Consider the following 144,179-nt stretch of genomic DNA (forward strand, 5'->3'; position numbering starts at 1 on the left):
ATGGAAATGGGGAATGTGTCAAAAAGACAACAACCCGACCAAAAAAAGACAACAGCAGAAGGTCACCAATAGGTCGTCAATGCTGCGAGAAATTCCCGCATCCGGAGGCGTCCTACAGCTGGCCCCTAAATAAATAGAGAATATCATATGGCTTTTTTCAATATCGCATCCGTATCAACCCGAGACACCAATATAATCCCAAGAGCTCTGCTCGAGGGATTATATTGGTTGAGAGTTGATATGGTGTGTGATATTGAAAAAGCCATATCATATACACTTTATTATATACATATACCTCAAGTAGATGTTTTTTATGTAACATGACGTCATACAGATTATAGGTTTGACATGACGTCATACAGATTAGGGATTTGAAAGCCTTTGCAACAGTGACTGCAATCGATGACGTGACGTCATACAGATTAAAGGTGTGATAAAGCTTTTGCAACCGTGCTGATATCGATATCATCACGGGTGGCTGATACAGCACGCTTGCCAATGATTGTATTACACATACAATTTATCTGTATTTACTACTAAGTATATAATAAATATATATATACCAGTTCAGCGATAATGAACGCCATACTAAACTCCTAATTATACACAAGAAACTAAAGTTAAAAATAATACAAGACTAACAAAGGCCAGAGGCTACTGACTTGGGACAGGCGCAAAAATGCGGCGATGTTAAACATGTTTATGAGATCTCAACCCTCCCCTATACCTCTAGCCAATGTAGAAAAGTAAACGAATAACAATACGCACATTAAAATTCAGTTCAAGAGAAGCCCGAGTCTGATGTCAGTAGATGTAACAAAAGAAACTAAATAAAATGACAATAATACATAAGTAACAACAGACTACTAGCAGTTAACTGACATGCCAGCTCCATACTTCAATTCCACTGATTGAAAGATTATGCATATTCACATTCATATATCGTCATACATTGAATTGCACGTTCATTTTTTTTATTTAACTGTAGCCGTCAGAAGATTGTCTTCTTCGAAAGATAATACTTGATAATAAACCCCCTTGACAACACTGGTGGAACTCCCAATATATACAATAACAGATTTAACTAAGCTTCAATAACTTCAGAATGTGATTCAAAACACACATGCACAAAGATAAATACCTCATGATAAAAGATATGTATATATGTGTAACAAAAGTATAGTCACCAAAAAGATATGTAAATTGTTTCCAAGAATAATATATAGGTTTACTTTAAATTTAAATATTTCTTTATATGGCATTTTCAAAAAACCGATTAAAGATTTTGATGTATGCAGTTAACTATAATTCTATACAAAGAACATAAACGAAATTATAGTGTTGACCATGATAATTAGTGTACACTGAAAAGAATATTACATACTTATGTCTGTTTGACTGTACTTTCCAAAAGTCAACACAAACTTTGTCAATAGAAATAACCCTTTTAATTTGGTGCGTTCGAATCGCTCTTCTGGAAAATTTCGAAAAGCCTAATATGTATTAGTTTACAAATACAGATTACCTGAAAAGTATAAGTTTAACCAAATAGAAAATAGAAAATACAGATTAAAGACAATTTTGTCGAAATGATGTTAAAATCTAAGCTTAAGTTGAACTTAAAATTATATTTTATAGCTTTGATAAGTCCTCCTGCATCAGTATAAATCCCACGTTTTGGTATCAATATATTTACAAAACGTTTATTTTGTTGTTGTTGAAGTAGTTATACGCTACAGGTATAACTGGTGGTTGGTAAACTTGTTTAACAGGGGGATTCAACAATAATAATTTATTCTCGGTGCATTACATTTGCGCGGTAAATAATGCCTATTTATTTACCATACTACTTTTTTTCAAAACAGGTTAGATCTATCTTATAATGCACAAGCACATAAGTCCTAGAAATATATGCAGTCAGATTAAACTGTAAAACATAAGCAAAATTTCAGACAAAAAACCACATAATACATGGACATGATGAATAAAAAAATGTTCTTTGTAGTGAGCATGGAATGATTACTGGAACGCCTAAACGCCTGCTGATGGTATCATGGTGGTGCTCAAAGACTTGTGGCAAATAGGGAGTCTGATTTAAGTGTTCTGTCAATTTGATATAATGATTTTAATATCCCTTATTTATATTTGATTAATAATTCATTAACCGGTGCAGTAAAGATCAAAAATAGAATTTACACAATGAATTACTCGTTACATCGTGAGTGATGTAAAAAAAAAGAAATGAAAAAATTAAGTTATATCAACCTGGACAAATATTTCCAGTCTACCATTGGTAGAAAATATCATCATCAGCAGTGAAAATTTTCAACAGCTTAATTAAAGATTTAAAAAAAATAGACTGAGTATTTATTCATTGTAAAATTTACATTGTGCGTGACATGCGTGATGAACTATTTTACCATCTAAACAAATCCAAATTTAACGCTGTCTTACAATAATATACTAAATACATTAGGTTTCTTTATAAGTACACTTGTCTAAAAATACGACGAATACATTATAACGGGTTTTCCTTTTCTTCTGCGCATTAACCTACTAAAGTAACATTATAAGACGAATGTATAAACTTAGATATCCTAACTACATGTGATTAATATCTCTTAATACGGTCAACTATTCCAGAAATATTAAAATAATCACACAAGACGCCCATTCATTGTTTTGTAAAATACGATTTCTGCTTTTTTTTAGAACAATTGTAGCATGTATCGTTGCTTTTTTTCTATCAATATTGTTCTTCGTACTTGATATTGTTGTAAGTAAGAATGTTCTAAGACTAAGGAATCGTTTTTGTCAAACTTTTATGTGCTGCGCGTTAAGTTTTTATTAATGTCAAGTATTTCGTGTTTTAACACACGTAAAGGAATTTAAGTTTGAAATGACAAACGTTATCAACCGGATGTTCATTTCAGCCTTTCTTTTTACATGTATAAAAGTCTCATATTTGATGAAATATTACAAAACATCAAGCTGTCAAAGTTTTTATTTCATTTTGAAGTAGAACAGCCACAAATCTTTTAAAGTCTTGTTTTTATAGGATTTTATTTCATTCAGAAGATTGTATTTCATTTAAACTATCCTATATGAATTCATTAAGAATTATATCCGACTATGATAAGGCATTATATTCATTATTGACATATAAGTTTATGTTGTGGCTTTGTCGTATAAAATAACAATATTATTCATATTTAAACCAATCTCAAACGCAATAATACTATAATACTTATGTTTTTATCTCCACGTGTATTTAGCTCAACTGGCAATATATTCACATTTCAACCACTAGGTTTACATGTCAATTCACTATTTTATCATCGAATGCATTCTTGGTAATATTTATTTTTTTAGGTACCAAACTTGCCTTTCATTCAAATGTCTGAACCTTCTTTTATATTTATTAGAATTTATCATTTATTATTACATTGCAAAATATGGTCAACAAAGGTTTGGTGTTTATTTGTCGATTTTCTGATTCTAAAAACCCACATCTGTCATAACCTCAATATTTCATAGACATGATGCTTGAGAAGCACATTGCAAAGAATCATCACTATGTGCTAATTCGATGACATGCACGAAAGCTATTATTATCAAATGCAAATTTTAATCCTTTTCCTTTAAGGTAATTCAATTTAATTTCAAACAAACTTTTCCAAAAGGACTGCCAGAATATATCCTATGACAATTTCTTTTGTTCCAACGAAAAAATTCTGATTGTGCAATTTAAAAAGCGAAAACAATTCTAAAAATTTTGGAATTTGCTGCTGAAATATAAAAGTCTTTGAAATATGTTCATGCCTGTGTCGGCGTTAGAATAAACAATGCTCCAAGTCACCACATAAGGAATACAGGTTATGAGGCCTGTGGTCCGAGTAATTGGTCTAGATATTTGTAACATGCTTTACAGAAAGATAATCTTAAGCCTCGGTCACACCTTACCGGATAGCTCGAACGGACGCCTAACGGATAACTTTTTTTTCAATCCGTTCATGTCCGTTAGACGTCCGTTCTTATCCGATAGACGTCCGTCCATATCCGTTGCATGTCCGTTAAGCATACGTTTCATACGTCGACGTCCGTTCTGTCCGGTAGAAAATTTTATGCATGTTCAGAACTTTGAACGGACGTCCAACGTATAAAATGTCCGTTGCACGTCCGTTGGGCGTTTGTTTTGTACGGTACTCGTCCGTTTCGTTTCCGTTTTGTATCCGTAACATTTCCGTTATACATTCGTTGGAGGTCTGGAAGATAAATTCACCAACGGACTTCTACCGGACGTTTAACGGATAAAACGGATGTTGAACGGATGCGAAACGGACTCCTACCGACGTCTAACGGATAAAACGGATGATGAACGGATCTGAAACGGATAAATGCCAATTGAAAATTTCGTGTGAGAAATGCCAACTATTAATATGTCAGATTTCTTAAGGTTCATGAATTCATAATCGATCTTAAGTAAAGGCACGTCTTCACAATCAAGTAGTTCTTATTCAAGCCAGACACTGCCCTTTTGGCGGAATTTTGAAGAACAAACCAAAACCAGTTACATTGAAATATTTTTAATATCTATGCGATTTACATGTATTATTATTGTCGCGTTTGATTTTTCCGTAAATCTTGTTCATCTGTTTTATCCGGTACGCTTCTGTGTCCGTTTTATGTGGTATTCGCCCGTTGGATGTACGTTCGACATCCGTTCTGTCCGGTACGTTTCCGTTTCTCGTACGTTGCATATCCGGTGTGTGTCCGTTGTGCATCCGTTACACGTCCGTTTTATTCGTTCAGTACATCAACGGAATTACAACGGATAACAATTTTGTCAACGGACAACTTTTATTTTCATCCGTTAGGCGTCCGTTCGTGCTATCCGTTAAAGTGTGACCGAGGCTTTAACTTTATACAACTGTTAGGTAACGTATTATTTGTTGAAAATAAAAATTATTTTAAAGTGTTTTGTTATTACAAATTATATATGTCAACTAATAATAACTCAATGTTAAGGATGTCTATTTAAAGTTTTTGGCGAACGATTTTTAATTTTGTTGCAACTGTGTACTTTAAAAACAATTTGAAGTAAAGTTATAAATGTCCAATAAACTAATAAATTTTGAAAATTATGCACCAAATTTCTCCTTTGATATTGACATTCGAGTTAAATAACCAAATAAAACCTCTACACATACCAAGAAAGCGCGATATATTCGGTGGTCTGTTTGTTTTAGCCGCTCCTTGAACAGATTTGACATGAATTTTTATTTGATATTTCCTGTCATAAAAAAAAAGGTTAAACGACATATCTAACTCAAGTTTGATAAACTTAGATTGATCTAGCTGTTTGTTTGAACCGGGAAAATACAAAACGCGGAAAACAGTATGGGATTATACGAGAGGGACGAAAGATAACAGAGGGACAGTCAAACTCATAAATCGAAAATAAACTGACACCGACATGGCGAAAAATTGAAAAAGACAAACAGGCAAACAATAGTACACATGACACAACATAGAAAATTAAAGAATAAGCAACACAAATCCCACCAAAAACAAGGGGTGATCTCAGGTGCTCCGGAAGGGTAAGCAGATCCTGCTCATGTGCACGTGGCACCCGTCATATTGCTTATGTGATAACAAATCCGGTAAATAGTCTAATTCGGAAGGTCACATTCATGAAAGGGAAGGGGATTGTAGTTACGACGTTAGGAACATATCCGATATCATTTGTGAAACGGTTATTCCATAACGGTCAACCAACTCGTGATGACGTCCGTAAAACTTACGAAGGGATGATTTCAACTTAACTATCTGGAACTCTTGGTTTAATAGCTTTCTTGTGAGCAGCAGCCCTCTATCAAGAAAATGCACTGCTGGTGGACGTTTCGTCCCCGAGGGTATCACCAGCCCAATAGTTAGTATTGACATGAATATCAATAATGTGGTCATTTTTATAAATTTTCTGTTTAAAAAACTTTAATTTTTTGAAAAAAAACTAAGGATTTTCTTATCCCAGGCACAGATTACCTTAGCCGCATTTGGTATAACTTTTGGGATTTTTTTATCCTCAATGCTCTTCAACTTTGTGATTGTTTGGGTTTTTAAATATTTTGATATGAGCGTCACTGATGAGTCTTATGTAGACGAAACGCGCATACTACATTATAATCCTCGTACCTTTGATAACTATTAACGACATCAATGCATTACTTGTATCGCACCATTCCAAGTTTGCAAGTCATTACTACGAAAGTCTACTATGAGTTTTTCCAGCTTGTCGTAGACGAAATTTAATCTTTTTATGTTTTTTTCGCAATACTATAAATTTAATTATCTTTAATGATTTGTCGGACTATGTAAGTTTTTTAATTTGCCATTGATACTAGTATCTAATTTCTGTATCAGCTCGGTACAACGTATGTGTTAACCTCTTTTACTAGATAGATGATTCATAGGTTATATTACAGCCATATATGTACGCAGCTAAACCAAAACTATGTGCGGATGCTAAATTTAACATACAGACTACACTTGGGGCAGTCCAAAGATACTAGACATGTTGTTTAATCACTTGCCAACCTACATCTTCTTTTATTCACAGCTGTATCTTTATCCAAATAAGAGAAGATCGCCATGACAAAAGACAACATCATGGTCTAGAGAAGAAAAGAATTAATTACAAAAAACGGTTCAAAAAAATTGTACTGAAAACTACCAGGCTCAAGTTAGCAGATACTCGCTAGCATGAAAATTAGTACGAACATCCGTCAGAGCTCCCTTCTAAAATCAGGAGTTAAATCGGATGCTTCTTCTAAAATCAGAAATTAAACCGGATGCTCAAGAGTCCCCTGCTAAAACAGGTTTCAAATTGGATGCCTCCTTGCTCAAATAAAGTTTTTAAAAAAATGTTATCTGATGTTAATTTGATATATATACTATTTAGAAAAGGAGAATGGGGAATATCGATTATTGGTATAAATAAAAGTTCATATTAAAAAAAAACATTGCTATGTTTCTATAAATGTATTCACAAATTGTATCTACAAACAATGACAGAAAAAACGGGGAAGCGAAAAAATTATGCGCATGTTAAGATAAAATTACATTAAAAAAAAACCAATTCAATTATATCCTCGTCTTTAAAGGTATTTACACGGGACAAACCAAAAGGTTATTCACACGGGAAGTGTAGTTTAATATCTAAAATTAAAGATTAGGCAATACTTGTGTTCCATTTCAATTCATAATTACTATGGTAATATCTTTTTATCAAATGTAGAAACTTAATATCCCATGGCATCTCTTCAATCAAATTTTCTGTCCCTCTGGTCGTAAGACCCTTGGACACCCTCTAAAGCATCTTCCGCGAATCCTCATAGAAAAAAGAAGATGTAAAATCGTTTGATTTATAATAGTATCTAGTCTTTCACATTGATGAGTTCTGTTTAAGTGTAAAATGACCTCGATACAAGTTTCAGGACAAAACCACTACAAGTCTCATTAGTTTAGGTTCAAAGCAGTACTAGTTTTATAAGTCTAGGTTATAAGAGCCAAAGGAGTGGAGTAAAAATAAATGGAATACCAATCCAGTGGGTGTGAAACCTAATTTAAAGTAGCTATATTTCACAGTTTTCTCAGATTATTTACATAATTTAGTTAACAAGACAGTTGTGTACCATAACTTTTTTATAATTCAACAAAATATCAAACATCTATATCAAATATATGATCATTGTATTGAAAGCATTACTAGTTAATATTTGCTTCAAATTAACCAGCTCAATGGCTAATTTCTACTTCTGTTCGTAGGGATAGTCGCAAATGATTCAAACTTTCCGTTGACAGCTTTAATACTGCTATGTGTGACTTGTATGTGGTTGTTAATGTGTTTCAATTCAACGTAGGACCAGCTGCCTCGGTTACCGAGCGGTCAAAAAAAGAGAAAAGTAGTCTTATAATTTTCAATAGCCAGTCAATCCCGTACAGATTAGGTACACTCGACTCCAATTTGAATTGATTCGAATTGTAAGTTTTCCTACCGCAGGTCGGTGGTTCAAGCACTCCGTCTTAGTAAACAAAATAAAAGCTGACCTCCACGAATAGCATTATAGTGTTCAAGAAAGTGGCGTTAAATACCAATCAATCAATCAATTTAACGTTGGACAATTTTAAATATGCAGAAATTTAACCATAGAGAGAATATTGCATTTAAACACTGTAATAGCTGTATTTTTGATCTCATGAAGAAAAATGCTGCGTTAGGCAGCAACCATTTGATTTTCTGGGGGGGGGCTATGGTTTTTTTTTCTGGACAAATTTTTTTTTCGCCTGCGGCGAAAAACAATCTATTTTTTTCGTGACAAGTCGAAAACAATTTTTTTCTTTCAATTTTAGCATTACATATAGTGGCAGCTGAGGGTGAAACAAACATTTTTTTTTTCTCAGAATCAAAAACAAATTATTTTTTTCTCCAAAAACTGGAAACAAACTTTTTTTTCCAAAAAAAACCATAGCCCCCCCCCAGAAAATCAAATGGTTGCTGCCTTACTATTTATATATATTTAAGTCCTTCACACAAATTGAACATTTCTTGTTTTGTCAATATTAACTTTTAAAAGATCACTGAGAACATTTGATATATTGTAAACAAACCTTGACAGTCTATTTATAGAATGAAATATATTGAACGAATTTAAATATTTTCTGAAAATGATTTGAGTTCGTCAGTTTAGTGTCTTATCTACTTTTATTCTTCATTATCTTTAAAAGCCTTGTCTGCTTTAAATTGATTTATCAGTGTATATAAAGTGCGAATCCAGCTAGTTCATTTTTACTGTTATATGCGGGTATGTCTATTGTAGAATAAAGGATCATGGGAAAACTGTATTTGTTTACGTTTTGAAAATATCAAGTTAAAGGATTTTAAGTTAAGTTTTAACATATTTTCATTGTGATATGTCTTTATAATATACAAACATAGCATTAAACTTCAAATAAGTGTTATAAAAGCATCATAATATAGCATATCGATTATTGAAAGCGATCCATTTTAACTATAGATGCGATGAATTATCACTGTTAGTGCAGTCATTATTAATGTAGAATTTTCAAAGATGCGAGGAATTTTTATTGTAGAATTATGTGATAAATGCACTTGCAACAAATGAAAAAAAACTTAGTTGATGACTTCAGGATTTATGATACATGTATTTTCCAATTGAAATACAATCTCCTCATTCATTCTTCATCAAATATATAGCTTTTCAAACTTGTAACTCAAAGCGAAAAGCGATTCTCAAAATGTCATATTGTATTCTTCAGATTACGTTTCTCCTTGATTTTAACTTATATAGTGAATCACTGGAGCGTGACAGCAGCGGGCCCTCTTAAGCAGTCAGTGGGCCCCTACTTATGAAAAATTCTAGATCCGCGAATGGATACTACCACAGAGGTAAAACCATGCACATTTGGGTTATTGTACACGAAATGCATGCTACAATTCATTTTTGTTGATTTTAGACCCTTTGGAACTCTATGTGGGCTATTTCAGCAACTAGGCAAAAAATCCCCAAACTTGATACATGGTCAGATTCAGCATGTCAACGAATTCCAAATATCTATATTAAAGGACTTTTGTCTATAAATTTGGACCCCACAAAATTGAAAAAGGGACCAAAAATATGAAAAAAATGCATGCATCGGATACTTTTGTTATTGAAGGCATGACTGTAACAATAGGATGAATATACAAAAATATCTTTTTCTGGGGTCTCATTGGGGGGTTCTGATCCCGGATCCCGCTTACTGTTTTGGCAGATTCCCGTATTCCGCTTATTGTTTTGTCAGATTCTCGTTTCGTTTTTGAGCCATATAGATGTCGTATGTGACAATGAGACAACTCTCCATCCGAGTCACAATTTATAAAAGTAGACCATTATACGTCAAAATACGGTCTTCAACATGGAGTCTTGGCTCACACCGAACAGCAAGTTATAAAGGGCTCCAGTGTAAAACCTTTTAAACGGGAAAACAAAGGTGCAATCTATATCAAGATGTACGTAATTAGTGGTGAAGTGTCATGGAAATGGATAAAAAAAATAAGGATAAAGATCTCTATACGCTTTATAAGAAACTAAATGGAATACATTTGAAATAAATGTTATTTCTATTGAATTTAGTAGGGTGTTTTAAAACCAAACTTTTATCCGTAAGTTAAATTTTATCAAATCTTTCTCTTACTTTATCTATTATTTGAGCAAGTCGGCTAAATTAAGGCTTTACAGCTAATTTCCTAATGCATGTAAAGCAAAACTTTGGTTGGCTTGCTTGCTTTGTTTGTATAATTGTTTATACAAACTTTGTAAAAAAGATTGACATTTTTAAACAATATGAATAGGCATAGTTTAACCTGTATTTTTAATATTTGAATTAAATTGGGTCACGGCTGGTAATCTACACACGCAGAACATTTGGTTCTGCAATGAAAACCGTGAGAGGATTTTCCGGTTGTGCTTGAGTGGAGTAATTGTCACCGCTTCAAAAGGTATGTACATTTCTAAATCTCAATTTTCTTATTCAACTGATCAAAATATTGAAAATCAGAGAATGCTATGCTGTGGTGAATACTTTAACGAAGAGATACATGTATCATTTACTGTTGTACGTAGAGTTAAACTCCTACAAAATCAGTTGCCCCACGAGAAATTGCCTAAAAAAGTGACATTTCAATTTTGAGAGGGTTTTATTTACAGACCTACAAGTTCAAATTTAGTTTTTTTTTAGGGCAATGGGTATGAATGTTGTTTTTGGCGGCGTGTACGCTGTCCAGTGTTGATGGACGTCTTAATAATTCCAAAAACTACATTTTTTCATAAAGTCATGCGTGAGGGGATCGGTTCTGATTGAGGACATCGTGAATGCGTGAGGGGAAGTACAAACATACATCTTTGGCTTTGTGACTTTTGTTGACTCAATAAATGTGATCAATGCTGATTAAAAGCACAGATTTATCCTTATACTTTAATAGATAGAAACTGATCACTGATTGAATGAAATCAAACTATTAATTGTTTGTTCAATTTCAGAAAATGCCATTGTTCAAAGGAAAAGGAAAAGATGACTTAAATTGACCGTCTACAAAAAGCCATGGAGATGCAAGTTATCCCCGCCCTCGAAGCGAACTAAACCCCTCTGGGAGTAGTCCTGTCGTCAAATATACATCACAGAGATTACCACATATATTTAAGAAAAGTATATCGCCGATCAAAACTTCAACACCTATATATATTATACGTAATCTGTTCACCCAAAATCACGAAATTTTCGTAACAAAAATGGAAGATATACAGAATTTATTATTCACGAACATCGATGAAAGCCAAGATAATCTCGAGGAAGACCATAAGGAAGAACATGTATTAGACAACGAAGAAGATATAGAAGAAGACCACGTAGTAGACCACGAGAAAGACCACATGGAAGACCTTGAGGAATAATGTAAAGTTTTTCAAAGTGCTTTAGATAAACTCTCAGACGAAGGGAAAAGGGAAAGATTTTTGATTTTTTTTTCATTAGTACAGAGTGGACGTTTTCCTTTTAAACAATAATTGCATTCGACCTGTTTTTGAACATTGTTGAGTAGTTTGAAAAGGACGAATCCAGACGAATGAGATACTCACCAACATATCTGCAATATTTTTGGTTATCGTTGACAACATTTTCTCTTTTTATTCTTCGTGAAACATATTATTAAACCTAGGTTCCCACAATTTATTTCATAATTCAATCTCATAAATTTTTCTAAGCACACATAATAATTGTTTTATTATGTGTTTTTATGTGTTTTTTCATGAACAATGTAGCCTTATTTATGTAAGTTTCAACGACTCATAGCTTGAATATAAAGATATGATTTGTACTTCCCCTCACGCATTCACGATGTCCTCAATCAGAACCAACCCCCTCACGCATGACTTAATGAAAAAATGTAGTTTTTGGAATTATTAAGACATCTATCAACACCGGACAGCGTACACGCCTCCAAAAACAACATTCATACCCATTGCCCTAAAAAAACTAAATTTGAACTTGTAGGTCTGTAAATAAAACCCTTTCAAAATTGTAATGTCACTTTTTTAGGCAATTTCTCGTGGGGCAACTGATTTTGTAGGAGTTTAACTCTACGTACAACAGTAAATGATACATGTATCTCTTCGTTAAAGTATTCACCACAGCATAGCATTCTCTGATTTTCAATATTTTGATCAGTTGAATAAGAAAATTTGAGATTTAGAAATGTACATACCTTTTGAAGCGGTGACAATTACTCCACTCAAGCACAACCGGAAAATCCTCTCACGGTTTTCATTGCAGAACCAAATGTTCTGTGTGTGTAGATTACCAGCCGTGTGGGTGTTATCATAATGATTATCCAATAAAAAAAGCAAGCAAATCAACTAAAGTCTTGCTCTACATGCTTAAAGAAATGAGCTGTAATAGATAAAAAAAATAATAATTATACAGTGAAACTGCACCGCATATACAATACTAATGATTCGCTCCACAGTTAAAATGAAAGAATAGTATCATTATTCGACAGTAAACATGACTAGCATTACGAAATCATCATAGTGGAATTTAGTTAAATATGAAGAAACTGAATGACAAAACATATTCTACGTTATACAACTTTAATAATTGTATTAAAATGAATATTTTTTACTGCAACAACATCTCACCTGTTAGTTATAAAGCACCTGCACGATCTGTTCGTGAAATGTCCTAAAAATTCACCTATTTTGGTATATATTTCATAGTTGGATGGCTTTAGGCGCGATAAATCCCGCTCGCATCTCTTACTTTGTTTTATTAGTATGATGTATTTCTGAACATATACATTTTAACTATTTTTCTTCATTTTCTTCAAAAATTAAAAAAAGTTCGTCTGTTTATTTATCATTCTACATTAGACATTTATGGCATATACAGTAAAAATGATATTTTAGGATCCGCACTTTACATACACTGTTTATGGAAATAATAAAGTGACAACATTTGGATATTGATTGTTAAATGAAGATTATATGCAAAAAGATAACCTTCTACGTATTTTTTATAATTGAATAATGGATCTAAGCCAACGCAAAGGACTTGTCATGGTGACTATCTAAATCACAATGCCAAATATTATATAACAGCGTCAACACAGATTTGTAAAAAGCGCATGTCACGAACATCACAATCCACAATACGAGGAACTCAGATATATATTTATAGCAAGTAGTATATACGGAAGGCATATTCAGGTTATATCGACATAGTTTACAATTCCTAGGATATGTATAGAATATTACTTATTTTATGTCGAGTATTCGTCTACGAGGCAGCGATGATCAGCGATCTAACAATACAAAAGAAAAAGAAATAAGACATTTATGGACGTTTTTCAATATAAGTGTGAATTTCAGAACTAAAAAAATGGAAGATCAGCTTGTCTAGAATTTTATTTCAAGAGTTATTTTGAATACCTCTATTATAGACCTGTTTGTAAATAAAAAGTGCAATCTTAAATACACGTTAGACTTTAAAATGATATTATTTCATAATTTATGTACTGTTTCGTAGGGGACATTTGACCCCTACGAAACTACTTCTAAACGCACAACTTTTTGCATTTTAATGTCTCCTATAGACATTCCAGTTTGACTAAAGTTTACTTTATATACTAAAAAAAATTATTTTTCCTGAATTGGAGAACATTTTTTTATCGATAAAGATTAGACAGTACTTCACCCTGCACAAAAAAATACAGTACTTCTACCTGCACAAAAAATTACTTGTAACGACCAAACACATTTTTTAAAAAGTGGCTGGGAAAAGAAATCACGTGCACGTTTTTATTGAATACCCGATACTTGTTAAAAATTCACACACTGGATACAGTTTTGCTGAGGTCCAATACAGCTAGCCGAGGACCAATAACAAGGCTAATACAGAAATTCTAACGTAATAAAAGAATTTAATTAAATGATAATTAAATTCGTGTATTGATTTAACATATATGTGTACTGAGACTCGACAAATCGAGTCGTCCTTAACTCTTATTGTTATGCTAATTTGAGCTTGTGAGACTAGAGCTGTAAAAATCAGTACTCTTTAACAGTCACTTGAACCATGAAACCCAAAAAGAGGACGTGGAAAATTTTAGACCCAACCTCTCCCACCCTAATAAATTGAACTTGAGTTGCTGCTGGTCTTTTTACTTTTCAGATGTTCCAGTCTTCATATATATATCCTTCATGATAGCATGCTGAAGCAGTCGCTCAATCGGAGCAAAATTTACTTCATTTTATGCAGACTATGGTTAGCCCAGCTGCTAATTTCGAAATATTGTTAAAAGGAACGCTTTCAGTATACTCGCGTTGGATCGTCCAGCTATGATACAGTGATTAGCTCAATCGTCATAAAGATTTTATTGATTTACAAATAATTTGGTTGTGTTCAGTTGTTTTAACAGTTATTGTTGTTATTGTTGTTATTTGAATGGGTTTTGATAAAATGTTGCCATGACAATTAAATATCCAAACAAAAGTCAGTGTTTGTTGTTTGTTGTAGTGAAATACGCCCCACTGGCGTCTGTTTGTCAATTCTGATATCTGGGCAGTTTACATCAAATGATTAATTGGATTAAATGATGCATTCATTAATATAATAGTATTTAACCAAGGGTTCCAAGGAGTGAAGTTTTACGATCGTCAGTACGAGTTGGTTGACCGTTTTGGATTATCTCTGTCACATATATTGACAGATATTTTGCAATTGTAGTTACCACAATCCCGTCTTCTTTTCATAGATTGTGCCATCTCCGAATAAGACATATTACCAGAATTGTACTAAGATGTTGCCATATGTGGATTAGGGACTGCTTATTCTTCTGGTGCATGTGAGTTTTCCCGCAGATTTTAATGGGGTTTGTATTGCTCAGACTTTAATTTTCTATTTGGTGTCGTATATTTTCGTGTTTACATGACAGGTTTATTTTTCTTCGACTTATGCGTTTGGATAAACGAATTAGGTATTGACAATTCACTTGGAAACTCAACATATTATACCCTCACGACACTTACCAAAGAGGAAATCCTTGATAATCATAGGTCTGTTCTGTGTTCCTTTGGAATTTCAACCAAAGATGAAGAACTGAATCTTCCATCACTGTATTGGATACCTAAACTACATAAGTGTCCTTACAAACAACGGTATATTGCTGGGTCTTCCAAGTGCTCCACGAAACTTCTTTCTAAATTATTCACATCTATTTTATCAGCAATCAAAGACGGGCTTCAAAGTTATTGTGTAACTGCCTATTCTAGAGGGGGCGTGAATCAGATGTGGATACTTAAAAATTCCAAAGATCTTTTAGAGTACATACAATCTAACTCTCTTTCATCTTGTAACAGTATTAAAACATTTGACTTTTCTACTCTTTACACTAGTATTCCGCATTCCAAACTAAGAGACAAATTGAAAGAGTTGGTGTTGCTTTGCTTCATAAAAAAGAATGGCCAACGTAGATACAAGTATCTTGTCTTAGGGAGGAATAAATCCTACTTTGTAAAGGATCACTCTGATTCAAACAAAAAAATCTCTGAAACTGATGTTATCAAGATGCTTGATTTATTGATTGACAACATATTTGTTACGTTCGGAGGATGTGTTTTTCAACAGACTGTTGGCATTCCAATGGGAACAATCCGTGTCACTCTACTTGTCGACTTGTTTCTTTATAATTATGAGGCTGACTTCATGCAGGAACTTTTTAGGAAGAAAGATAAGAAGTTAGCAATATCCTTTAACTCTACTTTCCGCTATATAGATGATGTTCTTTCACTAAATAATTCAAAATTTGGTGACTATGTGGAACGCATCTATCCCATCGAGCTAGAGATAAAGGATACTACAGATACAGTTAAGTCAGCCTCATATCTTGACTTACATCTATAAATTGACAATGATGGTCGGTTGAAAACAAATCTTTACGACAAAAGAGATGATTTTAGCTTTCCAATTGTGAACTTTCCATTTCTAAGTAGCAACATTCCAGCAGCACCTGCATATGGGGTATATATCTCCCAATTGATACGATATTCCTGTGCTTGCATTTCCTATCATGATTTTCTTGATAGAGGGTTGCTGTTCACAAGGAAGCTATTAAACCAAGAGTTCCAAATGGTGAAGTTGAAATCATCCCTTCGTAAATTTTACGGACGCCATCACGAGCTGGTTGACCGTTATGGAATAGCCGTTTCACAAATGATATCGGATATGTTCCTTACGTCGTAACTACAATTCCCTTCCCTTTCTTAAATGTGACCTAACGAATTAGACTATTTACCGGATTTGTTATCACATAAGCATTACGACGGGTGCCACATGTGGAGCAGGATCTGCTTACCCTTCCGGAGCACCTGGGATCACCCCTAGTTTTTTGATGGGTTTCGTGTTGTTTATTCTTTAGTTTTCTATGTTGTGTGCTGTTGTTTGGTTGTCTTTTTCATTTTTAGCCATGGCGTTGTCAGTTTGTTTTAGATTTATGAGTTTGATTGCCCCTTTGGTATCTTTCGTCCCTCTTTGGTATCGTCAAGCTCTTGATTTCCTTTTATATAAATTCAGCAATTATTTTGCACAGATTTAATATTCATAAGATTACCCATTAGTATTAAGAGTAGAAACACAAAAGACACAATTCAATATCATTATATTTCAGAATACTTTATTCCGAAGACAAACATTAGGATATAACTAATCAACCTGGGTTGATCGCCGTTTTTTATTGTTGGGAATCGTTTTACTCAAATTTTTGGTTCTTTTTTTAAATGTATACTGTATTGTTAAGTGTAATGGTTTTGTCTGTTCGATATTTTTCGTTTAGTCACGTGTTGTCTGTTAGTAATTAATGTTTGACTAGAGTGTTGTTTGTTCGTTATTTGTCGTTTAGCAACGATGTTGCGTGTCAATTTATCGTTTGTTTATGGTGTTGGTGTTGTTTGTTTATCATATGTTGTTTGGTCTTGGTGTCGTTTGCTTATTATATGTCGTTTTATTATGATTGTGTGTGACCGTCATATGTATTTGGGTCATGGTGTTGTCTTTTCGTCATATGTCGTTTGGCCACTATGTTGTCTTTTCGTCATATGTCGTTTGGCCACTATGTTGGCTATTCGTTATTTGTCCCTTAGTCATGGTGTTCTCTGTTCGTTATTTGGCTTTTGGCAATGGTGTTGTCTGTTCATTATTTTTCGGTTGGTCTTGGTGTTGAGCGTCATTTGTCGTGAAGCCATGGTTGTGTCTGTTCATCATTTGTCGTTCGATTATGGTATTATCTGGATACAACAGATCTTCATATGTCGTTTTGACATGGTGTTGCATTGTCTGTTCGTCCTTTGTCGTTTGATCATGGTGTTGTTTGTTTGTCCCTTGTCGTTTTGTCATGGTGTTGTATATTCGTCATTTAATGTTTGGCCAATGTGTTGTCTGTTCGTTATGTACATGTATGCTGTGATCATGGTTGCTTTTTGATCCGTGTTTAAGGCTGCCATGTGACTTTGAGATAGACAAATAGCAACGAAGGTATTGCAGTAATATTTTCAATGGTATTTCTTTAAAGGAAATAGTGACAGTGTCTTTTTGGAGTCTGTGTCAACAAGACTCATCCTTGGAGGGATTCATTGATGAGTATTGTATAACAAAATGTTCTTCTGGACTCAAAACGCCTTTATTATAAGGCGGTATTCAACGTTTCCAAGCATCAATTCCAAATCCTCCGTCCTGAGAACAGCATTGACTTAAGTAACAAACAATCAACAATATGTGTCCTAACAAAAGCTCTATACTTCACTTGTTCTAGTATTGAACATGCGGTAGCATCTTCAACTAAATGCAGTAAAATATTAATATTTATAAAACTATTAAGTCAAGGTTGTCGAGATCATAGATTGGTCACAACTATTAATTAGCTTTTAACATATGATCTTTTAATGATTGCATTAAAATCTTACTTAACTATCAAGCGAACAACAATTTTAACTTGTTACAAAAAGATAGTTAAACAATTACAAAAATATATCAATCAATATCATAGACAGAAAAATCAGATATAATTTGGAACTATATAAAGCGGCATAACTCAAACATGTCAAAGTCCTTTTGTTGACATTATCACACTGGCATTTTCAGAAAATTTGTTTGGTCACAAAAATAAGTCTTCAGTAGCCTACATGCACCATTTATCTTGATCTTGAGGACATTACTTCGTTATCATTTATTTAGCTAAAGAATGTTTTGTTTGTATCAACCTATACAATTTAATTACAGCTTTGATTTGTCTTTTGATCATATCCGGCTCGTTTTTGCAACAACTTGTTAAAGGTTCCGTTAGAGGTCTTAGGAATTGAGAAATTTGTGTTCCCATCTTGCAAAAAAAAAATCTTTACCTAATGTATAGTTTACTTTATGTGCATGAAATATTTTCACCCGACGTTACTCACAAAATGTCGAATCAATCATAAGTCCACAAGTTGGAAGCGCCAATAGATCACAAATGTTTGCAAAGAAAAATAGTTTATAAAGTAATCAAAGTTAAATGAATCATATAATTCAAATGTTAAATTCTTGTATTGGCAGAAATCCATCAAATCTGGAGTACCTCGAGAAGCATGAAACAAGTGAAAAGTTTGAACCTATATGAACAACAGTTTTTTGGGGTGTCGTTGGTAGTATCTAAGGTGAATATTTTCAGTTTTTTTCAATGGTGGAGAAATATTTTTCGATTCCCGTCTGTTAGATATAAAAATATGATTCCTAAATAATTAAAATTTTACTATGTAAATACATATACATGGACAAAATAAAGTTAGTCTCTACAGTATATCTACATGTGTGTAAAAGAAATATGAACACAATTTAATTTATGACTGTGACAACTGTCGTTTATAAGGTAGTATGGTAGTATTCGGTCAATGTTGATGGTAGTGTACAGGTTTTTTGAGGGACTGCTCATTTCAATGCAAGAACATCCTAGGATTTATCGTATGGTCATCAATCTACTTTACGAATACAGAATGTCCTTGGTTAAACAAGATAATCAAAAACTGTAATGGAAAGGTAATATATACTTAAGAAGACAATAAAGTGCATAGAAATCTGATGATAAGTACGATTGTCGTTTGTTGATGCGGTTTATAAGTGTTTCTCGTTTCTCGTTTTTTATATAGATTTATTATTTAAACCTTGGTTTTCCTGTTTAAACGGTTTTACACTATTCTTTTTGGGGGCCATTTATAGCTTGCTGTTCGATGTGAGCCAAGGGTCCGTGTTGACTTTGACCTATAATGGTGTACATTTACACTTTGTGATTTCGGTAGAGATTTTGCTCATTGGTTCTCAAACCACATCTTCTAATAGCTATAGTCTGTAGTTGGCAAACAAACACGATCACCTATACATTTTATTATATTTTGTTTTTTTCATAACAGCACAATATATACAATTTTTTGGCAAGGAATAAGATATTCAATAATTTTTATAGTTTATATCCTCCCATATTACCTTATGCTTAGTATCAACTAGAAATCAGGAAATTATTATTTAGATTAATAAGCTTTCCGCTGTTTACAAAACATTTTTTGTTAATTTTAACATTGTGTGTTGTTTTGTGTCACATTATGTACGGTCACGTGCCACGCTCAGCCTGATTCCTAGTTAAATTTGTACAATGTAATAAAGAATTAGGTATAATGCTAATTTTGCGCCAAATTGAGCCTTTCAATGCAAGTGTCTATAAGTTAACCAAACTCTTTGGGCTTGAAGTCTTTTTAAACCATTGAGATGTATTCTGTATTTGAATATAACCGTTTCTGCAAGAATAAGTATCGTACGTAGCTTTACCAAAACGTCACATTAATCAAACCTCCTATTTTATGTGTCCTTATAATTATTTGTACACACTGCAACACTAAATGTTAATTGTCATAGTCTTTAACTTCAATTAGTCGATATGACCATTGGTACCCTGCGATGATAATGGCTGCCATTTTGATGTTGGTATGGTGATTGTTCCGTCTCCATGAGGTTGCAACAGGACAACACTGTAGTCATTTAAGTCTTTGTGTAACATTTGCTAATGCAACAGCGAATGCCTGTAGAGCAGTAAATGGATACTGGAAGTCTAGAGTATAGGCATTGCTATCTATTCGACCAAACTGCATAACCTGAAATGAATGGTAAGCTATATTAATAAAACTGGTAAAAGAAAGATAATCCAATACGAAATAACAAATTGACTTGCTGAAGTATAATTTAATGTATGCGGGATAATATTCCCATATCGCATAAGAAAATATCATATGTAAAAAACATATGGCTAAGCCGCCAAAATACAATTATGAAGAATATAGGAATTTAGGTTATTGTGTTCAAACATTATAGGGACATACAAAAATAAATAAAGAAACACATCTAAAAAAAAATTGTAAAATATATATAGGATTGGGTTATAAATCAATGTACATTATTTTCTAAATTGAACCGAAAATAATTCCTACAAATAGCTGTTTGAGTTTTGCCAGTCAGGCAGTTAATTTGTTTAAAATTTAAGACTTGTTTACACTCTCAAAATTATGTAAATTATTTGACCATGTACATACTTTGAAAAATTTAATAGTGTGAACGATTTTCAAATTTATTCTTAAGTTCTTTTTCGGCATAATGTAAATGGTTCTGTATTCAATTTTCGTATGTTATTTGTCTCTCTAATAAACCCGGAGACAGGATGTGTCGCTTTTAGTATTCAACGTAAATTGAATCATCCGTAAATGGGTCTCAGTCATACAAATGATATAAAATTACCTAGGTTTGTTTCTTTGGAACATTATTGTATTAGCGTCTTGTCTGTTTTTGCTTTTTGTGCAATTACAGCAGAATATCAAAGGCTTCTTGTAGGATTAAGTGAGAAAATATGGCGACAAGATGCAATTTATATGTTGTTAGTTCTGAATGGTCGCATAATAGAGGCTTTTAGATAGTTATTTACAGACAAGCAATCGATGTAGAACGTATAAAATCTCATTTAAGATCTTCTGTGTTATCGTAACTGATGATTTATATCAGACAAACTGTCGACAGTTAGACATAGAGAAAACATACAGCTTTCAATGTTTGATAACACTATTAGAACGTTTTGATTGATTGATTGTCATGATCACTAAATATGGCTCAAACGTGTAGTATACTGTTGAGCAACTTATTTTCGCGACTATGTCTATAAAATGAAAACAAAAACAAAACTGAGTTCGTTGGAATATGTCACATTTTAAAAATCTTACTTAACAAAATTAGAAACATCTTTTAACGAAGTGCGCGTTTATGCATCACATTCTGCACCTCTGATGTTTCTAAAATCTTCCTCCAGTGTAGATATGTTAGAGATTTTTATTTCCAAATAGGCTTTTTAAATTCATATTCTCTATTGTTCGGTTTGATCCGACATCTAACAACACAAACGCACAAAATGAAGAGATTTTATATCAAAACAAACCTGTTTTCCACGAAACTCAATTTGAAAGTTTTTGGCAGATTCCTGGGTAACTCTCCCTCCAAAATCAAGTTGATATACTTGACTATTTTCATTCCACATTGGAGCTTTGTTGTGCATAACGAATTGTGGCAATCCTTCCTGGCTACTACGTCTAACTTTTTTCATCTGAAAAAAAGTAGTAGTCATTGAATGAACTGAATATGCATATACAATATATTTTTTTGTCATATCAATGAGACAGTAACCCAACGACATAGATAGGCTAATGCTTCGAGAGGTCAACATACAGAGGTCTGTCATAAAATATTCTCAATCTATCTATAAATAATTACATTAGTTGTATGTTTCAGTATAATACGTTATTCTGGTTGGCTACACTGCAATTCCTTAATCAATTCATTACACAATAAAATTTATCACTCATGATGACAAGAGGTCCCACAATAAAGAGCACAGGTAAATTAGATAAAATTTTGATAAAATTTGTGTTATCATGATCCTAGCTAAAAAATGTAATTATAAGTATTGAATGCTTCTTTTTGTGACTTCATAGGTGCGCACATTTTTAGAATGAAGCGCGGCTTCATACAAAATGTACTTCGGTCAACCCTTTTACACCCCAATGAAGTTACAAAAAGAAGCATTCAATTCTTAAATAAAACTATCAATCCAGGCAATATAGAACTCGAAGAATTAACAAATGTCGAACCGACAAATTCGTAAATCGAGTTGATTAGCATTCAAATCTAATGTAATAACAGAGAAAGGTGAAATATGAGCTATTTCAAATACATAAAAAGGTATGCAACAAATTTTGTACAAAATCGTTAATTTTTGTCGAAAAAGGTGTAAAAATAATGTGTTGCTCAATAACGGACAAAAGACCATTCAAACTCATTGCGTTTCATGATTCCGGTTCACTTCCTACAACATACAAGGAAGCTATAGATAGAACCAATGGTTCCTTATAATACAGTTGATATGATCCTTTCCAAAGTTTTACTAGTGATCATGATTTGTGTGACCATTTTTTATATTTGAGTAATAGATAACCACAAATATGGCGCACGTGTCCCGTCTATTTTCTGTCTCGAGTGTGACATAGCGGTGCTATGTTGAATTATGAACAGTGACATCAGCTGTTTGATATATCATTGCTTTGGATATTTCAGTAAAACCCAGCTATTAATTATATAAATGCTTTTGGCGTTTATAAGTTGGTCATTTAAAAAAAATATGATTTTTTTTAGTCATTAATTAAAGCGAGATAGTGGAAAAAAATCGCTGTAAGAAGCCAATTTGGTTCAATTTTACCCAAATAGGCTTATAAACATAGCTAGAAAATGAATAACTCCACCTCATTGAAGCCGTATTTTGTGACCTTAAATTCAACTCCTTGGCTGAATAGGGGTTATAGATGGGAAAAACGTATGTCAACATTGAAAGTGAAACCATGATAAACAATTCGGTTGACTGATTCGATCCACAAAAAATAAAACTTATACAGATAAACTCGATGATAAACATACTTTTAAACCTACAATGTGAAATCAAACAGACTTGGTAATATCCAATTGCACGTGGACACTATCTATTGATATTTATGTTTTTATCGGGTTATGTGACCGTCGGTTGACTACGTAGGTCATATCTGTGGTTAGTTAGATGACGTACAAACAAACATACATGCGAATTGTTGATACATATTATCGAGTCGACGCATTGTCAGTTGTTTATTTTAGACTTTATGTTATTTGTAAAAACGTTTGTGTATGTAAGAAATCAAATGCGAGAATTTGAGTCATATCGTTGAATATGACTTTGACAAGTGCACACCTTGGGCTATGACGCTATGAATTTAAGTAATTAAAAGATTGAGCAAAATTTGAAAATGCCCCTTTGCGTAAATTAAATGCAAGGGAAAATGCAAAAGGGTGACATTATGTGTCACCTTCATCAAAAAAGTGACAAGAACCATTTGATATGTTCATTTGTTATTGGTCGTCATTATAACGTTGCATAGAAGCTTCGTAGGAGCTTCCGTTGAATCTGTGTTAGTTTCCTTAATTTCAAATCTTTCATGTCGTGTCAAACCAAATTAATGTCTATTGACAAGTTCTTTGATTATCTTGGTCACGACATAAATATGCAGAGTTAAAGAATAAGCTGTCAGTTCTCTGCTGTGTGATAAATGAATGTCACAACTAAAGCTAAGGAACCCATACAAACGTACTACGTTAGGTCACCTGACATCCGCATTACCATGAGAAAAAATACAATCATCACAATTTTCCAGAAAAGGTTTCCACGCCAAGCGTAGTTCAAAATGCAGATTTTATTTTATGGTGCAGTTTTGTTCACACGACTTATCCATGAAATATTTATATTTATACTCTACTTTCTCTGTTTTTATAACTTCATTATGTTTTTCGGAAATTATATGGTTTCTCAATGATTTATCAGCTTAAAACAAGATATGATTAAAATAAATTGCATCAGTTTGGAGAGTTGTTTAAATTCAACTGAGCTTTAGAATTGAATATTTTTCTCGTAGGTTGACTGAATATTTAACAAATGAATAACCTTTAAACCCATTTGTTAGATATATTTGAATTCAGCAGTATTATGATATTTTTCGTTCGTATAAAAATCATTCCTTGCCAATTTTATCTTTAATCTTCTTTTACCATAATATCATTGCAATACGAGCAGAGAACTATAACCAAGGAGACATCAATCAAACGATACTATAAAAAAGGCAAGCATTTTGAATAGGCGCGACAATCCAAGAATGGCTTTGATTTGAATGAGACTTACTTTAAAAAAAAAAACAGCAAAAATAAAAGGTATGACGACATTATACGTCGTTAGATAATAGCCATGAAGTTCAATAGACACATGTACTTGTAAACTTTCCGCATGTTACATATTTGTTCTCAATATTAAGTTATGTACCTTCTGTTTTAGCTGAGATTTTTGAAACGATTCCAGGTTTTTATAACTAAAATTTTGATTGTTTTCTTTTAGACTGGAAGAAAGTTCCTCTGACGAAAGTTCGTGCTGTCGAAGATATTTTGATTTCCGTTTGAAAATAGGACTGTGGTGTTTACATTTGCTTTTCATTGCTTCTTCCCGAATTTTATATGTTGGAGAGTCTTGGTTATCTAGACGCTTTAGTGGCGACGATGGCAGAGAAGTGCTTTCTCGAAGTTTACGTCCACTAGGGTAAAATTCATGATTTGAAAGAACATTTTCACTTTTTAAATCTATGCTGATGTCATCAGCTATATCTAAACAAGTCTCAGTATCCGAAGCATCGGAATAAATACTGTCTCGATGTTCAAGGGACAATCCGTTATCAAGTTTCGTTGTACCTGTATTTGTAGAAGCAGATGAAAAATAAAGTCTTCTTTCTTTTCCTGAATTACTGCGTAGTAGTTGACTTGAATCGCATATTAACATAGATTCTTGCGAGTTTACACGACGAATACTTATATTGTCGTCATCAATGTACTTGATAGGACAATTCGCCAGATCTGCCCAGCGATTGACCTCGTCACATCTCAGTAAATTCTGCACGTCTTCATATAAATTGTTACTTGTATTTGAACAAGGCGATTCAGGAGAACTTGTTTCAGATTTCACATCTGTGAACACTAAATTTTGAGCAATACCATTAACATTTTCTGACATACTACATTTTATTCCAGGCGTGACGTCATATCCGTTTGAGGAAGATGATGATCCGGCGATCGCACGAACTTTTGGAATAGCACCCTGATTTGAAATTTTGTCTTTAAGAATTTCCTGTGATTCACATGAAAATGCTTTATTGTGAGCAAATGTGTCTGAGGCCGGAGACAAAACCCGGTTTTTCATATTTGTCCCTCGACAACCTGACCCATTAATTCCATTTGAAACAGGATTGTCCGCTGATGTGTCAATATAAAGATTGTCGTCCCGAGTAACATTTAACGTAAAATGAGTATTTAATCCATTTTCAGTCTCTATAATGGTTAGACTTTCTTCTTCCATACTTTCAATACCACCAATGTCGAGGGCTGAAAAACGTATATCTATATATATTTATTATTGGTTAAAAGTGAATTACAATTACTTTTGAAGTAAACTGTTCTATAGTTGATTTGATGCTATATAATGTTAAAACTGTAAAACCTGCTTCACAGGATGTCAAACTAGTAGACATTTGAAGGACGAATATAAAAATAGACTCTTGCAATCTTACAATCGTTGAAACTCATAATGGAACTGGGTGGATATATTTTCCTGTTGTCTTGTGTTCTTTGGCTGTTATTTCGACGTACAACATTAACCTGCCTTTTCAGTAGTAATCCGATAAAAAGTTTTAAAAAGGCAACTGCCAAACATTAATAGAAAACTATTTGACAGTGGTTGACACTTACTGAATATTGTAGTCGCAGATTACTATTGATTTTTTCTATCTGTTGAAACAGTCTCATCTCTCTTTCATCATTACATGTAATAACTTGTGAATTTACAAAAAAGAATATCGTTTAAAGTTGTGGAATATTATTTGTCTACAGTCTATTTATTTTGACCATAGCATTGTCATTATTCGTCTGAAAATTTGAAAGCCTTGTTTGTTTTTTTTTTTTTAATTTCTTTCTTCAACGTTACAGTTGTAAAATAGTGGTTGTTTTCTGTATGATTCTACATTTGTTTGATTCTAAATTATATGGTTAATGCAACATCAAATGTGTGTATAAAAGTTTTTATTGCAGCGATATAAACATTCACCTTAACTTACAATTAATAGTGCAAAAACACTTTAGCAATTATCAATTTTATAACATAGACCCAGTAGATATTTCATAGTCGCGGCATATTATGAAAAAAATGTCTGCTAATTGAGTGAACCTTTCTACCACTCATTTTATTTCACTTAATTATATACATCTTACAGATATAATCATCATCTGCGCCACTGCCTGCAGGTGTAAAATTTGAGTCTCGTGAGAGTTGTTGGTGACTAGATTGCAATCCAGTCACTGTTATAGCCATTTGTCTAGGCTGAAGATGAAGTAGACTGGTTTTATAAACAATATTCCCAAGATCCTCTGGCAAAAATGGAGCAACACCATTAATTTGAAATTTTGTACCCCATATATTAGAAGTTACTTCCACTAGACGGCTGCTCTACAATTACAAAATGATATCTCGGTAAATACATTTTAGCTTTGTAAACATTTTGAGAGTTTACCATAATTTTCGTAAAATAATGCGTTTTTATAACATGGCTCATGCTAACATTGCTTCTGAAGTAAAATCACAAAAATGCCGACCTTCGAGGAATAGTCAGGGGGGATCCCCAATGAAACGTTTTACACATCAAGCGATTGGATAACAACTGTCATATTCCTGACTTGGTACAGGGATTTTCGATTGTAGATGTGTTTGTAAATTAAACCTAGTTTTAGTTTTATAGCTAGCCGAACCTCTCTTGACTATGAAAGAGGGACGAAAGATACCAGAGGGACAGTCAAACTCATAAATCGAAATTAAATGACTACGCCATGGCTAACAATGAAAAAGACAAACAGACAAACAATAGTACATATGAAACAACATAGAAAACTAAAGAATAAGCAACACGAACCCCACCAAAAACTAGAGGTGATCTCAGGTGCTCCGCAAGGGTAAGCAGATTCTGCTCCACACGTGACACCCGTCGTGTTGCTTATGTAATAACAAATCCGGTTAATAGTCTAATTCAGTAGGTCACATTCATAAAAGGGAAGGGTATTGTAGTTACGAAGTAAGGAACATGTCCGTTATCATTTGTGAAACGGTTATTCCATAACGGTCAACCAACTCGTGATACGAAGGGATGATTTCAACTTCACCATTTGGAACTCTTGGTTTAAAAGCTTCCTTGTGAGCAGCAACCCTCTATCAATAAAATCATGATAGGAAATGCGGGCACGGGAATATCGTATCGATGTGGGGATATATACCCCGTATGCAGGTTCTGCTGGAATGTTGCTACTTAGAAATGAAAAGTTCACAATCGGAAAGCTGAAATCATCTCTCTTGTCGTCAAGTTTTGTTTTCAACCGACCCTCATTGTCAATTTCTAAATGAAAGTCAAGATATGAGGCCGACTTAACTGTATCTGTAGTATCCTTTATCTCTAGCTCGATGGGATAGATGCGTTCCACATAGTCACCAAATATTGAATTATTTAGTGAAAGAACACCATCTATATAGCGGACATTAAAGTTAAAGGATATTGCTAACTTCTTATCTTTCTTCCTAAGAAGTTCCTGTATGAAGTCAACCTCATAATAATAAAGAAACAAGTCGGCAAGAAGAGGGGCACAATTCGTTCCCATTTAAAAGTTGCATAAAATTCCATTATATTGACAACGATATGTGACCAAAGCAAAAACAGACAAGGTAGGTAAGAATGTCAAAAATTGAGGTACAGCAGTCAACATTGTGTTATATTTTTGATGACTATAAAAGAAAGAAAAAAATTATTAAATTTGTGTAATTAGCATCCAAAAATATTTCATTTAAAGGGGCATTAGTTACGAGATATAGAAAGTAAAAAAATGTTTTTATTTTGTTCAATCGTTTAATGAAAGTGAAGTAATTATATTTTAATTGACTTTTAGCAGTCAAATTGGTTCAATATTGTCCAAATAAGCAAAGAAACATCGCTAGTGATTTTTCACTTGTAAGTGAATAATTCGAATTCATCAAATCGTTATCATGTGAACTTCAATTTAACCCCATATTAAAAGGTAAAAAAACAAAAATACCAAACTCCGTGGAAAATTCAAAACGGACGGTCCTATCAAAAGATAAAATCAAAAGCTCAATGTATGTTCCGGTGTTGAAATACAATTTTTTTTTTATTATTATTATTATTATTTACAAAATACAATTTCATACGATTTCCTCAATATTTTTCTATTCTTTTTTAATGATTTGATTCATTTTAATCGATTTATGAGATTTGAACGAAGGCAAATTACTGTAACCTTAATTTAAACCTTGTTTACCTCCGGTAAATTATCGTCAAAAAGGAGATCATGTAGAGTTCTAAAGGTGATTGATCTTTCAACTTTCTCCGCCCTAAATTGTTTTGGACGTTTTCTCCTCTGCATTCTAGGAGATCCACATCCTTCTGAAGATAAATCATCGTCTGAGTCTGTAGAAGATTCCACATCATACTCATAATGCATTGTACCTGAGGAGAAAACAAAACAAATGTACTATATTTTATCATCCTTGGTTTACAGCAAGAATAACATATTTCATTTAACTGTACAAGTATATTTATATCGTTTTTGTGAATATTTTACCGTGAATTTTTCGTTCTCAAAACACTGCAAATGTCTACAGACTTGTCTACATATCATGTTGTAGCTAATATATCAAACGTAGCCGAGAACTTTCACCATTGAATCAATTCTATCTTTAATATTGTTTACAGAAATGAAGCTTTCATTTAAAAACATAAATGGTATTTAAATGTATTAACAATATATATAAAATTGGCATTGTAATTTTGATTAGATGAAATCAAAATCTGTATACTTATTTGATGGAATAGAAGATAGAAATTCTTTAACAAGTCCTTTTGTTTTAAGAGACAAATATATATGATTTACCTCTGACGCATTGAAAATTGTTTTATTAAAAATTGTGTTTTCAGTGGCATTTGCAGCGCGGAATATAATTTTTAAGAAGTATGAACTATTTCAAAGCAAATCAATATTTCATGTTTGCATGGTCTACTTAAAACATACCATCTCCGACACATGTTGGTTTAATTTTCGGGTCGTATACAACAAAATCTGGACGTAATTTACTGGCTCTTTTTCCTTTAAGTAATGGAATGAGTCCGCCGAGATATTCTAAGTATAGGATGTAGTGACCTCCTGAACTCTCTTCGCCGTGCCTTACCATTGTGCAATACAATCGTTCAATACTTGGTGGTGGTGTACTGATGAACTCTCTTAATTTGAATGGGTCTGGAATGTAACTCTATAAAAGAAGATGTGCTGCTACATGATGTATTGCCATAGTAATGTATACCAAGTCTTTAATGATTACTTCGAATATATATAAAGTGTTTGTCTCATATGTCGTGTGTACGATAGGAAACAACGTAGCTCCGTAAGATAAACCACTTGATTTCTTCATAATTCCGTTTTCTATGTTAAACGTTTGATCACGTGATAACTCAGTCTAAACTGTAATCGTTCGAAGAAAGTATGTTTCGTGTAAAAAAGTACAATAACAAAAATACCGAACTGCGAGGAAATTTCAAAACGGAAAATCCCTAATCAAATGGAAAAATCAAAAGTCAAACACATCAAACGAATAAATAACATCTGTCATATTCCTGACTGGTTTACAGCTAGATTAACCTCTCACTTGAACAGACGCATAATTTAACTATTGTTTAAAGAAAAATCGGTTTGATTTCATTACTCATGCTCAAGTTCAAATTGAACAGTGGTTATGAATAAATCGTCATTACTTGGTCGTTTAAAATTTTAATTGGCCTGCTTGATTTTAAATTCCTGGTTTCGATATACACCAAATTTAGTTCTATGTGCTATTGCAAACCTCATATTGAAAAATTATACTAATAGGGTATGTGTCGATAAACTTTTTACACTCTTCATTACAGGTAATACGTGTACACGGAATAACCCCTATCAGCTACAATTGAAATCAAATTTTACTATTGCTTGAACATATATCTGGGCATTGCTTTCTAGTGTTTAATATTCATATGAATGTAACAACTTCTGTGTCCTTCATAACTTTACTTATTGAATGCCTTTTACCGCTGCTGTATCGATCGTAAGATAATTAATTGGTATTATATTATGATTTCTATATGCCGTTCAGGATCACTGCTGTATTGCAATGGAGATATAATAGTGCTACACGAAAAGATACGGATGAAAATGACTTCATTGGCAAATCAATCAACATTTAACTTATCAAACTAATAATTCTAATTCATGTCATTGTATCTCGTACTCAATGAACATGATGCAGTTCCTGTAAAATCCTTTGTCGACTTCTATAGCAATAACGAAGTTATTGAATTAATACGGTAAAGTTATAGTTTGGTAACTTAATTAGTCAGATATGAGGTAATATTCTGGTTTATCTAATGGTGATAGAAAGACTTTTTAATGATATTGAATAATTTCTGTTCTTTAATGATGAATAATGTTGCTATTTTGGACTGTTCTTCATCAGATGTAACATTATTGCCAATCTTCAAAACATTATCCATCTATTAATCTTCATAGTGAAAAGATAATACAATGAAATAATCCATTGGGTTTAAACATCGAATGTAAAGGTTTTTGTGTTGCTTGCATTTTAGTTGTTTTGCTAGATTTCAAAACTAATGAAAATTTCGTTAAGTCATTATCTAGAACTAATATGGTTATCATCAAGATTAATCTCAATCTGGAAACTAAGCAATTAGGAAGAAATATAATACTAGTTATCAAAGGTATCAGCTTATAATTTGATGCGCCAGACTCATCAGTGATGATCAGACAAAAAAGTTAGAAGGCAAAAGAAGTATAAAGTTGTAGAGCATTTGAGGACTCAAAATTCCAAAAAGTTGTCCCAGATACAGCTAAGGAAATCTACGCTTGGGATAAGAAAATCAATAGTAATTCGATTGATTCAAACTTTTGCAAACAGTTGATTTATAAAAATGACCATGTAACTAATATTCATGACAACACCAAATAACTGACTACTGGGCTAGTGATCTTTTTGGAGCCATCATTTCCAAATCGTAAAGATTTTTGAAAAAGTTTTTTTTCAGTTTGAAACCTCTGCCATTCAATTTTCCGGCATCTCACACCTTATAACTCTCCGATAAAGCTGTAAATTGTTTGTTTCGGATAGCAGCTCTTTTGAAATATTTTCGCATTGTGCCGATGATAGCTAAAACATAAACCGACATAGAAGTCAACATCGCCCACAGACGTTCGATAACTTGAGTAAGAAAACTTACATCCATTAAGTACTTACTTCTGTGGGCAGTATATGTTAAGAGTTCTTTTATCGGTTCTCTTTGAAGTTGATGATATCGTTCTCAAAAGAGGAATTTGAATAGCACCGAGAGAGTTTCCTACTTTAGTGGTTTGAGTATCGCGGAGGAAGTGTATTGTATTGCACAAACTGTTCATTATTAGAAATTAAGTGTATGTTTTTTTCTGATAATATCTTTATATCTTTTCATATCGTATGATGTAGTCTTATTAAGCTTCATTTCAAATGTAATATACAACCAAAAGTCCGCATACTGCATTACAAAAATGATGTGATTATGGGGTTCTCCTAATCATGGGAGATAGACGAGCATCAGTTGAAAACGAACTCATAATTGAATGGGGTTAAAGAATGCCCACAAAAACTAAGTATTATGTTTTTAACTGTTCTTGGGACATAAGGAACTGAAATATTACAATCATGTGATAATGTGTATTATACATACCTTAATTGTAGGTGAAAATAATTCCTGAACACTATGGCGTAGTCTAGTGGGTAGAGGTATCAGATGAGTATTTTTCTCATTTCGAACACAATTTTGTATAGTTCTTTGGCACATGAACTGCAAAGGCGCTACATGTTTAATTACCCAAGCCACAAATAAATTATGTCCTGAAGCCATAAATAATCTTCTATCGTTGTGACCCCAACACATGGCAGTTAATGGTTTGCCCTGCAATATAAAACTTTAATATTAATACATTTGCATTAGCATTCTAATACATTGTTTCGTCATGGTATATATATATTAAAAAATAATGAAAGATTAAAAAAAAATGTATTTATTCTTATTTTTTTACGTTAGATATATATGGCTATTACTTTTGGGTCATATAGCTTTATAACTGATTAGGTTCATTTATATTATTGATTTTCAAATAGTTAGCCCATTGGCCAGTACGTCGCTACGGACATGATTTAAGACAAACCTTTCTTAAATTGTCCGTTAATAAATTTTAAATTTATTAAGAAAACAAGAATGTGTCCATAGTACACGGATGCCCCACTCCCACTATCTTTTTCTATGTTCAGTGGACCGTGAAATTGGAGTCAAAACTTTAATTTGGAATTAAGATTAGAAGGATCATATCATAGGGAACATGTGTACTAAGTTTCAAGTTGATGTAACCTTAACTTCATCAAAAACTACCTTGACCAAAAACTTTAACCTGAACTTTGCACTATCATTTTCTATGTTCAGTGGACCATGAAATTGGGGTCAAAACTATAATTTGGCATTAAAATTAGAAAGATCATATCATGGGGAACATGTGTATTAAGTTTCAAGTTGATTGGACTTCAGCTTCATCAAGAACTACCTCGACCAAAAAACTTTAACCGGACGGACGAACGGAGGCACAGACCAGAAAACATAATGCTCCTCTACTATCGTAGGTGGGGCATAAAAAGGTTTCAACTCCTTCATGCAAAGTTGACATTAGATGGATTTGGCAATATTTTATAATTCCGTTTTATTTCGAAGGCATGAATATTTTAAAATGTTGTGTTCAATTTCTATTGGAATGCTTGTTCACAACATGTAAACCAAAAGGCATTATTACTTGAATACTTCATTAAACTACTGTACATGTATTTTACAAATTTCAAGCATAGAAGCAAGTAATTAAGTCAACACGTTAAGCTGTTGTACAATGTAGCTTATTGATCATATAACTTTGAAACCCACATGTAACCGTGATTATGTTCTATCCTGATATCTAATATATGGTATTTTACTCAACAGATTAATAATCTAATTTTCGTTTGGTGTTCGTTTATTGACAAATCAAATTCTTTTCAATCAGAAATAACATTATGTGAAATTACAATTTTCAGAAAAAATATCCTTCTCATCACTAACAAACTTAAATTATTATTTTTCGATTTAAAAGCAATCTTTGAAAAAATCCAGCTATAAGCATTCGAGTCTTTGAAATATTATGTTCTGAGGAGAAACACAATTGAAAACATCATAAGCTTATTAAGAGTTCTTTTGAAAATTTTCATAAATATATTGGAGTAGTGGAATGCTAAAGTTTGACACAACAAGAAAATGTATCAAAACAAAATAATAACACAAAAGATCACGCTATAACTTTCAATAATAAAAGCACATGTCGATGTCTTATTGTTACTTATATGAAGTTCAGAAAAAGTTATACGTGTCAAAATTGATATGTTGTGACATTTAGATATATTGCCTTTCTTGAAATTTGGAATTGATTTTCAAATCCAGAAAATCTCTCTTGACAAATTAGATTAAAAAAATCTGCCATTGACTTTTGAATTTTTTTTAAAACTTTCATATTTTTCGAGTCGTTTGGCAGATCTAAGCTTCGGAAAACCATTTAGACAATTAGATACAGTTGGCGATTGTACATTGACCTCTCATTTTCATTTGAGTTTGTGTTTTTATATCGTAAGGTTTTTGTCTCATCGTTGCATGCATAATCTAAACTCTTGGTCACCAATATTGTACATATTAGTTTTCGTTAGATAGAGATGATCACCTTAGATTTGAAATCAGAGAGATCTATGAAAATCACATGAGGGGTTAGTGAAGTCTAATGTGAGATAATCAATCTTGCGGTTGTGAATTGAATGCATAACTATTAGCGCAATGGTAATCAGGTCAGTTGTATGACAATTAACTGATTTGGCAATGAAGTCTGATGTGTTATGATTAGGCAAGAAATTTAAATGTGTGAATTACCTGATTAGGCAAGAAAGTCACATGAATAATTATAACCTAATAAGGCAAGGATTCTGATGTATGACAATAAAATCATTAGGCAAGAAAACCAGATGTATGATAATAACTTGATTAGGCAAAAAGTCTCATAATTGATAATAATCTTATTAAGTAAGAAGGTATTACATATGATATTAACCTGCTAAAGCCAGGAAGTCAGAGGTATGATGATAACCTAATAAGAAAATTAAGTATAATGAGTGATAATTACCTTATTAAACAAGGGAGTATGGTGTATGATTATAATCTTATAAGGCAAGGAAGTCTTATGTATCATAATAACCTAATTAGGCAAGGTTGTCTGAGGCGAGTTGATAACCTGATTATGCAAGGACGTCTTATGTATGATACTTCCCTGTTTAGGCAAGGATGTTAGATATATGATGATCACCGGAGACAATAATGAAATCAGTACTTCAATGAATACCTAGCACGGTGATGAAATCAAATGAATGATATTTACATACTACTAGTGAAGTCTGGTAAATGTTAATAACCTTATTTGGAGATGATGTCAGATAAAGGATAATTGCCCGAAATGTGAAGTCTGACGTAAATGTTATGACTATTGAACGGCTATATACTACTGTTGCCTTAAGTAAACAATTACCTAATATTGTTGTGACGTGTTGTGTATATTGATAACCTGAGTCAGATGTAATAACTGTTACTGAGATGGTAGTGAAATAAAATATGAAATGAAACTGTAGTGAAATCTGATGAATGATTATTACCTTATATGGTTATGAAATCTGATGAATGCTTATTTCCTAAAATGGTTGTAGTAAATAACTTATAAATGGTAAATAACTTGTATGGTTATTAAGTCCGAATAAGTACCTCATATATTAGTGAAGTAAAAAATAAACAAAAAAAAAAAAAACACGTTTAATAATAATTCTATGCGTCCGAAGCGTTTTTCTGGATTTACCTTCATCAGGAACGCTCAAAGCCAAACATTTGAAATCGTAGGATGTATAAGTACCGAAACCGTCGAAGAGCTATATGACAAAAATACCTAAAATTGATAGCCAAATTTATCTAAACTCAACTTTGCCTAAGGGAGTTGAAACCTTAGTTTCTTAATAATTTCAAAATTTATAAACGGACAGTTTAGGAAAAGTTTGTTAAATCATGTTAGTACCAAAATGCTGAATACTGAGCTGATGATACCCTCAGGGGGTGGGGGGATACTGGGTAAGTAGGGTAAGTAAGCTGTATAAAAAATACCCAAGATCGTATCAAATTACAATGTATAGTAAACACATAGGATGGTTGTGGAGTAAAATGTATGCTACCTTTTCCAAACGTTTTCAAATCAGATGTATGATAATTACCTGAGATGGAAGTGATGTATCTTTTTCAAATCAGATGTATGATAATTACCTGAGATGGAAGTGATGTGTATGATAATTACCTGAGATGGAAGTGATGTGTATGATAATTACCTGAGATGGAAGTGATGTATCGAACATCACTTCCATCTCAGGTAATTAGCATACATCTGATTTGAAAACGTTTGGAATAGGTAGCATGGTAATTATGATAATTACCTGAGATGGAAGTGATGTTTGATGTATGATTATTACCTGAGACGGAAGTGATGTTTGATGTAAAAGTGTACCCTCTGAACTGTAGAAATGAACTTCATTTTGGCACTGTAGATTTGGAAGTCGTGTAAAACCGCCTAAAGCTAAAACTTTCCCACAATTTGACCATTCCATTTTTAAACCTTAAAGCACAGAAAATGATAGTTGGAGAATTATAAACATGTAAAATATATGTTAAATAAAAGACATTGATCTAATAACATTGCGTAGGCATGTGATAAAAACCAAAAAGTTATAATAAAGAAAAAATTAGATTGATGTTTGTCTGCCTATTGCACAAATTATATCTAAAAGCTTTGTTATTAAATATACCTGAAAGTGTAGCTGAATAATAATAGAAAAAAAGCCAATGGTTATAGTTTTTCCTCTAAATTGGAAGTAATAAATGCTAGTACCTGTTAAGAATGTATGAATAATATGTGGAGAAGGGTCGTCAGGACTTGACATCAGATAAACAGCTCCATATCTGAAACATACTGCTAGAATATGGGTAGTCTCCTCTACAATACAACAAGTTATAAGTTGATCATAAGAAAAAATGAAGAAATAAAATAATTGTGAACAGTGACGAACAATTTATATCACAACATTAAAGAAGTCTGCAACAATGCATTTACTGTCTGTCAAATAGACATTCGTTTTATATTCCTTTCATGTGTTTGAGCTTTTGGATTTGACATTTGTTCGGGGACCTTCCGTTTTGAATTTTCCTTGAATATCGGTATTTTTGTTATTTTAATTAATTAAAGAGATAAACCAAAACATCTTACTTGTTTAAAATTATTCAGAAACATGTTTATACAGATAAATTGCCACTAGTGTGTAAAACTAAGGCAAACTAGTCTAAATCTCGTAAATCCATTAAGGAGATACAAATGAAGGTTGTTTTTTAAACTTAAAGAATAACATGCACTACGGTTGGGACTTAATGCTTCAATAGGGTAAGCGTCTCGTACTATACGCGCATCACTTTAACAGTGAATATATTGTAAACTGCAATGTATCAAAAAGTACTATTCCCACCATGTAATCTTCACTTAAGGTGATTTGTGTATTATCATTTTAATAAGTCAAGTCGTCTAGACAATAAGACAGATACATGCATGATAATAGAATATGAATGATGTGATAGATGGTATTTACTAAACGAAAGCACAACCATTCTCATGGTGTTATTGGAATGTGTTATATCAATTAGAAACGGCATTGACGATAGTCCATGAACAGTTGGCTTTTGTTGAGTCAATTGTATTAAAAAAATAAAAAAAAGTGGTAAAAGTGAGAATGCAAAAAGTACTGAAATACGGATGGTTGTTTATTTACTGTCAATTTCTTCATTCTTGCAGTAGATCAGATAAAAAAATAGAGTATTAAATGATTACTTTTTTTTACAAAATACCTTTGGAGGATAAAGATTGTCTACTGGTTTGAGTATTTCCATCAGTTTCGTCCATGTTAAATTTTTCGGATGACCATGCCATTGACACGATATCCATGCCTATTTGTACAGATATCTGTGTTAACATTACACCTGCTGAACTCATAAGTATAACTTGACCGTCAGTTGTGCCAAAAATCACCTACAATTGCATCACTACATAAGGCATTTTTTCTAAAAATTTGTCAAAATAATACTTATATAGATAATTATGTAACGTATAAATGAATTTATACAAATGACACAAAACTTACGATGCACTGTATACCATTAAGTTATCTCACGATACATAATTTTAAAGTAAATTCCATGAGTTAAATTTTCAATGAACTAATCTATGAAGATAGTATAGGTAGTTTTGCATCTAAAAAGAATACCACAATATCTATTTGTATGCTTTCCAACCATGAATAACTTTCTGCATCATTTCTAGGTGGTTCGGTACTCGGATATATGTAATGAGGTCATAAAATCCGTGACAACATACACACTCTAATTACGCCTTACACAGACTAGGTGAATATTACTTAAAAGCCATTATTTGTTTGACAAGAAAAGATGTTCTTATGCATAAAACACTAATGAAGTCTTAATACCATCATTTTCTTTAGCATGGCTTATAAAGGAAGGTCGTCTGTCTGCTTCTTGTCAACAAACTTTCATTTATGTTAGACATATTTATTACGGGTGTAAAATATAACGGCGACTTCTTATAAAAGCTTAAGCAGACAAAAATAATTTATGTCTTAGTTGTTATTGGCTTCAGCTAGCTTTACTTGACTGCGAGTTCTATTGGATTGGTCCCCTGTAATTTTTTTCATTGTGTAAGCAGGTTGTGTTTAGATTCGTGCCGACTTGATGAATCAAACCATTCCCAAATGATTTGTACACTGGTTAAATATGTTTTGAAGCTATACCAATGTCCCTGGTTAAAGTAGGGGCCACTCACAATACTGTTTAACCCGGTAACATTCTGTATGTATTTGTTCTAAGTAACATTCCTATAAATCAGTGGTTGTAGTTGGTTGCTGTCTGTTTTATTTGGTTTTCGTTTATTGTTTTGGCATACATCAGGTTATCGTTTTGGCATACATCAGGTGATTGTTTTGGCATACATCAGGTTATTGTTTTGGTATACATCAGGCTATTGTTTTGGCATAGATCAGGCTATTGTTTTGGCATACATCAGGTTATTGTTTTGGCATACATCAGGTTATTGTTTTGGTATACATCAGGCTATTGTTTTGGCATACATCAGGTTATTGTTTTGGCATACATCAGGTTACTGTTTTGGCATACATCAGGTTATTGTTTTGGCATACATCAGGTTACTGTTTTGGTATACATCAGGTTATTGTTTTGGTATACATCAGGTTATTGTTTTGGTATACATCAGGCTATTGTTTTGGTATACATCAGGTTATTGTTTTGGTATACACCAGGTTATTGTTGGCATACACCAGGTTATTGTTTTGGTATACATTAGGTTATTGTTTTGGTATACATCAGGTTATTGTTTTGGCATACATTAGGTTATTGTTTTGGTATACATCAGGTTATTGTTTTGGTATACATCAGGTTATTGTTTTGGCATACATTAGGTTATTGTTTTGGCATACATCAGGCTATCGTTTTGGCATACATCAGGTTATTGTTTTGGTATACATCAGGTTATCCTTTTGCTATATATCAGATTATCGTTTTGACATACATCAAGTTATTGTTTTGGCATGCATCAGGTTACTGTTTTGGTATACATCAGGTTATTGTTTTGGCATACATCAGGTTATTGTTTTGGGATACATCAAGCTATCGTTTTGGTATACATCAGGTTATTGTTTTGGCATACATCAGGTTGTTGTTTTGGCATACATCAGGTTATTGTTGGCATACACCAGGTTATTGCTTTGGTATACATCAGGTTATTGTTTTGGCATACACCAGGTTATTGTTTTGGTATACATCAGGTTATTGTTTTGGCATACATCAGGTTATTGTTGGCATACACCAGGTTATTGTTTTGGTATACATCAGGTTATTGTTTTGGCATACATCAGGTTATTGTTTTGGCATACATCAGGTTATTGTTTTGGTATACATCAGGCTATTGTTTTGGTATACATCAGGTTATTGTTTTGGTATACACCAGGTTATTGTTGGCATACACCAGGTTATTGTTTTGGTATACATTAGGTTATTGTTTTGGTATACATCAGGTTATTGTTTTGGCATACATTAGGTTATTGTTTTGGTATACATCATGTTATTGTTTTGGTATACATTAGGTTATTGTTTTGGTATACATCAGGCTATCGTTTTGGCATACATCAGGTTATTGTTTTGGTATACATCAGGTTATTGTTTTGGCATACATCAGGTTATTGTTTTGGCATACATCAGGCTATCGTTTTGGCATACATCAGGTTATTGTTTTGGTATACATCAGGTTATCCTTTTGGTATATATCAGATTATCGTTTTGACATACATCAAGTTATTGTTTTGGCATGCATCAGGTTACTGTTTTGGTATACATCAGGTTATTGTTTTGGCATACATCAGGTTATTGTTTTGGGATACATCAAGCTATCGTTTTGGTATACATCAGGTTATTGTTTTGGCATACATCAGGTTGTTGTTTTGGCATACATCAGGTTATTGTTTTGGTATACATCAGGTTATTGTTTTGGCTGAATCAGGTTATCGTCTTGGTATATATCAGGTTATCGTGTTGGCATGCATCAGGTTATTGTTTTGGTATACATCAGGTTATTGTTTTGATATACATAAGGTTATTGTTTTGGCATTGATCAGGTTATTAATTTGGTATACATCAGGTTATCGTTTTGGCATGCATCAGGTTATTGTTTTGGTATACATCAGGTTATTGTTTTGGTATACATCAGGCTATTGTTTTGGTATATATCAGGTTATTGTTTTGGCATACATCAGGTTATTGTTTTGGCATACATCAGGTTATTGTTGGCATACATCAGGTTATCGTTTTGGTATACATCAGGTTATTGTTTTGGCATACATCAGGTTATTGTTTTGGCATACATCAGGCTATTGTTTTGGTATACATCAGGTTATTGTTTTGGTATACATCAGAATATTGTTTTGGTATACATCAGGTTATTGTTTTGGCATACATCAGGTTATTGTTTTGGTATACATCAGGTTATTAATTTGGTATACATCAGAATATTGTTTTGGCATACATTAGGTTATTGTTTTGGTATACATCAGGTTATTGTTTTGGGATACATCAGGTTATTGTTGGCATACATCAGGTTATTGTTTTGGTATACATTAGGTTATTGTTTTGGTATACATCAGGTTATTGTTTTGGCATACATCAGGTTATTTTTTTGGTATACATCAGGTTATTGTTTTGGTATACATCAGAATATTGTTTTGGCATACATTAGGTTATTGTTTTGGTATACATCAGGCTATCGTTTTGGCATACATCAGGTTATTGTTTTGGTATACATCAGGTTATCCTTTTGGTATATATCAGATTATCGTTTTGACATACATCAAGTTATTGTTTTGGCATACATCAGGTTACTGTTTTGGTATACATCAGGTTATTGTTTTGGCATACATCAGGTTATTGTTTTGGGATACATCAAGCTATCGTTTTGGTATACATCAGGTTATTGTTTTGGCATACATCAGGTTGTTGTTTTGGCATACATCAGGTTATTGTTTTGGTATACATCAGGTTATTGTTTTGGCATACATCAGGTTATCGTCTTGGTATATATCAGGTTATCGTGTTGGCATGCATCAGGTTATTGTTTTGGTATACATCAAGTTATTGTTTTGGTATACATCAGGTTATTGTTTTGATATACATCAGGTTATTGTTTTGGCATGCATCAGGTTATTGTTGGCATACATCAGGTTATTGTTTTTGGCATACATCAGGTTATTGTTTTGGTATACATCAGGTTATTGTTTTGGTATACATCAGGTTATTGTTTTGGCATACATCAGGTTATCGTCTTGGTATACATCAGGTTATCGTTTTGGCATGCATCAGGTTATTGTTTTGGTATACATCAGGTTATTGTTTTGGTATACATCAGGTTATTGTTTTGGCTTACATCAGGTTATTGTTTTTGGCATACATCAGGTTATTGTTTTGGTATACACCAGGTTATTGTTAGTATACATCAGGTTATTGTTTTGGTATACATCAGAATATTGTTTTGGTATACATCAGGTTATTGTTTTGGTATACATCAGGCTATCGTTTTGGCATACATCAGGTTATTGTTTTGGTATACATCAGGCTATTGTTGGCATACACCAGGTTATTGTTTTGGTATACATCAGGTTATTGTTTTGGTATACATCAGGTTATCCTTTTGGTATATATCAGATTATCGTTTTGACATACATCAAGTTATTGTTTTGGCATACATCAGGTTATTGTTTTGGTATACATCAGGTTATTGTTGGCATACACCAGGTTATTGTTTTGGCATACATCAGGTTATTGTTGGCATACACCAGGTTATTGTTTTGGTATACATCAGGTTATTGTTTTGGCATGCATCAGGTTATTGTTGGCATATATCAGGTTATTGTTTTGGTATACATCAGGTTATTGTTTTGGCATGCATCAGGTTATTGTTTTGGCATGCATCAGGTTATTGTTTTGGTATACATCAGGTTATTGTTTTGGTATACATCAGGTTATTGTTTTGGCATACATTAGGTTATTGTTTTGGTATATATCAGGTTATTGTTTTGGTATACATCAGGTTATTGTTTTGGCATACATCAGGTGATTGTTGGCATACACCAGGTTATTGTTTTGGTATACATCAGGTTATTGTTTTGGCATGCATAAGGTTATTGTTTTGGTATACATCAGGTTATTGTTTTGGTATACATTAGGTTATTGTTGGCATACATCAGGTTATTGTTGGTATACATCAGGTTATTGTTGGCATACATCAGGTTATCGTTTTGGCATACATCAGGTTATTGTTGGCATACATCAGGTTATTGTTTTGGCATACACCAGGTTATTGTTTTGGCATACATCAGGTTATTGTTGGCATACATCAGGTTATTGTTTTGGTATACATCAGGTTATCGTTTTGGCATACACCAGGTTATTGTTTTGGCATACATCGGGTTATTGTTGGCATACATCAGGTTATCGTCTTGGTATATATCAGGTTATTGTTTTGGGATACACCAGGTTATTGTTTTGGCATATATCAGGTTATTGTTGGCATACATCAGGTTATTGTTTTGGTATACATCAGGTTACTGTTTTGGTATACATCAGGTTATTGTTCTAAGTTTTTATTTGTTACATTTAGTGTCATGTCGAAGCCTCAAGCTTCTATAACTGATTAAATCCGATTCGTTTGGACTCCGTTGGATAGTTGTGTCATATGATATCGTACCAAATCTCCTTATGTTATATCATGAATAACATACATTTCAAAAATATATATTTGACCTTAATTATTTCTATTTCCAAGATACTAGATTACTGATTTATAAATTTTATCTATTATTTTCAATTCAAATTTTTCATTCCATTGACTGGCGTGTACTTTGCCACCAAGTGCAATTGTTCAGGAAACGGAAACAATGAGTAATGCAATGAATATGACACCGAGATGAAATTGCAAGATAAACCTGAATATAAGCCATAAAAAGTCATTTGCTGAATGAGCTTAAACCAATCGATGTATTGTCAATAACAGTAGAATGCATCTGACAATTTCTGAAATTCTTAAGTTCATTTACAGATTTACAGTGAAGTCCTGTCATATAACTGACATCTACAATTGATTTTATACACATACAAGGCACACGGAAAGTACTCCCGACACTTTCCGAAGGGTCATGCTAGCTTTACGTTATTGATATTGTATGGAAATATTGATATTGCAGAACAGTGAATTTGATAAATATGCAAATAAATCTTAAATGGATATATAAAGCTGTCAGCACTGCATGTGTTAGTAACAATATCACGTAATATTTACACACCAGTAGTCATACAAGAATCAAATGATATCTTTAAATCATTAATGTCAAAACTAAAACATAGCTGAACCTGAAGGGGACAAAGACAACTGTTCCGTGAGCCGGTTTATAAACAATACCTGTAAAACAATGCAGCATATCTGACAGGCAAATATATGAATACAATGAAACGCATTGTTTAGATGTCAAGACTATATCAATTCATACCAATAACTTGCATGTGCCTATATAGACATAGTTATTGTATTATTTTTATTTATACGTAAGACTACCGGTAGCAATCTGAAAGCTAGAAAACAACTAAATATATTAAACATGTGAATGAATGTGCGGTTTTTCCTTAAAAATATGTATTACTTGTGTGAAAACAACGATATGTTCAAGGTATTCTGAACATAGTTTTGTCTTTATATGAGTGAAATATATTTGACCATGTGAAGGATGTTTTAAAATTAAATTGTGGAAAAATCCATCCCAATTCTTATGTACAGGTAGCTTAACAAGGTGTATAGATGCGAACAAATTTAATGTGAACCTAGTGTACATTACATTAAACCCAATGTAAACATGTTTACTGTACACGTTGTTTGGTGTGAAAACGGCCTAAGATGCATGTCTATATGATACAAAACTTCACTTTGGTTAAAAAAAAATGAAAGGTTTATTCCACGTAAATAAATATTTATCTATAAGTGTCTACCTTTTGGTCATCGGGTGTCCATATCCCACAAGTGACGTTTGAGTTATCCAGGTTTAACATGTACGACCAGTACCGTTGTCCAGCAACAGATCCAACCAGAACAAAACCATCACAGTAACAAATCAGTGCCATACGACCATCATGTGACCAGGCAAAATCTGTCACCTAATCAAATATACTTCATTGTACTTAAATTAATTAATAATTATTTATTATCAAATGGTTATATTGTGTCCACACAAAACTGAATCGTTTAAACGGGACGCAATATTTGTGTGTGATGGAGGCACGAGTAATTTTCGTAGGACAAAAGACGATATATAACAGACGAATATTATTTAGGACGATTACTTTAACTACAGAATCTTTTTATGTATTTTTTTTCAGAACTACAGTTTGGATAAGTGCTGATCTCCTTCCAGAACTGTCATGAGAATTTTTCATAAAACTGTTTTAAATAAGTACTAGAATATTTATACCTTAGAACTGTCAGAACCTGATCTAGGGAGAAATTGTCCAAATCTGTTCTATGGTAAAATATTTAAAAATGAAGTAAACTAGAGCGGATTTCTGGTCATGGTAATGTCGGGTAAGTCAGAGGGGTTCCCAAGCATTTAGATAAAAAATAATAAAGCGTTGGAAATGGCATTTGACGGGATCGGGTAATCGACATAGAGTTCTTTATTCGCGCATGACTAATAAAAAAGGAATCTTCAATATCTTTGACATCTGTTCTGTCCGTTATGATTAAAGCCTGAATACATTACTGTTGTATTGTCAAAATATCAATCATAGTTTCCTACATGAAAAGTCAAATGGTCATTCAGTCCGTTAATCTACTGTCAGTAGTAATATGGTATATCAAGTTTAACCACAAAACAAACAAATCTTGAATCTATCATTAAGAAGACGATTGTAAACTTGACGTAGTAATTGCGTCCTCGTCGTAGCAGTCTTATCATATATCAACTTCATTTCTAAACACATGCATTATGTTAAAGCTGGTAATTGCTATCTAATTGGGTCAATTGTCAACAATGTCTGAGATAATCAAGAAAACTGGTTAATTATATCATTTTTATGCTTACAGTGAAGCATGGTTTCTTTCCTTGGCATTCAATCTCGTTCAAAAGATTATAGAAGTTATACAACAATAAAGGACTTGTAATTGGTGCATGCGCATTTAAAAGATTTCAAAAGACAATGTTTTACCTGATTGTTTCTGTCATTGATGAGTTCTATGGACCATCTTCCCTCATGTTTTATCCATACAAATATTACTCCCTGCGAATCACATGATGCTAACTTCTGGTAAGGTTCATTCCATTTTACTAATACAACCTCCAAATACAGATATGCGTTTTAAAATATGTACAATTTTAAACAGATTTTATGTTCACTAAAAAAGTATATAAAGAATTTTACCATACGGTATAATACACTTTTTGCCTGTCATCTTAGTTGGACTGTTACGGTCAAATCAAATTAAAAACTATTATAGGTCCCGACATGACAAATGCAAAACAAATTTAAGTTGAACTTAGAATCGTACAAATCGTTCACAGACATTATGGAACCACTTAATGAACTGAAAGTCCTATTGGTAACAATGAAGACGGATGGAAAAGAGCCGGAATAGAAATTCACCGCCAGTTCTGACCAAGTCTCAGTTCAGCTCACTTGGATCAAGGTCAAGGAACCAGATACTTCATCTAGGAAACCTGAGCAGGCCCTGAAAAGTAAGAACAAGCCACCATCTACCAGGAGACGCAACACTAACCGTTACGCCCAGAAGATGGCCACCAAAACAGCCGTTGTACCCGCTGCAGAACAAAAACAACCACCAGCGTAGACCACAACACTCAGACCTAAGCTAGAGACAGCATAGTCGGTCAAGTACTTACACCAACAAAGTACAAAGGAGAACCAGTTGAAGTTGTAATAAACAGGGATATTGTCACCAGTCCCAACAACCCCAACAAGGCCTGTCATCGCCTGATTTACTACACCTCCACAACAGACAGAGGCAAGCGCAGTAGCATCGATTTCGGTTAAGGGTTTGACATCAACTACCCAGACCTACTGCGCACACCACCACATACATCGCACGTCAGCATAGAATCGAAAGAGGCAATGCAAGCAGCCATCTTAGCAGAACGGCCTAATACTCCGTACCAGCCACAACATCGCAGTGGGAGTAAGATGAAAGCCAAACGACAGACAGACCCAGATCTGTTGATAGGTATATAAGTCCGTAATATCCAGACAGGATAGCCGGACGTTAAAAACCACATCATCATGTAAAACAATTGAAACGAGAAAACGAACGGCCTATATATATGTGTTCTGCATAAAACAACAAACGCAAAAACAATGTGAGAGATATCAAACGAAGACAACCACATAAATACAGGCGTCACACATGAGACAAGCACATATAGAATATTGCTGACTCAAAAATGTCTGTTAGCGCTAAACCCTCCCCTAACCTGAGACCGTAGAGTAACGAAAACGAGACATACATTACAGTCCTAAGAGTACTCGCAGTTACTGAAAGCTAGTGTAAACCTCAAAACAACTAATATTTAAATAATTTTCTCTTGTCTGAAGTATCAATCAGTACATATCCAAAGGATTTAATGTCATAAACATTCTGAGAAATGCATAACTAATACATTGCTAAAATCTAAGTAACATTATATCGACGAGATGTATGAGCACAAGTTTTGATAAATGTATTTCTATACATATGCATTTAGTTATGTTTTAATCTACTCAAACATCATCATTGGTACCGATAAAAAAAACTATATTGAAAGTGATATCCTTTATAAGAATAATATCCAACTGAATTGAGAGAATAGAAACGCGGAATATGTCAAAGAGGCAACAACCCGACCAAAGACATTGGCAATTAGACATGTGACAAAGTTGTAGTGGAATCACTTGAAGTTTTCAGCTAAAATTTTAGGACTTATAACTGGAGAATTTTATCAACATTTCCAATGTTGTTTTTTTTTTTTTTTTTTTTTTTTTTTTTTTTGTGTGTTAAAACTGCATATCTTCTTTTTTTGTAAAAAAACCCAAAGATCCCATATCTTTAAACACCTGCAATCATACCACATCTTCTTTTTATCTAAACACACAGCAATACGCACAGTTAAACTTAGTCCTATCCGATGTTGGAATAGATAACAGAAAAAAACTATGATATATAAATTAACAAAGGACCACCAGTAGTTACTTAATTAAACTGATTGAAAGAGTATGCCTTCATCATATAAATTTCAAGCACAATCCATTTTGTTACGGTTTAGTAGCATACCATCATAAAATATATGAGAAGAACATAACACGTATCATGCCAACAACTGGTTTTAGAATAACATCTAGAAAATAATAAGTATTGATGTTAATAAATGTTGTCAAGGCAACATCTTCTATACCAGACTAGTATAATTCTAGGAAAAATAGTTTCAATTACAACTGTTAAACTGTACAATTTGATACAGTAATTCATGTTTAGTTTACCTTCTCATTCAAACTTTATTTGCTTTTATTTTTGAATAGTCAAGTTTATGATGAGTGTATCTTACGGGTTTTTGTATTTCAGGTTCTGTATGATTCTGTTCAGAATCCAAATTAAATAATTAATGACGTAATACTGAATAAAAAAATCAATAAAACCAAATCTTTTCAAAATTAGACGTGATAACAATAGTAGTGTGTTCTTAGATTATCACAAAATTATTTGCTGAATAGAATCGTTAAGAAAGGTTGAAAATATGCTTTTTAACTTATCCATCATGACTGTTATTATTATTCTTGGGATGACCATAAAAAAGTAGCAAGACAATATATGTTGCTTTGACATTTACTGCATTTAAATATTAATACTGTACAAATTTGTTCTTGATATTGCACTATAGGTCAATTCGCCCAACATTGTTTATACATTGCTGCATGAAATATACTGTTAGATACAGTCACCAATATTAAGTATATACATGTAAGACGGTATGGGGCTATAATATCTGGTAACGTGTTTTGATCTTGCCTTTAGTATCTACTCGCATGGTGCGATGCTGTATTGATTTTAGAGCTTTATTATACCAGATTTGTTGTACTAATAAACAGTGTAGAAGATGCCAAAAATTATAGATGTTTACAACGTATAACATGTATCAGCAGTCCATCAGAATTAGGCGTGTTCATGAAAAACTACGATGAATGTATTAACGAAAAACACAATTTAGACAAATATTTTAATGAAAAAAATAATTCCTTGTAAATTTTAGTAAACAACAGGAATGTATAATAAAGAAAAGACAATACATTATAAATGGTCAAGATACCTTGATGAACATGTTATAGAATCTCAAAGAGATGAGAATACATTATAAATGGTCAAGATACCTTTATGAACATGTTATAGAATCTCAAAGAGATGAGAATACATTATAAATGGTCAAGATACCTTTATGAACATGTTATAGAATCTCAAAGAGATGAGAATACATTATAAATGGTCAAGATACCTTTATGAACATGTTATAGAATCTCAAAGAGATGAGAATACATTATAAATGGTCAAGATACCTTTATGAACATGTTATAGAATCTCAAAGAGATGAGAATACATTATAAATGGTCAAGATACCTTGATGAACATGTTATAGAATCTCAAAGAGATGAGAACACATTATAAATGGTCAAGATACCTTGATGAACATGTTATAGAATCTCGAGAAAAAAAATGAAAACAACACGTAATAAATTTGATGCGTCCAAAGCGAAACATTGTTTACATGAGTGGCATTACAAGACCGTCTGTTGTATAAGTATTTACAATACTTTATATTCTAAACAAGTCAATTTCCCTCTAGAATCTGTCTCCATTGACCATAGAAAAGTGATGTAATTATGAATGCGTCTGTCAGTTGTAGAATATTGGTCTGGCGTCGTGGACAAAGGCATTGATCTCATCATTTCGTGTTTTAAACATAGAATAAAATCATTCCGGAAATTGTTTCTCGGATTGACAATTAGACATATTCGTGCTATAAGACAATCTTCATCAACTTATCTTAAGTAGCTCCCATCAATATTATTGTAGTATAAAACAAGTTTGCCCATCAGTAATTGTCTTTTAAATCAAATAACGTGAACTCAAACAACGCTTCATAAAAACCTCATTATTTTCCTTAGAGTTCCGTAACCGTAAGCGTTAGATTAAGCCACGAAGGTCTACTCAAATTCTTTATTTCAATAAGACTATTTGATTCCAATTAAAAAGGCTATCTTCTGAACGATTGGAAGATAGAGAAAGCATTTCATTATCATTTATTGCTCATTTTGTTTGTAAATCAATCTTTATAATGAATTTCAATTAAGTATATTGCTGCCATTTTGCAAATTCTATAGGGACAAAATGAAATATCGTGTTGGTTTTGTTTATGAAATCATCTTTAGTTAAGATTGGTTTTCCATGATGATCTTTAATTCAGTTCCTTAGAAGGTGTTTTAATAACTCCAGTACGCTCGTTATTTTACATTGGAATATTCAAATCCGTGGAAAATTGAATTTCACAATCTTCATCATTTGCACTTTTAAATCATAGGATCAACCAAAGTTACTGCTCGAATAATATTTCTATCAAATTGAATGTTTTTCAAATCGATATGTAAAATGACAAGAAAATGATATCTTCAAACACGAAACATTAAACGGAAAGCTTATCTTAAGATTTAAAAGCAATAAATCAAAATCGTCACACTGGGGAATATAGACAAATAATTTCATTCCCTACATTTCATTTAGACATTATTAATGTCTTACGGACAGATTCTTTCGAAATAATTTGATCTTTCCAAAAGTAATTTGAAATTCGTCATGAGCAAAGCAATAAAAGGTTCATCATTGACGTAGTTGGAATCATGGATGTCAACAGGAGATTCTTTGTTCATATCAAAGTACAGTAACGATTACAGCGTAGACAGGATACCTCGGAAATGGATTTGAACCAGGAACCAGTACGATCTGCAGAAACCTTATTGAATGTTATATTAAATCCTTTAATCATTTTACAAAGTTTTAAAAATGTCAAAACTTAACGAAAAAACAATATTTTTAAATATAATGAAACTTATAAGATTTGAGTTATAGTCATTATAGGATGTAGCTGATATTGCTGTTGTCTTTATTATGTAACATGCAATGTAAAAGGTTTTTTTTTTTTTAAATCTCATATAATCCTTGTGATTTATTCAAAGTATTAGAAAAAAATTGAAATGATAACTGTACAAACATTTAAAGAAATTTCTTTCCCGCCAAATTTTCATTTTTTTTCGATTTTGTAGTTCCATTCCATTCATAACTGTCTTTTAAAAAAGCTTGTTATTTTTAAAGAGAGCAGTTAACATCCTTAATTATAGATTTCCAAAAGCAGACGTTTGTTTTCCTGTGCTGTTTTTGTTCAAATTAAAATTACGAACGTACTTATTTTGTAATTATAATGGTTGCTCGATTTTATGTTGAGTTCAATGCACGCAAAGACGAGTGCTAAACCATAAAGAGTGTACTTCTGCACATCAACTAACGAAAGTACGTATCGCTCGAAAAATGATATGCTCGGTAAATTTGTATAATCAGAGATTATGAAGAATACTGATTGTCTAGGCTATGATACCAATTGTGTTTGCTGACTTGGAAATGGAAACCCGGAAGACATAATGTCCATCGTTCATTAAAGGACTGAAAAGGATAAAGCTTGACTACAAATCATGAAATTATGCTCAGATAATTCCGAGGAATCGATTACAAAAAAAAGATAAGCATAGTAAATATAGAATACTTAATGGTATGGACGGGGTTTTCAGCATAGTAAATATAGAATAGTTAATGGTATGGACGGGGTTTACAGCATAGTAAATATAGAATACTTAATATGTATGGACGGGGTTTACAGCATAGTAAATATAGAATACTTAATGGTATGGACGGGGTTTACAGCATAGTAAATATAGAATACTTAATGGTATGGACGGGGTTTACAGAAAAGTTAATGGTATGGACGGGGTTTACAGAAAAGTTAATGGTATGGACGGGGTTTACAGAAAAGTTAATGGTATGGACGGGTTTTACAGAAAAGTTAATGGTATGGACGGGGTTTACAGAAAAGTTAATGGTATGGACGGGATTTACAGAAAAGTTAATGGTATGGACGGGGTTTACAGAAAAGAGAATAATGGGCAAACACCCGATGCTTTTTATTGAGATATTTATTTTTCTAATAAAATATTTGAATTATGATTAGGGATTTAACAATATAAAATAAACCGTTAGGCTACATTACATTTTGTAAAGTTTACTTAAAAGATTGAAATTCCGTAGGTGCTAGTAACTATTTATTAGCCTAAGAGATCAAGGTAAAATAAATATTATCTGCTTTAAAACTGTTAAGATGCATTTATTTATCATGCCGCAACAATATCAATAAGTGCTTTACTGTATAATATCAATGTTATAACATATATATTTTTTTTTCTTTTTTATCCTAAATCAACTTTTAGCTATTGGTATTGTATAAGCAGGCATTTTATGGATTTTGTATAATTTGTTTCAAGCACTGTAAATGCTATTTAATTAGGTTAAATTTAATTGTATTTTACATCATCATTCATATATATTTATAGAAATAGTTTAATCAAGACTTTCAGAATAATCAAGACTTTCAGAAATAGTTTAATCAAGACTTTTAGAATAATCAAGACTTTCAGAATAATCAAGACTTTCAGAATAATCAAGACTTTCAGAATAATCAAGACTTTCAGAAATAGTTTAATAAAGACTTTCAGAAATAGTTTAATCAAGACTTTCAGTTGCAGAATCGTGCTTAAAAATCCGCACATAACCCATATTTTCAATAGCAAATAAACATTAACTGCAGGTGTCATGTTGAGTTTTTTAGTCACTATTAGTGCGGTGACAGAAGTGTAAAAAGTCGTCTAGATCGCGAGTTTAATCTCCCCAAATAACACACGGCTAAAAATGGTCTTAACTTAAAGACAAATATGTCTTCTTTAGTTTTTGCCCTGTCGTCAGAATTTCGTACGGTCACTTTTTTCTAAAAAGTCGTTTTAATGACTGGTAGTATATTGGAGAGTTTCAACCCCCCCTTTTCAAAATGAAAAAATGTGTATGTTTGCTTACATTTAACTGAAATAGTTTTTCTTGAAGCTATTTTTATATGTCAAAATATTCCATTCAGTATTTTATTTTCTTCTAATCTATAAAATTTGCGAAGTTTAGACTATTTAAAATTGAGGTAATTTTAATTGCAAATTCAGCCTCAAACTTTAGTTTCCTCTTCATAGTAGTAATAAAAATTATCCCATAATATTTTAAGCATATAATATTTAATAAAACTAATCAGTGATAAAAAATTTCGGAACCAAAATATGAAAAAAACCTTAAGAAATCAATGGAAAAAGAATGGAGTAAAAATCTTCAATTTCAACACGGAACTCAATCACTTGCCTTCCGTCACATTTTGTGTATTAGTCAATAATTTGCTCTCAAATGATATATGGAATTACTACCTTTTTCGCTATTATATACACATATTTTCAATTAAAGTGCACTGATATATGCCACATACTTTGTTTGTATATGTTTATATTCTATGTTTTTTTCGTTATAAAACATCAAATATACTTTGTCAGAAAAGTCTTATTGTAAAATCAAAATAATTGACGGATAGTTTCAGTAAATATTCCGTGATATGTCAAGTCCTTTGCAACTTGCTCCATTAAGTTCAAAGAAAAGACAAAAGTCGTTACATTTTATGCAGTGCTTAATATGCCAAAAAAAACCTCGATTGAAATTTTGAGTCAATTCACCAGTTTAGGGAAGTCGATTTTTGTATTTGCATTGCATAAAAGATTGGATGAGGTGAATATCAAGCTGTTTCATGCCAATAGCTGTTAATTTGAAGAACTCCGTGCAGGCAGTCTATCATCGTTCATGCTACAAAACTTACACAAGTAAACATATGTGTTCCCCCTTTTAGAGCGAGGAAGCTTCTAGTCTAATATTTAATGATGACATACAATTATCTGACTGTTGTCCCTCAGTTTCGGGTATTTGTACACGTTCTACATGTTCTAGAATGCAGTCGTTCAACTGGAGCGCTTGTATATTTTGTTGCAACAAAACATTTTAGAAAGATAAAAAATTACTCAAGTTTGAATCAGATGAGCGTATTAAAAATGTTTTATCCGTGTCAGATAAAGTTAAAGTTGAAATAGATTCCCGTCCATCCTTTAAACTTCAATCACTCTGTCATTTTGGTTGCATTACAAATTATTTGCTAAAAACGTAAAAAAAAAATCCAAACTCGTGGAAGCAGATATCTCAAAACACGATACTGCTTTTAGTAATTTTATTTTGGCTATTGACAACGATTTAAAGGTCATTCCTCATGACACCGTTACTCGATAAATATAGATCATTTCTTCCGGCTGATTCTAATTCAAAATATTCTACATGTAAAATGCAGTCTAAACTAATTTATTTCTATAGAAATTCAGTTGTCAAACAACTTCAACAAGTTCAAGGCAAATATAACATAATATTTAGTAGCAAAATAACTATTTAAGATGCCATATAAGCTTCTAGTCAATTAAAAACTGACCTCAAAATCTCAATTTCAACTGTAATAGACACAAATAAAGGACAGATATTTCATTCCGCTGCAAGTTTACTTAGAAAAGACATCGAAACTCTAAAGAAGACTACCCAACTTCGGATGAATTGTCTCTTCCTTCTTAATTCAGCCAATCCTTCGTATTTATTGCAATTCATTCTATGGTTACTCAATGAAAATGCATACAGCCAAGACTATTCTCAGGAAAGGGCACCAGAGCAATTGTGGAAATGCTAAGCAATTGATGAGGTAATCGTTTTTGTTTTACTCCTTTTCATTTAGAATTGGCTTTACAAATGTACCATGAGTTTGGTTCAAAACACCTTGTTGAAACATTGAATGCCAATGGATTTTATGCTACTTAAAGTAAAGTGCGACGCTATCTTATGTGTTGCCAATCATGAAATTGAGCGAATTCAAGATAGTGTGTACGTCTCGTATAATGTTTCTCCAGCATCTTTGCAGACAAGCATATGGATGTCATCACACCTTCCTAAACCCCCTTTAAGATCTCTTTTAAAATCTTGGATGAATTGATAGGGATGGTTTGAAGCTGATATTTTTTTAGGAACAAATGTCTTCGGACTTCCTACAATACCTTGTCTGTACTTGTAAAGAAAAACTCAAAGTAACGTGTTTGCTTTGAGCAAAACCTTTCATGTGCAGACCTGTGGCCATGAGTGAAATGTGTAGAAATATTAAAACATGTCTTGTGACGGTTGATGAAAATGAAGATGATGGAGATAACGGTTGATTTGGTATAAAGCTTGTTGCACTGGTACACACGGTTCCAGTCCCGAGGTTAGGGGAGTGTTCGCGTGCCCTTAAAAAAGTTAAACCCCGCCAATATCTGTATTTGTCTGTTTCAAGTCACGAGACGGTAATGCAGTGTTTGTCGTTTGTTTCTATATACTATGTTTGTTTGTTTCTTATTTATTTTGTACATTAATCAGGTCGTTAGATTTTTTGTTTGTTTTACATTATTCATTTCGGGAATTGAAGACTATGCAGTATGAATTTTACTCATTGTTGAAGCCCGTACGGGACCTATAATTGTTTTATGTCTCATTTGGTTTCATTTGGAGAGTTGTCTCATTTGCAATCATGTCACATCTTCTTTTTTTTATATGGAACACTTTTGAAGTTTGGAGTACGTTGCAAGGGAAAAAAGGGGGGATATAGTTACAAAACCTATAATGTAATAGATATTAACCAGAGTTGAATACACAACAAAAGATAATACTATGGTAGCAGTCATAATTGTGAGAAAAAAAAAAACCAAAATCAACGAGTAGTCTATAAAAAACACTGAAGTATCCGCAAATTCAATTTGAGGTCATATTTGACTGTAGTGTTCTATGGCTTTGGTTTGATGACTCACCCACTATGATAGTTTAAAAAATAATTTTAAAGTATTGTCTTGCATGACACTTGATTTTTACCTGAAATTGATATTTTTCATAAGGTTAAGGTGCTCTAAACATTTTATAGGTTGAAAACTTGATTTTTGAAGTTTTGTTTATAAAACGTCGTTTTACGATTTTTTTGATAAAAAAAAATCTCAATGATTAAGGTTTATGTATAAAAACAAACATTACTAAAGCCAAAACAGTATCATTTGTATATAGGTAGAGTTTAGAAATAGAAAAAAATGTCAAAATTGAAACTCTCCCAAACTTTCACAGATTTCTACATATGACCTTTGACCTCAATTTAAAAAAAAATGTGACCATATCAAGTCCTGACGACAGGCATATTATTATAGTACACGATTTCCTCTTTCCAATGATATATTATGTAGGTGTGTGTTCGGTGGGGAGATTAAATTCAAAAAATCTGCCTTCAGTCACCGCACTATATTGTCAAACGCGTTGATAATGGTTAATGTATAAGATTATGATAGTTTCCGAAGCCTTACACATTGGTATGATTAAAAGCACTCTAGATATTCATCGACAATGGAGTGAGGCTTTAATACTTTTAAGCTCATTAATACTTATAGTCACGAAATCTATCTATGCATTTTTTGTAATCGATTTTGTTTAATTGAAACACGACATTTTATTTCATCAGTTTGCCGTAAATGTGGTGTTAACATGTAACATGACGAATGTCCGGCTGGATCTTTTTGACCTAATGGTTTTTTAACTTCAGTTTTTATCCGAAAATCCTATTTAATTACAAAATTCCGTGATCCAAGAATGTCTCGTAAAGATTATTCACACTTTGTAGACTATAGACCAGTCCATCTTTTTACTGATCTGAATTGTTAAGTTTCTACTATTGTCAAGCTGGTCATGGTTCGTGTACTATTAATAACATTCAAACAAAATCACTTGAACACAAATCGTATAGCTGGCAAAATAAAAACAACTTTTTTACAAATTTATAAAATTGCTCAGGATTTCTCTACATATTCAGGAAAGACTACTCCTTTTTTAAAGGAAAGGATGCGATAATGGGGTTATTTGACATCTTATGTTGTTTGTGTCTATAAAAAAGAAGATGTTGTATGATTGACCTTGAGACAAATCTCCACAAGAGACCAAATCACACAGACATTAACAACTATAGGTCACCGTACAGCCTTCAACAATGAGCAAAGCCCATATCGAATAGTCAGCTATAAAAAGACCCAAAATGACAATGTAAAACAATTCTAACGAGAAAATGTTGGTTTGCTGTCATATTACAAATTATGTAATTTATGTCGTTCGTATATCTGTCTAATCAAAGTATGCCAAACAGCTCTTTTTATTTATATTACATCAGTAATGCTTTCTTAAGTTAAAAAAAAAACAATATTTAATCATTAGAACTTTATATCGTTTTAGGTACATTGTCTTTTGTACATCTCAAACACAAAATATTTAATAAAAATAACTTCTTACATGAGGGATTGGTTTATTATATTAAGATAGTCTGATTTCAGCTGATGTAATTGTATATTGTTATCAATGTATTATGTTAATATCAACATTAAGAAGAATGATCAAAGACAAAAATTATTTCTAAATATGATGCCATTAAAAATTCAGTCACGAAAATCTTTGATTGTACATATGTTTTTATATACATTTCTATTACATATACATCATGGATTTGGATGAACCATTATCTTCGTATATAATGCTAGACGCAGAAGCAAAAATACTAAGGTTGCTATAATTACATTTCAATTAAATCTTTAAAGTCCTCATAAACATAACTCTTTATTATGTAGCACGATGAAACAGGTGCTTATGCCATTTGTAACTACTGCATGAGTACGATGCTTATATTTCCTGTACTAAACTAGCGAGTTGGACGAACGTATAAAAGAAACTAAAAAGATTGAGACAGAGGTTACTAAAAAGGTAGACCATTAGAAGTCATTATAAGGTTTTCAAAGATAGATATGGACCAAAATATCATAATCCTAAATATTCAATATATATAGGAATTCAATATAGACCCTCAAAGATGTTATAACAATTCTGTAAATGCACAAAAACATGTTTTGAAATCTACAATCATGGTTCCTTCTGCCTTAAGCCCTTCACACAAACCTTTCAAGGGGTTAAACTATACTTTTGTGTGCTAACAATAGAAATGTGAGTGCAATGTATAGAAACTTGAATTAGCTTAACTAAATCAGCCTTGAAAATAGGTCGGGTTATACGGAATGTAGGTTATTAAGATAATAGCGATTTACATATTGGATTAAAAGATCGACAGTAGTAATCAATCACACATTACAGTGCAGCACTCCCTCTCTCACTTGGACGTTACAGAAATAAAGTTTTCTTTCCTGTGTAATTAAGGCTGTATAAGGCAATGATTTATTTAACTGTTGTAACAGCTTCTCTGATTGACAATTCTCAGATTCGTCATAACAATGACAGATTCTAATCATGAAAATTGAAACCGAACAAAAAATCACTGATGATTATCGATCTATCCTTTTATAACTTTATGAACCTTCAATAGAACCGTGAAATACAAACAACATGATGATCATATAGAAATTAATAATTTAATGGATTAGCGATCAAGTCAGGGGATAATGCTTTTCTATGTTACAAAAACGACTAATTGAATTACTATATTGAAGACCTGCCTTACAATACCGTAATTGAAGCTGTCTTTTACGACGAAGATGTCGTTCAATTCAGATGTTACCATTGTTGTAGCAACTGTTAAATAATGTAAGGGTCCCAATACATGATTATCGTTTAATTGAGAATATGATGCTGGGTGAAGATTAATAGCCAATTGCTTTATGGTTATAATTTAAGCTATTAAATATTCTTTGAATGCTTGTTAAATGCCAAAAGATAGCAGATTCAAATGTTAAAGCGAGTAAACGGAGATACCGAATTAAAAAAAGTATAGTGAAAGTGAATATGTGGGACTGCAATATTCATCAGATTGAAATCAATTCACAGTTTCGGTTAACATAATGTATGTGTCTGACAGATTCGAAAAACAACGCTTACATTTAGCAATGTATGGCCAACTATTCCCAATTATGAAGTAGTTCTCTTCAGAAGTACAGAAAAATACGTTTCTTACTTACAGAAGTTTGTTGACTTTGTCAATTACATATACGATAAGCGATAATACGTCATTTAATATGCATCAGCGTCTAACACTGTCTATTCAGCCAACTAATTTGAAATCAGAAATCAATGTAATGATGATAACTATCCTTAGTCAGAAAACTAATATAAATAATTATATACTTCCTTTGAAATAATAAGTGGAAATTACAGAAATACGGTCCTATAATTGTACTTGTCTTTTATTAGAAAAATACAGGCAACAGTAGTATACCGCTGTTCAAACTCATAAATCCATGGACAAAAAACAAAATCGGGGTAACAAACTAAAACTGAGAGAAAAGATGTTATATGACATATATAGCTCAAGATGATTTCATCATTGACCTGTTGTATAACATCAGCGTTTTTTAAATAAGTCAACAACAAAAATGAAGCTGACGTTATAGATGTGAGATATCTTAACAAAATCATATTGTTTCCTATGAGCCAACCGCCATGCCTATCTTTCTGCATTGAGTTGCAGTTTCTGTCAATCTGTTTTGTCAACAAAACACAAGGTATATACTACTGCTTTGATAAAGGAAACTCATGGATCATCCACTGTTACCATTTCGCAAAACCTGAGAATCCCGGATGTTTTCGTGTTTGCTCATTCTTTGGTTATTTAGTTGATTTATTTGACTTTTCATTGGTTTGCGTTTTTACAAGGGTATAATTAATGTCTTTCAGATTTATGCGTTTATATGAATGCTAGTGAACGATTAGTCGACGAGGGTATTACCAGCACACTAAGGATATGAATGCTAGTTAGTCCACTAGGGTATCACCAACACAGTAAGGATGTGAGATGAAAATGAAAACAATTAGTCATACACTTTCAGAGTTAACATACTGTTACAGATGAAAAAAAAAAAAAAAACAGAAGGCAGTTTTTAAATACTTTCATAAAATAAAAAAAGTAAGAAAATGTCATTCCTTTTAGCCAAAAAAAGAATTTACAGAACTATATGCTCGTTATTTTAATTTGCGAAGTTCAGTTGTTTTTCGTAACAGAATATATCATTTTCAATTAAAAATTGATAACAAAATCTTTTTGTGAAGAAGAATTATTTTCTCTATTTAAGTTAGTTTGTCCAGCGAAAATCTATACAAATCATTTAAGGTTAAATTTCAAATGGCCGATTTAAATTTGAAAACATCCTAGTAAACGATGCAAACATATAATTTGACTTGAATTAATGAATTAATGAATTAATAATTACGGAACAGTAAAAGCTTTCCTTTTGTTAGTGCATACAAGTTGATAATATTATTATCTTAAAAAGCTTAATTCGCGTTTATCTGCAGTGAGGTTTCCGTTTTTAGATTTTTTTTTATATTGTTCGTCTTCCTTCAAACTTTTCATGTCTTTGAGTGTAACTTTATAAAAAGTAAAATCACAAAAATACTGAACTCAGACGAAAATCAAATCGGAAAGTCCATTATCACATGGCAAAATCAAATGACAAGAACTGTCATATGATTTGGTACAGGCTTCAAATATAGAAAATGCTGCATTAAACCTGGTTTTATAGCGCTAAACCTGTCACTTTTACAACAGTCTCATCAAATTCCGTTATTAGCTAGTCCTGGAGAAACACCACACACCAATGATATGACGAGAATGTAATTACTGAAGTGTACTATCCATACCCTGTAATGACACTGTGTTACAAATAACAAATCTTTATTGCCTTTAGTATTGATTACCCACTTATCATTCCACACTCATAACATTCATCTTGGCAATATATCCTGGAAGTTTTTTCATTCACTCATTCTTTCGATGAAACGAATCATTTATGTTTTCCTATCACGACTAATTTTTATCAGTTTGTCTCGTTCCTTTTAAGTTTTTACTTTAAAGACCTTATATAAACGTTATATGGCAATTATAAAACGTAAACAAGCTACTAGGTTCTTGAAATAAAAACAGTTCAAATAAGCTATTTGTAAAGAACAATACGGAAAATGTTTTGACAAATCAACAAAGCAATTCTAATTTTCAATGTCCATAACATCCTTAAAATTCTAACTTTTAAATGAAAATTGATGTTTGAAAGATTTCCTTTTGTCATTTATTCATTTTGCGTGATTTCATTTTAAATCCGGTGTCATTCCTCAGTGTAAAACAAGATAAAATGATAGCATTAGTTTTGTTTGAAAAGATTTTATTGAGCGTTGCCCTTTTCTCCCTCTAAAAAGTCTAATGCTACGAACTCTACACAAATTTTGTAAAAAGATTAATATCCATGGAAACTTCTAGAAGACTAAAATTGTTTTTAAATGCATGACTGTGTTTGACTATTTTATTTTCACGAATTTGCGTGACTGTTTTGCTTAATTATCTAAAATTTGCTTGATTTGACTTCTATTGAATACATTGCTCTAACCATATAAATTTATAGTCAACATTAACTATCTAGATAGATGTTCATTAGAATATTACAGATGTAACATATCGCTCTACATACTAACAAAAGTGTAGCAGATACATTAAAAACCTATTCTCTATTGATTACACTTATGTTGTACAGTGAATTAATAAAGTCTATTAAACTGGAGATACGTTTGATTTTCATTAAGGTTTCTTAATATGGACGTTTCTAAAATTGTTTTTGAAACGGCAGTACTAAAAAGTAAAATAACAAAAATACAGAACTCCGAGGAAAATTAAAAAAAAATACAAACGGAAAGATCGTATTCAAAAATAAGAAAAAAAAACCACCCAACGAATAGATATCAACTGTCATATTACTAACTTGTTACAGGCATTTTCCTATGCAGATTAAACCTTAGTTTATAGCTAGCAACCTTTACCTTATCATAACTGTGCTCATTACGGCCAATAAGAAGAGATTGGGGCTTAAAAACACCTGAATGTTTCAATTAATTCAAATTTTATATACAGTGACTTTACAGATAATGAACGTATAACTGCTATTTCATGTCAACAGAAACGTTAAGAAAACTTGGCTGTTGATACCATCGAGAACAAAACGTCCACCAGCATTGGTATCAACCCACTGGCTGGATAAACTCATCAAAGATTCCAGGCATATAATTTTGTACACTAGACGCGACTTTGGTCTTATAAGACTAATGAGTGGCGTTATTCTATTAAACGCTTTGAAGGAAAAATTGAATAAAAACTTTGAAAACCGAAAATTGCGAAAATAGAATGTGACAAGTACAACTAAGGTAATATATATAGGTATGTTAAACTTTACTGGTTTGAATAACTCGACATTTAAAATTAAAACATTTACAGAGAGCGTGGTATCAAAGAGAAACTAGCGAAAATAGTATGGCGTTAACTAAATACAATATTTGTCACTGGCACACGGCTTGTGCAATATAATTTCTATAAGAGAATTTGAATTAAAAATGAAAACTTTTCCATTCTTTTCCAATTGTGCACTGTTAAATCTGGAGGGATTTCATAAACAGGATAATAGATACGTGTATTGTTATGCTGGTCAATGAAATTTAACTTTATAAATTTCGCTCTCCCGAAGAACATTTTTATAACCACCTTTATCACGAAAGCTCAAAATTAAACATTTGACAGCTAAGAATGTATAAATATTAAGAAACGTTGGAAGCGACAAGCAATCTATGGCCAACTTTTGTTGAATACATTTGACGAGTCCTATTAGAATTTTGTGTGACTACTTTTCTTAATTCACTAAATTAAATTACTTTTATTTTATTTGAATCAATTGATTTTGAAATTGTAGTAGACATTCATTATTTACAAATCAACATTTGTTTTTTTAATGATTCCTTAGATTCCCACAAAATTGTCACAACTGCTTAATAACCAACATACTACAATATTGATTAACAGAATAGTCAATCTACGTGAAATCTCTGAAGTTTGTCATGAATTTTCACGAATATTTCTTGATTATTATGTTATGTTTCCAATTTGGTAAAGTTGAAATTTTAAATATTTCCAAAGAAATGTAACGAAAAGCAAAATTCATACGATGATTTTAACTGCATGAATTTAAAAACATCTGACCACAGTTACATTGCTAATTCTGAAGCTTTTTCGAACCACTAACATATTTCTTCAGATAAACTGAAAAATCGTGGACTATATAGTTGTGATCATTGTAATCAATGTAAATGACAGTAAGAAATAGTTTGAAACCAGTGTTGAAAATATCGTCGTTATATATACAGATTAATGAAGGAGTAAGTTTTGGTTTCTTCAGAAAAACATTGCAAATCATTATTACAATAAGTTGTATTTGGTATTTCAAGTGTAGCTAAATGTAAGAATAGGAAGCATTGCGTCCAATAAAAAGCAAACAGATTAAAATATTTCATGTGTACGACACGATACAAAACTACTAGTACCAAATAACTAAATCATCTACTGCGTATGTTTCGCCATGAATCTGTGCGTTAATTTTGGTAACATTAAGCGATTCTCAAAAGTTAGTACTACTGTTTCCAGATGCATAAAGACATTCCATTATAAGTATGGGAGCAATTAGGTAATAAATAGGACAAGAGTCTCCAAAGACGACATGGCAATGCGCTCATGCTTTGTCTGATAAACGACAAAGAAGATGACAATACATCATTCTTTTAAATTGGATCAATACATATTTGTTCCTTGTGGCTGCTTTGTTGGGAATAAAGGATAATAAAACAAATATATATTCCAACAAGGATTTGCCAGTAATAGAGTTTTCGTCTATTCTACTACAAATAAATGAGAGCTATTCCGATAATGTCGCCATAGTTTGATGGTCAACATATCTTGATGGGATCTTCTGGATATAAATAACGGTATATCATCATGGGGGTCATTAAGTCGACAAAATGAGTTATAAGACTGGAATTGCACCGTATATCACATTTAACGGTAAATCTCCATATATTGACAAAAGGGAGGGTAAATTACTTACCAATTCATTATGGGTCTGGTGGATTTCTAACAACAAATCAACTGATTAGAGAGGTTCATAAAGGAAAGGAAAACGATGAAAGTGATGGAAAAGCTGGCGCAGTCAACAAAGAAACAGGCCTAAAAAATATTTTTTCTTGAAGAATCTTTGAAGGGATAGAACTCCGTGAATCGCTATGATTTCAATAGTAAAGCTATAATCTCTCAAAAATGAAAAGCGTTTAACTCTAAAAATCTTTTATCAATGATTTTTTTTCAGCAGTTATTACAGGAAAAGCTGACACAATGAAAACTTAAGGAGAAGGTTCACGAAGGGTTAAAATTGGCCCTAAATTTTTAATGTTTTTTAAATTGGGCAAAACAATTACAAATTTCAAATATAAATACTTATGATAAGACTATTAAGACTAAAATATACATTTTGGCACCTTTCTTTAAATTTTTTTGGAGCTATGACCCCTTAAATATACATCATTTGTATTTTAGATCATTTTTGGTCAATTTTAACAGTTTTTGGCATAATTAACCTTGGCCGCCATCCACGATCCAAAACGTTTTTAAATTGATGAATTCTATATCACATTGGGAGTCTTTTGGTTAAAAAACATTTTGGAGTGTATTATGTACTGTTATGAAAGGAACTGATTTATTGAACATTAAGACTATTGAACTAGACCCATTTATGAACCCATTTATTAACGTTTTAGTGTTTTATGATAAAGTTAATATTTTAGGCCATTTGGGGCCATAAGTGAAACTTGTCATTTGATGTTTAATAGAAAGGATTGTGACCAAGAAGGCCTTATTTTAAGTCTAAAATCTGCATTTGTATTTATGACCTGAAATATGCATATTAAGTTATGCTAGACGTATGTACTGAATATAGATTCTTGAAGTCAAAGCTAAAAGCTTTAAATAGTTATCAAAGGTACCAGGATTATAATTTAGTACGCCAGACGCGCGTTTCGTCTACGTAAGACTCATCAGTGACGTTCAAAATATTTATAAAGTCAAACAAGTACAAAGTTGAAGAGCATTGAAGATCCAAAATTCCAAAAGTTAAAAAGTCTTGTATTCCTAAAAAGTTGAGCCGTATTTCATGATCAAATGCATATTTGAGGTCCGTGTCTTTCTGACACATATGATGTTGATAGTAAGAGAGGAAGGATCAAGTACTGCAAAAAAACTAATAATAAAACACACACCATGGCATATGATTGTCCCTAAGTCAGTAACCTCGTGGTTGTTGTCTTTACTTAATCATGATGGTTTTCCTCTATTATAGATTATGTGTAAAGGCTTACGTTTTCTAGTCTCTTAAATTCTGTCGACAAATCCTTTAGATCCGCGATTAAGAGATTGACATATCTTATAGATGTTTTATTTCTATAAATCATTCTTTTCAGATTTTTGCACAAATAGCGCTTACACAACACTTCAGGCAAACTGTTTTTTTTTACTACGTATGCTTTATTAACTTGATCATTTCTTTAAACTTAAAAGGTAGAAATAAATCAACTGCTTTTCAATTTAGAAGCAATTGTAGATTAAAACATACTTTTAACCTTAAGCGAAATTATTTTCCAATAACATCATGCAAAGATGTTCGCAGAGCTATCTGTTAATAACTTTTTTTATATAGCTCTAAGTATTGATTTAACTCTAACCAAACTTTTGTTCATTTATCTCATGAGCTTTTCAATCAATAACATAATGCGATATTTTCATATCAAAAAGGTTAAGAAATATCTGATTTGTTCAAAGTTATTTCACATTTATAAAAGTTTGTCATTAAATACATTTCCACGTGGATACCATTTCGGAATTTCCCATTAAATTAAGTCAAATATTGTACATTAGACGATATAAATGACTGTTGCTTTAACAAAATGATTCTTTATGAGTTTGTAATTCTGTTTAGAGTAGTGTTTTTATCTGGTATTCATCATATTGCTCATCAACATTTTCTATTTCGTGAGTTAAACACGTACTGCTATTGATCAAAAATGATTGTTTTTTTCTCTTTCTTATCTGGTCTACAAAGATATGTGAATCAATACATAGGATAGTTAAATATGTAATAATATAACGGCCACTGGGAATGTAAAACACATTTCATATAATTTGTTTTAAAAGCACATGATATAAAGTTAGTTCCTTATTTCATGTGAAAAAGTAAAACCTGATTTTAAATAAAATCACAACCTGTCTTTTTTATTAGTTTCGTCAAAATTATATTTTTGAATTTTTTTATTTTTTTTTTTTTATCTTAATATTATGGAAATTGAAAACATAAATGCTGATGCATGTCCTTATCGTGATATTCTTTTCTATTTTGTATTTGATAAAATCATTAGAAACTTACCTCACTTCTATGTCCTCGTAGGTTGAAATTTGACCTTTGGGGAGGGTCGTACTTCCTACAATGGCTTGTTGTGAAGGTAACACCGACCACTCCTTTACCATTGCCTCCTGCCAACCATCCTTCCATGTAATACTGGTTCCTGTTTAATTTCCATCCTCCTTCGTCTTCTGGTAGGGTATCTGGAACCTTTCCCATCCATGATAGAGAGTGTATTGTACACTCAGACCGTGTTGTGTTATTCTGCTCAAAATGAACATGCATGATTCAACCGTTACATCTTGTCTGAAATCAAATAAGATAGATTTGTTAATACAATACGCAACAGGTTACAACATCTAATATTGATTTGCTGGTTATGAGAGATTGTAAATAGGTACTGGCAAAGCAAATATACTCTTTTTCGCACTTATGCCTGATAATCACACCTTTTTGTTCATTTACCAAACATAGTATAAAATTGGCATTAAATATTGATCAACATAGTATGCTCAGACAATAATGATTAAAGAGGGAGGACAAACTATTTACAAGCGAATATTTTTTAAAGGATTTCAAGTGTTGACGTCTGTTAAGTTAAATAAAACGGTCAAGTAAATTATACAGAAGGAAAAATCATACACACGACAAAACATGTATGAATTTGTGTATAAAAACACCACTCAGCGTCACATATTGATGGCTCGCAGGATAACCTTTGGTGCAACCAAAACAATTTTGAAGTTATGTTAATTTTTAATGAAAAGGAATAATGAAAAAGAGATAAGTGTATTTCATTTAGATGAGTATCGTACATTTACTTTCTTAAAAACATGTTAATAACTGCATGCTTCCCGAGCGCGTTTCTATATTTACCTTCATCAGGAAAGCACAAAGTCAAATAGTTGGTCAGCTTTGCCTTAGGGAGTTAAATTTATAATTATTAAAGTAAACTAAGTTATTTCAAAGACATTTAAAAATAAGGCTTTCCAGTGAATTTTTGATTAACACGTTGTTTACCAGAAATAGTTGGAATCATAAATAACGGTCTTTATTATTAATTGTGTTCCAAAAAGGTATGCTTTTTGGTTTATTAAGTTCACTCATTTAAAAAGTCAAAGTTGTGTGACCATATGTAACATATAGGTCTGTGTCATATCCTGACTAAAACAGACATTGAAAAAGAGTTTTAATTTGTAGACTGTTATGGAATTGTCCTTTCACAGATGCCCAGGGATAAATGTTACATTTAAATTAAATCGAATGTCAGTTGCTGCTTCTTCAGGGCAAACTTAGCAAGTGCAAGTAAATATATGATATTTCTGACAAAAACATATAATTAGGTCAATAGGAATGTCGTAACTTTAACAGTTAATGACGTTTAATGACCACAGTGCCATGTAATAATCAGAATTTACAGTTAGCTGCTAGATCGTCTATTCAGACGCGTAACAAGTTATCTGGTAATCAGTATTTACAGTTAGCTGCTAGATCGTCTATTCAGACGCGTACCAAGTTATCTGATAATTAGTATTTACAGTTAGCTGCTAGATCGTCTATTCAGACGCGTAACAAGTTATCTGATAATCAGTATTTACAGTTAGCTGCTAGATCGTCTATTCAGACGCGTAACAAGTTATCTGATAATCAGTATTTATAGTTAGCTGCTAGATTGTCTATTCAGACGCGTAACAAGTTATCTGATAATCAGTATTTACAGTTAGCTGCTAGATCGTCTATTCAAACGCGTAACAAGTTATCTGATAATCAGTATTTACAGTCAGCTGCTAGATTGTCTATTCAGACGCGTAACAAGTTATCTGATAATCAGTATTTACAGTCAGCTGCTAGATTGTCTATTCAGAGGCGTAACAAGTTATCTGATAATCAGTATTTACAGTTAGCTGCTAGATTGTCTATTCAGACGCGTAACAAGTTATCTGATAATCAGTATTTACAGTCAGCTGCTAGATTGTCTATTCAGACGCGTAACAAGTTATCTGATAATCAGTATTTATAGTTAGCTGCTAGATTGTCTATTCAGACGCGTAACAAGTTATCTGATAATCAGTATTTACAGTCAGCTGCTAGATTGTCTATTCAGACGCGTAACAAGTTATCTGATAATTAGTATTTACAGTTAGCTGCTAGATCGTCTATTCAAACGCGTAACAAGTTATCTGATAATCAGTTTTTACAGTTAGCTGCTAGATTGTGTATTCAGACGCGTAACAAGTTATCTGATAATCAGTATTTACAGTTAGCTGCTAGATCGTCTATTCAGACGCGTATCAAGTTATCTGCTAATTAGTATTTATAGTTAGCTGCTGGTATCAACGTTAGAGACAAGTATTCTGTATGTAGGTTTTATTCGAACACAGTTGTACATGGGGATACGTCTCTGACTTACAAAATTAAGTTTCTAGTTCAAATTTATGAGTTTTTTTTTCGGGAAGGAACATCACAAAAACCTTTTTCTTTTTCTTCTTTTTTTTTTGTATATTGCGAATCAGAAATATAAAAGCGAAGGAGTATTAAAGCAAGGTAATTTATAAAAAAGTAAAGGGGCATCTATATATCTTTTAAAGGCTTTCTTATTACACTATAGTTTTAATTTTATTTTTTTTTGCCCTTTAATTTTCATGCATCATTCAGAAGAAAAAAAGGATTGGTGTATGACATGACCAAATAAATATCATTTGTTTCATTTTTTTAAATAAACATGATTCGTTGTGATTTCACTCGAAGCGAACTTTCAAGGAAATAAAATAATAAGATCACAGAATTACGTGTGTTCTATTGAAGTAAACTAGTTACATAAAAGTACAGTATGTGTATGTGGAAAATAGTCATCCAATTAGACTAACCAATCCCTCAGAGTTTAGTTAGCAAAATCAGACGACCACTGTCATTTTAAGTAACTGGAACAATCTCTTTGCAGTGAAGCCTATCTAACTAAAGAACTTACAGAAACCGAAAACTTGTCATAGTTCATCGCATTAGAAGTTTTTGTGAATCAAAGTATCGAAACCTGTCAAAAATTTCAATTTCAACATGTATTATTTTTTATGTTGTGGTAGCATAAAGTCAAATACGATTAAGGTTGAGTCGACAAAAGAAATAGAAGATAACTGACATGTAGTCAAATAAGATAACGCAATAATTCATAACAAACCTAAACATGCTTTAAAATCAAAATTAAAAAGTACTATCATATATAATACTAAGCAAAGGGCATGATTTGTGTGGCAATATTTCGATTTATTCTACGGTTTAATTAAATTTTCGTATTGTTCTCTCATATATAAGCAAATCACATTCCACTCACATCTGGTAGCAAACTCGAATAAAAGTGGGAATGGAAGCGAGTTTAAGAAGGCGAACATGTTGAGACTACGACAATCAAAACAAAACCAAAACTGTTTTCAACTGCAATATTTTTTACCAAATTGATTTAACATTAATGATATCATTACTATTAGACATACAAGGGGATAACAGGAGTTGTAAAGGAATACAAATTTGTTATACAACTGCTAATTTATTTAGTAATAAAAATACGAATATAAATACTTTGACATTAAAAAAACGAATACGAATATTATTGTATTTCAAAATTGATGTATCGAGTAACTCACTATCGTTTTACTTATTTCCCACTGTTTTATTATCCTCTTTATTGTCATAGCTCTAATTTGTCCAACATTCTGGTGCCCAATGGTATTATTTTTATCACAAGGAATGGGATGTTAACAATAGTTCATTAAGATAGGAAATAAACATTTTTTTCGACATAACACAATTCGTGTCTATTTCAGCTTCATCACGGGATTTTATAATAAATAAAGGGGGAAAAGAAATCATTTTACAAATTATAAGATGGCCAGTCCCTCTTCTTTGAAATACATTTCTAATATAATAAAGGAACAGATTTGAAAGCTGTATAGAAAAATAATCACTGGCGTATGGTTGCAAATGAACAGAAAATACTACATAGGATTATATGCTTGAATTACACGCTGGGGCTGAAAACTGGCATATCATTGGTGAATAGTTCGAAAAAATTTTAAAAAATGAATCACAAATTCATTTTTCAAATTTTCATTACTGTGCATCCCTGATCAACTAGAAAGCAGGAATATACAAACACCTGTTAAAACATAAATTACCAGTCATCACATAAAAAAGAGGCGAAAGATACCAAAGGGTGCTTAAACTCAATAAACAAATCATTGATAAGACGGGGGGTATCCAAACCCACCAAATATGTAAAAATGAGACCAACATATAATTTTAATGAAGGATTAAAGGAGGCATATGAGCTACGTCAATGGAACTACAACCTTACGACACAATAACACAAGAAAAATATATCGAAGGAACAAAAGCTGAATAATTTGGAAAAGTAGCATACATACGTCAATTAAAAAAATCTTGAAAACAGGAAACATTTCTCGTTAAAGAAAACATGTTCATTATCCATAAATTCATAAATTTTTTTAACCGGATTATTTCGCAATTATTGATATTTCTATGTCACGAATATAGTAGTTAGTATTTTTTCAAGTTACGTCCCTCTAGATTTGAACAACTTTCGGTATTTGCTTCCGTGACTAATTGAAACTAACTCAAGAAATAAGAATACCATTTTTCATAGTTGCACCTCTATCTAGAATCACCACGCTGAAATCATTTTCACTTGGTTTTCCGTTCAAAAATCTTGTTTTTGATTTTGAATAAACGGCAGGCGGGTATCGGCAATAGCTTGTGACCAATGCTTTTTAAATTTGTTGTATTGGTGAAAAACTGGTGGTCAAGTTATAAATTGACATGTAGCCGGGTTTCCTGTATACTTGCAGCCTTTAAAATATATTATCTAATAAGCAATCATTACTTATTTTTGAATATGGTTAAAAAGTAAGGAACATACATTTTTTCAGGGGATTGTTGTCCAAGCATGAATGAAATTGCCCTGTTTTAACATAGCGTGAATAGAAATTTTAGGAAAAAAAAGAAACTATAAATATATGAACAAATATATTGTAGAAATGTGAAATATATACTAATTAATGCGTTATGACTAACAAAAAAAGTTAAAAGAGTCCGATTCTCATTCTGAGTTCTAAATTTCATAATACTATCAGCATACGACACTGTATCTACAACACTGTATCTGAAACCTTTTCGATTATTTATAGTGTATCCTCCTTCGTTGAGTGGGAGTATGAGTCGACATAATACGATCCATCATTTCACCTCGAAAATTTAAAAAGAGGTAAATTCTTCAATCCTACAAAAAAACTAGTATCGAGAGAATAAAAAAAATACATGGTTCATTATTTTAAAAAAATGTTAGAATGGAGTACAAACTTTAGTTTGATTTAAAGTTAATAATTTGCGTAAAGTTTCTTTACCAATCAAGTAAACTAGATTTAATGAGATCAATATTTAGCGCACAATACGTTTAAAGGGAAGAAGTGTCACACATCACAAACATGCAATAACAAACGATTTGCAACCATCCTAACAAAGATTATTTTAAACCTTTCCGTTCTCCCAAATGGCAAGAGTTGTAGCAAACATGATATGACACTGTCTTATCTTCTTTAGTGGTATATAGCCTTTGATTAAATTGTTGAGCTCAGTGGAGTTCTTCCTAAAGACGGAATTGATTATTTGGTGTTTCTTTTTATTCCGATTGTGTCACATCACTTAATTACTGACTGGGTTTATATAAACGGTTTAATACAATCTTCTCTGTGAAAGTGTGATAAGAATTTAGATTACTTCCTCTAGGATTTACTACAGTGAATAATCATCAGGGATTTATAAGGCATTCTGACTTTAGAAATATGCAACTGAATGTTGGAGGTTATGACAAAAACCTTGGAAATAACATAGCTTAGAGTTAGGTCAATAATCAAAAGTCATCAAGTTTTTATTCATGATTTTTTTTTATGCATAATATTAACGATGTCAGTTTAATTCTACACACAATGATTTTTTTTTTCGAAAATATTTGTCTCTTCGGTTACGCTCAAGGCTAAAATTTTAAAATCTAAAAAAAAAAAAATATGTAAACTTTAAATTGCAGATATGACCAAAAAGGACTGGAAAAGTGTATTCACTACCGGCATGGAATCAGAGCTGAACATAAAGGAGAAATATTCCTTTATTGAACATGTCGTTCTAAAATCTCAAAAGCATTACTCTATTATTATTTATAAATAAGGCAATAAAAGACCTTTAAAACTTACCAATGATTATAGAGACTGTGATAAACATGTTAAATGATTTTCAAACATTACTGAACATCAGCTTCGTTACATAACCTAGTAACATTTCTCTTCCAATATTCTATCACCTACTTAACACTTTCTAAAGTGGCAAAAGCTCTTAGCAATATTTGACCAAGCGTTCTGAATAATTAAAACAACCGGACAAATTGATCTCTTGTTAAGTAAGTAGCTGTGCGATCGATTTAATGATAGAAGTCGTTTTGTTTCATATCATCTGAATAATTATACTCTTAAGGAAAAAAATGTAAAGCTACAGCTCAAACAACAACTAACGTATTGTGTTATAGCGACTTAAAAACTATTGTGATATTTATGGTATATAAAATAAAATAAAATAAAATTTATCCAATGCAATCATAGGTTTGAACGTGGTTTTCAATTTAGACTTATTCAAGATAAAATATGTATTCACTCAAATGAGTAATAACGTTTTTACCTAAAAATTCAATATAGAGAGAAAAAAAGCATCGTTAAAAAATTGCATTAAAATTTGGAAGGTTGTGTTGAATATTGACCGAGTATGTAAATAAAATACCTGTATGTTGTTAAAAAATTTTGTTAATAAAGAATTGGAAATATATCCTTACGTATGTCCTTATGTGTGCCTAAGTTGTAATACATTGTCTTGTTTTGTCTTGTAATGAACGTAATCAGAGAGTTAAAGTATAATCCTTCCCCAAGCTGATAAATTAAAGCTCGTTATTAGTAAACTAGTTGCTGCTTATTGAGCAATGCGTACCATTGAAAATATATGTCAATCAATCATTACGAACTTGTCAATTAAACCGCTTTCATCATGGAAACATTGATTATTGAAAAAGTTACAGAATAAAAACAAAGGTCTTCCATTGACATGTCAGGAATGTAGTTTTCATTGTAGAATATTTATTGACTTCTTGATATCATTGAAAATATACCTGTCTTTTTCATTTGTTTTGCGTCAAGTCTAATTGTTTAAACCAACCAGCATGAAAACAGATATAAAACTAAAATTACCTATACTAAACTTCACATGGTTAAACAAGTTGAGGTTTTTTGTTGTTTCTTTCTTTTTTTTTTTTTTTTTTTTGTATACCAAAAATGATTCAAGACATACAGAATGATATGTCTTCAAAGACCTAATTAACAATTCAGTTTCTAAATTTATGAAAGATTTAAGAAAAAATATGCATATGACAATTATCTCTTAACAAACTGTAAAATAAGACATATAGCAACAGAACATGGATACTCTGAGTTGTATAGTTTTGAAGAGTATTCCTGTGTTGATCGAACAACTAACGATTATATTTGATTTTTTTTTCCTTTTTTTAAATTCATATATATTTAGATTTTGTCATGTCAACGACTTATATCAAGTGAAGCTGAAAAGAATCTTGAAATTATTTCATACCGTGTTGACAGCGTCTTGCATATTTTCAAAGGTAGTACATTTCAGAATAAGAATTTACGATAAAAACATTCATCTGGTGACAGTAGCGATATAACATGCATTAGGTTTTTAAATAATCGTAAAGACGATGGTGACACCATACTCTGCAGCCAGGCTCTACTAAATCAGAAATTAATATTCTCGTCAGGTTAGGTTGACAAATTAATAATTACCAAGGCGATAAAACTATGAATATATACATTCAATCAACTGGTTTTATGTTTGACATGAACATTTGTATCAACAATGATTGATTCCACCTTTAATTCAATTTAAATTCGAAGTGACTTCATAATGCAGTGATCTGTCTCCAATTCAACAGACTGACATTAAACTTTCACTATAATAGGTCTACATCGAAGAACAAAATGATTGTTTTTTCCAACTTTCTAGAAATAATGATGTATTATAAACGATCGTAGAAATAGAAAAAAATCTCTAAAAAATCTAATAAAGCACGACTATCAAACATTAAGTAATGCTGTTTAATAAGTTATTAGTGTCTGATTTCAAATACTTTATGAAGACAATCAGTTTTGTTGGAAATAAGACGATCAATATAAACATAAGGGGATGGATATGATTGACAATGAAAAAGCCATAGACCAATAGATATGGATGGATGCTACTATAGGTCAATAATGAAAAAAAAAATAAAGTTAGACTATAACAGACACCGACATGACCACAAAAACCAACGGCCTGATTTAGAAATATTATATAAAACAAAAATGATAGATAGAAGCAACCAACGACACCCATTGAGTTATAGGCTCCCGACAGGAACAGTTAGGTAATGAATATGGCTTGGTTAAACATGTTAACGAGTATTCACCCTCCAACGACACCCATTGAATTATAGGCTCCCGACAGGAACAGTTAGGAAATGAATATGGCTTGGTTAAACATGTTAACGAGTATTCACCCACCAACGACACCCATTGAATTATAGGCTCCCGACAGGAACAGTTAGGTAATGAATATGGCTTGGTTAAACATGTTAACGAGTATTCACCCTCCAACGACACCCATTGAATTATAGTCTCCCGACAGGAACAGTTAGGTAATGCATATGGCTTGGTTAAACATGTTAACGAGTATTCACCCTCCAACGACACCCATTGAATTATAGGCTCCCGACAGGAACAGTTAGGTAATGAATATGGCTTGGTTAAACATGATAACGAGTATTCACCCTCCAACGACACCCATTGAATTATTGAATTATAGGCTCCCGACAGGAACAGTTAGGTAATGAATATGGCTTGGTTAAACATGTTAACCAGTATTCACCCTCCAACGACACCCATTGAATTATAGGCTCCCGACAGGAACAGTTAGGTAATGAATATGGCTTGGTTAAACTTGTTAACCAGTATTTACCCTCCAACGACACCCATTGAATTATAGGCTCCCGACAGGAACAGTTAGGTAATGAATATGGCTTGGTTAATCATGTTAACAAATATTCACCCTCCAACGACACCCATTGAATTATAGGCTCCCGATAGGAACAGTTAGGTAATGACTATGGCTTGGTTAAACATGTTAACGAGTATTCACCCTCCATCGCAACAACTTATTTTAAGACATTACAGCACAACAAAAGAACAAACTGCAGTTTCTTCAGTTACTTAGTTTGGTCATACAATAACAAGACCTAATAAACAATACAGAATAAATCCCAGAAATGATGACCACGTGTGACATTTACCCCGTAAGAATATGTACAGGGGTACGGAAGCTTCTATAATTAGAGACATAGTAGTTCACCTTATTATACTGAAATTTAATTTGAACTGTTATATTTGCAAGAAAATTAGTACCGTTAATTTTATATTGAAATCCAGTCTTTTCAAAGTCGATAATAGATATTTCAGTTGTAAATAAATATCAATCAAAGAAAATCAAACTAAGCAATTAAAATTGTTAACACGTTTTATAAAACAAAGAAAACAGGTTAATTAAGTTATATTTCAAACTGTATATAATTTTATCGTAACTACAATCCCCTTCCCTTTCATGAATGTGACCTACCGAATTAGACTATTTACCGGATTTGTTATCACATAAGCAACACGACGAGTGCCACATGTGGAGCAGGATCTGCTTACCCTTCCGGAGCACCTGAGATCACCCGTAGTTTTTTGGTGGGGTTCGTGTTGTTTATTCTTTAGTTTTCTATGTTGTGTCATGTGTGCTGTTGTTTGTTTGTCTTTTTCATTTTTAGCCATGGCGTTGACAGTTTGTTTTAGATTTATGATTTTGACTGTCCCTTTGGTATCTTTCGTCCCTCTTTTAATCAATTTTAAAACAAAAACATACGGACTATTTAAAAACAACAGAGTATAGCAATAGTTTATATTAATTGGTCTATTAAGACAAAACAAATATTTAAAGAACCAATTCTCAAAACTCCTTTTGTTTTATAGATAATAATATCATAAAACCTGAATGTTTAATGTATTTTTTTTTCCAATTTCTGAAAAATCAATATATATCTATTACAACTTCTATTTAACTGTTGACCAATTTATTTTATTGAAATCTGAAACATCACTACAAACACATTTATATCGAACAAACTGAGAAATGGATATTCGATGAGAAGAAAAAGCGTAATAAAGTGTCATCGTTTGTTAATCCTTCTTAATGGCTTATTGTATTATAAGTTTACAGGCTATAGCTAACATATAATACCTGATCTATAGCCATATGAATAAACGAAGATAATTCTTTGTGAAATAGAAATAACAAATAGTAGAAACATACGAAAATAAAAGAACTAATTTTTTGGCAAAAAGGGATGAACATAGGTAGGAAAACAAATGTGAAAATAACTAATCGAACTCCTACCGAAACGTTGTGGTGATGGTGATGAATCACTCGATACGATATACGGCTCTTTAACATATCAGACAATAGTAACCTTTTAAAACAAAGTAGTTAGACCTTTTTTCTTTCTGATGTAATCTTTGAACTATGAAAGATGTTGTTGCAAACTTTGTATAAATGAAAGCTGAAATTATTTGGATCCTTCTGAACTATATATAATTCTTTAAATAATTTCTGTTCAATTTATATAGCTTTCAGAGTGTGTATGCGGTTGGTCGAAGTGTATGCGTAGACGAAATCTATACGTATAGCCCAAGCTAGTGTTTGAGTACAGTATTGGTGCATTGATATAGCCGAAGTGTGCACGTATAGTCGAACTGTGTAAGTATAGTAGTAGTGTATAAGTACAGTCGAAATGTTTAAGTACAGTCGAACCGATACCTATAGTGGAAACATGTCGGATATTTCTGTTCCGGCATATCATGCATATCGTGTTTGTGCTCTATGCAATTTTGTGTAAGCAGGTGTTTATGACAATTGTTTGTATAATTAGATCTCTGCTGTATTCTAAAACGACTGATATACGCCTGGAGTAAAATAAATACCACAAAGGCTGTAAAGCAATTAAGCTTACAACGGAAATTGACACGAATAGATGGTGTGTACCTTATAATCTAACAAATAAACCTGTATTTGAACAGTGGTATACTACGGTTGCCTTTATGTGATAGTTATATTCATGATAAAACAAAATATATCTTGTATAACAAAATCTGCAAAATCTTGGAGAACAGTAAACACTATGAGATGACCAAACACACACAGACACAAACAGATGCAAACTGCATACATTACCAACGTATCAGGTATTGCATTATAATACTGAGAAAAAAAGTTTAGGAAACAATTATTGTTAATTTCTAATATCACAAAAAACAGTATACTACTAAACATAACCTTACATTACATAGATTATCGTAACAAACAAAAAACATACTGCACAATATAAACACAACCAAACAATATCAAATGTTATTTGCTACTGCTTTGGAAAATTTTGATATGTTGCTTAACTGTTTGTTCAATGCATTATTGTTCTTCTGTTTCAAATATAAAAAAAACATAAATTTTCTTTTTCATTGTTGGTTAATCAATATGATCCTTGAAATAGTTTGGCCGACAACATTTCCCTTCTTCACTATATTTAGATGATTTGTAGAAGACGAGAATTGTAAAATATTCTTCAATTCTTTTGGATGTACCGATTTGTTAAACCATCATATTGTATTCCAACTGTGGCAATATTTTCAGAAGTAATTGAACAGATTATCATTGCTGTAGACAAACATGTAGGTAAAGTTAATGAACTGCATATAAAACACCCTTCCTTTGCATTTACGTTTATCAATAGTGTTTAGTAATGTTGAGTCATGAAATAAAACACCATTTCTAAGCATTTTCATTAGACCTCACATGGAAACGGAAATGAACAGTGAATCACAACTCGTACATTTGTTTTGCCTGAATTATCTTTGTCATGTATTGATGGAAACACGAATTCTACTTTGGACATAAATCTACACTATTATTTTTGAATACTAGTCAACTAACTTACTTCTAAATGTCCGTAATTTTTATCAAAATTTACAAAAATTAAATCGTATAAAACGCACCCAATCACATATGTGATAGTTGCAATAAAATCAAATGTTCTGAAAAAGTGTGAGATGTTTTCCGTAAATAAATCATATATCAGATGGACCAATTGGCTGAAGATATCTTGAAGAACAATGGAAATGTCATACAACAATATTATAGTCGAGAATTACGGTTCAAGTTTGGAAATTTTAGATAAGTCAAATCTATTTTACATGTTCAAAGAGACAAAATGCATCACATGCAGTGTAATATTGTCTTATCTTTAACGTGAGAAATGTACTAAATGGTGCGTGTAATAAGTGCGATTGTATTCGGGGTGTTTGTTGCTATACCAGAGACTGAAATCTATTTTATCTTATCATACTACATGTAATATATCTCTATGTCGACACTACATAAACAACGCAAACAAGATTTGTCGGATATGCAAATACAAGTTTATCAATGTCTTCTTTAATCAGACAAATAATCAAACAAATAAAGTCAGAAGAGACACAATCATTATCCACAAAGATTTATCGGATGTCAATCATTACTGGACATAGTCAATTACCATATGTATACATAGGGGGTCAGTAACTCTTTGGAGCATCACCTAATTACTGGACATAGTCAATTACCATATGTATCAACAGGGTCAGTAACTCTTTGGAGCATCGCCTAATTACTGGACATAGTCAATTACCATATGTACCAATTGGGGTCAGTAACTCTTTGGAGCATCACCTAATTACTTGACATAGTCAATTATCATATGTACCAATTTGGGGTCAGTAACTCTAGTGAGCATCACATAGTCAATTAACATAAGTATCAACTGGGGGGTCAGTAACTCTAGTGAGCATCAACTAATTACTGGACATAGTCAATTACCATGTGTATACATAGGGGTCAGTAACTCTTTGGAGCATCACCTTATTACTGGACATAGTCAATTACCATATGTATCAACTGGGGGTCAGTAACTCTTTGGAGCATCACCTTATTACTGGACATAGTCAATTACCATATGTATCAACCGGGGGTTAGTAACTCTTTGGAGTATCACCTAATTACTGGACATAGTCAATTACCATATGTATCAATTGGGGGTCAATAAATCTTTGGAGCATCACCTAATTACTGGACATAGTCAATTACCATATGTATCAACTGGGGGTCAGTAACTCTTTGGAGCATCACCTAATTACTGGACATAGTCAATTACCATATGTATCAACTTGGGTTCAGTAACTCTTTGGAGCATCACCTAATTACTGGACATAGTCAATTACCATATGTATCAACAGGGTCAGTAACTCTTTGGAGCATCACCTAATTACTGGACATAGTCAATTACCATATGTATCAACTGGGGGTCAGTAACTCTTTGGAGCATCACCGAATTACTGGACATAGTTAATTACCATATGTATCAACTGGGGTCAGTAACTCTTTGGAGCATCACCTAATTACTGGACATAGTCAATTACCACATGTATCAACTGGGGGTCAGTAACTCTTTGGAACATCACCTAATTACTGGACATAGTCAATTACCATATGTATCAACTGGGGGTCAGTAACTCTTTGGAGCATCACCTAATTACTGGACATAGTCAATTACCATATGTATCAACTGGGGTTCAGTAACTCTTATGACATCAACTCATAACTGGACATAGTTAATTACCATATGTATCAACGGGGTCAGTAACTCTTATGACATCAACTCATAACTGGACATAGTTAATTACCATATGTATCAACGGGGTCAGTAACTCTTATGACATCAACTCATAACTGGACATAGTTAATTACCATATGTATCAACGGGGTCAGTAACTCTTATGAGCATCAACTCATAACTGGACATAGTTAAATACCATATGTATCAACGGGGTCAGTAACTCTTATGAGCATCAACTCATAACTGGACATAGTTATTTACCTTATGTATCAACGTGGTCAGTAACTCTTATGAGCATCAACTCATAACTGGACATAGTTAATTACCATATGTCTCAACGGGGTCAGTAACTCTTATGACATCAACTCATAACTAGACATAGTTAATTACCATATGTATCAACGGGGTCAGTAACTCTTTGGAACATCACCTAATTACTGGACATAGGCAATTACAATATGTATCAACGGGGTCAGTAACTCTTATGAGCATCAAGTCATAACTGGACATAGTTAATTACCATATGTATCAACGGGGTCAGTAACTCTTATGAGCATCAACTCATAACTGGACATATTTAATTACCATATGTATCAACTGGGGTTCAGTAACTCTTTGGAGCATCACCTAATTACTGGACATAGTTAATTACCATATGTATCAACGGGGTCAGTAACTCTTATGAGCATCAGCTCATAACTGAGTATGGTCAATACATTGGTGGACTTGTCTTCTCTTTGGTTGCGTTCTTGTCTCTTTGACATATTCCCAATTTATATTCTCAAATTTATTAATTACCATGTGTATCACCCGGGGTCAGTAACTCTTATGAACATCAACTAATTACTTGACATGTTCAATATCAATGTGTACCAACAGGGGTCAGTAACTCTTAAGGTCATCAGCACATATAATGATACATTAACCTTGTTCTAAAAAATATGTTAATTATCCGAAACGAGAGTGTAATGGGTAACATAGATATATATGAAGATTTTAAGGAAATAAATTGATATACCATCATGTCAAATGCAGTTATTAAGCTTAATCAGAAATGCTAAAAAAATGGAAAAAAAAACTTTTTTTTTTAAATCAGTTGATAAAAAAACTATCTAAATCAATCTTCTTTTTTCAAAGGCATTAAGGACTCAAATTAAACCTGTTACTCATTGCTATATAACTTATTCCCGTTCAATTCACTTGAGCAATTTTCAAATTGGAAATCACGTTCTGTGGATCAATTTGCAATACATATTATAACCAGATTTCATCAGATTTGTTTATGGAATGAAATTGTCTTTTCTACACTTAAGTTGGAATAGACAGAAGCAAAACTATTATCAATTCAGCATGATTTCCCTAAGGATTGGCGATCTGTAAACGAAACGACTGAATATCAGAAACAGGGCTACAATTTTGCTGCATATAACAACACGATAAAAACTGTCTGTCTCTGTATCATATCCATTTATATTCTGTCTATATCATTTAAGGGTTTTAAAATATTCATTAATTAATGTCTACATAGGGAATCCTAACTGATATAGACCATCTGAAATATGATTTTCATTCAATAAGGGTCAGAATTTGAAAAATTAATATTAACACCAATGTCATGTATCATGTAAAATGAGCAAAGTTTTATCATTACGTAAGGATGTAAACCTCTGGGGAGCCAAAAATTTCTAGAATTAAACTTTTTTTCTTAACCTGATTTTTGGGTTTATAAGACTGTAACAAAATAATTGGTGAAGAAAAAATCATATGGTGGTGCACTTCTTTTTTTGCTACGGCCCTTTGAAAATGTCCAATTTTGATGATTTTCCCATTTTTCATCCATTTTTACCTATTTTTGGGCTATTATCATGAAAAAAATCATAGTTCCACAATTAAACTTTTTCTCATACTTTCTATAAAGATGATGTGGACCAATCTAAATAAATTTTACTTACAAAAACTATAGGTAGGTGTTTATATAAGAAAGTTTTATCATATTTTGATGCTTTTTTGTGTAAAATTTACCATGCTGTCAATTTTGTATTTTTGTGATTTTTCTCAGTTTTAAGAACAAAATGCATATTATTTCAACTTTTTTGTTATAAATGAACGAAAAAAGACATATCTAAGAAATTTCTAAAGACCAAAATGATATGGGATGTACATGATTCTTATAAAATCATTTTTGTATCCCTCGCCCATTTTCTCAAAATTTTGGCTAAAACTACTGACTTGATTGGTCGTAAAATTTGAAAACTGGATTACGCAAAAACCATTCATTCTAAATACACAATTTTTTCACAGATTTATGTTTGCTTATAATATTTTTTAAATTCATTGATATTTTCCACTTCTATCACATGTTTTGGAAATAATTCAAGAACGAGATTTCAACGAGACTGAACGAGATTGAAAAGTCAGAAGAATACATCCTTAATACCTATAACGTCATATTACTTTGGTATTTTCCGAACCATTATTTATTTATTAGATATGGTTTTATTGAGAGAAAAAAATGATATCGCTGTTCGCAGTACGTTACAGGATGATCTTTGAAGCTCCTCATGAAATTCCTTCAAGGGTCTGTGGTCTAACAATTTTCCTTGATAGTCTATAGGATTAGCTGTTTCTGCCCTTTGGTCGAGTTTTTGTCTCTTTGATACTTTTTAGCTTACTGTATGGTATATAAACTGATCATAGATACCAGGATTTAATATTGTATTTACGCCAAACACGCCTTTTGTCTACAAAAGATTTATCAGTGACGCTCGAATCAAAAAAAGTTAAAAAGGCCAACAAAAGTACAAAGTTGAAGAGCATTGAGGACTAAAATGTCAAAACGTTTTGCCAAAACAGCTAAGGGAAACTATTCCTGAGGTAGAAAAGCCGTAGTATTTCAAAAAATCAAAAGTTTGGTAAACATTTAATTTACAAATATGACCATTTAAATGATAATTCATGTCAGCACAGAAGTGCTGACTATTGGGCTGGTGATACCCTCGAGGTATTAAAACTCCACCATCAGTAGTATCGACCCAGTGGTTGTAAATAAACTCATCATAGATACCAGGATCAATTTTGTATTTACGCCAGACACGCGTTTTGTCTACAAAAGACTTATCAGTGACGCTCGAATCAAAAAAAAGTTTAAAAGGCCAAAAAAAGTACGAAGTTGAAGAGCATTGAGGACCACAATTCCATTTTTTTTTTTTTTTTTTTTTTTTTTTTTTTTTTTTTTTGCCAAATACAGCTGAGGTTATCTATTCCTGAGGTAGAAAAACCTTAGTATTTCAAAAAGTCAAAAGTTTGGTAAACAGTTAATTTATAAATATGATCATATCAATGGTATGTGTCTTGTTATAGTCGATCTATAGTGGGAGGAGTTTTTTTTTTTTGTTCTGTTTTATCCTCGTTATTTGGTCTCTGGTGAATAATCTCATTGGCAATCATACCACATATCTATATTAAGTGTTTAGATGAAATACACAAACAACATAGATATAATATACTCTCAGATATGCGATAGCCATAAATGAAGACAGCCGATGTCGTCTTTATCGGAATTGCCATTGTCCCCTTATTATCTGCATTTATTTGTGTGTAAGAGAGACCAAATTCGTATCTTTCAAGTATTCTAATGGTGACAATCATGGTATACAGTAAGAAGACTCCATTTGCTCTTACTGTTACAGGAGTAACGATTAAGATTCCATCTTTGAAACATTATATGTGTATAAATCTGACAAATAGTACAAGCGTATAAGGTATGATTTATCGATTGCTGTATAATACTTTCAGATATATATAGAAGATGAAAAGGATAAATGTTCTTGTATGAATAAAACATTATATATTTTATATCTTTGGATGAAAATCTATATTTTTCATAAACGGATTTATTCATAAATAAAATAAGCTTTTCATTTACAAAACAATCAGACATTTTGATCAATATTATAAAAATAAAATCATGGATATGTGTATTCGTCCAAAACAAATTACTTGTCATTGAGAATATATGTTGGAAAAGAGTAAGTTTCTGTTTGGGGGAGTTTCAGTATATTCACGGGTGTCATTCGGTTTATCGAGAGAAATGATCGTGAAAGAATATCTAACGGCGGTCAAGTATTGAGAGACGATCGTGAAAGTTCTGGTAACGGATCGTGAAAGACATTTAATCGAGAAGACATATGAAAGGTCAATACATATTCTAATTTAATAAATTACACAGACAAATTTACGACAAAATAATACTGTCTGTCAAAATGGTTCAATATTATGATCAGTATGTGAGAAAATCCAGTTTTAATAGTACATAGTTATTACAAAACAACAAAAGGCAGATTGCTTCTCGACATTTCAATGACATAAAAAATGTAAACAAACATGATTTTTTTCACAAATTCGACTAGAAAAACTACTTTAATACGAATAAGGGCATTCTATTTGAATTAATCAAAGGGTTCTCATAGTTATTTTGTATAAACATAATCTGAAACTTGGTAAATTAAGAACTATTTACACAAAAATTGATTTTTCGGATCGTGAAAGATCACGTACCGCATTTTTGAAGATCGTGAAAAGGATCGTGAAAGATCTGATGCTACGAAGACGTTCAAATTATTCTTCAATTATATCATAATTAATATTTGTTATTGGTATTGAGAAAAGCTATATAGGTCAACATCCTCAATAGGTTTAAGGTTTTCAAAGTATTAATATTTTCAGAAAATGAAATGTAAAATAGTTGGATGATTGTAGAATGAAGCTTTTTATTGTCATGTGAAGTACACACTTATCACGAGTTATAGGATACCCACATTTTGTATATTGGATCCTATAAACTACATGTCCGTCAGACAGGATTCACCTGACCCCGAATTTGCCTTATTTCATGGATGAAGATTCATTTTTGTGGTCAAGTCCGTATCGCGGATTCGTTAAGCTTTTAGGATAACTGTCTGTTGTTATGATTGTGATGTGTACATTTTCGACTTCTGCAAGGTTTCAAATAACATCGAACTCATTATCATGCATCATTCGGCAATGCTCGATTTATGTTGTCTAGCCTTTTGGATATATACCTGTATGCTATAGCGCTATGGTATTTCGTGTATATATTGATATATTGAATGATAGTAAGATGTCTATGTCTGGCTGTCGGTCAGGGTTCCTATACTTTTGAACTTATGTTTCGAATTAATTGGCCAAGCATAACTAAGAAAACTAACGGGCTTATTTGTATAAAAAAAAATGAACGAAAAACAAATATGTAACACATTAACAAACGACAACAACTGAATTACAAGCTCCTGACTTTGGACAGGCACATACATAAATAATGTGGCAGGGTTAGACATGTTAGCGGGGTCCCAACCCTCCCCTAACCTGAGATAGTGGTGTAACAGTACAATGTACAACATAAGAACGAACTATAAAAATCAATTGAAAAGGCTTAACTCATCAGATGGACAAAAATACATTAAGCGCATTAAGCGCATTTGACACTTCTAGTAAAACCCTTGATAGTATAGACGTTCCAAAAATTAACTATCATAAGTAAAGCAGACGAGACATTACATCATTTGCGCTCTGGTATTCTATAGTCTGAAAGTACTGTTGCACAAAATAATGGTTATCGTTCAATCTCAAATTACTCATGAAAGATGTTGTTTTGCTGTAATTTTTTGTTTGATGGATATCATTTTGGTTTAAACGTTGCATATCCATATTATTGGCTAAATAGTGTCGGTCTGCCTGAATTGCACTTGACCGATTCTCAGAGATGAATCTTTCAAACTTATTTAGAGACGTTTTTAGTTGTTGTTATTTTAACTTTCGAGGTAAAGTGTTGAATAAAAAAAATAGCTTTAATGTTCATCCTTCTCAAAATAATTACAGGCTTAAACCAGTTGCAGGTTTATCAAATGGTAAAAGAAATACTGATTTCTGATTACTAGTAATAAGTTTGGTCACGCATTATCTTTCACGATCACAATAATGCATTGCCTGATCTTCCACGATCAAGTTTGATGGATATTCAACAAATTTAAGGTTTTCATATACAAATTAATGCTTTTAAGAGAGGAACATACCTTAATTTTACTGTACTATCAGATACACTAAAGATTGAATTTCAAATATATCATTATAAACTGAAATATGACCATTATAGGTACAAAAAGCGTGTTATTTGTAATTAATTTCATAGACATGCATTGCGCCTTTTGCGTTTTTTCATGAAGTACTGCATATTTTTTCAATCTTATTTCGCAGTTATTTTGAGGAAGTTAAATCATTTTGACAGACACATTTTTTTGTTCAGGATTTGTTCCGCGTTTTGAAAATTAAGCGATTTTTTCAAAGATTCTGATCTAGAATTTTCATTAAATGTCTTTCACGATCCGTTACCAGAGCTTTCACGATCGTCTCTCAATACTTGACCGCCGTTAGATATTCTTTCACGACCATTTCTCTCGATAAACCGAATGATACCCGTGATATTAGAATTGGGAAATTTCTGATTGGAGGAGTTTTGATAACTCCATAACAAGACCATATTTATGGAAAAGGTTAAAAAAAAAAGGGGGGGGCAGTCGTTAATGTATCTATAGAAACAGTACAACTTTTAATAAATAATCCTTAAATCCGGGATTTTTGCCTGTGTCTTATTATGGCACTGAGTATTTCTGATAAAGGTTAATTCTGAAAATAACATTGAACACATCAAAACAATTCCGGTTTACTTTCAATAAGTTTGAATCCACCTTTTCTTTCGACTAACAATGTAAATTTATTTTTCAAAATCAAGAATTTTTATTAAAGAACATTTCCTAGTCGAATTTGATAAAACGAACAATTTTTACAATCAAAATCATGAGGTTCTTAAACTTATTTCTATATGTTTGAAAGAAATCCTTTTTAAAATAATCCCTATATAATTTTAAGATTTCACCATAGTACGGATAATGAAAAGACTCCAGTTTTCAAATGAAGAGATCTTAAACATTTTCTGTTTAATCTTAAAATCAAAACTTGTGGATACACATTGGCCAATAGATCGATATCTGTTATCCTTATTATAAATCTGTCTGGTGACCTCTAAGTGTCTTTTTGTAACTAGTGTCATTGGAGTAGGGTCTCTTTGACGTATACCCCATATGGTGAGATAGAGTAGAAGCCGTTGTCCTTATTTAGACCTTGCTAATAGAATTTTCTTATATGGTATTTATCATAACAAAATGCAGGTCTTTCAAACGGACGGGATAGAGTAGTGCCAGTTGTTATTATTTAAACCTTGATGATAAAATTTCCTAATATGGTAATTATCTTTACAAAATTCAGGTGGTCTGAAAAACGGACAACCTTTCCTTTTTCATTATTGTTATTCTTATCATTGCTTTTATATATTTTGTTCACTCCTTAGTATGGCGTTTCATTATTTCTAAATGTGTTCAATATGCCAACGTCATATAACTAACACCTATACGTCCTTAAATATGTCCATATTTGTAATAACGTCTTAGATTTTAATTATGTAATATTTCTATTGTAATTCTCCGTATGCGTAAGGTTTTTTCTTTGGTTACAAGTCTTATTCTTAACAAAGATTGTTTGTTGTGTTACAAGTTTTATTCTTGTCATTTCACAATCTTGTCTCTTTGGTTACAAGTTTTATTCTTGGCACTGTAAAAGGTTGTCTCTTTGGTTACAAGTCTAATTCTTGGTCATGTGTAAGGTTGTTTTTTTTCTTTGGTTACAAGTCTTATTTTTGGCACTGTACAATAGTGTTTCTTTGGTAACAATTCTCATTCTTGGCATTGCGCAAAGTTGTCTCTTTGGTAACAAGTCTTATTCTTAGCATTGCGCACGGCTGTCTCTTTGTTTACACATTTTATTCTTGTATTGCACAAGGTTGCCTCTTTGTTAACAAGCCTTAATCTTGGCATTGTGCAAGGTTGTCTCTTTGGTAACAAGTCTTATTCTTGGCACTGCACAAAGTTGTTTTTTATGTTACAAGTCTGATTCCTGGCACTGCACAAGGTTGTCTCTTTGGTTTCAAGTCTGATTCTTGGCACTGCACAATATCGTCTCTTTGTTTACAAGTCTTATTCTTAGCACTGTGCTAGTTGTCTCTTTGGTTACAAGTCTTATTCTTGCCCGTGTGCAAGGTTGTCTCTTTGGTTACAAGTCTTATTCTTGCCCGTGTGCAAGGTTGTCTCTTTGGTTACACGTCTTATTCTTGGTGTTGTACGTGGTTGTCACTTCGTTTGCCGTGCATAATGCTGGTGTATGAAAAATACTCCGGTGTCCACCAGCCATGATGCCCAATGATGCTACCATAAAAAGTTCTTGTTTTCTCAGAGACCATTGAATGAATGAATATGAACATTGAAAGCATCTTGTACAATACGATACATCTCCTCTCTCGACAGTTAAAGTTTTAATTGATTAGATGAAAAAAAACTGTCTCGAGAGGGAAAATGTCGTACCACACTCGATACAGGGGTTAATTTTACTTGTTTGTAGTATAATGTGTAATTGATTGGCTAAATATAAACCTACATAATTTTATATATAATGTGTTGTGTTAGCTCTGTATAACCCCAGCTTATCTGATGGATACTGTATGTCGTAAAGTTGTCAAATATATAGACGTTTGTGTATATCTATAGTCATAAGGGATTTTAGAATTGATAGCAGATCTTTATTGGGCTCCGTTAATTTATTCATCACTTTTTTCTAGATTCGGGTCGATTTAGAACTTGACTTGACTCTTTACAGATAGTAGATATTTTACTTCTTTTTAGTGAAGCTGTGTTGCTGTCTCATTGACATGTACCACGCACTATATGAAATGTAACTTTGTTGCTCGAATAATCATACGAGTCTCGCATTGTGATCTAAACGTTAATCAATGAATCAACTTTAAGCAATACTCAACCTATCATGCATTTTATTCATATGAAATATGAGGTGTGGGAACATTCATCGATTCCTTTTAAGTATGCATAACAGTTAATATCATATGTATTTTATGTATCATTCAATAACTTTTCTTCTCATTTCATTTTATTTCATAATTGGATTTTTTTTTTTTTTTTTTTTTTTTTTGTTATTAGCAGTTTTTGTTATTGAAAAGTAGTTATAATAAAATAAATTTAAGATAACTTTATCAGCAACAGTAGATTATTCTTCACGTTTAATCTCATATATATAGTTCTATTTAATTGAGATTTAAATATTTTTTTTTTTTAATCTGAAATTGATGATGTTACAACCGATTGTACTACTAACGATACAATCATAAAAAAAATAATTGATTTTTTCCATAAACACTTTTATATGTTAACGTTATATTACAATATAATAACTGCTTTTAGTGTCATCGTGTTTTTCAATTTCAATAATTTCGATCTATGTTTTTTTTTTTATTATTATTGATAAATGAATAATTAGACGGTAAAAATGTTGGCTTTTCATCTAGGTGGAGAAATGCCATTTTGGTAACACAATGACATCTTACGAAAACTCTATGTTTTAAAACGGATGATTCCTTGCCAGCTACAGAGAGATTGAAGATTATATCCATAGAAATTCATTCTACCAACATAAACCATTGCAGTTAAACATTCGTGAATTGATATATTTGGGACAATGGACATATCATATTTAATTTCTGGTTAAATTTGATATAAGATACAGCCTTGATAAAACAAAATTATTGTGGCAGATTAGGTTATACTTCTCAGAATTATGTCGTGCAATGGCAAAACATCTTTTTCGTTTTTTTTTCTAAAATGCAATAATTTTAGGTGAAGAACATCAGACGTAAAAATGTAAGATACAATGCATGTAATGTACTTATATTTGATATACTTTATCTCTGGTGTACTTATAAGGTAATTAGTTGATGCGAATGAAATGTGCTATAAACAGATTGAAGACCTTCTTCTTTGTGTGGTTCCAAAATGTCCATCGCATAAAAGACGCACACAATTTAGAGCCGTTAGCACGAACTTGATGTGTATGTGCATAACATTATAATTCAATAAAACAAAGAGTTGTAAGTAAATAACATTTCTCAATAGTATCATACTTATCAATAAACATGTAATTCCAATTTTACCCAAAAGGAGAACGCTAAACGACAAATTAAAACAAATTAGAAAATGACTTACCACTTAAGGTTATCATGTTTCCTGTTGATTCCTTTTACGATTTGGTCGATTTTATATTCCTTTTCCGTCGTTCATGTATATCAACAAAGCTTATCTCAAACAAAGATGCTTCAAATGAAAACATTCACGAGAGTATGATGCGCTTTCAATAAAATCAATACACACACTGAGTCATTTTATTCCAAAAGAAGCATGGCTGAGAGGCCACCGAACAGAATAATTTAGAGAACAGGGCGTTTACAGCAGTAAATTAGCTTACATATATTTTAAGAACTGTCAGTTATTGATTGTATTTGGTTAGGTATAAACCTAGGATCTGTCAATAAAGGAATCAATTTGTCTTCATTTCAGTCTATCGGATTGCCATGTTATTGCAGTGAGGTTATATTTACTTGGAACAGACTGATTGGACAGTGTGAGAGCGACATTAATCATTCTGGTTAATCTGTTTTCTTTATGACATGCTGTTACAATTAATTTATAATGTAAATTCAAATAGTATTTTTACTACTAACAAGAATTCTAATTTCTTAAAGGTTAGAGGTTAACTTTAGCAGCAAACTACATCGCCTGCTGTAGAGATAAGGACGGGTCAATCTTTTTTACCAGTTTCCTTTTTTTCTCCTTTTTTTCTTTTTTTTTTTTTTTTTTGTTTTGTTTTTTTTTGTTCATGGAATCGCTACACAATGCCTCTACAACATGTTCATGAAGCGTCTCAATAGGTGATTAACAGTCACATAGTTTCCCGCATTTTCCTTCGTTTCCTTTTTTAGTGGTTGGACTAAGTGTAAAATATATACACAGTCTGGTATAAAAAATTGTATCTCAATAATTGTATTGCTATATGTAACAAAAACGTATGTTTCAAAACGTATTTCCAGTATATTGCACAAGAGACCATAACTTTGGACACTGAAAATATGACATTTGGAAATAGCAATATTGGAATGAATAGATCAGCAAAACATTGTGTTAGGTCAAATTTTCCTGAGGGATTTATACGTAGTATATAAACTGAAAATACAATCACCACATTTCATGTATCTTTCTTTCAAGATTTTATATCATTTAAGAGCCATTGTAAACTTGACAAATATATATTGAAGTGCACAACAACTCTGTGATTGGTGACTAAGGCTAAATTGTTTAAGTAGTATTATGCACTTATACATGTTATATCAGTCGGGGAATATATCATCGCTATATATTACGAAAGTATATCTTAAAATGTAGCAGATGCGCAAACATCTTCGACGCATTGTGCATATTCTTTTTTTTTTTTTATCTATAACAAATTAATCAAATTAATTAATCCCTTTATTGCGTTTGCATGATAAATGATTAACATTGATTTTCCGTTCGAGTAGCCACAAATAAGATCTTTAATGATTGAGTGTATAGTTATGAAATCATGATACTTATGGTCTTAAAAAAAACCAAAGTTAATGCTATTTTACTGACCTAGAAATCTACTGATCATCGTTATGAGTCCGTCCTCCATTGTTTTCAGTAATATTTTTCTTAATTGTCTTCTCTGAAACATCTGGATATTAAGCAGAAACCATACTTTCCTTAATCATTAAAATTGTCAGCAATGTAATAACATAAACATCTAACTACCAATGATCCTTTAACTGTAGTAGAACAATATGCCTTTGGCTTAGCTAATTTCACTTGGGCCCCTTTCAGAAAGCAAAAGATGTTTTATCATAAAATTTTTCGTATAAAATACATGACTTGACGAATATTATTAGCTAATTTTGAAGGAAATTCTCGTGTGTCCCTATTAGAACACGCAGTGGGGGTCCAGATGGAGGCATAGAAGGCAATTTTCCACCAACAAAAAACGGATAAAATTGTCAAAAACGATTTGCCTTGTTCCGGTCGTGCTATTTTTGTCGGGCGTATGATATTTTGTTGCGGACGCCAACAATGACCAAACGTATTGGTATATCATCCTATCGTCGTTTAAAGTAATCAACATTAATTACACCTTAAAATGGACAGTATAGCACTCGCAAACGAGACACAGGGTTTCATTTATTTTTATACTTTTTTTCTATAAATGACAATTACGCACCCGCTAATCCTCAAACACTGGATCTGGCCCTGTCGTGGGTGGCCAGCCAATGTCCATCTCATTTATTGTTTGTAATCGCGTGATGACAAATCAGAGGCACAAAAAGAGTAGTTGCGACTGCGATAACCATTTTTTGGTGGTCCTTGAAGTCATACATATAATTACATGTAGTTTATATCTATACTGCTGAAGAGCTTGCTTAGAAAATACATACTACTGCAGCCAGATGTAGCTTTTTAATTATTTTTTTTTTTGTTATATTTACGATTTATACTGCAATCAGCTATTTTACTATACAGATAAAGCTATACGTACAAACGTTAGCTTTATCCGTCAATGACCTCAACTAACCTATAAGGCCCGCCTACCCGTTTTGTTATTTGATTTTGCCATGTGATTATGGACTTTCCGAATTGATTTTCCTCTAAAAGTTCAGTATTTTTGTGATTTTACTTTTTTCATCAACGACGTTACGTCACAACCATGACAACGTGTAGTAACAATTGTCAAACTTTTATGAATTTAAACTTGTTATGTCTTCAAATTGGTAATTTATATACCATGTTTATTAAATTTTATTAATTAAGTTCATTTTCCCTTTCACATTCCCTAAACTGTCAATGTCTTACCGTAATACGCTCATAGGGAAATACCCCAAGATGGTACCTCATGAGGGAAATTCCAAACACTTTTTTTTAACAATATTTGTTACATATTTTTTTATTTTTTTTATTTTTTTTTTTTTTATTTCAGTATAAAGACAATATACGTATAGTGTCTTGAAATATGAAATTTATTTGTTTTCGGCATGAAACGGGAAAATGATCGGTATACTGTCTAAATATCAGCTACAACAGAAAATGATAAATAAATTATATATTCCAATACATTCACATAGAAATTAATGAAGCTTTCGAAGAAATCTTTCACCTTTAGCAACTTGAGTTTTGTAATTTCAAAAAGTATTTCGGATAGAGATTTGCATGGTTATCTTTAATTATGATGTAACTTTCTCTCTTGCCGTGTTTATGTCATTGTTTCTAATTATTATGAACTAGAGGAAGTGTGAAATATTGGCTTTTCAAAGTGATTACTATGGACTCTATTTACTAAGTACTTGATAATGTATCAAATGTATCATACTAAGATAATACCTACTTACATGAACACGCAGACTTGTCGATCGGTTCTTATCGCTGCATAGAATTATTGACAAATATTAGCTACAAAGTTAAGAGCTGTGATTTTGCACTCTATTATCTATTACTTTAAAATGCATGAATGAAAGTATTGATCAGGATCAATAGATTATAACATATGCATAATTGATGAAAAATGAAATAGGAAATGATCGCAATTTACATTCAAGTTTAATGTAGTAGAATTCCCTTTTGAATTAGTTGACAGGTAGTCATGTCGATGCTATTTGTAGCATACTGAACGGAATTAGTTTTGCTCATTGTTGAAGACCATACGGTGACCTATATTTGTTTACATTCTCGTACTCGTTAGTACGTATCTGATGTATAGTTGCCTCATTTGAAAACATGTGACATCTCTTTATTTCATATTGGGGAAAAAAGAAAATTAAAAGGTATAAAAAAGACTATCGGTTAATGAAATATAACACACTAGAAGCATTGTTATTAAGAGTAAGACAAATAAGGACAATAAGTGGAGCAAGAAACCAGGATTTAAACGTTTTTAATAAAGTGATGTAGTTTGAAAACTCTTTTTAGCAACATATCATTTATAGAGTTGATAATACAGTAAAAATATTGTGGATACTCACAAAGTAATGATGGATTGCTTGGTTGTGTAAAAAATGGTAATTTCACAATAATACTGAACTCCGAGGAAAATCAAAAACGGAAAGTCCCTAATTGAATGAAAATATTTAAAAAAAAAATAAAGCGCAAACACAACAACAATCGTATAACAACTGTCATATTCCTGACTTGGTACAGGCATTTTTTAATGTAGAAAATGGTGAATGAAACCTGGTTTTATAGATAGCTAAACCGCTCACTTGTATGACAGTCGTATAAAATTTCAATAACGTTGTTCTTGACAAGACAACGATAAGAAAATTGTTTATAAAATACGAATATACCTTGCTTATATTTCACAACATGATAGATAGGAATTTTTATACGCAAATTTAAAACAAAAATATAAAAATTTATATAAAAAATTATAAAAAGATTTTATAGAAACTAGCTGTTGTCTCTCCTCGTCAATTTGTTCCATAAGTCTTATGAGCTAAAATTCTAGTATAGGGGCATCTGAAGAAGTTAGAAAAGAGGATAACTTTATGTTCCCCCAAAAAGATGGCGTTCCTTCACCGAATCATTGAATGAATGTCATTTATCTAAGTTGATATTATCTATTCCACTCATTATAAATTGATATATTTGATACAAAAGTTACATTTATAAGGTTGCATCAAAGCTTGGCTTAAACATGAAAATTGACGGTTAGATTTGATCGAGAACTTATACTTTATGACAATGGAGTCTCATTGTGAACTTTCAATATTACTGCAACAACTCTCCAGCATATCTCAAGTTGATGAGGATTTTCTTATTGGAGGAATTTTGCTTACAAGAAAGAGACAATACAATGCTCCTTCATAGTGACGTTGAAGTCGGAATTTGGTTTCAAAAAGTAAAATCACAAAAATACTGAACTCCGAGGAACCGTTCTTCAAACCGTTCGTGAATGTCCATCTGTTAGGTTTCATTGGTTTACGTTATCGAAGGATGTGACTCTACATGGAATTAAACTTGTCATGCGAAACTTGTCGGTGTGACATTAATTTATTGGAAACTACTTCAGAAGAAAAGCATAACTGGTACCATCGAAATACTTATTACGCGACGATTTTTTTCTCTCGAAATGACCATAAATAATATTAAACATAAGCTATGATGGAATCGTTTTGTTTTTTTAAATAGTAAATAGATTTAACTGAAAGTAATTATGATAGTAACAACTCGTTACTATGCGGGTTCTCTGGATGCCCATATCATCAAATACGAATATTTCTCGTAAGAGTGGCAATACCTTATACTTTATTTGTATGTTGGTTCGTAAGTGGTAAACGACACTTTCAGTGCCATTGTCTGAAGAATAGTAAACGAGAAAGAACCACAGATACTCAGAAGTAAAATCAAGCAAATAATTCTAGATGTTAACAAAGTGACTCACAAAGCATTGTACTAGATTTAATAAAACATAACATTTTTACAATCCAAAAATACAACTATAAACAAGAGTTTCGTGCATAATAAATAATAGTAGATAAAGCGACGGAAGCTTCGTGATTTACGTTTACTGGGGTAGGTCAGCATTGCTATTGAAACAGAAATTTATAAGGTTTGTTATGCAATTGGTCATATACAGTTTCCTTTATGTGCTGACTCACAATTTACCAGCCTAGGCTTTAGTGACTGCTGAACATCAAATGGAATGGTCCACTATTAAACAAATATAAAATATTGTAACCAAAAAGATAAATTTTCTATGAAATAATTGATTTTCTTTCTACAATAATAAAAATTTTCACAACGGAAATTACATTGCATGCAGTTATTCAATCATTATATTTTAACATGAAAGGCGTTCTCCATGCAGTCTCTGGTAAACGGCTAATACAGGATGTTAAACATGTAAATGTTACATAATAGAGATTACGTGAATCTTAGAAATTACTTCAAGTACAATCTTATACCTTATTTCAGGTTATCTTGTATTATTTTTAATTCATTTCATTTATTAATTGAGTGTTTGAATTGGTATTTATCACGTTTACATTGACAGAATTTCACCCATTTTTTTTAAAGACTAAACTCTTTCAAAGCTGTTATATATTGATATCAAAGTGTAGACAAACAGAACTTGAATGTTGAATGTTAGAAAACACTACGTTAGTATTTACACTGTTCTGTTTCACAATTTTGCAATGTATATATAAATGTAAATACAACACAATCGTTAAAATTGATTGCCCGAAGAACAGATGAGACGACAATGTTTTTCAGTTCCCTTTTCTCTCAATTTGGAGCAAAACTACGATTTAGTTCCTACTCAACTTTTTTAGTAAAAAAAACTATTCTGTTACACCGTTCCGTAATTTATATAGTTCGTTTGATTATATTCTTAATCTATTTATGTGTTCCAGTTTAGGAGGATTATTCATCTTTAACCTTATAAGAACATTAAAACATTGTATCATCGCTACCTTTCCCCTGCTCACACGGATCTCAAACCGAACATTGCAAGGTCATACCAGTTCTGGAGAACTTTTCAAAGGACAAACGTCATCTAGGACACAATTCGTGGCTAACCACAGAGTGAGTTAACTTTACAACATTGTTTTTGAAGCCTTCAAATTACTCTATACATATTTGAACATTCTCTCTGTGAAACACTGGAAATTTAACTGCTCTTGAAAGTACAACATTTTCTCGGATTCAACGGACTGTGCTATCTATTACTTTTGACATTTCGTTTTAATAACATTAATTGAACACACATAAAATTGTATTTTATTTGTTTTTCAGCTTTTTACCATATGTCAGATTGGTTCATAATTAAAGTATCAGCACCTGATAGTCTTTTCTCCTTGAGCCCAATCGTCGGTTATACTTAATGGTCAGGCCATTACAGTAACTAGTCTGTGACTTGCCTGTTGTGTCTCACAGATAACGCCACTCCACGTTAGTTATACAGCTACATAACAACCTACCTGTTGAGCCCTGCATGTACGCGTCATCCCTTGACGTACAGTAAATTGACAACAACTTGTCTACACATCTCCTGAACAGGAAATACAACGGAGCATCGTTCGTAGCTGTTACCTTGACACTACGCAACACAGCTTGTGCGTCCTAGGCAGCAAACCAACAACGTTGAACTAACACTGCCTACAAATAGTTGATTTACATCATGGATCTCAGTCACAAAGAACAACAAGAAGAAGTTCAGCCCCCCGAGGGAGATGTCACTGAAGAACCAGAAGAAAATCCGTCTGAAACAACAAACTTAGGTGAAAGCGCCGAGACTAGGCGAGTACGTGAACTTACCGAAAGGGGACAGGGAGCCTTTATAGAAAAACGTGACAAGTTCTATAACGACTTAGAGGCCCTATGGTCAAACCTAGAATCTAGATTATTAGAAACAACCAAGGCTCCTAACGACCTCCAGCAATTGTTAACAGCACAAGATAAAATTGTACAAGCCTGTACTAATTATCGCAGGCTCACAGACGAGTACTTGCAATTTCTCAAAAGTACAAAAACATTAGATAGCCTTCAAGACATTGATACCTGCAAATTATCAACGGATATCCGAATGTCTAAAGTTGACCTGACAATTGAAGCTTTGCACGAACATCGCCTTACCTTGACAAAGGCTAAATCAACAAAAACGAGGACATCTAAGGGCAAGAAAAGCTCGCACAGTGGGAGCTCACACGCCTCCGACATGTCGAGCCTAGCTAGGAGAAAGCATGCCAAGGCAGAGTCCGCTAGATCAAAGATAGCCTTTGCCGAGCAAGAAGCTACCCTCCTTAAGCAGGAGGCCGTTTTACAGGAAGAGACCCTATATAGACAAACAGAAATCAAGGCCGAAATGGAACAAGAAGCTATCCGTGCAAAACAAGAGGCCGCTTATAGAAAAGCCGAAGCGGAACAAGAGGCCGCACATAGAAAAGCTCGAATTGAACAGGAGGAAGAGCACATCAAAGCTAAAAAAGAACAGGAGGCCGTTCGCATGAAAACTCAAATGGAACAGGAAGCCGCACGTGCGGTCCGAGAAAAAGCCGAACTTAAGGCCGCTATGAACATTCTCGAAGCAAAAAGAGAAGCTGCAGCCGCAGAAGCCGAGGCTCGTATCCTGGAAGACGACGGCAGCCAAGCAGTTAGCGATCTCCCTGACGAAACGGAAGACCCGCTCCAGCGCGTGCAAGATTTCGTCAATAAACTTCCTGAATCAACTGTTGTAAAGGAAGTAACAGAACCTCAAAGGAAAAGACAAATTCCTGTTAAAATTGAGCTGAGTCATGAAGCACCAGCGTTCGTGCCATCTGTGGCACTGAACTTGCCATCACAAACACCTAAGGTCTTGCCTACACGTGCTAAGTCACCAGATGTTAATGCATTCCCAGATCTGGGAACAATAACTAACATAGGAAAACAGGGCGTTTCAGAAAAGATCCCTGTCTTACACCAAAATCAAGGCGTCATAGAAGAGATCCCTGTTTCACACCAAAAACAAGGCGTAATAGAAGAGAACCCTGTAGCATACCAGCAACAAATCAATCCCACGTCGGAGATAACTAGATTTCTTTTACGCAAAGACCTATTATTCTCCAGGCTAACAAATTTTAATGACCAGGCAGAATCCTTCCATACATGGAAATCTAGCTTCAAAAACGTCATAGACGAATTACAAGTTTCTGACTCGGAACAAATAGACCTACTGATAAAGTGGCTAGGGCCAGAGTCTGGTAAACATGCCATGAGTATTAGGGCATCAAATGCAAACAACACTACTAGAGGCTTACAGAGGTTATGGCAAAGACTGGATGAGCGATATGGTGCTCCAGAAATGTTGGAAGCCTCTATCAAGAGTAAACTCGTCAATTTTCCTACCTTGACGAACAAAGATAACGCACGTCTTTATGACTTGTCTGATATTCTATCAGAAATCGAATATCACAAGGAAAATCGCAAGCTGGGATGTTTGCTTGCTTATTTCGATTCTTCGTCCGGTATAAATCCTATTGTGGAAAAACTACCATACGGACTCCAAGAAAAGTGGATAACAAGGGCTTCAAGATACAAGTCCAAATATGAAGTTGCCTTTCCGCCATTCACAGAATTCTCTGCCTTCATCAGGGAAATGAGCAAAATTAAGAACGATCCTGGGTTCATCTTTGGATCAAAAGTAACACCAAATACAAAAGACTCTACGCCAAGGTTCACACCTCAGACGTACTCTAAAGTCAACGTCCATAAGACGGCTGTTGAACAGCAAACTGAAAACAGCAGTCAACAACAAAATCTGTGTATCCTACACAAGACAAAGCATACCTTGAATGAATGCCGAGCATTCCGAGCCAAACCAATCGAGGAACGCAAGGAACTGTTAAGACAAAACAATGTGTGCTACAAGTGTTGTGAGTCAACCACACACAGAAGTCGGGACTGCAACGCAAGTATCAGTTGTAACGAGTGTGGAAGTGAACGACATACCACAGCACTTCACATCACTAGACCACAACAATCTGAAAGTTCCCAGTTTAGCTCACCCAGACAAGCCTACGGCGGGGAGCAGACAGAGTCAGCTGAAACAAAGTTAACCTCTGTAAGTTCGATCTGCACAGAGATCTACAAAGATCATAAGAGCGAGAAATCTTGTGCCAAGATATTACCTGTGGACGTGTACCACAAGGACAAGACAAACAAAATTATCAGGATGTACGCCATTATTGACGACCAAAGCAACCGGTCTCTTGCCTCGCCTGAATTCTTCAGTTTGTTTAACGTTCGGGAGAAACCTGAAAACTACTCTCTTACGACATGCTCCGGCAGAGTAGCTACTTCCGGGAAAAGAGGAAAAGATTTCGTCATAAAATCTGTACATAGTGACGTACAATTTGATCTGCCTACATTAATTGAATGTAAAAATATTCCCAATCATCGAGACGAAATTCCTACTCCTGAAGTTGCAATGCATCATCCTCATCTGAAAGAACTCAGAGGAAGCATTCCACCAATAGAGGAACGTTGTCAAATTCTTCTCCTTATTGGAAGGGACCTTATAGAGGCACACCACGTCCTTGAACAACGCCTAGGACCATCCCGAACTCCATTTGCCCAAAAGTTGAGACTTGGTTGGGTCATAATTGGAAATACATACATTGACAAGCAAACTTCTCCTATTCAAGTCAACACAAAGATAACTAACGTTTCAATCACGGAATCAGAACAACGTCTTGCCTCAAGACCGGAAATAGCCGTCAAGGACAAGAATCCAATTGTTGTTCAGTATAACGACACAAACTTTCATTCGAATGCCAAGGTCGCCAAATCGCATTCAATGCAATCCCTTGAATGTACAGGACCTAGTACCAAGCCTGGTTAACGCACAAATTCATCTAAAGGGACATCACTCGCGTCACTAAAAGCAAAATCTGTGACTTCTATAGAAAAATCTATAGATAAAGAAAGTTTCAATCCGAAATCAACAGAACCTAAAGTTCATGGAGAGGAAATCAATAGCATTCACAAACCTATTCCGAAAGAAGGACCTCTTGCCAATCTCAATCTGCCATTGCATGAGCAACGTCTACTACGAGGAGGAAGCAGTATTGTCAAATCTGACTTGAATATAAATGAAAAGGAACCAGTAGTCTTATCTGGACATCGTCACAGAGTAACACCTTTTCTTGGACATTACTACGACAAAATCAAACATAGAGGACGCCTAATTTCGTCTGATACTCACAAAGATGTGTCATATCGCCAAATCGGAAGACAACCAACTACTAACTCTTGTTATACTTCGATCTATCTTCGATCGTCATCGCCGTCTAACTACGTTGGAGAAAACAGTTCCCATTATCGATACAGCAGTAATAGAACATTCTACAGAACACAACAATTTCGTCCGAGACACCCTTCTTCTAAAGGACAAAAAACTGTGCCTACCCAGTTTCACGTGGAACGTACTTATTAGGAACCTTTATAGTGAAAAATCGTTGAGATCTGATATTTCTCACACGAAATAGTGGACATTTCACCTGTATATATTCAATTTATATTGGGATTAATTCATTTGTGTAAATCTTGTTTACATATTCGAAAAGTTTATGGAAAAGTGATATCAGATAGACATCAGACGGGGAGTATTCTGTTACACCGTTCCGTAATTTATATAGTTCGTTTGATTATATTCTTAATCTATTTATGTGTTCCAGTTTAGGAGGATTATTCATCTTTAACCTTATAAGAACATTAAAACATTGTATCATCGCTACCTTTCCCCTGCTCACACGGATCTCAAACCGAACATTGCAAGGTCATACCAGTTCTGGAGAACTTTTCAAAGGACAAACGTCATCTAGGACACAATTCGTGGCTAACCACAGAGTGAGTTAACTTTACAACATTGTTTTTGAAGCCTTCAAATTACTCTATACATATTTGAACATTCTCTCTGTGAAACACTGGAAATTTAACTGCTCTTGAAAGTACAACATTTTCTCGGATTCAACGGACTGTGCTATCTATTACTTCTGACATTTCGTTTTAATAACATTAATTGAACACATTGTAAAATTGTATTTTATTTGTTTTTCAGCTTTTTACCATATGTCAGATTGGTTCATAATTAAAGTATCAGCACCTGATAGTCTTTTCTCCTTGAGCCCAATCGTCGGTTATACTTAATGGTCAGGCCATTACAAAAACTAATAAAAAGGCTTTACCTTAAGTGTTTTATCAGTACGTTTCTTACTGTTTCTATAATAAGTTAAATAAACACATTTTCGAAAAGACATTGGACCATTTAACTTCTTTCCGAAAGTTTGTATATGTGAAACCGAAACATACTGCGTATTTTAAAGCAAAGATAAGGAAGGATCTTTGCCTGCTAAGCACTTGTAAGATATTGAGACAATGTGCACGTGATAATCATTGCAGGTTATTTGAACGTGTTCTATGGCTGCACATACCTTGTTGTACACATTACCTCATCTATGAAATGATGGTGTACATAGATACGACTTATCTATCATTCTGTTATCTGATTGCGTTGATGCTTTAGAATTCAATAATGGATAAATAGGTCGATATTGCCCTTATGTCACCTGTAAGCATTTCAGCAAATCACTTAAACATGTATCTAGCAGATGAAATCTTGAATCCAACATTAAAGTCAACCAATTTGATTTGTATTTTTTGAATTGAATCTTATTTTTTCAATTTTTTGGTTTCTTTTTTAGATGGTGTATTAGTTGTTACTTTTTGGAAATCTCCTTTTAAAGTATTTTTTTGAAACTGCCATCACTAATTTAATTGCATTAAACAATAAGAAATTAAGATATTTTTCAGGATTCTTAAACAATCTTTACTTTTTCTTTTGGTAAATTATATGCAATGGCATGTCCTGTGATACAAAATTATGTATTCCTGGTGTTACTGGCAATGACAAAATAATAGAATATAGGCCGTGTGAGAGTGAATATACATTTTAAGAACCCAAACAGTCGATGAGCTATATGACAAAAACATAATATCCAAATTCATCTTGTTTTCTTAAATTGTAGTAGATGTTGTACTATTTACATGATAATACTCTCTATTATATATATTGTGCATCCATTTAAGATTTATCTATGCAAGTTTTAATGTTAGGCAGCAACCATTTGATTTTCTGGGGGGCTATGGTTTTTTTTTTTGGAAAAAAAAGATTGTTTCCATTTTTTGGAGAAAAAAATAATTTGTTTTTGATTCTGAGAAGAAACAAATTGTTTGTTTCACCCTCAGCTGCCACTATATGTCATGCTAAAATTGAAAGAAAAAAATTGTTTTCGAATTGTCGCGAAAAAAATAGATTGTTTTTCGCCGCAGGCGAAAAAAAAAATTTGTCCAGAAAAAAAAACCACAGCCCCCCCCCCCCCAGAAAATCAAATGGTTGCTGCCTTATGTCTACACGATCCATGGATTCTATTTATGAAACAAGTACATTGTAATGATATTTGGTTATGTAAAAGATTTAATGGCTTTCTACATGACAAACAACTCCACAAATATATATATAAAACTTATGTATTTCCATTGATATCAAAAGAACAAGGTAGAAAGTGTAGTTTTATCAGCATTTATTTTATTACAATTATATTCTTCCGTAGCTTGACAAACAGACATTTGTATCATTTATGTTTAATGTGAACTTTGAATAGTGCACTTTTACAATATGATATACAACATAATACCAAATTCTGTTGATTTAACTTATTTGGTTCAGTTGACAGTTTTTTTACCTTGTGCCCTTGAAATCTCAGTTACCTGCATGATACCAAGCAGCTATTTTTCTTCAATATTCATACAAACTTACTTTGTGCATTTACTATTACTGAATTCTTAAACTGTTTATAAGTTTAACTATTTTTTTTTAAATGTTTGTAAATGCGTGTTGTCTTTTTACGAAATAATGCATACAATTATAAGAACAGAGGTCTTGCAGTTATTTTAATGTTGAATTTCGTAAAGATTAAAGTTTTACTTCAAGTTTCACATATACTTGACATTTTTAAAGATCAATAAAACCAACAATTATTCCATACGCCAAACAATAAAGTTGGGCTATTGTTTATTGTAATTAAAAAACTGACCAAAACACAAAAGCTTAACATTACCAATGAACCATAAAAATGAGGTCAAGGTCAGATAATACCGTTAGACATATGTGTACATCTTACAATCATTTCATACGCCAAATATTGCTGACCTGTTACTTAAAGTAATAAAAAAAAAAAAAAAAAAAAAAAAAAAACAGACCAAAACACAAAAGCTTTAGAAGTGAACCATGAAAATGAGGTCAGGGTCAGAAGAAACCTGCTAGACTGACATGTACCCATTACAAGCATTACATATAACAAATATGCTAAGTAGTTGACTTACTGCTTGTATCTGGGAAGCGGACATAATCGTGTAACATTAACCTTGATCACTTGTCCACGAAATGAGTTAATGTCAGGTAGACTTTACAAGGAACACATATACCAAATATAATTATCCTATTACTCATAGTAAATGAGAAAAAAAATTCAAGAAATCATAAAACCATGGAAATGAGGACAATGGACAATGGACATCTGAAAGACGGAAACTTCGTAACATAAGGTATCTGCGTACAAGGTATGAAGCACCAAGGTCTTCTACCTTCTGAAATATAAAGCTTTGTACACATGGTTTACGCCGTCATCGCCAGATAGTACTACCAATGTCTCGCATACAGCAACTTTTTTCGCCGGCGAGACAAGACATTCGTAAAGCCGTTTATATAAATTGGTTGTACACGTCCGATTATTTTCCGATAATCGATTAGGTCCAATGAGGATACAATGTAATAACACTGTTTAAACTAAACTTCACTCATGTCTCTACAATTTATCACAGTTTTTACTTTAAAAAAATTATTTTCATCAATTTCAAAGCTGACACATTTCAAGCTACATGTATAGTATATCAATTATAATAGGGAATAAATGCATTAATTCTCCATTAATTTTGTAATATTTTCCCATTAATTTGAGCTGTCGAAAACTTATCGGCTTCAGTCTCCATCGAGACATTCGCCATGCAATTTATTCCCAAGATTTGTCTATATTTATTTTTCAAATAAGAGTTTCTTGCAAAATCTATCCAATCATTTATTTTCTATTCACATGAGACAAGAGAAATGTTTTCTTAAATCAGAAAAGATTTATAATGCATGAGGAAAATATATGTAAATGATTACCGTTGATATCGAGTTTATGGTCATATTGGGAATTCCTTGAAATGACTCATTTATTCCAAGGTTCTATTCGTTAAGACAGAAAAGACCTATCTTTCTGACTAAACGGTTGGATAAGCGTTCTTGATTACTAATTAGGTCGTTATTACTGTTTTATGTTTCTTTTCTCTCAGGCATATTCTATTTCTCTTCTTCTGTGGTAATTATATCAAAACAACGATTTTCCTTCCGGAAAATATGATAGCAATGTCAAAACTTATTTATTCGTTTGACATACAAACTAACTTAAGAAATATTCTAACATATCGATCAGTATTTTCTGGTTTGTTGCTGCAATAACCAAACAATAGGAAAAAAGAATCCTTAGGCTATGATAATCAGTTGTTATGACATTGTGTAGAAATTGTTATTATAGAGCAAAATATGCATTAAAATCCAATAAAACCCAAAAACCTCACGAAGACACTAAAAACAACAGCCAATGAATATATAAAAATAGAATAAATCAGCACAAAGGATTAAAAATTCACGACGAAACAAAGAATTGTAATACGGATTGATATAGCCTATAACCAATTCTAACTTTACGTTTGTTCATATTTTATTCAAAACATTACTGCAATGTTTGGATAGAAGACTCAAGCCAATTGTAACATCTTCCTAAAAGTCATAATAACTTCCTAGTTCTAGTAGCTGCTAAAGATTACGTCTTCAGTTTTTATCCATATTTATGTTCAATTAACATACAAGAGTACACAACTGACAGTTTTAAAACCCAATAGTATTAATACTAAACTTTTACTTTCGTCATATATGCAGATATAACTGCTTTGGGAATATAACTGTGACATTTGTCAGAAAATTTCTATCACGAATGCTGTTTAAAAATGCGTACACAGTTACTGCATATATATATTCTATATATTTATTCATAATCTATATATAATTCATCTGAAATTATGTGCAACAAGTATGGTCTGCAAATTTTGGTTAGCTCAGTTTTGTTCTTCCATCAGCAGGATTATCCCTGCTTCTATGAAATCATGACAACAGCGCCCTTGACCACTCGACCAACCATACTATTTAAAATATAGCTTTCAGTGGCCGAGTAATTTATTTCCTCGTTGGTTTAATCTAGGTTTATAACGGTGTTTTTTTTACAAACAGGGACTGCGTAGCAACCTTAAATGTTTTTTGGACTAAGATTGATTGATTGTTGTTTGCTTTACGCTTTCCTTTGCAAAGAAAACCAGTACTGGTACTCTAGTGAGTGCAAGCAAATACTGAATACAGTCTCTCTACTGGTACCAACTATATATCATATTTTGCAATGTTACTTGCAAGCCTGCGAATACCGTGTATCTTCTACAGTGCCGATGTCGTAAATAGTTTGTTAGGGAGTAAGTCGACATTTGAGATCTTCTGGTCACACTAAGACAGATTCCAATCGACTAACTAGTACCATCATTTTTACAAACAGGGACTGCGTAGCAACCTTAAATGTTTTTTGGACTAAGATTGATTGATTGTTGTTTGCTTTACGCTTTCCTTTGCAAAGAAAACCAGTACTGGTACTCTAGTGAGTGCAAGCAAATACTGAATACAGTCTCTCTACTGGTACCAACTATATATCATATTTTGCAATGTTACTTGCAAGCCTGCGAATACCGTGTATCTTCTACAGTGCCGATGTCGTAAATAGTTTGTTAGGGAGTAAGTCGACATTTGAGATCTTCTGGTCACACTAAGACAGATTCCAATCGACTAACTAGTACCATCATTGACCACATAGTTGCTTTGTCATGGGATGAGAGAAACACTCGGAAAGATCTTGAATAGGAAAATTAAAAACAGTGGCACCAAAAGGGATCAATAAAAAGGTGAAGTTCAACTCGTACAGTGCTACTTATTTTGGGTGCATATCTATGCAGTTTCTGTTGTAAATATTCAATATGCGTCACTTTGATTTTTTGAAATCAAACTATTTTAAAACAGTGCTGTTAACTCATTTTTTGGAGGCATATATACGAAGTCTGCTGTAGATACTTAACCTGCGTGTATGTTGTTTTAGAATTATACAAACGTGGCTCGTTTTTTAATTTGCTTAACGTTCATAATTGTTTGATATAAATCAGAATAGATTGATATGATTAATTTTACATCATACAGATGAAGAAAGAATATCTGATATCCGGGAGGGGGAGAGAGGAATGATATTTGCATTCTAGAATGTTCGGTTTTTGGCCTCCCATATGTTGCTAAGTCAAAACAGCCTTACCACAAACGCCTCAATTGCCATAGAAATGATATATCAAAGCAGATACTTCCGCAAGTTAGCCAGCAGCAACAGGAAGTACTAGCAGGTTGATAGAGGTTCTCATCTATCATGTTATATATACCATGTATTATGTATACAAACAACTGCATTCTGACAATTTAGGGTGTATAGATACTCAACCAAGTTGATATGGTATTTAGTTTTGTTTAGTTTTATAAAGTTCAAGATTTCGGATTTAACCAATAGACTTTAAAATTTACCTGTAATTTTTTTTCAGACATAATTAATTGCTATTAATGTTTTACATTTGATTAAAAAGCATTGACATTTACGAAGGCTATTTGTTCAGCCCAAATATTTGTCAACTCGATTGTATAAAATCCTCTTTATATCTTCTCAAATTTAGACCAACAATGTCAGGTCCGCAAAATTGCTTTGGTAAATGTGTATTCTTCCCTCAAAAGATCTGTGACATTGTGACGACATCACCTGCACTGTGTCCAGCACCCTAGACAATTCGAATAAGACCATGCAATTTAGCCTTCGAGTAACATTGTTTTACCTCGTCGGCTGTATCTAGAGTTGCAACACACTACATTATATAATTATATATTGGCAAGTCGATGGTGCACTTTTCAGATCATATTATGTGCTGTCTGTTGTAAAGGTTGTTAATTTTAAGTGCCATGCCGTCACATCAAAATTAATTTTAAGTGCCATGCCGTCATATCAAAATTAATTTTAATTATAAAAGTCTAAACTTGTGACAACTTCATGAGTTTCTCTATCGGATACCCATTCATATATATCCGCGAATATACACATGGGCAAACAGAATCAGTCATACAACGGCAGATATCTATTGGTAGTTATAAACTACATACTCCGGAGAGTCGTGCGTTTTATTGTAATCTAAACTTGAGGCTGGTGTTACTGTATTTTCCAGTTAACTATTCAAGTAAATAGAAACCAGATACCATTAGTAGTCAGTAAATCCTGTTGCTGTTTATTGATCACAACACCAATGTGCACTCATTAAATCCTCGTTGTTGTAATTAAATATTATCTTAACTGAAACCGGCTTTACACAAATCAATGGATGCAATCCATCACTATAAGACCACAATTAAAAAAGGAAAAAAAATAAAGGAAATCACGGGATATTTGAAAGGAATCCTGCGATGTTTGAAGGAAATCCAGGGATGTTTGAAAGAGTGTGAAGGGTATACATAAATTTTAATAAGTTTCAAAATGTACCAGCTTCTAAGATATGTATATTGTGGTTCTAAAAAATGAAATCACAAATATAACAATTTTTAAACTCTTAGGAAAATTCAAAACGGAAAGTCCTTATCCAAATGGCAAAATCACAGGCGTACATTTATCCGAGTCGATAAAAATAGTCCCTTCTGTCTATTTATCATGAGATGAGTTATATGCACCATAATCAGGCGGAGGTAAAACAACGTTATTCAAGAACTTGATGGAAAAATCGATGGACACAAAAATAAGTTTGTCTTGCCTGCAAAAGCAGTTCTTTAAATAAACGATACACGATTGAATTGAAACTAATAAAAGCCTATGCCAAATTCCAGATAAGAACCTTTGTGTGTATCTTAGACCTGACCATAACCTTAGCTACTCCTAACCATAGCATTATAGTTACAACGATATAATTTGTAATTTGTAAGTACGTTGAAATACTTAGTCTATATTACGGAAGCCGATAAGGGCCATTCAAAAAAAAAAAAAATTATGTCGTAATTACGACATAGCATGTCGTAATTTCGACATAACATGTCGTTATTACGACATCGCTATGTCGTTATTTCGACATAACATGTCGTTAAAACGACATCGCTATGTCGTAATTCGTACTATATCTACATTTTCATTGTAGATATCGTACAAAATGTACTTTTAATATTATCATTGTGATTATCGTGGAGCATGTACTTTTAATAGCCCTGTTGTGTAGAATAATATCTCTTGTAATGTTAATGACACAATTAAATAAATAATACAAATCCTATCATATCGCTAGTCAATATATCGCATAGCAACTGTTTCGTCAAAGAAAGGAATAACTTTTCTTTTTGCAATAAATTCTAAATTTCATGCTTTTTCAGCTGTCCTTAGAGTATTAAACATAAGGCGCACATATGTATGACAAGACTTCATTATCTCTGTCGTTACAGCGCACGTGATTGTATAACGTCTTCATTCTAGTTCACATTCCCTTCCAGTTATAGCCAATACACAATAGAAGATGCATTAGACTACGATTTAGAACAAATCTCAACATGGTTTTAAGATTGGCTGATTACACTTTACTCCTAATAAGGCAAAGGGTGTGCCTATATTGTAATAAGCTCACAGATGATGTTGAATTTCAAAATCAAGAAGTACTGTTGAAGTTTTATCCTGTCATAAAGTTATAAACACTTTAGAAAATCTCAACATACGTAATGTAGTGTGCACACAGGATTAAATGTTCTAAAACAATCAAGTATGTAAAAACATAAAAAGACGATATTTTGCACCAGCATGCTTGACATTTATTAGACCAATAATGAAATATACATGGGAGTTATGGAATGGTTGTTCCTACAACATGTACAAGATTGTTACAATTTAGAACATATTCAAGTTGAAGCAGGGAGAATAGTAACTAGTTTCTCGTGTATGCTAGTCACTGAAGCTAGAATTTCGAAACATAACTGGCAATTTCGAGTGGACATAAGAAAGTCAAGAAAGCAAAATATGTTCTATTCTTTGTACAATGAGACCGCCCTACAGATTACCTCTGTGATTCCAATCCTTCATTTGTAGAGATAAAATATCTAATAGTTACATTTATGTCGTACCCAGATAAAGACTAGATATAACCAGAAAGTTATTTTTTTTTTTCATCTACAATTATTTGATGGAATAGCCTTAACCCTTACATATGGACTTCCAAAAAATATAAACGTAGTCAAACGAAAGCGGATATATGGAATCTAAATTAATACAGCCACCTCCTCTTTAGTTGTGGTAATAGGAAATTTAATATCATAAATTGATAAATAATAAATGATAAATCTAATTCGGTAGGTCACATTCGAGTACAGAATATATCAAGAGTTATCATGTTTACAAAGATATGACCAGAGATAAAGAATGAATAAGAAAATAAAACAATTTATTATTTGTCGATCTTCTTTAAAACTAAAAATTGTTTAGAATACAAACAAATTAATTAGTTTAATCCTTCCAAATTACTGAAAACAATAAATACTGCATTACAAATAAATCATTCTGACTATTCAATATTTTTATCTTAATAATTTCTTTTACTTGGTAAAAAAATCTACTATTCTTGATTTGTTTATAGAAGTTCGATCTGTAGACAAAAGGCCAAAATGGCAGAGAACACTGCTGTAGATCTGTTAGTTTTCAAGGTTTGATCTGAAGGTCAAAACCTAAGTGTGGTAGTTTACTCGCAACACATTGTCTTTATGTAACGTATCCGTATGTTAAATATCAAACGCCTATCATAAAGAGTGTTTTTGGTATAACACAAAGAGTTCAAAGATATTTATTTAGTTAAGACATGAAATTGTCACATAAAATCGACACTTTGACCATTGATGTCATTGATTTCAAATGTCAAATTCGATGATAATCGACATGTTCGTGTTTGGGTGATTGACTCACATGTCAAATGTCATTGCCTTGTTCAAAAGATTAAAACGTTATGGTCATGATACGATTGTATATAAAAAAAGAGAAAAACGATATCAACTAGAAGTTTCAGTAAGAACCCGAAAAGATTCAATATTGAGGGAATGACCGTTTACATGATTGAAATAACCGATGTTTTATTATACAGACAATATAAGGAAGAACTGAAAATAAAAGCAGGACATTTTTGGAATTTTGGATCCTCAATGCTCTTCAACTTTGTACTTGTTTGGCTTTATACATATTTGGATTTGAGCGTCACTGATGAGTCTTATGTAGACGAAACGCGCGTCTGGCGTACTAAATTATAATCCTGGTACATTTGATAACAGTTACTAATTACAGCTGATTTTATTGGGTGTGTAGCCAAACATAATATCTTTGGTTAGCTTGCTTGTTCGCCGAACCGTGAAGTCTTTATAAGTTAAGGTATACTACCCTCCTTTCGAAGAAGCATAGTCCTACAGACAGATAGATTGGTTATCTGATGGACTGGTTTATTCGTTAAGGAGGGTAGTTTACCTAACATAATAATGACTTCACGGTTCAGCTAGAAAGCAAGCTAACCAAAGATATTACCTTTAGTTACAAATTCAATGAAATCAGCTGTAATGTTTTTATTGCTCGGCAATTTGATCCGTTTTTTAAGTCTGCTGATTTCGCATTGAAATTCGATTTCGATTCTATTTTAACTGACCAAGAACACATTTGTGTTAAGGGGTCAGCTACAGCCCGCCTCCGGGTACGATAATTTTTTTCTGTTTCGAAGACCTATTGGTGGTTTTGGGGTGTTTTCTGTCCTTTTGTGTCTTTGACACATGCCACATTTCCATTCTTAATTTTATTGACTAGTCAAGATGTGGGTTGTTTTTGGAATACCACTAGAATATTTGATTTGTGTCGGACTATAGCTTTTATGTGGCTCTTATAGTTTCTCCAGAACTGAAACCCATCAATCGCATTCGTTCAATTCCCAACTTAAGTAGTATCTTTGCAAACAATAATTCATATTATCGTCGTATTCAATAAACCGATTAACCTAATATATAACAGTCAAGATTATGAGATAGCAAACGTTACATAATCCAAAAAATACAGGATAAATGAACAAATATCTAATTTCATTACCTGGTAAGAAAATTTCAAAAACACATTATTGTATGGATAATTGGGATGATACATGTAATAATAGCTCTGTTGGGAATCTTCTTACACTTCTGACGTTCTAATGACTTCCCTGTAATTCTATAGGCACAGACGTAGAATGATGGTGTTGTGGCACGTACGTAGAACGAACGTGTTATTAAAGCATTCACGACTAATACATATAGGCTTAGCGATCCAGTGGCAAATATTACATGCATTTTTATCGTCACCAGGGATGAAGGACAAGATATTTCAGACAGGGACAGATATTTAGCCTTATAACACGTTTTTTACAGACTACTCAATAGTGTGTTCAAGGGTTCTAAGTACAGGCAACATGACTCTCTCTCTATAGAAGGCATTGAAATTAACGTCTTTATTCTTAACAGCCTTGGCTGCCTTATTCTTCATCCCGCACGGTCAAGCGGACGCCCTATTTTACAAAGGTGAGGTTTCACAGTTGGTCAGAAAAAGACTAAATGCGACTCACAGGCACTCGTCTTAGAATTTTTTCCCCTATAAACCTTAAATTAGGGTATATCGGAAAATATTTTCTAAGACAAGTGCCTGTGATTCGACTATATATATCCATACCCAAGTCGTCTTAAGAGAATCATAGTCTCAGAGAACTTTTGAATAAAATAAGAAATTATGAAAGGTCTGCGATCAATATCTATGATAACAAAAAGAAAGTAAAACATCACATGTACACGTAAAACAATAGTATGGACAATATCGTACCAAGGATTTGTCTTACCATACAAACCTTTAACCGTACCGCAAGTTAACAAAGGATGCATGCAATTATTGATAGCAGAGGCATATAGTGTATGTCTCTGTTGATAGCAAGCTCTAATAAAGTATTTGCCTTGCAGACATATATAAATTATGCCACCTTACATTTTAATATCTGCTTCTGCATTCGAAATATATCCATCACAGTAGCATGAACAGGCCCACTTTTTAGGGAAAAATTTAGTTGATTATATAGGGAATCACTGTAGAATGACTGGAGCGGTCCCCTCTTAGGCAGTCAGTGGGCCCCTTCTTATGAAAAATTCTGGATCCGACACTGGTACTGGAAAATATGAAGGCTAATTCGATAAACTAAGAGGTCTGATATTACTATAACACTATAAAATGTGGAACGGTTTCCGCAAGCAAACATCTGAATATTACTTGTAGGAGAAGCAGTGATATGGAAGAATAGGGAAATAACGTCTGCAATTTTCAACTTCAAATAGTATGAGAGATCATTTCAATCTAGTCGATGGGCTATATTACTATATAATTTGACCTTGTAATTTCTGAAACAAATTAAACCTTATCTAGAACAATTTAAAAACATTAAGATAAATGTAAACTCTTTTCCTGTACGATTATAGTGCCATTAATTGATTTTTAGAATGATAAAAAAAGAATTAAAGAGCTTGAAGCACTCACAATGTTGATTCGGTACCATTTAGAAGAGTATGGGTCATCAATTATTTGTTTAGCTGTGAAATTTCATTACGATATGTTTACATGATCGTGCAATTACATTGATTCTGTTGGAACTATTCTACACTGTGTAAACATTGTGCTGCTGATGATGAGATTCGTCCATGGTACAGCAATACAAAATACTGGTGAAATCATTCTTTGGTAATGTCACACTGTGCAAGCTTGTTTTGGTGTTAACATTTAGTATTATTTATCCTGCGACTTGCTGGGTATTTTCCAGGGCATCCAAGTTAAATCACAATAGAAAATCGTCTTTGGTGAGGAATCATTCTTTACCCGCCTTTCCCAATTTGTCAATTTTTACTTATAATGATACACACGAACTTGTCTCTAAAAAATCTATATTTATTCATTTTCATTTAGATATATAGTATTTATTTCAGAGTCAAATGGGTGCGAATACCAACGACAGCTTTTCAATTGTTTCCCCTTTATTTGAACAAATTATATTAATTTCTTGACTGGTCCAGAAAATTTCATTTTCGTATGTATTTTTTTAATAATTGTTCAAAATCTACCTCCTCTCAAACAAAATAGGTGTGATCAAACATGTTATTATACTCCTCTCATCTACGAAAACACATTACAATTTAAACATACTCATTATCATCCCATTTATGACTAAAATAGCTTAAAGTTAAAAAAAGATATGGAACCTTCATAAAAGACAGGTAATCCCTATAACAAACTTTATTATTTTTTAAAGTCATTAATGAAGGTCAAGGTAAACTAATTTAAGTCCTTTATTTTTGAAAAGACAAACCCCAAGTGTTGATTGTGGTACAGAATTATCGGCATGCCTGGACTTCTCCTGTTCAAGCAGTAAAACCCTTGCTAAAATGGGGGATCTTCTTTTGCTGTGTAGAATATATGAATATGCAACCATATCTAGCTGTGTAGGCAGGGTTCCTTTCTCTCGTTAGTTCAACTTAAGAGAACCATTGCAACAAGTCTTGAGGGGTCAGTAGTTGGTTTGTTGTTATGTTGTTAGACAAAATTTCTGCCCCTATTTTAAACTAACTTCATTTTCACTGGCAGTCCAATTTTTCTGCCCTTCATCTAGCTACATGTAGCTACTGTGCATTATTGTCAAGCCTGCGACTTTTGTTGTTGAAAGCTCGACAAAGAGATAGTGATTCAGCGGCGGCGGCGTAAGCTAACTTCTTAAAAGCTTTATATTTTAGAAGGTGGAAGACCTGGATGCTTCATACTTTGTATATGGATGCCTCATGTTACAAAGTTTCTGTCAGTCACATGTCAAATGACCTTGACCTCATTTTCATGGTTCAGGGACTACTTGAAAAAAGTCAAGATACTTTGTAATGTTAAATTCTCTCTTATTATAAGTAATAGGATATATTTGGTATGTGCATACCTTGCAAGGTCCTCATGCCTATCAAGACAGTTTTCACTTGACCTTGAATCAAATTATAATTCCTATTGCATATCATGATTTATGACTGACTGCTTCAGGTCACATTAATTCCCTCTAAAAGAGTTACCCCCCTTGAAATTTTGTCCTTAAAAGAAATCTTGGGAGAACACTGTTAGCCCTACCCTACCTATTTAATTGCTTAAAACATTTCGCCCAGAATATGCATGTAATAACTGACTCTAGATGCTAAGCAAGCAACAGTTAATCAATTGCAAAAGAATCATTCCTCTATTAATTGTAGTTGCTCAGATATGGACTTCAAGGCAAAAACCAGGGGACAAAAAACAAATGAAGTAAGAAAAAAACAATAACAAGCAAATGGACATTGGAGGAAATGCTATACCAACTTCTTACTCTTACCTTTTAAACTGTTTTGATTTGGGCATCACTGATGAGTCTTTTGTAGAAAGTTTTAAGCCTGGTATCTTTGATGTGTTTTTTTTTCTTTGTTCAGCTAGGGCATATAAAAAGTGAACAATTTTAGAATGATTGTTTTTATTTTACGACTAATACAGAAGTTATTTAAAAACAATACTTAAACGATAAATAATTATTTTTACTATTTTTACATGTTAAAATAAAAGTGTTTCAATTATCAAACCATTTAGATGTTGCTTTAGATGACATGATTTTCTGTTTGTATGAGTTCACAAGTTTATCAAAATTGTCTACTTTGACAGGCTTCTTTCTCTTTTTCTGTTTAACTGGACTCTGAAGAAGAAAGAAAGATTAATTTACAATATTGTGATTGAAATATTCCATATATTTATCTAATGGTTATTCAAGCCCATTCAATGATGATTTTTTTTTTTTAGTTTGCATGCAGCTTTTGATTACATTTGCACGAATTCATTTCACAGGTAAAAATAAATCTAATTCATAATAAATACACCTGTAGTTATTATTAGTTTTGAACCAACTGGGCAATGTAACCAAAAGCTGTGCACAAATGTAATGCACCTGGTTATACACACATAAATAAGTGACAAATCAGTATAACTTTAATTTTAATCTGAACTTAATATTATGATAACTCAAAATTTAGCCCAATTTATTCCAAACGCATTCTACCAACAATTGATTTTATTTAAACTAACATTATGTATATTCTGTCATTTTTTTGTTGCATACTGATAAATCAGAAATTTTTGAGAGCATTTGTGTTTTTGGGGTGCCCCTGCTTGCATATAATGTTGGGAACGGTAAAAGTGATGCCACCCAATTTAAACTGGGTCGTTTTTTTGTGGTAATAAGCATTGAGTATTAGTTTCATAATATTTGGTTGAGGCAATTTAAGTTAGAGAATGGAAACACAGAGGGTCATAATAAAATGGTACAGTAGTGTTTTTTTTTTTATTTATAAGTATTATGAATCATTAATAAAATATTACCTTAATAGTAAGTATCATAACAGATGTATAAATTTCAAAATTATAAAATAATATGTACATACATAGATGTTGAGAATTAGTGACATACTAGATTTAAATATTGTTACACATCACAAAACCAAGAACATGCATTGACAAAATAGTAATACATATATGCATAAACCATCAACTTATTCAGAATATTTATTGTCTATATCTGCTTTTGGATTCTAATTTTTGTGATGTAATGAAATATCAATTGACCATAGGTATTTTAATTCATGCTCTAAGAAGCAGCACATTAGTTAGGATCCATTTCATAAAGGTTAATGATCTAGTTTATTTTCACTGAAATTTGTACCAGGCTATAAATATAAGTATTATGACTATACCTCCTTGTGTATCTGTTGTCTGTGTTGGTCTGTCTTGTGATCGGTCTGAGGTCTGTGTTTTCCTTGCTGTCTCTGTTCCGCCTGTGGTCTAGGTTTGTGCCTGACTTTTGGTCCATGGTGAGTTGGTAGAATATTTTTTATACTACTTCCTTCTGGTAACTTGACATTTCCAATGTATCTTTCTGTTATTTTCTCCTTTTGTTTAGCTTTCTTATTTTTTCTTTTCTCTTTCTTACTATCTGTGGCTGTATTGTTTTCATTTGTTTTATCATCAGTTTTTACTGTTTTCTGTTGTTTGAGATTTTTCTGTCTTGCCTAAAAATATAATTGTTTCCCCTTCAATTTCCATGATAATACAAATGAATAATACAATACGAATTACAATACATGCCTATTATAAGAAAACATTACAAACTGCGTTCATTATTGCTATTTGACTTTGGAAACAATAAATTAAGTGCCAAAAATATAAAATTGACTGTAAAAATTTGCTTTCATTAAAGGTTTTCGTAATTGTGTACCATTTGTTTACCTCATATCTTTAATACAATGGTTCAATAGAAATTTTGCAGTAAATATGTTGATAAAGATGGCACTACAAATGTGGAGAAAATGTTCAATCTACTAAGGATTTTCTGAAATGATTCCAAATTTTAAAGTTCACATAAATGCTGATAGCCTGAACAAAGACTTATAACCTACCTGAAATCTTTCCAATCTTTTCTCCTTAGCTAACAGGGCATTCTTGTTTTCCAATGAAAATTCAACTATAAGTCTCTGTAATATAAGTATGTACTTTTTATTAAAAATTATCAATGTGCATTAAATGATGAATTTTTAAACTATAATGGTATTTTAGATCTGGAATAAAATCAAATTCTCCAGCAGATTTTTATTTAATTTTCTATGAACTTAGTTCAAATGGACACAAACAAAATCCAAGGTGTATATATAAAGCTCACTAAACAGTGTAGGCTTGGTTTTCAATGTTGAACTATCTCCAGATAGAGTCAGACTTTTATTTGTAAGATTGTATTTAATGATAATTTCACCACATTTCTTTAGTTATTTCATATTCTTGTTTGTATACAAAAGAAAACACTTTCATCAATGACATATAGTTTGTTAATGTTTTACTTTAATTCTCAACCAATTTATAAATATTTTTTTTTTTTTCAAATCTCCATTCTCAAAAGTTAAATTTCAAACATTCAAAAATGCTTGTAAAGCCACAAGTTTTAAGCTTGAAATTATACTTGGTGTAGGAATAGAATCTCTGTATATCTTTTATGTTGACTATAACATACCCTGTTGTCAGTGAAAAGATCAGGATCATTGTTTGTTTTCCTCAGAGCTTCTACTGCATGCTGATGGTCAGTGAAATTGATGAAGGCATATCCTCTGGACTTAGCTACACCCTTTGTATTCACACTTTCTGTGTCTCTCATTATCCGACACTAAAGAAAATATAATAATCTTATCATAACATTTGTATATTATTGAGTAATTTCTCTAATAACAAGGTTGCATATGTATTGTAAACTTAACTAAGAATGCATATGGTTGTGTTAAGTATAATCCACTCGTTATTCAAAATACTGGAAAACAGGAAACAGGCATTGGACAGATCTTAAACAAATCTTTATATTTGCACTCACTTTGTCGTCGACACCTGTCATCAATTTCAATTTGAGCCAAGGCCCTACCCAAAAAGAAATTTTATCTTTCTGAACATCTTGAAGCAAAGTTTCTTTTTGGTAAGACTAACAGATCCAAGGTTCATAGATTTTGTCATAAACAAGAGGCTCTCAAGAGCCTGAATCGCTCACCTTCATTTTTTGGCATTTATCTTTCGTTTAAGAGTTTAAGTGTCCAATTTCATTTTAGTTTATTTTTTTTGGTTTAATGTATATTAATAAGTGTTTGAAAATGCAGTTTTGAAGGCCCCTTTAGCCCTTTCCTCCATGGAATTTTTTTTTAACATACTTGATTCACATAGGATTTTTTTCAGTAAAAAAAAATTATCAGGTTTAAAGTGTTAATGCATTGTGAAATCGAATATTTCATCAATGAAATCCAAGTAAGATATTCTCATGAATCTCCTTTTCATATTGGATACAATTTTTTTTAAGTCTGATGCAGACATTTTGGAGTCTAAGCGTTTCAACTTAGGTACTACACAGGTGTCAAAAGGCGTCATTATGGAGTAAAGGGGGTGGCATCAAAAGGCGTCATTATGGAGGAAAGGGTTAAAGGTTTTGTAGGACTATGACAGCCATCTTGCACGTTAAACCCCCATGGGTATTTTGAAATGTTGGCAGGTATGCATATCATTAATCAATTCAAGATTACAAAAAAAAAGCAAAAATCATATCATTCAACTTAAGTTTGGTTGGAGTTTGTTTAGTAGTTTCAAAGGAGAAGATTTTTAAAAGTTTGAAAATATAGTAAACAAATTGTGTAAATTTGTCTTTAAAGGGCAATAACTCCTTCAGGGGTCAATTAACAGTTTTGGTTAAATAAACTTATTTGTAGATCTTACTTTGCTGAAATTTTTTGTTGCTTATAGTTTATCTTTATCATTAATAATATTCAAGATAATAACCAAAAGCTGCAAAATTTTCTTAAAATGACTAATTCAGAGGGAGCAACCCAACAACGGGTTGCCTGATTGGTCTGAAAATTTCAGGGCAAATAGACCTTGACTTAACAAACAAATCCATCCTGTCAGATTTGCTTTAAATGCTTTGGTTTCTAAGATATGAGCCAAAACTGCATTTTACCCTATGTACTATTCTTAGCTATGTCGGCCATCTTAGTTCGCAGTTTGGGTCATTGGACACATTTCATAAACTACATACCCCAATGATGATTGTGGACAAGTTTGGTTAAATTTGTCTAAGGAGTTTCAGAGGAGAAGATTTTTGTAAAATATTATAAAACTTTACGAAAAATTGTTAAAAATTGACTATAAAGGACAATAACTACTTACGGGGTCAAGTGACCATTTCGGTCATGTTGACTTTTTTGTGGATCTTACTTTGTTGTACATTACTGCTGTTACAGTTTATCTCTATCTATAATAGTATTCAAGATAATAACCAAAAACGGCAAAATTTCCCTAAAATTACCAATTTAGGGGCAGCAACCCAACAACGGGTTGTCCGATTCATTTGAAAATTTCAAGGCAGATAGAATTTGACCTGATAAACAATTTTACCCATTTCAGATTTGCTCTAAATGCTTTAGTTTCAGAGATATAAGCCAAAACTACATTTTACCCCTATGGTCTATTTTTAGGCCTGGTGGCCATCTTGGTTGGTTGGAAGGGTCACCGGACAGATTTTTTAAAATAGATACCCCAATATTGATTGTGGCCAAGTTCGGTTAAATTTGGCCCAGTTGTTTCAGTGGAGAAGATTTTTGTAAAAGTTAACGACGATGGACAACAGACGACGGACGACGAACGCCAAGTGATGAGAAAAGCTCACTTGGCCCTCTGGGCCAGGTGAGCTAAAAAATAACCAACAAAATACAAATAATTTTTAATATTTTAAAATACCTCTGTAATTTTGGCTCTTTTGCCAGCAGCCTTTAGGAAGATTGCTTTCAGTTCCTTCTCATCAATAGATTTAGGTAGATTATGAACACACAGTCTGGTGGTTGATACAAATATGTTGGGATTTTTCAATCTCTGTCTCTTGGAATTTTCAATCTACAATATACAAGTAAAATGACAAAAAAGGGTTTTAAAATGAATGTAGAGGTAGGAATTCTAAACAGATACTTATTATTTGAATAAATTGCAATCTGATACAAATTAAAAGAAAAATTGATAAAAAAAAATCAATACAAAACATAGAGGCAAAATTTTTATATTGATTACAATTTTAGTGACAATAGCGAAAAACTTATTCATTTATTGAAACACTATCAAATTCCAACTGCAAAATTTGTAAATTAAGCATTCATTCATAGTAAAAAACAACTTCACCTCGAATTCTGTATTTCTATTTTGTAAACTTTTAAGTTTTCGAATATGATATAATATTGCTAAAGTGACATATAGGTCCAATGGGCCGGGTGTAAATATCAAATTGCTATATATATAATTGTATAAATGTATGTTATGATACATGTAACTATATTAAATAATTACTTACTTGCTTACAAGTTTTTAACACATTGAACATGTTTTTATAATGATCAGTGTGTCCTACACAGAATATATCTTTTACACTGTTCAATGGATTTCAGGAAACCTCTTCAAACAAATAGTTTGTAATTATTTTTTTTTATTTCTGTGGAAATATTTCAGACAAATTCTAAAAAGAGATATCTACGTTCCTAGTGCTGTCTGCTCACAAATGACATAATATTCCGTACTGCTGTCAAAGGGTGTTAAGTCTTGATTGTTTGTTAAAGGTGTCATGCTCTTTGGCACTGTTTTATAAGAAACAATCATTTAAATAAATTCGGAGAACATATGTAAATCTGTTATATTCCTCTTACCTTCTGTCTTTTTTCTATGTCTTGTTTAGAAAGACCAACAGCATCCTTAGTTCCCCCTCTTATTACTGAAATACACAATTTTTATAACACAATGTATTAGCTTGTTATAAAATACAAAATGTTCTTTTTATTACCAATCATACCTTTTCAAACAAATACTTCTAAAACTGAAATTTTCAAACTGTACTGTTGGCTGTACAAAAACATTTTCTGGACTTGAGAATAATGCTGTGATCAAGATAGTTTTTGTTACATACTGTCATAATATATTATTTGTAAGAATGTGTTCTGTTCACTTTTCCTTTACTGTGTAATACATGTATAAAACTCTTCTCTTTTCTTGTTCTATGGAAGCGCATTTTTTTTTATTTGTTGAATGTTGATAAAATACTCATTTTGTTTTATGAGCAAGCATAACTGTTTGTACATTGTCAAAAGAAAATATCAATAAAGCAAACCAAACACATTTTGTATTAGTGGCTTACATCCTTCTCTGACAAGATGTAAATTTCTTTTATCCTCTTTGACTTTTTCTTCTTTCTTTGCCAATTCAGTGGCTTTCTGTCTGCTGACAGCTTTAGCAATCAAAAGTTTACGGCCATCAACAATAATACCTCCACCCTGTAATACATTGTAAATATTTGTCAAAAGTTTCAACAAAATTGGTACTATATAAAAGTGACTTTTAAATAAGACTTTAACCTAATATACTACAATATTGCAACATTATAGATTGAAATTGTTTCTAACTTTGAAATAGAAGCTTTTATGGGCAAAATAGTGAATTTACCTATATTTTGAATTTGTTAGAAAAAAAAACGTCATGGTATTGGCAGATTTAACTATATATTTCTTTACCTTATCATCATCAGATTTCTGCAAACAAGCATCTGCTGCTTCACTTGTCTGAAATCGTACAAAACCTGAACCTAGAAAATAAATCCTAATTTGATCACTTTTGTTGTTATACAGTAGAACCATGAACAGGAGACTCATAAGAACCTCAATTCCTCATAAAAAATTATCACAATATTTAGTTCCTCTAAATTAAAGTCATATGAAACAAGTGACTGGTGAAAAATAATGTTATTCCAATTCTTGAACCAATGCATACAAACATCATAAACTTAGTCTTCTGTGCACGATTTGATCATTTTTTTCGCATAAATTTTGTATAATCGCATATTATTTTTCTATCAGTTAGTGTTGTTGTGAAAATATGGCAGGTAATTAAAGTTCGTGTTTTGAAGCCAAAGTTTAACAATTGTCACCAGTTTGTCAACAATCAACAAAAAAACATAGATATTGAGCATGTGCTTAACATGTACAATCAGATAATAGTTTATTTGAAGGACATCCATGCGTATTGCAATCACCACATTTTTACGAGATGGGTCACACTGAGGTCACTTTGCATACAGAAAATATGTCGGGCAATTGTTTCCTGGAAGGAAGCAATTAAAATAAAGTAAATTCTTCTAAATAATTACAATTTGGAGTTTAGTATGGCGTTCATTATCACTGAACTAGTATATATATTTGTTTAGGGGCGAGCTGAAGGACGCCTCTGGGTGCTGGAATTTCTCGCTGCATTGAAGACCTGTTGGTGACCTTCTGCTGTTTGCTCTATGGTCGTGTTGTTGTCTCATTGACACATTCCCCATTTCCATTCTCAATTTTATAAATTAAAGAATTTTCTTCAGAAAAAAGTATATGTACATAAGTTTTAAAATGAAATCTATCCATTGAGTTATAAACTAGAGGCTCTAAAGAGCCTGTGTCGCTCACCTTGGTCTATGTGCATATTAAACAAAGAACACAAATGGTTTCATGACAAAATTGTATTTTGGTGATGGTGATGTGTTTGAAGTTCTTACTTTACTGAACATTCTTGCTTCTTACAATTATATCTATAATGAACTTTGCCCATTAGTAACAGAGAAAAATATTTGGTAAAAATTTACATAAATTTACCAAATTAATGAAAATTGTTAAAAATTGACTATAAAGGGCAATAACTCCTTAAGGGGTCAATTGACCATTTAGGTCATGTGGACTTATTTGTAGATCTTACTTTGATGAACATTATCGCTGTTTACAGTTTATTGCTATCTATAATAGTATTCAAGATAATAACCAAAAACAGCAAAATTTCTTTAAAAATTACCAATTGGAGGGCAGCAACCCAATAACCAGTTGTCCTATTCATTTGAATATTTCAGGGCAGATATATATTGACTTAATTAACAATTTAACTCCTTGTCAGATTTCCTCTAAATGATTTGGGTTTCAGAGTTATAGGCAAAAAACTACATTTTACCCCTGTTCTATTTTTAGCCGTGGTGGCCATCTTGGTTGGATGGCCAGGTCATCGGACACATTTTTCAAACAAGGTACCTCAAAGATGACTGTGGCCAGGTTTGAATTAATTTGGCCCAGTAGTTTCAGAGGAGAAGATTTTTGTAAAAGATAACTAAGATTTACGAAAAATGGTTAAAAATTGACTATAAAGGGCAATAACTCCTAAAGGGGTCAACTGACCATTTCGGTCATGTCGACTTATTTGTAAATCTTACTTTGATGAACATTATTGCTGTTTACAGTTGATCTCTATCTATAATAATATTCAAGATAATAACCAAAAACAGCAAAATTTCCTCAAAATTACCAATTCAGGGGCAGCAACCCAACAACAGGTTGACCGATTCATCTGAAAATTTCAGGGCAGATAGATCTTGACCTGATAAACATTTTTACCCCCATCAGATTTGCTCTAAATGCTTTGGTTTTTGAGTTATAAGCCAAAAACTGCATTTTACCCCTATGTTCTATTTTTAGCCGTGGCGGCCATCTTGATTGGTTGACCGGGTCACGCCACACATTTTTTAAACTAGATACCCCAAAGATAATTGTGGCCAAGTTTGGATTAATTTGGCCCAGTAGTTTCAGAGGAGAAGATTTTTGTAAAAGATTACTTATATTTATGAAAAATGGTTAAAAATTTACTATAAAGGGCAATAACTCCTAAAGGGGTCAACTGACCATTTCGGTCATGTTGACTTATTTGTAAATCTAACTTTGCCGAACATTATTGCTGTTTACAGTTTATCTCTATCTATAATAATATTCAAGATAATAACCAAAAACAGCAAAATTTCCTCAAAATGACCGATTCAAGGGCAGCAACCCAACAACGGGTTGACCGATTCATCTGAAAATTTCAGGGCAGATAGATCTTGACCTGATAAACATATTTACCCCATGTCAGATTTCCTCTAAATGCTTTGGTTTTTGAGTTATAAGCCAAAAACTGCATTTTACACCTATGTTCTATTTTTAGCCGTGGCAGCCATCTTGGTTGGTTGACCGGGTCACGCCACACACTTTTTAAACTAGATACCCCAATGATGATTGTGGCCAAGTTTGGTTCAATTTGGCCCAGTAGTTTCAGAGGAGAAGATTTTTGTAAAAGTTAACGACGACGGACGACGGACGACAGACGACGGACGACGACAACGACGACGGACGCCGGACGCAAAGTGATGGGAAAAGCTCACTTGGCCCTTCGGGCCAGGTGAGCTAAAAACATATGATTATTTTTTTTTAATTTGAGGTTTCGTTTCTTATGACTTAAAGATAATATATAGTTAAAATAAGTTATGAAAATCATTGATGGGTTATTAATAACTTTATCATAAACTGTTATCAAACAGATATGGCTCACCTTTTTGTAATTTTGACTATGCAAATGTTGAAATCAAAATAGCTATACTTTAAAATCTTACACAAGTTATGCAAATATTCAAAGTCAATGAACCATGACTGAGTTAGATGGGGAAACAATCTCCATGTAAACGAGATGTGCCAATGCTAAAACAACTGCATACCAATTGTGACTTATTACAAGTCATTCCCAAACCTTAATACAAACATCATCTTGTAAACTATGTAAATGTTTCAAAGTTAATGAACCATGAAGAGGGGGTTGGGCTATATAATCTCCAGGGAAACGATCCTTGCAAATGCCAGTAAATTTGCATACCAAATATCATTGACTTAACATTAGCAGTTCATCTTAAACTGATCTAATCACAATTTAATGCATGTAAACTAAGATAAGATTCAAAGTCATTAGACTGTGACTGAGGGGTGAGACCAAATATTCTCCATGTAAATGAGATGTTTCAATGCTTATACAACTGTATACCAATTAACATTGGTCTGCCACTAATGGTTCCCATTGAACTGACCTAATCACAATCTTATACAGGAGAACTTAGAAAAACTAAGATAAGTTTCAAAGTCATTAGACTGTGACCAAGGGGTGAAACCAAATATTCTCCATGTAAATGAGATGTTTCAATGCTTATACAACTGTATACCAATTAACATTGGTCTGCCACTAATGGTTCCCATTGAACTGACCTAATCACAATCTTATACAGGAGAACTTAGAAAAATTTTCAAAGTCAATAGACCATGACTAAGTGGGTGGAGCCAAATTATCTCCATGGAAATGAGATATACCAATGCTTATACAGCTGCATACCAAATATCATTGATCTACTACTAGTGGTTCCCCATAAACTGACCTAATCACAAACTAATACATGTAAAATTAGCAAAAAATTCAAAGTCAATAAACCATGACTGAGGGGGCAGGGCCAAATAATCTCATGGAAATGAGATATACCAATGTATATATTATATTATCTCCATGGAAATGAGATATACCAATATGTCATTTGTTTTCTCTTATTTTTTAGTGTGAATTCACATTACTATAAGACATGTCACGATACTTATCTATCCCAAATTCATGTATTTGGTTTTGAAGTTTTATTTGTTATTCTCATAGGATTTTGTCTAATGCTTAGTCCGTTTCTGTGTGTGTTACATTTTAATGTTGTGTCGTTGTTCTCCTCTTATATTTAATGTGTTTCCCTCAATTTTAGTTTGTTACCCCGATTTTGTTTTTTGTCCATGGATTTATGAGTTTTGAACAGCGGTATACTACTGTTGCCTTTATTTATACAACTGCATACCAAATATCATTGATCTACCACTTGTGGTTCACCATAAACTGACCTGACCTAATCACAAACTAATACATGTAAAATAAGCAAAAGTTTTGAAGTCAATAGACCATGACTGAGGGGGCAAGGCCGAATAATCTCCATAGAAATGAGATGTGCCAATGCTTATACAACTGCATACCAAATATGATTGACCTACCACTTGTGGTTCACCATAAACTAGACCTAATCACAAACTAATACATTGTTGACGCCATCGCCGACGCCAGAAATAGCGAGACAAAAAAGTCATTTAATGGTTTCAGTCATATTAGCATATTTGTAGATCTTGTATTGTAATCTATTTTGCTGTTTACGAACATTAAATATTAGACAAAACCCTGTATTTGAAGGTTTATGTCATTTTATTTTTTTCTCTTGTATTACTGATCTTTTTTGATTTTTTGCTTTCTCAATAAAAACATGAAGAATGTGCCCCAACTTGTAAATATATAATTATATGGCAAATTCTGGAACTTTTCATTTATAAAAGCGACTTAACTCAAAAATGGTGTAATTGATGCAACCCAAAATTGATATCTGATATCAGTCATAGGTGCTTACAATGTTAATTTCAAGCAATATTTTAAAAGCTAGTTTACAAGTAATCCTAAAGGATTTACATTATTAACTATAATACAAAGTTTTGTTTATAATTGTTCAAATACTACACCTTTTGAATGTTCTGTTTTTGGATCAGTAACAATCAGGCAATAGTTTACCCTTCCAAATTCTGACATAACTTCACTCAGTGTTTCTTTTCCAGTATCATAAGACAAGTTTCTGAAATAATAAAATACAAAAAAATATAGACTGATCTGTTATCATTTTTTTAACACATTTGGTGCAGTGTAGAATCTATGTATATTGAACCCTTGAAGTGTAACAAATTATTGGAATTACAGAATTCAATATATTATCAAAGATTTTATTGTTTTTTTTATAAACATGCATTTTAAATAAAATTTAGCTTTAGAAGGTCTCATAAATATCTCCAACACTTTACAAGACAAAAACCAATACACAATATTTGTACAACCTTAAAAATAATGTACGTCCATCATCAGTGTCATCTTTCTGTATTCCTGTAAATAAATGAAGGAAGTCAATAATATTATCTTTACTTATTATGAAATTTTTAAAAAATATTATTTTAAACCAAATGAAACTTTTTTACAGAGTCATTTCCTTTAAGTTCAGGTATCTTAACTTTTGTCAGTCCTATTGTCCCATTGAATTAATATTTATAGCTATTGTTCTCTCACTGTGTGTTTATTCATTGGGAGTCTGGGACCTTTAAATTTCTTCTAAGAGAAATCCATCACTCATTGATTTACTTACCTGAATTTAAAAAATATCTTATAAGTAGACGAAAATTCATTCAATATCAACAATATATTTTCAATCTCTTCAATGCAAACACTGATTCAAACATTATAAGTTGATTTCTGACAAAATTTTCAACATTGTTTCTATTGATTTTTTTGGGGTGTTTTTTAGGTTTTAATCAAAGTGCTTGAAAGCACTGAACGGTAAAGATTGCTTCAAATTATGTGAAGTAAAATTAAATATTGCATTGGTTGTAGTTCTTTTAACAGCTATTCTAGACAAAGGACGATAACTGCAATTTTTAAAGAAGAGGTTAACGATGGCATAATTTATATTTTTAGAACAGATATTAGGATTCCGGCACCTTTGCAAAAGTTATGTAATTTTCTTGACAAGTGTAACATTTAGTGCCTTGAATATCTGAGCATATATTACATGGATAAATTCTGGAAATGTTTAAGGATAGGATGTATAGAATGTTATTATCAATGCACTTTATTTTGTGTATCAAAAAGGTAGTGATCAGCCTTGGAACATTTAAGTCAGTCCCATATGGTTTAATTGCATTTCATGCAATCTTTACCTAAAAACTTCAAATGTCAATATAAATGAAATGAAGTCATCACCAATGAATATTTCTTGTTATTGTGAAAATTTTGGAGACATTTGATTTAGTGGTTAAGCCAAAGTCTGCATACAAGCCTATAGAAAGTTTGTACTTTGATCATTTAAATTCATGGCTAACCCTTACATGTGATATAAAAAACAATTAGTATCACACAGGGCTTCCAAAAAACATTTGAGCCAGCTGGACATTTTATATCTGATTCCGATTTTAATCCCTTAAGACTTAGTCACATAAGGCAATTATGGTAATCAGATGGCCATTCCAATGATTGACATTAGTTTATAAAAATGATTTTAAACTTTTCTTTGATATGAATTTGATGTTCGGATGTAATCTGTTTAATTGACAGATTCATAGTGTGAACATCAGCATGCTCATATCTGCCTTAGACTCTTTATTTGTCCAAAATGACCTTGTCAATAACTTTACTTTCGTTTTTAAAATCACATTTATCTACACGGGATGTTGACCTGACAATGGTAAAACATGGACCATAAACGGATACGTAAAATCCGTGTACGTTTACAAAGCACGACTGAGTGAGAAAGCTCTTTCCATGTTATTTCTTCAACAAAATACTTGAAATGAATGCTAGATACAGGTATCAATGATAATTTTAGCATTTTTGAAGAAATGTAGGATGCATAATTAAATTTCCCACTTGTGCACATGTGCACTTGTGTTCTAGTTCATACAACGTAGTTCTGACGAGTTTTCATTTAAAACCTATTAAAATTTTTCATCAAATCGTGTTGATAACTAATTTCTTATAATTTTAATCGTTTGGACTAAATCATTTAGATGCAATCCGCTGAAATGTAAGAAAATAATTGTGAATAGACCGATAATTTTTACGATGTCCGGTATTAAAAATATTTTACCTGTCACCTGAACAGGTCGATTTCAGCTGTCCAACAACTAATTAGCCTTGATTAAAATTAGAAAGTAGTTTTGATAGTAATTAATCATCATGTCACTTTAATGAGCGGAAATGTGTGGATGTTAAGGCCAAAAGGTTGGGTAAAAAAAATCACGAATTATGTTAAAATGACCGAAAAAGCCTTGAAAACTAAAAAGTAGATGACTGTTTCATGCTTTGCCCATCCAGACTTTTACCGGACATTATACAAATGACCGGAATATATGACTGTTTTGGAAGCCCTGGTATCACATAAATATTAATATAAAAAACAAATAGAATCACACTAATATTATTATGGTACATACTTTTCTTTTTTTCCTGTGATGGACTAGAATCTTGAAACCCCTCATCTATGGAATCATTGGCCGCTGAATCATCACTGTCTTCATCTTCACTATCATCGCTGTGAGACATTTCATCACTTTCATCCACTTCCTCTTCCTGTTCCTCATCAGATGCTTCGGTATCACTAGCACTGTCTTCATCTACAATCATAAATATACAAATTATATTTAGCACAGAGCCTTATATCTTACTATTGAGCAGAGGACGAATAAAATTTTTTAATGTAAGAGAACATGTAAAGGACTTTTGTTGCAGTAAAGAATCTAACATAAAGAATTAACTTTGAAACTTGTAACATCCTTAAGAAAAAACCCAACAACAGGCGACAATTGGTCAACGATGCAAAGGGTAAAAAATTTCAACAGGAAGAAATTTTGTGTAAAATAAGGTTAAAGTAGACATGTAGACCCTGCAATGACTCTATATACCAAATACAGTTATATTTTTACTCATAATAAGTGAGAAAATCATTTGTTAAAGAAACTATAATTGTTTTATTAAGCAGGCAATGAACAAAAAAACAAAAGACATATAGCAACTGGAAACTTCACAACACAAGACATTTGTATACAAGATAGGAGTATCAAGGTATTTTTCCTTCAACAATTTTAAAGCTTTATGCAAAAAGTTAATACCATTGCTTAATTAGCACTCTATTTTTATAATCAGCTGTTTGGTTTAAATTTCAATAATGTAACAGTGCTAAAGTTTTTGAAGCTTTTAAATTGTGTGATAACTGAAAATTTTTCAATCAGCCTCTGGATGTTTTATTTCTGCTGGACTGGTGATGATGGACAGTAGCATCAATAACAATTGATACTATCTGTTGAGTTATTACATCATTATACCATGCTTTCTATAAATAGATTTTTGAAAATGTCCTAATACCTTGTTCCATGCTACTGGAGTCACCATCTGATTCAACTTGGTTGTCTTTCTCAAATTTATTCTTTGGAACTGCCCAATCCACAGCCACTGATCTACCTGAAACAGAAATCATCAGCATGAAAGTTTTATTTAAAAACTTGAATGTGGTCAAGCTAAAATATGGAGTGTTGAGTACTTAACAGATAAACTCATCAAAGATACTAGGCTAAAAATTTTGTAGCCCATACGCATGTTTTGTCTTCAAAAACCTCTCCAGTGATGCTCTTATCTAAAAGTCAAAATGTCAAATAAAGTACAAGTTGAGGACCATTGAGAACTTTTAATTCCATAGGTTTTGCCAAACTGCGTTTTTTTGCACAAATGGTATCCCCATTATTTTGTACAATAAACTTGAGTTTTCTCATCAACTGATAAAGCATGCTATAAACATGGAGCTAGTTTATAAATTTCAGGAAGCATTCATAAATAATTCCTGACAAAAATGTGACTTATATACAAATTATATACATATTGATTATGAGTTAGAATGGGTTGGAAGGATAATTTACTAGTTAAAGTTACTGATCATATCAAAATAGGCCTTCGTTCTGATAAATAATTGATAAATTATAGATCTATACATATAATGTTAACTCACCTCTGATCATTTTTGTATTCATTTTCTGTAATGCCTGCTCTGCCGATGTTAAGTCTGCAAACTGTACAAACCCAAACCCAAACATTCTACCATCTACAAAAATATACAAAGGATTACATACATTTTATAAAGAATCCTCTTTACTTGACACATTTTATTTGTCTTAGAATTCTTTAAAACTATATATATCATCACATTTGAAATGAACTAAATAAGTTCTGTGACACAAGATGATTTTTCTTTGATTCACGTCTGAAATTTAGATTTGTTTTGTCTTATATTTTAAAATATAGTCTTATATATATTATAAGTTTATAACAACATATCATTGTATATGATTGATGTCCTATGGCAAATATCACATGCTCATTCAGGTAGATATCCCTGCCATCTAAATGAGATAACTTTGTTTTACTGTCTATACATTTATAAATCATACAAATAGATAATACTTACTTGGCTGTTTAGGAATTTTAACCTCTTTTACTTCACCAAACTGAGTAAAAACTTCTTTCAAATGAGGTTCTGAGCACTAAATAAAAATATTGTGTTTATTTTCATACAAAAGATATTTAAAAATACTGTACTGTGTTTCAGATAAATGTTCTTGTGAAACAGTCTTACACCACTATGGGATTTCGATATATAAATCTTAATACAAAGCAGAAACAGTATTGGTGCAATATTCATTGTTTTTGTGATTACCTATTATAAAACAACTTTGTAACAGTTAAATAACTTCAGAACTTTGTACAGAGAATTTCAAAAATAGCTGATCAGTAGCAGTAATATTTTGAAAGTGACTAAAGTTTCTTTAATTTTTTTAGAATCAATGCACAAAAAAACATAAACCCAACATTCAGTTTAATATCTGGTAAATTGTAATTATGGATCCTCTGTAGCAAACCACTACATTTTTGAAAGACCAGGGTTATTACTATGGGTCTAAAATGTAATTCAATACAAAATCAATAGATGTTGACAAACCTGTTTTAAGAGACCGCTTAAGGGAGACCAAAAAAGTGGACTCTTAAGACAGGTGGTCTTTTAATACAGGTCCAATCTATATAAAATGTACTACAGAGGGATATAAAATCAATGGTCCTATAATATAGGTTTTCCTTAATACAGGTGGTCTCTTGAGCAGGTTCGACTGTATTTGGTTTGCTAAGTAGTTTGAAGGAAAATCCTTCCAAATACCATCATGAGTTGCTTAAGGCGATAAAAATTGTGCTACCAATTCCTGATAAAAACATTGCCGGTAATACAAATCTTAAAATGAAATAATAAAACGGTTTTTCATTACGCAAAATTATAAATTGTCATTGCAGTAAATAAAGTAAATATGTTTTACACAACAGAATCTTTAAACAAATTAAAGTTTAAAATGCAGGGTAATTTGTTATATTCACAAGAGGGTTCAAGTGTGGAAATATCCTTTATATTCCATCCTTCTAGAAATCATAGGTTCATGGGTTCAATGGATGCTCTCTGAATACATGATTTTCATTTAACATCACCACCCTAACATGCAGATCATAAAACTGAACAGCACTGTCCAACTTAAAAGAGGATACAACTTAAAAAGGTTTAAATACATATATATATAAATACATTACATGAAATGACAAATTTCTGATGATTAGCCTGCTCTGCTTCAGTGATTTTTGAGGAATTTCTTTGTTTTCTTTTGATAACTGTACTGCCTTTAATCCTGTAAAAAACATACTTCCTTATAGAATGAATATAATAAAGCATTATGAAAAATATGTTTTCAAGAGTGTCAGACACTAAATGTACATCCAAAATATTGATTATACATCATGTATTATAGGCATGTGTTTTGAACATGTATTGATAATAAAAGTGGTGTTCAATTTTCATATCTAGTCAATATTTCACACACCATTGATTGAGGTTTTTTTCATTACCAGGGGTTTCCCTTGAAATTGAAGTAGGAGGCTAAATTACAATTATAGGTGGCTGTAACATGCATTCGGGGAAGCCAGACACCCACCAAGCTGTAAGCTGTAAGCTTGGTGCTTTACGGCAGGGGGTCTGTCATAGATAGAGCAAAATCCTACATTCTCACAATCTCCTGGCACCTAATTTCATCTTTCAAATGACCATTTTTAATGTATGAAAATAAAGGAAAAAAAAAAATCTTAAAGAAATTTCATTTTTTTTTTATGTAATGGTTTGTTTTTTATTTTCTTTACCTAATACTTAAAATTCATTTGCTTTTAAAGGAGTTTTATTTATATAATAATCTGATTTGTTAGAAATCTTGATCAATTTATTTTGCACATTCAACTACGTGCATTTGTAAACAAATGACCCCCTTTTTTCTCCAAAGACTGTTACGCGTATTTAATTCATAAAATTATATCTCAAGCATTGACAGAAAATTGATATATCCTCTGATTTTCTCTTTTTTTGTAAACTGTTCAATAAGTTGGATACATAAATCATTTGGAAATATTTTTTATTTGTGGTAGAGTCGACAATATTCTACTTTCGTTTTTGACCTTGATTCCCTGAACACCACATGTCTTTGAAAAATGAACAAAAGATACTGTTTTCCAGATTCTGAACAACACGATCTACTACACTTTCTTTTATTTGACTGATATTTAAGGAATGACTGTAATATTTTTTCTGTCTATGAAGAAATAACATAAAAAATTTGGTGCACACTGAATAACACCCGTAGCGGGTTATTTAACAGTGTGCACCATATTTTTTATGTTATTTCGAATAGACAGAAAAAATATTACAGTCATTTCTTATAATTTAATTCTAAATTCCATTTTAAATCGTAGAAAACCATGAAAAAACGTTGATGATGTCACGGTCACATGACTAAATTATGTCTATGGGCTCATAACAAAATAACGTCAGCCAATCAGGAGACGCGTTACATTCAAAATTAAATTATTATTCTATAACATAAAATTGTCATCCTAACTGATTGTCTACACGTTCTAAAAGCCAAAACCAACGAGCTAATGACCATAGGACGTCTCTATTGTTATTGTCCAATGACCATCGGAACGTCTCTCTTGTTATCTTTGAAAAGAAACAATCCATTCGGACTTTAAATAGACAAGTAATCAGTGACCTGAATTCGTGTGAACTATATTAAGCCCAAGGTAAACACTTGACTTTTCATCTTTGTTAATCGTGACCGCAACTTTGCGACAATACATCTATCGGCTTCCTGTAAACTTTTGAAATTTTTTTTTTTTTTATCTTTTTGAATTTATATTTTTGTCAGTGTTTATGTGTGGATTGTGGTTTTCACTAATCAATTTCCAAGAGAAAACGAAAATGGGATGGATCCCAATGCAATCCCGGTGAAATTGTCGGGATAAGCCGGGATAAGCATCTGGAGTCGGGATCCCATTCGGGATAAATATCTGAAACTGGGATCCCATTGGGATAAATATCTGAAACTGGGATCCCATTCAGGATAACTGTCTGAAGCCGGGATTCCCGTCTAGATGAAACGGGATAAATATCGGACACTGGGATCCCAATCGTAACTGTCTAAAGCTGGGATCCCAATCGGGATAAATGTCTGAAGCTTGGATCCCAGTCTAGTTGAAACGGGAACGTAGGAACCATAATTCATGTAGTTGAAAATATGTAAGTGCTTGGTTTGTCTACATATAATGTCTGATAACATCAAGCACAGGTTTATAATATTGGTGTTAATTAATAATGTGTTTGACACCAAAGCTGTCAGGTGAAGCCAATCACTTAATGGGTCACTTAATTTTCTGTTTGACAGATATTTATATAAAAGTCAGAAAAATGCCGAGATTTTCGCGAATAAAATGGCAGGGCGTTCGAGAAATGTCAACGGGTGTTTTGCCAGACAAGCTTGGGCATTTCTGCTGTTCCCCAAGTTCACATAAGTGTGTTTCTATTAGTTGTCGTTCGGCATCAATGGTAAGATAATGATCGACATCGTACAACGTTGGTTTCTCAACGTATGATCACGTATGTAAAATGTAAAAAAAAATCATGGCCGCATGCTTTTTTTTCAATTGTACTGAACAGTTCGACCCTAGAAAATACTGTCCTAAATAATGCGGCCACTAACTTATGCGCATGCACCCTGTGCCGATTCATAAAGTATTTTTTCTTATTTTTAGTAAAAACTGGCCAGCAATTAATATTTTTATGCGATTTATAATACCGTTACAGAGACAGATCAACTTCTGGACGATACATAATATGGGGCGAGATCGTCACTTTGACGTTAGTGTACTGATAAAAATGTCATCAAAATCTGTTTACGCTGATTAATGGAGGACCAAGAATAAGATGAATCCGATGTTTTCAGATAAGTGCATTAATAATTTAATTTAACATGTGTATATGTGTATATAATGATTACAAAAATAATTTATTGAGGGACTATGATTTTTATGGTTTTTATTTGAGAAAATCAACATCAGAAAGTCTGAAAGCATAAACTGAAAATATATTTAATTTTAACATATACAATGAATAAACTTGTTGTCACATAACAGGCATAACTGGTTGGTATGTAAAAATTTAATTCAGTTGTGTGTATGTTTATTTGGTGAAAATAATAAGTGGCAAGTTATTTATCTTCAGGGGATAAAAAAGGGGAAGGGTAATTAATTTGCCAAAAAAATTAAAATTGCCTTCCAAGACGTCATAATTATTTGGACTAGCTTCCAATCTTATGTATAAACATGCGATAATATTTCTATTGAATTTGTTGCTTCAAAACGTATTGAACAAATGATTCTTTGTGGATTTTTTTTTTTTATACTTTTACGGGATTAAATGATATTTTTAAATGGAGCTTCCAACAGATTGCATGCAGATATTCCAGTTACTCAGCATTTACTATAGTCGGAAGTACAGAGACAGCAAATTAATTTACATGTATCCTTTTGCATAAATAACCTAGGGAATCCAAGTGGCAGTGGGGTCTAGTATACGTCATGCGCATGTGCAAATTGAATTGGTGCATGTATATCCTGTTGGGGATTTATTTTTGGGATCCCGCTTTTTTCTGGGAATCCCAGTATATTTCCACTGGGATTTACATCGGGATCCCGCTTTTTTTATGGGAATCCCGAAATTTTATCCCAGTATATTTCCACTGGGATTTACATCGGGATCCCGCTTTTTTTGCGGGAATCCCGAAATTTTATCCCACAGTATCCCAGTGGTATCCCAATTGAAATCCCACAATATCCCAGTGGGATCCCAGTATATTTCCACCGGGATTTACATCGGGAATCCCGCTTTTTTTGCGGGATTCCCGAAATTTTATCCCGGTGGAATTAGGTGGGATCCCAATTGGAATCCCATCAGAATTCCAGCCAGAATCCCAGTGGAATCCCAGATTTATTTTCTCTTGGGTTCTTTAAAAAAAGAAAAAAAAAATTCACAATTTTATCTGATAAATTTCAATAATCTGACTCCATTAATGTAGCTTTTTTGTTTGTTGAATTCTTCCACTGTCATTTTAGTGAAGGGAATTGTTATTCATAAAACTATTTTTTCATATAGAACATTACTATTATTGAGAATTATCATATTTGTTCACACTAAAAACCTGTTTATTTTACATTTATTAGTAAAGGTAAAACTCTAGGTAAAATAGCAGCTGTTCTTGTGCACACAGTTTTTTTCCTGTTAAATAAATTTTCAATATGTTAGTCTGTATAATGAAACCTGATGTTTAAAAGGGGAGAGTTCTCTACAGAGGACATATGTTTGTTTTGACATATGTTGTGTTATATTGAATTTACCTTTCTTTTCTACCTTCTTTTGTCCTTTCTTTAAATCTCTGATAGACTTGAACCTAACAAATACTGTTAGCTGATTCCTGCCTTTTATTGGATAGTCAATCTTGGATATGTTCTTTATTTTTCTGGTAAAATAAAGGAAGAAAACTATTACACATATAATGCAAAGAGAGACAAGTTTGATCGCTATATATGGTACGGAATTTTTCTGCAAAATGAAACGAAAAAATATGCATTTCAATATTGAAACCATCTCTTTTGTCCTTATGTTTTGTTCTCAACAGACCCTCATTGTCAATTTCTAAATGTAAGTCAAGAAATGAAACTGACATAACTGTATCTGTTGTATCTTTTATTTCTACTTTAATGTGATACACTCATTCGAGAATATTTATTTTTATTTTTCAATTAGTTATTCTATAAGTATTATCAAACCAACTCTTTCAAAGTAAAACTTGGTATATAGAATTATACTTTTCTCTTGTAGATTTTGCTATGAAATTTTGTTGATGTTTTTTTATTTTCTTTATATATAAATGGCCCTTATTTAGAAAGACCTTGATTTTCATTATCATAATAAATCACCAGAACATTAGGTCCGAGACCACAATTATTTTGTAGTGCATTTCTTTTAGAACATAAATGAAAATAAAAAAAAATCCCACCTGCGCTTTCTCAAAGAAACTTTTACAGTGTGTTGTACTACTTTTGGGACAAATTATATCAAAATTATAGAAAACTTCATCGGCTCTAACTCAAAATATTGACAATTTTATGTTTAGGGTGTCTTGAAATCTTTTGACAGCTTCCGAAGTGCTAATTTCTAACCTTTTTCAGCTGGACCAAATCACTACTTTCCTTTAAAATTCTGGACCCAAATTTTTTTACAGTGTAATTTCAACACCCCCCCCCCCCCCCCCCCCCCCCCCACTTGCAATTTGAGGCATTAAACATGGAGAAATAAATTTGGAAGGGGTATAAAAATTAATGGCAAGTAACCCACTGTCAACACTAGGGACTATATTTGTGAACAAAGAAAATCAAGGGACGACAATTGTGGTCTCGGACCAACAAATGAACAAATGAATATGTATCATAAATTAATATTTACAATTTATCAAGAGTTGTCTGCACTTGATCTTCATCTTGAATTCCCGACACTACTAATGTTTTAGCCTTTAGATAAGATATTTCTTCCTTTTTTGTACCTGTGAAAAAACAAAAAATCAATGTGAAGCAGACTTCTTTAACTGTATATCTTTTACAGTCTGCCCCAAACAAACATGATCAAAATAATATTCATATCTGCCAAACTCTTGAAATCTCCACAGGGGATTGTTAACACAAGAGAACCTGTTGAATCTCTTATGTCATAAGTCTTTTCAATTTCCTATTCTTCGGTTTTTAACTTTTTTGAATGTCTGTTTATCAAAATAAATTTAGATTTCCAGAGTCAGACATATCTCTCTAAAGGGATTAACTAATGTCATGAAAAACAATTCAATCTATTATAATCTTTAAATCTTTGATGGATTAGTTTTATACACTTTTGAAAAAAATACTTTTTAACAATTTAATTTACAAAAAGACATAACAGAAATACGTATCATCTTTATGGAAAATCATAAATTAAATCATTTCCAAAGTTTGTGCTAAAGTACAACCTATAAAATATATTTCTAGGGTAGAAAATCATTAAGATGTAGAAATAATTCAAATTAAGTGATGTAAACAGCTAATTTATCATGATGACCATATCAATAATAATTCATGTTATATGCACGTCATATATAAGTATTTATCCATTATAAAATGCTATGAACACCTAATCATGTAATGCTAAGTATAATCAATTTGTAGAGATTAAAAAGGTAATTAGAGATTGCTAAATTGGATTAAATGTAGTCTGTAAATTGGAACATTATGATTGAATTATACGGAAAGGTATTATTTTATCTCACAGCATATAGCTAAGCTAAATAAACCTTGACATGATAAAGAGTGCATTTCTTTCTAACACAAACAATGCAAACGGCTAAGCGGGCACATGTTTTGATCATTTGTTTCTAACATTACATTTGCAAAGTTTACGTAAACTGTTGTATCATGGTAAAAAAGTCTGTTTACCAACAACATGTGCATGCATTATTGAAAGTTCAAACAGGGTCAGTAAACAATGCTCAAACAATGTATTTGTTTCTACTTTTGTAGCGTTTAGAAAACAACAACAAATGCCACACAATATTTACAAAATTTTGGTTAGAAAGAAGCTGTTAACCATGTGTCTTTGAAAATATAACTGAAATGTGTTATGAGTGAACTGGCCAGTGGCTAGTAGTACAGGTAAATCCAGTGTAACAATAATAAATACACTACAGTGTTTTTCCCAGCACTTTCAAATATCATAATGTGATTTAAAATAACAGTTTCTCTAAAATTATAGCACAACTTTTACAAAACATTCTATTATGAAATCTATTCAGAACACACCACTATAAAAAATATACTGTAAATTCAGAATATGAAATTATTGCGATGTTTTTATTATTACGAAATATGTGTTAGGGTTATAATAGTAATTATTTAATTCACATTTAAATTTTTTTATATGAATTAAACAGTATTTTTCTCAATATCGTAAAAATTAAAATCTTATTCAGGTCTAATATTACTAAATCACAATAATAATGCTTGCAATAATTTTGAAATTTACAGTTAAGTACCATGGTACAATTGTGCTATACAGCCTGAAGGAGAATATTGTTGATTTGATCACTATAATGACTGTAAATTCAGAAATTGTTAATGCCAATAATAAAATAATATCAGATACATGTATCTGTACTCAAAATTTTCCCGAAAACTTAATAATTAATCTCGCATTTTAGTCCCTTCTTAAAAAATCGCAATAACAAATGCACCCAATAGTTTATGAATTTACAGTACTTACCCCGAATGTTTTAAGTAATGAATTTACAGTACTTACCCCGAATGTTTTAAGTAATGAATTTACAGTACTTACCACGAATGTTTTAAGTTAAGAATTTACAGTACTTACCACGAATGTTTTAAGTTATGAATTTACAGTACTTACCACGAATGTTTTAAGTTATGAATTTACAGTACTTACCACGAATGTTTTAAGTTATGAATTTACAGTACTTACCACTAATGTTTTTAAGTTAAGAAATCACCCAACATGATATGTTAAGAAAAGTTAAAACTTTCAGACAGCTTGTAATCAGAAGTACAAGTAAAATCTATAATTGTTTCCTATGCTTATTATATCAAGACTCAAGGAATAGATTAGGTCATCAAACTGGGTTTTTTTTATATCTAATAATGAGAAAAATACTTCATTTTTTCTTGTTAAACTCAAAATTGTTATCAGTATATTTTATTTTAAAAATTAACAACCTGTAAAAGGTCAAGTAATGGCTGCAGATATATTAAAATTAAAATTAAAATATTTTTCTCCACATTACCTATGTTGACCTAACAACAGGTATAATTATTATAATATCTTCACTGATTTATTACTTGTTTCCAAGAAAAAAAAACGGATATCAAAAACTTTAAGACAGAAAATAATTGAACACATACCTTCACTTTTTTCTTCTTCTGGCTCCTTTGTCTGTTTCTCTTCATTTTCAACTTTCTGTGACAAAGACTTCTTTATTTTAGTATCCTTCTTTTTGTTAGCGTAATTAACGTATATTTTCCTTTTATCAATGGCTTTTATTTGGTTTTTAGCCTTCTCAGCATCTTCACTGTAATTTATCAACCAAGAGGACATTTTATATCATACATTATCATAATGTCAATCTGATTAACATGTTTAAATATCCAATTCATGTTCTGACCATGATAACTTCAACTATACTCAAGGCAAAAAGTAAACAACCATGATGACTTCAACTATACTCAAGTCAAAAAGTAAACAACCATGATGACTTCAACTATACTCAAGGCAAAAAGTAAACAACCATGATGACTTCAACTATACTCAAGGCAAAAAGTAAACAACCATGATGACTTCAACTATACTGAAGGCAAAAAGTAAACAACCATGATGACTTTAACTATACTCAAGGCAAAAAGAAAACAACATCTATTTGGTCAAATTTTCAATTGTCAATTTCAGTTGATTTTTTTTATTATCAATGCAGTTCTTAAGATGTACACATATTTGTCAACTTTCACCATTTAATTTGGGGTTTTGTAATTATGATGTCTAAACATTCAAATTTTACACTTTATCTATGGAAAGTATTCACTAAAGACAAAGAATATGGAGAGCAACTTTTTTTTTTATTATTCATTCTAATATGAGGTGCTTCTTTAGCTTTGTAAACAACACTGTGATAAAATTATAGATATATCTATAGTTCTATACTTAGTGCAGACTCAGAGATAATAATGGCTGTTACAATATACTTCCCTCTTAAATTCACATGTATTGGAACCTATTTGCACATCCTTTGTCGATTTTATTGTTTTAAAAATTGCAATTAAAAAAAGAAAAATAAGTTGCATTCTTATTCGGATACATAATAAAAAGAAGTAATGCACAAGAGCTCAAAGGAATTAACAAAATAAAAATAAATAAAAAATTCCGCGAAACTATTACTGATTTTCGCATTTAAGTCATTTCAAAACATGACGTCATACAAATGAAAACGCTACAGTTGGCAGTTTTCTGTTACATGAGCCATCTAAATTCGTATAATATTGTATTTAAATTGATTTTTGAGGTAGGTGTTGTTTAATTTTCTATTATATTGCATTATTTGCACATTTACAGATTTCAGCAAGTCAACATGGCGGCTCCTTAGTTACGAAATGTTAACTTTGGATTTGACAGTAGCTTACGAGAAAAACATGTAAATTAAAAATGACAAATGTTGGGTTGGAGAATTAAAAGAATTAAACAGATGTTTTTCTAGTGGTTATTTACAAAATAATCCATGCAAGCTATAGATTTGTCAGAATGCTCGAGCTTTATCTAACGAGGAGTAAAAAAGAACAGTCACACACACAGCATACCCACCCTCGCTTCAGTTTTTTAATGACTGTATTTATCCTATTAGAATCGAAATAATTCATGGAATCCATAGATTGTTGGAAATTTACACATGGCCTGGGTCGTGATATTCTTTAATTTTATCCCTCTCTAACGCTTGATAAAATTTAAATATCACAGCCCAGGCCATGTGTAAATTTCCAACAACCTATGGCTTCCATGATTTATTTCTTAAACAACAGTATTGCACACTCTGTTAACAATTACTCCACTGACACAGCTATCTCAGTGAAGGTCCCTGTTTCATTAGTACCAGAGGTTCAGGGATTCTTCAGGTAGATAAACTGCCTATTGTAAGTTGTTTATAAAACATTAATATAGATGAGGGGGATAGGACCTTTATCCAGACTCCAGAATCAGGTGTTTTTAAGCTCAGGATTTCAGGATTGACCCTTTTGGATCTGGGAATTCTTTTTGCGAATTTCGGGATGTCAGGATTTAAATTTATTTAAATTCGGGACTTTGGGATTTCGTGTTTTTAAGCATGGGATTTCGGGGTCTGGACCCCTACTGGTCCCCCCCTTATTGATAAATAATACTATGGATAGCAACTTACTAAAATTTGTTTATAAAGTTTGACATGCAACACATTTTTTCCTACATTTTATTCAAGTTGATTGTCTAGATTTTGATCCCCAGATTTGAATTTAATTAAGACAATATCATTTATTTTTTTATGAAAGATTACAAGAATAATTCTGCAAATTATTCAAAAAGATTAAATAGAATGTCATTTAATCATTAAACCTCACACCAGAGTGACTTAAATTATACTATAGCGTGTAAAAGAGAATGTTATTGCAGTTTCCTTAAGCTGAAGGCTCTAATAGATAAAACAGGAATCAATATTGTCTACGTCTGATATATAAAACCATTTATATATTGAAAGACAATTAGGATAAAAGGTGAGGCAGTCATTAAAAGTGTTATTTGATCCAAATTACAGTTCAAATATAGAAGTCAACACACAAGTTCATGTTTTGTAGGCCTTATTTCTTATATGTTTTGTAGGCCTTATCTATACTATTAAACGAGAAGACCTCATTTAGTGTGTTGCTTCTCTTCCTTCCACGATTTATTAATCACCATCCCTCTGTGTTCTATAGGTAACATGCATAGTCGCATTTGTCATCCATTCTTATGATTATTCAGATTGAGTTATTTTTGGAGAAAAACAACAAAAAAGGAGTCCGGATATTGATTCCGTCATCAGACTTATAACTTCTCATCTCACATTGTGACATCCCTGATAACTTCTCCTCTCACATTGTGACGTGGCTGATTAACTTCTCCTCTCACATTGTGACATTGCTGATAACTTCTCTCACATTGTGACATCACTGATAACTTCTTTAACATTGTTACATTACTGATAACTTCTCTCACATAGTGACATTACTTATAACTTCTCTCACATTGTGACATTACTTATAACTTCTCCTCTCACATTGTGACGTCGTTGATAACTTGTCCTCTCACATTGTGACATTACTTATAACTTCTCCTCTCACATTGCGACGTCATTGATAACTTGTCCTCTCACATTGTGACATCACTGATAACTTCTCATCTCACATTGTGACATTACTTATAACTTCTCTCACATTGTGACATTACTTATAACTTCTCCTCTCACATTGTGACGTCGTTGATAACTTGTCCTCTCACATTGTGACATTACTTATAACTTCTCCTCTCACATTGTGACGTCGTTGATAACTTCTCCTCTCACATTGTGACATTACTTATAACTTCTCCTCTCACATTGTGACATCACTGATAACTTCTCCTCTCACATTGCGACGTCGTTGATAACTTGTCCTCTCACATTGTGACATCACTGATAACTTCTCATCTCACATTGTGACATTACTTATAACTTCTCCTCTCACATTGTGACATCACTGATAACTTCTCCTCTCACATTGTGACATTACTTATAACTTCTCCTCTCACATTGTGACATCACTGATAACTTCTCTCACATTGTGACATTACTGATAACTTCTCCTCTCACATTGTGACATTGCTGATAACTTTTCCTCTCACATTGTGACGTCACTGAAAAACATCTCCTCGCACATTGTGAGTAACATTGCTGATAACTTCTTTCACATTGTGAGGTCGCTGATAATGCCTGCTCTCATCTCAAAAGTATTACAGAGCTACTGAGTGGGGTTATATAGGTGTACGGAAAGACGATAAAGTTTACCTATTGCTTAATATGTAAGGATAGGCCCTAATCACAAAAACTTGTAAACTATGATCACTGATCGAGGGAAAAAAGTCATCTTCAGTTGAAACCTGTCTGGCAGACATTTGAACGAAATTTTGTAATTCTATTACTCATAATAAGTGAGAAATTCAGATGATAAAATAACTACAGTTTTTTAAGCACTGTTGAACCAAAAAAATGAGGTCAACAACAATGGACATTTGACAGACTAAAACTTTTTCACATAAGGTATCTGCATACAAGTAAATATAAAACTTTACACAAGAAGTTTACCCTGTTGTGGCACCAGATTGTAATCCCTAGGTATGGCTTTTGTTGCTACCAAGACAAAATCCTTAAGTACAACCAAACTCTTAATTTTTATCCTTACATCAGAGAAAATGTGATATTTGCTTTAATTTTTCATACTTACATCA

General features: G+C 32.4%; 2 protein-coding genes and 2 long non-coding RNA genes across 4 annotated transcripts in view; 2 read left to right on the forward strand and 2 right to left on the reverse strand.

The window, feature by feature from the left end:
• Positions 1-18,974: 18,974 nt before the first annotated feature.
• On the reverse strand, positions 18,975-90,049 carry LOC143048436 (tubby-related protein 4-like). The gene is made up of 14 exons (XM_076222113.1): positions 89,850-90,049; positions 65,802-66,083; positions 45,435-45,563; positions 44,223-44,387; positions 37,458-37,638; positions 36,454-36,558; positions 36,038-36,180; positions 32,142-32,369; positions 29,407-29,644; positions 28,657-28,844; positions 26,551-26,785; positions 24,563-25,668; positions 21,608-21,772; positions 18,975-20,282 (listed from the first exon to the last, which is right to left on the reverse strand). Exons 2-14 carry the CDS (start codon positions 66,060-66,062, stop codon positions 20,166-20,168), a joined length of 3,261 nt encoding a protein of 1,086 aa, XP_076078228.1. The 5' UTR covers positions 66,063-66,083; positions 89,850-90,049; the 3' UTR covers positions 18,975-20,165.
• A 5,996-nt stretch (positions 90,050-96,045) lies between these two features.
• Positions 96,046-96,543, forward strand: LOC143048431 (uncharacterized). The gene is made up of 2 exons (XR_012969828.1): positions 96,046-96,284; positions 96,495-96,543. It is a non-coding gene; the product is annotated as an uncharacterized LOC143048431 (long non-coding RNA).
• Positions 96,544-100,426: 3,883 nt separating this feature from the next.
• LOC143048432 (uncharacterized) lies at positions 100,427-101,347 on the forward strand. Its single transcript, XR_012969829.1, has 2 exons — positions 100,427-101,087; positions 101,299-101,347. It is a non-coding gene; the product is annotated as an uncharacterized LOC143048432 (long non-coding RNA).
• Positions 101,348-115,026: 13,679 nt separating this feature from the next.
• The window catches only part of LOC143048433 (RNA-binding protein 28-like), a 39,743-nt gene continuing 10,590 nt past the window's right edge, over positions 115,027-144,179 (reverse strand). The window contains exons 3-20 of the mRNA XM_076222111.1: positions 140,048-140,214; positions 137,556-137,652; positions 136,448-136,569; positions 132,266-132,360; positions 131,103-131,178; positions 130,647-130,739; positions 130,010-130,105; positions 129,082-129,261; positions 126,937-126,982; positions 126,571-126,680; positions 121,681-121,751; positions 121,308-121,443; positions 120,823-120,887; positions 119,873-120,025; positions 117,618-117,767; positions 117,013-117,087; positions 116,311-116,625; positions 115,027-115,259 (exon numbers count right to left, since the gene is read on the reverse strand). Coding sequence (XP_076078226.1) covers positions 115,137-115,259; positions 116,311-116,625; positions 117,013-117,087; positions 117,618-117,767; positions 119,873-120,025; positions 120,823-120,887; positions 121,308-121,443; positions 121,681-121,751; positions 126,571-126,680; positions 126,937-126,982; positions 129,082-129,261; positions 130,010-130,105; positions 130,647-130,739; positions 131,103-131,178; positions 132,266-132,360; positions 136,448-136,569; positions 137,556-137,652; positions 140,048-140,214 — 2,170 coding nt within the window. The 3' untranslated portion in view covers positions 115,027-115,136. The remainder of the gene's footprint in view (positions 115,260-116,310; positions 116,626-117,012; positions 117,088-117,617; positions 117,768-119,872; positions 120,026-120,822; positions 120,888-121,307; positions 121,444-121,680; positions 121,752-126,570; positions 126,681-126,936; positions 126,983-129,081; positions 129,262-130,009; positions 130,106-130,646; positions 130,740-131,102; positions 131,179-132,265; positions 132,361-136,447; positions 136,570-137,555; positions 137,653-140,047; positions 140,215-144,179) is intronic.

The sequence above is a fragment of the Mytilus galloprovincialis genome, chromosome 10, assembly GCF_965363235.1.
Source record: "Mytilus galloprovincialis chromosome 10, xbMytGall1.hap1.1, whole genome shotgun sequence".
NCBI classification, from domain to species: domain Eukaryota; kingdom Metazoa; phylum Mollusca; class Bivalvia; order Mytilida; family Mytilidae; genus Mytilus; species Mytilus galloprovincialis.

Coding starts and splice junctions, on each gene's coding strand:
- LOC143048436 (XM_076222113.1), bottom strand. CDS start 66,062: ATGCATGTTCATTTTGAGCAGAATAACACAACACGGTCTGAGTGTACA. Junction 36,181..36,453: donor TATTCATACATTCTTAACAG/GTACTAGCATTT, acceptor CTGTGCTTTAAG/GTTTAAAAATGGAATGGTCA. Junction 25,669..26,550: donor CGCAGATGATGATTATATCT/GTAAGATGTATA, acceptor TACGTTTTTCAG/CCCTCGACATTGGTGGTATT.